This window comes from Carcharodon carcharias, chromosome 15 (assembly GCF_017639515.1).
Source record: "Carcharodon carcharias isolate sCarCar2 chromosome 15, sCarCar2.pri, whole genome shotgun sequence".
In the NCBI taxonomy this organism is placed as follows: Eukaryota; Metazoa; Chordata; class Chondrichthyes; order Lamniformes; family Lamnidae; genus Carcharodon; species Carcharodon carcharias.
The window spans coordinates 125840234-125984412 of record NC_054481.1 but is presented as its reverse complement, the minus strand read 5'-3'; the positions used below and the strand labels follow the sequence as shown (position 1 = coordinate 125984412).

Below are 144179 nucleotides of genomic sequence, written 5' to 3'. Positions count from 1 at the left end.
TCTAGTATTCTACCTCCCTCCCATCTAGTATTCTAACTACCTCCCTAACCCTTCCATCTAGTATTCTACCTCCCTCCCTAACCCTCCCATCTAGTATTCTAACTCCCTCCCTAACCCTCCCATCTGGTATTCTGACTCCCTCCCTAACCCTTCCATCTAGTATTCTACCTCCCTCCCTAACCCTCCCATCTAGTATTCTAACTCCCTCCCTAACCCTCCCATCTGGTATTCTGACTCCCTCCCTAACCCTTCCATCTATTATTCTACCTCCCTCCCTAACCCTCCCATCTCGTATTCTAACTCCCCTCCTAACCCTCCCATCGTGTGTTCTAACTCCCTCCCTAACACTCCTATCTATTATTCTAATTCACTCCCTAACCCTCACATCCAGTATCCTGACTCCGTCCGTAACCCTCCCATCTCATATTCTAACTCCCTAACCCTCCCATCTTGTATTCTAACTCCCTCCCTAACCCTCCCATCTAGTTTTCTAACTTGCTCCCTAACCCTTCCATCTAGTATTCTAACTCCCACCTTAACCCTGCCATCTAGTATTCTAACTCCGTGCCTAACCCTCCCATCTAGTATTCTAAATCCCCCGCTAACCCACGCATCTAGTATTCTACCTTCTTCCCTAACCCTCCCATTTGGTTTGTAACTCCCTCCCTAACCCTCCCATCTTGTATTCTATCTCCCTCCCTAACACTCCCATCTAGTATTCTCACTCCCCTCCTTACCCTCCCATCGAGTGTTCTAACTCCCTCCATCACCCTCCCATCTAGTATTCTGACTCCCTCCATAACCCTCACATCTAGCATCCTAACTCTTTCCCTTACCCTCCCATCTCATATTCTAACTCCCTCCCTATCCCTCCCATCTCGTATCCTAACTCCCTCCCTAACCGTCCCAGGTCATATTCTAACTCCTTAAACCTTCCGTCAGGTATTCTGCCTCCCTCCCAAACCCTCCCATCTAGTATTCTACCTCCCTCCCTAACCCTCCCGTCTAGTATTCTAACTCCTTCCCAACCCTCCTATCTAGTATTCTAACTCCCTCCCTAACCCTCCCATCTAGTATTCTATCCCCCTCCCTAACGTTCTCATCTAGTATTGTATCTCCCTCCCTAAACCTCCCATCTATTCTTCTTACTCCCTTCCTAACCCTCCCATCTAGTATTCTAACACCCTTCTTAACCCTCCAACTAGTTTTCTAACTCCCTCACTAACTCTCCCATCTAGTGATCTATCTCCTTCCCTAATCCTCCCATCTCATATTCTAACTCTCTCCCTAACCCACCCTTCTAGTGTCCTTACTCCCTCCCTAACCCTCCCATCTTGTATCCTAACTTCCTCCCTAACCCTCCCATCCTGTATCCTAACTCCCTCCCTAACTGTCCCATCTCATATCCTAACTCCCTCCCTAACCCTCCCATCTGGTATTCTAACTCACTGTCTAACCATCACTTATAGTATTCTAACTCCCTCCCTAACCCTCCCATCTATTATTCTAACTCCTTCCTAACCCTTCCATCTAGTTTTCTAACTCCCTCTCTAACCCTCCCATCTAGTATTCTAACTCTCACCTTAAACCTCCCATCTTGTATTCTAACTCCCTCCCTAACCCTCCCATGTCATATTCTAACTCTTAACCCTTCCATCAGGTATTGTGCCTCCCTCCCTAACCCTCCCATCTAGTGTTCTAACACCCTCCCTAACCCTCCCATCTCATATTCTAATTCCCTAAACCTTGCATCTAGTATTCTACCTCCCTCCCATCTAGTATTCTAACTACCTCCCTAACCCTTCCATCTAGTATTCTACCTCCCTCCCTAACCCTCCCATCTAGTATTCTAACTCCCTCCCTAACCCTCCCATCTGGTATTCTGACTCCCTCCCTAACCCTTCCATCTAGTATTCTACCTCCCTCCCTAACCCTCCCATCTAGTATTCTAACTCCCTCCCTAACCCTCCCATCTGGTATTCTGACTCCCTCCCTAACCCTTCCATCTATTATTCTACCTCCCTCCCTAACCCTCCCATCTCGTATTCTAACTCCCCTCCTAACCCTCCCATCATGTGTTCTAACTCCCTCCCTAACACTCCTATCTATTATTCTAATTCACTCCCTAACCCTCACATCCAGTATCCTGACTCCGTCCGTAACCCTCCCATCTCATATTCTAACTCCCTAACCCTCCCATCTTGTATTCTAACTCCCTCCCTAACCCTCCCATCTAGTATTCTATCTCCTTCCCTAACCCTCACATCTAGTATTCTAACACCCTACCTAACCCACCCATCTGGTATTCCAACTCCCTGCCTAACTCTCCCATCTAGTATTATACCTCCTTCCCCAACCCTCCCACCTAGTTTTCTACCTCTCTCCATAACCCTCCCATGTATTATTCTAATCCCTTCCTAACCCTCCCATCTAGTTTTCTAACTTGCTCCCTAACCCTTCCATCTAGTATTCTAACTCCCACCTTAACCCTGCCATCTAGTATTCTAACTCCGTGCCTAACCCTCCCATCTAGTATTCTAGCTCCTTCCCTAACCCTCCCATCTGGTGTTCTAACTCCCTTCCTAACTCTTCAGTCTAGTATTCTAACTCCCTCCCTAACCCTCACATCTCATATTCTAACTCCCTCCCTAACCCTCCCATCTACTATCCTAACTCCCTTCCTAACCCTCCCACGTCATATTCTAATTTGTTAACCCTTCCATCAGGTATTCTGCCTCCCTCCCTAACCCTCCCATCTAGTGTTTTAACATCCTCCCTAACCCTCTCATCTAGTATTCTAACTCCCTCCCTAACCCTCCCATCTAGAATTCTAACACCCTCACAAACCCTCCCATCTAGTATTCTAACTCCCTCCCTAACACTCCCATCTAGTATTCTAACTCCCTCCCTATTCCTCCCATGTCATATTCTAACTCCTTAACCCTTCCATCAGGTATTCTGCCTCCCACCCTAACCCTCCCCTCTAGTATTCTAACTCTCTCCCTAACCCTCCCATCTAGTATTCTAACCCCCTCCCTAACCCTCCCTTCTCATATTCTAACTCCCTGCCTAACCCTCCCATCTAGTATTCTAACTCTCTCCCTAACCCTCCCATCTAGTATTCTAGCTCCCTCCCTAACCCTCCCATCTCGTATTCTAAATCCCTCCCTAAACTTCCCATCTCGTATTCTGCCTCCCTCCCTAACCCTCACGTCTAGTATTCTAACTCCCTCCCTAACCCTCCCATCTAGTTTTCTAACTCCCTCCCTAACCCTCACGTCTAGTATTCTAACTCCCTCCCTAACCCTCCCATCTAGTATTCTAACTCCCTCCCTAACCCTCCCATCTAGTATTCTAACTCCGTCCCTAACACTCCCATCTCATATTCTAACTCCCCTCCTAACCCTCCCATCGAGTGTTCTAACTCCCTCCCTAACACTCCGATCTAGTATTCTAACTCCCTCCCTAACCCTCATATCTAGTATCCTAACTCCCTCCCTAACCATTCCATCTGGTATTCTAACTCCCTTCCTAACACTCCCATCTAGTATTCTAACTCCCTCCCTAACCCTCCCATCTCATATTCTAACTCCCTCCCTAACCCTCAGATCTAGTATTCTAACTCCCTCCCTAACTCTCCCATCTAATGTTCTAACACCCTCCCTAACCCTCAGATCTAGTATTCTAACTCCCTCCTTAACCCTCCCATCTAGTATTCTAACTCCCTCCCTAACACTCCCATCTAGTATTCTATCTCTCTCCCTATCCCTCCCATCTAGTATTCTAACTCCCTCCCTAACACTCCCATCTAGTATTCTAGCTCCCTCCCTAACCCTCCCATCTCGTATTCTGCCTCCCTCCCTAACCCTCACGTCTAGTATTCTAACTCCCTCCCTAACCCTCACGTCTAGTATTCTAACTCCCTCCCTAACCCTCTCATCTAGTATTCTAACTCCCTCCCTAACCCTCACGTCTAGTATTCTAACTCCCTCCCTAACCCTCCCATGTAGTATTCTAAATCCCACCCTAACACTCCCATCTCATATTCTAACTCCCCTCCTAACCCTCCCATCGAGTGTTCGAACTCCCTCCCTAACACTCCGGTCTAGTATTCTAACTCCCTCCCTAACCCTCATATCTAGTATCCTAACTCCCTCCCTAACCCTTCCATCTGGTATTCTAACTCCCTTCCTAACCCTCCCATCTAGTTTTCTAACTCCCTTCCTAACCCTCCTATATAGTATTGTAACTTCCTCCCTAACCCTCCCATCTAGTATTCTAACTTCCTCCCTAACCCTCCCATCTAGTTTTCTAACTCCCTTCCTAACCCTCCCATCTAGTATTGTAACTCCCTACCTAACCCTCCCATCTAGTATTCTAACTCCCTCCCTAACCCTCCCATCTAGAATTCTAACACCCTCACAAACCCTCCCATCTAGTATTCTAACTCCCTCCCTAACACTCCCATCTAGTATTCTAACTCCCTCCCTATTCCTCCCATGTCATATTCTAACTCCTTAACCCTTCCATCAGGTATTCTGCCTCCCACCCTAACCCTCCCCTCTAGTATTCTAACTCTCTCCCTAACCCTCCCATCTAGTATTCTAACCCCCTCCCTAACCCTCACTTCTCATATTCTAACTCCCTGTCTAACCCTCCCATCTAGTATTCTAACTCTCTCCCTAACCCTCCCATCTAGTATTCTAGCTCCCTCCCTAACCCTCCCATCTCGTATTCTAAATCCCTCCCTAAACCTCCCATCTCGTATTCTGCCTCCCTCCCTAACCCTCACGTCTAGTATTCTAACTCCCTCCCTAACCCTCCCATCTAGTATTCTAACTCCCTCCCTAACCCTCACGTCTAGTATTCTAACTCCCTCCCTAACCCTCCCATCTAGTATTCTAACTCCCTCCCTAACCCTCCCATCTAGTATTCTAACTCCATCCCTAACACTCCCATCTCATATTCTAACTCCCCTCCTAACCCTCCCATCGAGTGTTCTAACTCCCTCCCTAACACTCCGATCTAGTATTCTAACTCCCTCCCTAACCCTCATATCTAGTATCCTAACTCCCTCCCTAACCATTCCATCTGGTATTCTAACTCCCTTCCTAACCCTCCCATCTAGTATTCTAACTCCCTCCCTAACCCTCCCATCTCATATTCTAACTCCCTTCCTAACCCTCCCATCTAGTATTCTAACTCCCTCCCTAACCCTCCCATCTCATATTCTAACTCCCTCCCTAACCCTCAGATCTAGTATTCTAACTCCCTCCCTAACACTCCCATCTAGTATTCTAACTGCCTCCCTAAACCTCCCATCTAGTATTGTATATCCCTCCCTAACCCTCCCATCTAGTATTGTATATCCCTCCCTAACACTCCCATCTAGTATTCTAACTCCCTCCCTAACCCTCCATCTGGTATTCGAACTCCCTCACTAACCCTCCCATCTAGTATCCTTACTCCCTCCCTAACCCTCCCATCTCATATTCTAACTCCCTCTCTAACGCTCCCATCTGGTATTCCAACTCCCTCCCTAACCCTCCCACCTAGTTTCCTAACTCCCTCCATAACCCTCCCGTCTGGTATTCTAACTCCTTGCCCAACCATCCCATCTAGTATTCTATCTCCCTCCCTAACCCTCCCCTCTAGTATTCTATCTCCCTCCCTAACCCTCCCCTCTAGTATTCTACCTCCCTCCCTAACCCTCCCATCTAGTATTCTAACTCCCTCCCTAACCCTCCCATCTCATATTCTAACTTCCTCACTAACCCTCCCATCTAGTGTCCGAACTCCCTCCCTAACCCACCCATCTGGTATTATACCTCCATCCCCAACCCTCCCACCTAGTTTTCTACCTCTCTGCATAACCCTCCCATCTATTATTCTAACTCCCTTCCAACCCTCCCATCTAGTTTTCTAACTTGCTCCCTAACCCTTCCATCTAGTATTCTATCTCCCTCCCTCACCCTCCCATCTAGTATTCTAGCTCCTTCCCTAACCCTCCCATCTCGTATTCTAACTCCCTTCCTAATCCTCCCATCTAGTATTCTAACTCCCTCCCTAACCCTCCCATCTAGTATTGTAACTCCCTCCCTAACCCTCCCATCTCGTATTCTAACACCCTTATAACCCTCCCATCTCGTATTCTAACTCCCTCCCTAACCCTCCCATCTAGTATTGTAACTCCCTCCCTAACCCTCCCATCTCGTATTCTAACTCCCTTCCTAACCCTACCATCTAATATTCCAACACCCTCCCTAACCCTCCCATCTAGTATTCTAACTCCCTCCCTAACCCTCCCATCTAGTATTGTAACTCCCTCCCTAACCCTCCCATCTAGTATTGTAACTCCCTCCCTAACCCTCCCATCTAGTATTCTAACTCCCTCCCTAACCCTCCCATCTAGTATTCTAACTCCCTCGCTCACCCGCCCATCTAGTATTCTATCTCCCTTCCTAATCCTCTCATCTAGTATTGCATCTCCCTCCCTAACCCTCCCATCTAGTATTCTATCTCCCTCCCTTACCCTCCCATCTCGTATTCTATCTCCCTCCCTAACCTTCCCATCTTGTATTCTAACTCCTTCCCTAACCCTCCCATCTAGTGTTCTAACTTCCTCCCTAACCCTCCCATCTAGTGTTCGAACTTTCTCCCTAACCCTCCCATCTCATATTCTAACTTCCTCCCTACCCTCCCATCTCGTGTCCTAACTCCCTCCCTAACCCTCCCATCTCGTATTCTAACTCCCTCCCTAACCCTCCCATCTCGTATTCTGCCTCCCTCCCTAACCCTCACGTCTAGTATTCTAACTCCCTCCCTAACCCTCCCATCTAGTATTCTAACTCCCTCCCTAACCCTCACGTCTAGTATTCTAACTCCCTCCCTAACCCTCCCATCTAGTATTCGAACTCGTTCCCTAACACTCCCATCTCATATTCTAACTCCCCTCCTAACCCTCCCATCGAGTGTTCTAACTCCCTCCCTAACACTCCGATCTAGTATTCTAACTCCCTCCCTAACCCTCATATATAGTATCCTAACTCCCTCCCTAACCCTTCCATCTTGTATTCTAACTCCCTTCCTAACCCTCCCATCTAGTTTTCCATCTCCCTTCCTAACCCTCCCATCTAGTATTGTAACTCCCTCCCTAACCCATCCATTTAGTATTGTAACTCCCTCCCTAACCCTCCCATCTAGTATTCTAACTCCCTCCCTAACCCTCGCATCTAGAATTCTAACTCCCTCCCTATCCCTCCCATGTCATATTCTAACTCCTTAACCCTTCCATCAGGTATTCTGCCTCCCACCCTAACCCTCCCATCTAGTGTTCTAACACCCTCCCTAACCCTCCCTTCTAATATTCTAACTCCCTCCCTAACCCTCCCATCTCATATTCTGCCTCCCTCCCTAACCCTCACGTCTAGTATTCTAACTCCCTCCCTAACCCTCCCATCTCATATTCTGCCTCCCTCCCTAACCCTCACGTCTAGTATTCTAACTCCCTCCCTAACTCTCCCATCTAGTATTCTAACACCCTCCCTAACCCTCCCATCTAGTATTCTAGCTCCCTCCCTAACCCTCCCATCTCGCATTCTAACTCCCTCCCTAACCCTCCCATCTCGTATTCTGCCTCCCTCCCTAACCCTCACGTCTAGTATTCTAACTCCCTCCCTAACTCTCCCATCTAGTATTCTAACTCCCTCCCTAACCCTCCCATCTAGTATTCTAACTCCCTCCCTAACCCTCCCATCTAGTATTCTAACTCCCTCCCTAACACTCCCATCTCATATTCTAACTCCCCTCCTAACCCTCCCATCGAGTGTTCTAACTCCCTCCCTAACACTCCGATCTAGTATTCTAACTCCCTCACTAACCCTCATATCTAGTATCCTAACTCCCTTCCTAACCCTTCCATCTGGTATTCTAACTCCCTTCCTAACCCTCCCATCTAGTTTTCTAACTCCCTGCCTAACCCTCCCATCTAGTATTGTAACTCCCTCCCTAACACTCCCATCTAGTATTCAAACTCCCTCCCTATCCCTCCCATGTCATATTCTAACTCCTTAACCCTTCCATCAGGTATTTTGCCTCCCACCCTAACCCTCCCATCTTGTATTCTAACTCTATCCCTAACCCTCTCATCTCGTATTCAAACTCCCTCCCTAACCCTCCCTTCTAATATTCTAACTCCCTCCCTAACCCTCCCATTTAGTATTCTGACTCCCTCCCTAACCCTCCCATCTCGTATGCTAACTCCCTCCCTAACCCTCACGTCTCGTATTCTGCCTCCCTCTCTAACCCTCACGTCTAGTATTCTAACTCCCTCCCTAACACTCCCATCTCATATTCTAACTCCCCTCCTAACCCTCCTATCTGCTATTCTAACTCTCTCCCTAACCATCACATATAGTATTCTCACTCCCTCCCTAACCCTCCCATCTAGTATTCTTACTCCCTCCCTAACCGTCCCATCTAGTATCATAACTCCCTTTCTAACCCTCCCATCTAGTATCCTTCCTCCCTCCCTAACCCTCCCATCTAGTATTCTAACTCCCTCCCTAACCCTCCCATCTGGTATTCTAACTCCCTCCCTAACCCTCCGATCGAGTGTTCTAACTCCCTCCGTAACTCTCCCATCTTGTATTCTAACTCCCTCCCTAACCCCCCCATCTCGCATTCTAACTTCCTGCATATCCCTCCCATCTTGTATTCTAACTCCCTCCTTAACTCTCCCATATAGTATTCTAACTCCTTCCCTTAACCTCCCATCTAGTATTCTAACCCCCTCCCTAACCCTCCCATCTAGAATTCTAACTCCCTCCCTAACCCCTCCCATCTCGTATTCTAACTCCCTCCCTAACCTTCCCATCTAGTATTGTAACTCCTTCCCTAACCCTCCCATCTCATATTCTATCTCCCTCACCCAACCATCTGGTATTCTACCTCCCTCCCTAACCCTCCCATCTGGTATTCAAACTCCCTCCCTAACCCTCCCATCTAGTATTCTAACTCCCTCCCTAACTCTCCCATCTCATATTCTAACTCCCCTCCTAACCCTCCCTTCGAGTGTTCTAACTCCCTCCCTAACACACCCATCTAGTATTGTATATCGCTCCCTAACCCTCCCATCTAGTATTCTATCTCCCTCCCTAACCCTCCCATCTAGTATTCTAACTCCCTCCCTAACTCTCCCATCTCATATTCTAACTCCCCTCCTAACCCTCCCTACGAGTGTTCTAACTCCCTCCCTAACACACCCATCTAGTATTGTATATCACTCCCTAACCCTCCCATCTAGTATTCTAACTCCCTCCCTAACCCTCCCATCTAGTGTCCGAACTCCCTCCCTAACCCACCCATCTGGTATTCCAACTCCCTCCCTAACTCTCCCATCTAGTATTATACCTCCTTCCCCAACCCTCCCACCTAGTTTTCTACCTCTCTCCATTACCCTCCCATGTATTATTCTTACTCCCTTCCTAACCCTCCCATCTAGTTTTCTAACTTGCTCCCTAACCCTTCCATCTAGTATTCTAACTCCCACCTTAACCCTGCCATCTAGTATTCTAACTCCGTGCCTAACCCTCCCATCTAGTATTCTAGCTCCTTCCCTAACCTTCCCATCTGGTGTTCTAACTCCCTTCCTAACCCTCCCATCTAGTATTCTATCTCCCTCCCTAACCCTCCCATCCAGTATTCTAACTCCCTCCCTAACTCTCCCATCTCATATTCTAACTCCCCTCCTAACCCTCCCTTCGAGTGTTCTAACTCCCTCCCTAACACACCCATCTAGTATTGTATATCGCTCCCTAACCCTCCCATCTAGTATTCTAACTCCCTCCCTAACCCTCCCATCTAGTGTCCGAACTCCCTCCCTAACCCACCCATCTGGTATTCCAACTCCCTCCCTAACTCTCCCATCTAGTATTATACCTCCTTCCCCAACCCTCCCACCTAGTTTTCTACCTCTCTCCATTACCCTCCCATGTATTATTCTTACTCCCTTCCTAACCCTCCCATCTAGTTTTCTAACTTGCTCCCTAACCCTTCCATCTAGTATTCTAACTCCCACCTTAACCCTGCCATCTAGTATTCTAACTCCGTGCCTAACCCTCCCATCTAGTATTCTAAATCCCCCGCTAACCCACGCATCTAGTATTCTACCTTCTTCCCTAACCCTCCCATTTGGTTTGTAACTCCCTCCCTAACCCTCCCATCTTGTATTCTATCTCCCTCCCTAACACTCCCATCTAGTATTCTCACTCCCCTCCTAACCCTCCCATCGAGTGTTCTAACTCCCTCCATCACCCTCCCATCTAGTATTCTGACTCCCTCCATAACCCTCACATCTAGCATCCTAACTCTTTCCCTTACCCTCCCATCTCATATTCTAACTCCGTCCCTATCCCTCCCATCTAGTATCCTAACTCCCTCCCTAACCGTCCCAGGTCATATTCTAACTCCTTAAACCTTCCGTCAGGTATTCTGCCTCCCTCCCAAACCCTCCCATCTAGTATTCTACCTCCCTCCCTAACCCTCCCGTCTAGTATTCTAACTCCTTCCCAACCCTCCCATCTAGTATTCTAACTCCCTCCCTAACCCTCCCATCTAGTATTCTATCCCCCTCCCTAACGTTCTCATCTAGTATTGTATCTCCCTCCCTAAACCTCCCATCTATTCTTCTTACTCCCTTCCTAACCATCCCATCTAGTATTCTACCTCCCTCCCTAACCCTCCCGTCTAGTATTCTAACTCCCTCACTAACTCTCCCATCTAGTGATCTATCTCCTTCCCTAATCCTCCCATCTCATATTCTAACTCTCTCCCTAACCCACCCTTCTAGTGTCCTTACTCCCTCCCTAACCCTCCCATCTTGTATCCTAACTTCCTCCCTAACCCTCCCATCCTGTATCCTAACTCCCTCCCTAACTGTCCCATCTCGTATCCTAACTCCCTCCCTAACCCTCCCATCTGGTATTCTAACTCACTGTCTAACCATCACTTATAGTATTCTAACTCCCTCCCTAACCCTCCCATCTATTATTCTAACTCCTTCCTAACCCTTCCATCTAGTTTTCTAACTCCCTCTCTAACCCTCCCATCTAGTATTCTAACTCTCACCTTAAACCTCCCATCTTGTATTCTAACTCCCTCCCTAACCCTCCCATGTCATATTCTAACTCTTAACCCTTCCATCAGGTATTGTGCCTCCCTCCCTAACCCTCCCATCTAGTGTTCTAACACCCTCCCTAACCCTCCCATCTCATATTCTAATTCCCTAAACCTTGCATCTAGTATTCTACCTCCCTCCCATCTAGTATTCTAACTACCTCCCTAACCCTTCCATCTAGTATTCTACCTCCCTCCCTAACCCTTCCATCTAGTATTCTACCTCCCTCCCTAACCCTCCCATCTAGTATTCTAACTCCCTCCCTAACCCTCCCATCTGGTATTCTGACTCCCTCCCTAACCCTTCCATCTATTATTCTACCTCCCTCCCTAACCCTCCCATCTCGTATTCTAACTCCCCTCCTAACCCTCCCATCATGTGTTCTAACTCCCTCCCTAACACTCCTATCTATTATTCTAATTCACTCCCTAACCCTCACATCCAGTATCCTGACTCCGTCCGTAACCCTCCCATCTCATATTCTAACTCCCTAACCCTCCCATCTTGTATTCTAACTCCCTCCCTAACCCTCCCATCTAGTATTCTATCTCCTTCCCTAACCCTCACATCTAGTATTCTAACACCCTCCCTAACCCACCCATCTGGTATTCCAACTCCCTGCCTAACTCTCCCATCTAGTATTATACCTCCTTCCCCAACCCTCCCACCTAGTTTTCTACCTCTCTCCATAACCCTCCCATGTATTATTCTAATCCCTTCCTAACCCTCCCATCTAGTTTTCTAACTTGCTCCCTAACCCTTCCATCTAGTATTCTAACTCCCACCTTAACCCTGCCATCTAGTATTCTAACTCCGTGCCTAACCCTCCCATCTAGTATTCTAGCTCCTTCCCTAACCCTCCCATCTGGTGTTCTAACTCCCTTCCTAACTCTTCAGTCTAGTATTCTAACTCCCTCCCTAACCCTCACATCTCATATTCTAACTCCCTCCCTAACCCTCCCATCTACTATCCTAACTCCCTTCCTAACCCTCCCACGTCATATTCTAATTTGTTAACCCTTCCATCAGGTATTCTGCCTCCCTCCCTAACCCTCCCATCTAGTGTTTTAACATCCTCCCTAACCCTCTCATCTAGTATTCTAACTCCCTCCCTAACACTCCCATCTAGTATTCTACCTCCCTTCCTAACCCTCCCATCTACTATTCTAACTCCCCTCCTAACCCACCCATCTAGTATTCTAACTCCCTCCCTAACCCTCCCATCTAGTATTCTAACATCCTCCCTAACCCTCACATCTCATATTCTAACTCGCTCCCTAACCCTTCCATCTAGTATTCTAAATCCCTCCCTAACCTTCCCATCTCATATTCTAACTCCCTCCCTAACCCTCCCATCTAGTATTCTAACTCCCTCCCTAACCCACCCAACTCATATTCTATCTCCCTCCCTAACGCTCTCATCTTGTATTCTAACTCCTTCCCTAACCCTCCCATCTAGTGTTCTAACATCCTTCCTAACCGTCACATCTCATATTCTAACTCCCTCCCTAACCCTCCCATCTAGTATTCTAAATCCCACTCTAACCCTCCCATCTCATATCCTAACTCCCTCATAACCCTCGCATCTAATATTCTATCTCCCTCCCTAACCCGCCCATCTAGTATTCTAACTCGCTCCCTAACCATCCCATCTAGTATTCTTATTCCATCCCTAACCCTCCCATCTAGTATTCTAAATCCCTCCCTAACCTTCCCATCTCATATTCTAACTCCCTCCCTAACCCCCCCATCTAATATCCTAACTCCCTCCCTAACCCTCCCATGTCATATTCTAACTCGTTAACCCTTCCATCAGGTATTCTGCCTCCCTCCCTAACCCTCCCATCTAGTGTTCTAACACCCTCCCTAACCCTCTCATCTAGTATTCTAACTCCCTCTCCAACCCTCCCATCTCATATTCTAACTCCCTAACCCTCCCATCAAGTTTTCTATCTCCCTGCCTTAGCCTCCCATCTAGTATTCTAACTCCCTCCCTAACATTCGCATCTAGTATTCTACCTCCCTCCCTACCACTCCCATCTACTATTCTAACTCCCCTCCTAACCCACCCATCTAGTATTCTAACTCCCTCCCTATCCCTCCCATCTCATATTCTAAATCCCACTCTAACCCTCCCATCTAGTATCCTAACTCCCTCCCTAACACTCCTATCTGATATTCTAACTCCCTCCCTCACTCTCCCATCTAGTATTCTAACTCCCTCCCTAATACACCCATCTAGTATCTAACTCCCCTCCTAACCCTCCCATCTAGTGTTCTAACTCTTTCCCTAACCCTTCCATCTATTATTCTCAATCCCACTCTAACCCTCCCATCTAGTATTCTAACTCCCTCCCTAACCCACCCATCTAGTATTCTAACTCTTTCCCTAACCCTCCCATCTAGTATTCTAAAGCCCTCCCTAACCCTTCCATCTCGTATTCTAACTCCCTCCCTAAACCTCCCATCTGGAATTCTAACTCCCTCCCTAACCCTCCCGTCTAGTATTCTAACTCCTTCCCTAACCCTCCCATCTTGTATCCTACCTCCGTACCTAACCCTCCCATCTGGTGTTCTAACTTCCTCACTACCCCTCCCATGTCATATTCTAACTCCCTAACCCTCCCATCTATTATTCTAACTCAGCTCCTAACCCTCCCATTGTGTGTTCTAACTCCCTCCCTAACCCTCCTATCTAGTATTCTCACTCCCTCCCTAACCCTCCCATCTAGTATCCTAACTCCCTCCCTAACACTCCCATCTGATATTCTAACTCCCTCCCTCACTCTCCCATCTAGTATTCTAACTCCCTCCCTAACCCTTCCATCTCGTATTCTAAATCCCTCCCTAACTTTCCCATCTCATATTCTAACTCCCTCCCTAACCCTCCCATCTAGTATTCTCACTCCCTCCCTAACCCTCCCATCTAGTATCCTAACTCCCTTCCTAACACTCCCATCTGATATTCTAACTCCCTCCCTCACTCTCCCATCTAGTATTCTAACTCCCTCCCTAATACACCCATCTAGTATCTAACTCCCCTCCTAACCCTCCCATCTAGTGTTCTAACTCCTTCCCTAACCCTTCCATCTATTATTCTCAATCCCACTCTAACCCTCCCATCTAGTATTCTAACTCCCTCCCTAACCCTCCCATCTAGTGTTCTAACTCCTTCCTAAACCTCCCATCTGGAATTCTAACTCCCTCCCTAACCCACCCATCTAGTATTCTAACTCTTTCCCTAACCCTCCCATCTAGTATTCTAAATCCCTCCCTAACCCTTCCATCTCGTATTCTAACTACCTCCCTAAACCACCCATCTGGAATTCAAACTCCCTCCCTAACCCTCCCGTCTAGTATTCTAACACCTTCCCTAACCCTCCCATCTTGTATCCTACCTCCATACCTAACCCTCCCAACTGTTGTTCTAACTTCCTCACTACCCCTCCCATGTCATATTCTAACTCCCTAACCCTCCCATCTACTATTCTAACTCCCCTCCTAACCCTCCCATTGTGTGTTCTAACTCCCTCCCTAACACTCCCATCTAGTTTTCTATCACCCTCCCTAATCCTCCCATCTGGAATTCTAACTCCCTCCCTAACCCTCCCATCTAGTATTCCATCTCCCTCCCTAACCCTCCCATCTAGTATTCTACCTCCCTCCCTAACCCTCCCATCTAGTATTCTAACTCCCTCCCTAATCCTTCCTCTCGAATTCTTACTCCGTCCCTAACCATCCCATATAGTATTCTAACTCCCTCCCTAACGCTACCATCTAGTATTCTAACTCCCTCCCTAACCCACCCAACTCATATTCTATCTCCCTCCCTAACGGTCCCATCTTGTATTCTAACTCCTTCCCTAACCCTCCCATCTAGTGTTCTAACATCCTTCCTAACCGTCACATCTCATATTCTAACTCCCTCCCTAACCCTCCCATCTAGTATTCTAAATCCCACTCTAACCCTCCCATCTCATATTCTAACTCCCTCCCTAACCCTCCCATCTAGTATTCTATCTCTCTCCCTTACCCACCCATCTTTTATTCTAACTCCCCTCCTAACCCTCCCATCTATTATTCCATCTCCCTCCCTAACCCTCCCATCTAGTATTCTACCTCCCTCCCTAACCCTCCCATCTAGTGTTCTAACTCCTTTCGTAACCCTCCCATCTAGTATTTTAAATCCCACTCTTACCCTCCCATCTAGTATTCTAACTCCCAGCTTAACCCTCCCATCTAGTATTCTAACTCCCTCCCTAACCCTCTCATCTAGTATTCTAACTCCCTCCCTAAGCCTCTCATCTAGTATTCTAACTCCCTCCCTAACCCTCTCATCTAGTATTCTAACTCCCTCCCTAACCCTCTCATCTAGTATGTATCTCCCTCCCTAACCCTCCCATCTAGTATTCTATCTCTCTCCCTAACCCTCCAATCTCGTATTCTAACTCCCTCCCTAACCCTCACATCTAGTATTGTGTCTCCCTCCCTAACCCTCCCATCTAGTATTCTATCTCTCTCCCTAACCCTCCCATCTAGTATTCTAACTCCCCATCCTAACCCTCCCATCGTGTGTTCTAACTCCCTCCCTAACACTCCCATCTAGTATTCTAACTCCCTCCCTAATCCTCCCATCTGGTATTCTATCTCTCTCCCTAACCCTCCCATCTAGTATTCTAACTCCCCATCCTAACCCTCCCATCGTGTGTTCTAACTCCCTCCCTAACACTCCCATCTAGTATTCTTACTCCCTCCCTAATCCTCCCATCTGGTATTCTACCTCCCTCCATAACCCTCCCATCTAGTATTCTTACTCCCTCCTTAACCCTCCCATCTAGAATTCTTACTCCATCCCTAACCATCCCATATAGTATTCTAACTCCCTCCCTAACGCTCCCATCTTGTATTCTAACTCCCTCCCTAACCCACCCAACTCATATTCTAACTCCCTCCCTAACCCTCTCATCTTGTATTCTAACTCCCTCCCTAACCCTCCCATCTAGTGTTCTATCAACCTCCCTAACAGTCACATCTCATATTCTAACTCCCTCCCTAACCCTCCCATCTAGTATTCTAACTCCCTCCCTAACCATCCCATCTAGTATTCATCTCCCTCCCTAACCCTCTCATCTAGTATTGTATCACCCTCCCTAACCCTCCCATCTAGTATTCTTTCTCTCTCCCTAACCCTCCCATCTAGTATTCTTACTCCCCTCCTAACCCTCCCATCGTGTGTTTTAACTCCCTCCCTAACACTCCCATCTAGTATTCTATCACCCTCCCTAATCCTCCCATCTGGTATTCTATCTCCCTCCCTAACCCTCCCATCTTGTATTCTAACTCCCTCCCTATCCCTCCCATCTAGTGTTCTAAAATCCTCCCTAACAATCACATCTCATATTCTAACTCCCTCCCTAACCCTCCCATCTAGTATTCTAAATCCCTCTCTAACCCTCCCATCTAGTGTTCTAACTCCCTCCCTAACCCTCCCATCTCATATTCTAACTCCCTCCCTAACCCTCCCATCTACTATCCTAACTCCCTGCCTAACCCTCCCACGTCATATTCTAACTTGTTAATCCTTCCATCAGGTATTCTGCCTCCCTCCCTAACCCTCCAATCTAGTGTTCTAACATCCTCCCTAACCCTCTCATCTAGTATTCTAACTCCCTCCCTAACACTCCCATCTAGTATTCTACCTCCCTTCCTAACCCTCCCATCTACTATTCTAACTCCCCTCCTAACCCTCCATCGAGTGTTCTAACTCCCCTCCTAACCCACCCATCTAGTATTCTAACTCCCTCCCTAACCCTCCCATCTAGTATTCTCACTCCCTCCCTAACCCTCCCATCTAGTATCCTAACTCCCTCCCTAACCCCCTCATCTAGTATTGTATCACCCTCCCTAACCCTCCCATCTAGTATTCATCTCCCTCCCTAACCCCCTCATCTAGTATTGTATCACCCTCCCTAACCCTCCTATCTAGTATTCTTTCTCTCTCCCTAACCCTCCCATCTAGTATTCTTACTCCCCTCCTAACCCTCCCATCGTGTGTTTTAACTCCCTCCCTAACACTCCCATCTAGTATTCTATCACCCTCCCTCATCCTCCCATCTGGTATTCTATCTCCCTCCCTAACCCTCCCATCTTGTATTCTAACTCCCTCCCTATCCCTCCCATCTAGTGTTCTAAAATCCTCCCTAACAATCACATCTCATATTCTAACTCCCTCCCTAACCCTCCCATCTAGTATTCTAAATCCCTCCCTAACCCTCCCATCTAGTGTTCTAACTCCCTCCCTAACCCTCCCATCTCATATTCTAACTCCCTCCCTCACCCTCCCATCTACTATCCTAACTCCCTGCCTAACCCTCCCACGTCATATTCTAACTTGTTAATCCTTCCATCAGGTATTCTGCCTCCCTCCCTAACCCTCCAATCTAGTGTTCTAACATCCTCCCTAACCCTCTCATCTAGTATTCTAACTCACTCCCTAACACTCCCATCTAGTATTCTACCTCCCTTCCTAACCCTCCCATCTACTATTTTAACTCCCCTCCTAACCCTCCATCGAGTGTTCTAACTCCCCTCCTAACCCACCCATCTAGTATTCTAACTCCCTCCCTAACCCTCCCATCTAGTATCCTAACTCCCTCCCTAGCCATCCCATCTGATATTCTAACTCCCTCCCTCACTCTCCCATCTAGTATTCTAACTCCCTCCCTAATACACCCATCTAGTATCTAACTCCCCTCCTAACCCTCCCATCTAGTGTTCTAACTCCTTCCCTAACCCTTCCATCTAGTATTCTCAATCCCAGTCTAACCCTCCCATCTAGTATTCTAACTCCCTCCCTAACCCTCCCAGCTAGTGTTTTAACACCCTCCCTAAACCTCCCATCTGGAATTCTAACTCCCTCCCTAACCCTCCCGTCTAGTATTCTAACTCCTTCCCTAACCCTCCCATCTTGTATCCTACCTCCGTCCCTAGCCCTCCCATCTGGTGTTTTAACTCCCTCACTACCCCTCCCATGTCATATTCTAACTCCCTAACCCTTCCATCTACTATTCTAACTCCCCTCCTAACCCTCCCATTGTGTGTTCTAACTCCCTCCCTAACACTCCCATCTAGTTTTCTATCACCCTCCCTAATCCTCCCATCTGGTATTCTATCTCCCTCCCTAACCCTCCCATCTAGTATTCCATCTCCCTCCCTAACCCTCCCATCTAGTATTCTACCTCCCTCCCTAACCCTCCCATCTAGTATTTTAACTCCCTCCCTAATCTTCCCATCTCGAATTCTTACTCCGTCCCTAACCATCCCATATAGTATTCTATCTACCTCCCTAACGCTACCATCTAGTATTCTAACTCCCTCCCTAACCCACCTAACTCATATTCTATCTCCCTCCCTAACGCTCCCATCTTGTATTCTAACTCCCTCCCTAACCCTCCCATCTAGTATTCTAAATCCCTCCCTAACCCTCCCATCTAGTATTCTAAATCCCTCCCTAACCCTCTCATCTAGTATTCTTACTCCCTCCCCAACTCTCCCATCTAGTATCCTAACTCCCTCATAACCCTCGCATCTAATATTCTATCTCCCTCCCTAACCCGCCCATCTAGTATTCTAACTCGCTCCCTAACCTTCCCATCTCATATTCTAACTCCCTCCCTAACCCTCCCATCTAATATCCTAACTCCCTCCCTAACCCTCCCATGTCATATTCTAACTCGTTAACCCTTCCATCAGGTATTCTGCCTCCCTCCCTAACCCTCCCATCTAGTGTTCTAACACCCTCCCTAACCCTCTCATCTAGTATTCTAACTCCCTCTCCAACCCTCCCATCTCATATTCTAACTCCCTAACGCTCCCATCTAGTTCTCTATCTCCCTCCCTTACCCTCCCATCTAGTATTCTAACTCCCTCCCTAACATTCGCATCTAGTATTCTACCTCCCTCCCTACCACTCCCATCTACTATTCTAACTCCCCTCCTAACCCACCCATCTAGTATTCTAACTCCCTCCCTATCCCTCCCATCTCATATTCTAAATCCCACTCTAACCCTCCCATCTTGTATTCTAACTCCCTCCCTAACCCTCCCATCTAGTATTCTCACTCCCTCCCTAACCCTCCCATCTAGTATCCTAACTCCCTCCCTAACACTCCCATCTGATATTCTAACTCCCTCCCTCACTCTCCCATCTAGTATTCTAACTCCCTCCCTAATACACCCATCTAGTATCTAACTCCCCTCCTAACCCTCCCATCTAGTGTTCTAACTCCTTCCCTAACCCTTCCATCTATTATTCTCAATCCCACTCTAACCCTCCCATCTAGTATTCTAACTCCCTCCCTAACCCTCCCATCTAGTGTTCTAACTCCTTCCTAAACCTCCCATCTGGAATTCTAACTCCCTCCCTAACCCACCCATCTAGTATTCTAACTCTTTCCCTAACCCTCCCATCTAGTATTCTAAAGCCCTCCCTAACCCTTCCATCTCGTATTCTAACTCCCTCCCTAAACCTCCCATCTGGAATTCTAACTCCCTCCCTAACCCTCCCGTCTAGTATTCTAACTCCCTCCCTATCCCTCCCATCTAGTATTCTATCTCTCTCCCTAACCCTCCCTAACCCTCCCATCTAGTATTCTAACTCCCCATCCTAACCCTCCCATCCTGTGTTCTAACTCCCTCCCTAACACTCCCATCTAGTATTCTAACTCCCTCCCTAAGCCTCCCATCTGGTATTCTATCTCCCTCCCTAACCCTCCCATCTAGTATTCCATCACCCTCCCTAACCCAACCATCTAGTATTCTACCTCCCTCCATAACCCTCCCATCTAGTATTCTTACTCCCTCCTTAACCCTCCCATCTAGAATTCTTACTCCGTCCCTATCCATCCCATATAGTATTCTAACTCCCTCCCTAACGCTCCCATCTAGTATTCAAACTCCCTCCATAACCCACCCAACTCATATTCTAACTCCCTCCCTAACCTTCCCATCTTGTATTCTAACTCCCTCCCTAACCCTCCCATCTAGTGTTCTATCAACCTCCCTAACAGTCACATCTCATATTCTAACTCCCTCCCTAACCCTCCCATCTAGTATTCTAACTCCCTACCTAACCCTCCCATCTAGTATTCATCTCCCTCCCTAACCCTCTCATCTAGTATTGTATCTCCCTCCCTTACCCTCCCATCTAGTATTCTTTCTCTCTCCCTAACCCTCCCATCTAGTATTATAACTCCCCTCCTAACCCTCCCATCGTGTGTTCTAACTCACTCCCTAACCCACCCATCTAGTATTCTGTCACCCTCCCTAATCCTCCCATCTAGTATTCTCTCTCCCTCCCTAACCCTCCCATCTAGTATTCCATCACCCTCCCATATATTATTATAGTATACTAACTCCCTCCCTAACGTTCCCATCTCGTATTCTAACTCCCTCCCTCACCCACCCAACTCATATTCTAACTCCCTCCCTAACCCTCCCATCTTGTATTCTAACTCCCTCCCTAACCCTCCCATCTAGTGTTCTAAAATCCTCCCTAACAGTCACATCTCGTATTCTAACTCCCTCCCTAACCCTCCCATCTAGTATTCTAAATCCCTCCCTAACCCCCCCATCTAGTGTTCTAACATCCTCCCTAAATCTCACATCTCATATTCTAACTCCCTCCCTAACCCTCCCATCTCATATTCTAACTCCCTCCCTAACCCTCCCATCTACTATCCTAACTCCCTTCCTAACCCTCCCACGTCATATTCTAATTTGTTAACCCTTCCATCAGGTATTCTGCCTCCCTCCCTAACCCTCCCATCTAGTGTTTTAACATCCTCCCTAACCCTCTCATCTAGTATTCTAACTCCCTCCCTAACACTCCCATCTAGTATTCTACCTCCCTTCCTAACCCTCCCATCTACTATTCTAACTCCCCTCCTAACCTTCCCATCGAGTGTTCTAACTCCCCTCCTAACCCATCCATCTAGTATTCTAACTCCCTCCCTAACCCTCCCATCTAGTATTCTAACATCCTCCCTAACCCTCACATCTCATATTCTAACTCCCTCCCTAACCCTCCCATCTAGTTTTCTAAATCCCTCCCTAACCCTCCCATCTAGTATTCTAACTCCCTCCATAACCCTCCCATCTAGTATTCTAACTCCGTCCCTAACCCTCCCATCTAGTATTCTAACTCCCTCTCTAACCCCCCCATCTAGTGTTCTAACATCCTCCCTAACCCTCACATCTCATATTCTAACTCCCTCCCTAACCCTCCCATCTAGTATTCTAAATCCCTCCCTAACCTTCCCATCTCATATTCTAACTCCCTCCCTAACCCTCACATCTAGTATTCTAACTCCCTCCCTATCCCTCCCATCTCATATTCTAAATCCCACTCTAACCCTCCCATCTTGTATTCTAACTCCCTCCCTAACACTCTCATCTGATATTCTAACTCCCTCCCTCACTCTCCCATCTAGTATTCTAACTCCCTCCCTAATACACGCATCTAGTATCTAACTCCCCTCCTAACCCTCCCATCTAGTGTTCTAACTCCTTCCCTAACCCTTCCATCTAGTACTCTCAATCCCACTCTAACCCACCCATCTAGTATTCTAACTCCCTCCCTAACCCTCCCATCTAGCGTTCTAACTCCCTCCCTGAACCTCCCATCTGGAATTCTAACTCCCTCCCTAACCCTCCCATCTAGTATTCTAACTCCTTCCCTAACCCACCCATCTAGTATTCTAAATCCCTCCCTAACCCTTCCATCTCGTATTCTAACTCCCTCCCTAAACCTCCCATCTGGAATTCTAACTCCCTCCCTAACCCTCCCATCTAGTATTCTAACTCCCTCCCTAACCCTCCCATCTAGTATTCTAACTCCCTCCCTAACCCTCCCTTCTCGAATTCTTACTCCGTCCCTAACCATCCCATATAGTATTCTAACTCCCTCCCTAATACTACCATCTAGTATTCTAACTCCCTCCCTAACCCTCCCATCTAGTGTTCTAACATCCTTCCTAACCGTCACATCTCATATTCTAACTCCCTCCCTAACCCTCCCATCTAGTATTCTAAATCCCTCCCTAACCCTCCCATCTAGTATTTTAGATCCCTCCCTAACCCTCCCATCTAGTATTCTAAATCCCACCCTAACCCTCCCATCTAGTATTCTTACTCCCTCCCCAACTCTCCCATCTAGTATCCTAACTCCCTCATAATCCTCGCATCTAGTATTCTATCTCCCTCCCTAACCCTCCCATCTAGTAGTCTAAATCCCACTCTAACCCTCCCATCTCATATTCTAACTCCCTCCCTAACCCTCCCATCTAGTATTCTATCTCTCTCCCTAACCCACCCATCTTTTATTCTAACTCCCTCCCTATCACTCCCATCTAGTATTCTAACTCCCCTCCTAACCCTCCCATCTAGTATTCCATCTCCCTCCCTAATCCTCCCATCTAGTATTCTAACTCCGTCCCTAACCCTCCCATCTATTATTCTAACTCCGTCCCTAACCCTCCCATCTCGTGTTCTAACTCCCTTTGTAACCCTCCCATCTAGTTTTTTAAATTCCACTCTTACCCTCCCATCTTGTATTCTATCTCCCTCCCTTACCCTCCCATCTAGTATTCTAGCTCCCCTTCTACCCCTCCCATCTGGTATTCCAACTCCCTCCCTAACCCTCCCGTCTAATATTGTACCTCCCTTCCTAACTCTCCCATTTATTATTCTAACTCCCACCTTAACCCTCCCATCTTTTATTCTAACTCCCTCCCTAACCCTCTCATCTAGTATTCTAACTCCCTCCATAACCCTCCCATCTAGTATTCTAACTCCCTCCCTAACCCTCTCATCTAGTATGTATCTCCCTACCTAACCCTCCCATCTAGTATTCTAACTCCCTCCCTAACCCTCACATCTAGTATTGTGTCTCCCTCCCTAACCCTCTCATCTAGTATTCTAACTCCCCATCCTAACCTTCCCATCTGGTGTTCTAACTCCCTCACTAACCCTCCCATGTCATATTCTAACTCCCCAACCCTTCCATCTAGAATTCTAACTCCCTCCCTAACCTTCCCATCTAGTATTCTAAATCCCACTCTAACCCTCCCATCTAGTATCCTACCTCCGTCCCTTACCCTCCCATCTGGTGTTCTAACTCCCTCACTTACCCTCCCATGTGATATTCTAACTCCCTAACCCTCCCATCTAGTGTTCTAACTCCCTCCCTAACCCTCCCATCTAGTATTCTAACTCCCTTCCTAACCCTCCCATCCTTTATTCCAACTCCCTCCCTAACCCTCCCGTCTAATATCCTTCCTCCTTCCCTAACCCTCCCATCTAATGTTCGAACACCCTCCCTAACCCTCCCATCTAATGTTCGAACACCCTCCCTAACCCTCCCATCTAGTATTCTAACTCCCTCCCTAACACTCCCATCTCATATTCTACCTCCCTCCCTAACCCTCCCATCTAATGTTCGAACACCCTCCCTAACCCTCCCATCTAGTATTCTAACTCCCTCCCTAACCCTCCCATCTCATATTCTACCTCCCTCCCTAACCCTCCCATCTAGTATTCTATCTCCCTCCCCAAACCTCCCATTTCATATTCTACCTCCCTCCCTAACCCTCCCATCTAGTATTCTATCTCCCTCCCTAAACCTCCCATCTCATATTCTACCTCCCTCCCTAAACCTCCCATCTAGTATTCTATCTCCCTCCCTAACCCTCCCGTCTATTATTGTACCTCCCTCCCTAACCCTCCCATCTCGTATTCTAACTCCCTCCCTAACCCTCACATCTAGTTTTCTAACTGCCTCCCTAACCCTCCCATCTAGTATCCTAACTCCCTCCCTAACCGTCCCATGTCATATTCTAACTCCCTAACCTTTACATCTGTTATTCTATCTCCCTCCCTAACCCTCCCATGTAGTATTTTAACTCCCTCCCTAACCCTCTAATCTAGTATTCTATCTCCCTCCCTAACCCTCCCATCTCATATTCTAACTCCGTCCCTAACCCTCCCATCTAGTATTTTATCTCCCTCCCTTACCCTCTCATCTAGTACCATAAATCTCCCATCTGTGGTTCTAACTCCCCCTGGGATCCTGTCTCTCCCACTTTGCACCCTAACTTTGCCCGCCAGAACCCTAATTCTCCTTTCTTGAGCCTAACTCACCCAGCCTACCTCCAACTGCTCTGATAAATGGCACTATTAATTGTGTCTTTCCTGACTTTCCTGACAGATTATTCCAGATCGTTACCACACTTTGAATGAAGAAATTATCCCTAATATTCATTTAAAATGCGCTTTTTGTTAATTTAAGCCTGATTTCGCAGTGAACTTTAAGATCTATATATTGTTAAAGATCTTGTGTTTGAACAGAGTTCCTGTCTAACTTCCTATCGTCACAATTTTTGGTAACACTTTTTACAGCAACATTTAATAATGAAGCTGCCTGTAGAAATTCTGTGTGTAAACAGTCAATGTAGGTGCATTTTATTTATCATTCAAGGATTTTGAGTTTCGCTGGCTAGGCCAACGTTTATTGCCCATCCCTAATTGCCCTTGAGAAGGTGATGAAGAGCTGCCTTCTTGAACCCCTGCAGTCCTCCTGCATAGTGTGGCTATTAGTACTGTGAAGCAAGTATCTGAAATCCCTTCCAATTCTTGTCCTTAAAGACATGTAAACATCAACCAATCGTGGGAAATGCCAATGGAGTCCTACTCGTCAGAAATGGAAATTGAATGACCGAGTCTGGTCAGTTACGTACCAAGTCTTTTTTGAAAAATATACTTTATTCATAAAATACCTGGAAGGACATTACAGAACATTTCTAAATGGCCATCACAAAAAGTGCAATCAGATTCAACTTTTACACATGGATCACAAGGTGCTTCAATCCAATCAATGAACATTACAGTCATTTCAAGATGGTCGCTACAGAAAGTCAGACAGTGCAATGGTATTGGAGTTATCAACATACATTATGTTGCACTCTGAGGTGCTTCAATACAATTATAATACAACTAGTATTCACTGCATACATTCATTGTGAGCTGTACAGCCCAAGGGGTCTATACAATTCCCAGCCCCTCGGTGCACTGTGGCAGAAAGCTCTTAGACAGTGACCTTTCCCCATTGGGCCTTTGCAGCGGCTGCCCCAAGCTTTAGTGCGTCCCTCAGCACGTAGTCCTGGACCTTGGAATGTGCCAGTCTGCAACACACAGTCGGGGACAGTTCTTTGCACTGTAAGACCAACAGGTTTCGGGCAGACCAAAGAGCGTCTTTCACCGAGATGATGATCCTCCAGCTGCAGTTGATGTTTGTCTTGGTGTGTGTCCCTGGGAACAGTTACGCACCAAGTTAGTTGTCTTCCAGCGTATCGTGTGACTTAACTGGATGGACAGTCCCAATCTCTATAATTCGATGTGGTAGCACTGTTTCCCTTTAAAATCGGTGTTAATGTTGATAGCATCTACAGCCAATAAACAGACACAACTATGTATTCACAAAATGTGAGAGCTGCCCTGAGGGTTCGGTGCGTATGAGCAGGAGTGATGGGTGTAAGAGGCCTGCTGTTCCATTGCTGTTCATCCAGGGCGTTAGGAAATGGTCAGATGTGCCCTGGGTGGCGTTATCATGGTTTCCCGTTGTGGGACAGGGTGGAGTCTCTGAGCGGTGAGTTTCCACCAGCCGCTTTACAGTGTGTTTCCCGGCAGTGGACCTAACCTCGAGGCTGCATGAGTCAGGGGGCTGACCTAAGAAGAGATGGTGGAGTAGGAGAGTCATGCAATACACTGGGGGGAAGGGAAGAGAGCTGTAGGCCCTTATAAGGCCTGAGTTCGCTTCTTACCCCTCCCACAAGTGGAATCTTGCTGAGATTTGTAACTTGCCATGCAGTAGAGTAGCATTAATGAGTCTGCGATGGTTGAGGTCTAGACTGTCAGGAAGAGGATGTGTGTGGTGAGTGTGACGAGGCCTCCCTGATTGCCAGGCAGGATGATTGAGGCCGGGGCAGGAGCTATTTAAGAAGCAGCTAAATGCTGTAATGGAAAGATGGTCCGAATAGAATTCTGGACAAATGATGACAATAAAATGGCCTGAAGGGAGCATCCTTATCCCAATTCTTTAAGACATAATCACCTTGACAATCTTGGATGGCCAAATCCTTCATTACTTTTAGTGAGATGACCTGCAACAAAATACTCCACCAGTGGAAGCGCAGAATACATAAATAAATTCAAGCCATTGCCTAAAGGACAGTGTTGGCAGGACCCTGTTTAATTGGACTTTAATTGACAGCCAACCTGCAAGTTCCGTGATAAAACCGCTTTGACCAGCTGTAATGTACATAATTACAGGCTGAGTCCAAATCTGAATTAGTCTAAACTGTGCACACCCATAGCACAAGAACAACATGCGTGGCTTATAATGCCGAAATAAAGCTGCTTGGTGATTTTGGTGGATGGATGCAGACTCCTCTGTCTTTGTATGGTACGTGGCTGCATAGCTCTGTGACCTAGTTTTTTAAAAAAAAACATTACGTTGAATATTGAGGGGGGGAAATGAAATTGTAGGGCTGCAGAGAAAGAGCAGGGGGTGTGACTGATTGGATAATCCTTTCAAAGAGTTGGCAGGGGCACCAGTGGGGTGAATGGCCTCCTTCTGTTCAATACGGTTCCATGATTTAGCTGGACATACAGAAACCTCCTGTTTAACCCTTTGCTAATGGTGATTGAAGTTCTCCCGCAGGCCCAGATCTGTGGCTTTCTGTGCTAGCCACAAGTGGTGTTCAGAAGCGTCGTCTGTACAATTGCTAAGGCATTTTAGCTTTGAAGCCTGTTGAATCTCAAAGGGGAGATCATTGCAGGGGGCTGCAGGGAGTGAGACTAATTGGATAGCACTTTCAAAGACACAGACATGATGGGCTGAATGGTCACCTTTAGTACTGTATGACTTTATGAACCATTCATTGAGGTAATTTTAAGTGCACTAAGAGCCGAGCAGATAAACACACAGTTTGATAAGACGCTCAACCATAAAGCCCAGGAAACACCTTTCCTGGGTCCAACCTCTTGACTGTGATGAGGGTACTTAATCTGATTCAGATCAGCAAACTTCATACTATAATTCCCTGAGTGACTCAGGGCCAGGATTCCTGCTCCTAATTACTGTGCAGTGGGATCCCTGTTAACTTGTGCAAGTGTTTGGGTAGGATCAGATTCAGCCGTGATGCCCCTTCCCCACCCCTCTAACTGCAAGGTGTCTACTGGAACTCTCTGGCCAGGCTTGTATGTAGAATAACCACTTATATGAGGAAGCAGCATAGCTGCAGTGTCTGAGGAGTGACATCCCAGCACGAGCACATTCATCCACTGTAACCTTGCCTGTCCTACCTTCTAAATTCTGGTAGATCTTCCCTATGTTATTAGTCTTCTGAGGATTGGAGAGACATGACCCTGCTAAATGTTGGACTTCTCGTGTTACTAATGATTCAGAAGGTCCCTGTGGTGAAAACACCCCAGAGGGTCAGGCAGGCAGGTGTGAGGGGGTTTCCTTTTTTATCCCTTCATGGGATGTGGGTAAGGCCAGCCCTTGTTACCCATCCCTAAGTTGCCCTTGAACTGAGTGACTTACCAGGCCATTTCAGAAGGCAGTTAAGAGTCAACCATGCTATGGGCCATCCTGACGTGTCGGGCATGAGTGAACCAGACGGGTTTTTACCGCAGTCAATGATAGTTTCATGGTCATCATTACTGAGACTAGCTTTCAATTCCATTGTGGGATTTGAACCCCAGTCACCAGAGAATTAGCCTGGGCCTCTGGGTGACATTATCACCACCCAACCATCTCCGACTGTGCCTCTGTTGAGGTTTGTGCATTGTTGTCTTGTATTGCCTCCCTCAGAGATTCAAATGCTAATATAATGCCCTTATTCAAAAAGGGGGAGAGGCAGAAAGTAGGAAACTATAGACCAGTCAGTTTAACATCTGTCGTTGAGAAATTGTTGGAATCCATTATTAAGGAAGTAGTAATGGGGCATTTGGAAAGTCAAAATGCAATCCAACAGAGTCAGCTTGGTTTTATGAAGAGTAAATCGTGTTGGCTAATTTGCTAGAGTTCCTTGAAGATGTGACAAGCAAAGTGGATAATGGGGATCCTGTAGATGTGGTATATCTGGACTTACAGAAGGTCTTTGGTAAGGTGCTGCACAAAAGGTTAATACACAAGATAAGATCACACGGAGTTAGGGATAATATATTAGCTTGGTTAAAGGATTGGCTAACCAACAGAAAGCAGAGAGTCGGGATAAATGGGTCTTTTTCTGGATGGCAAACTGTAACTAATGGGGTGCCACAGGATTCGGTCTTTGGGCCCCAACTATTTACAATCTATATTAATGACTTGGATTCAGGGATAGAAGGTACTATAGCTAAATTTGCAGAAGACACCAAAATAGGTGGGAAGGTAAATTGCAATGAAGAAATAAGAAATTTACAAATGGATATGGACAGGTTAGGTGAATGGGCCAAAATTTGGCAGATGGAGTTTAACATGGATAAGTGTGAGGTTATCCATTTTGGTCAGAAGAATAAAAAGACGACTTATTATTTAAATGGAGAGAAACTTCAGAATACTTAAGTGCAGAGGGATCTGGGTGTCCTCGTGCATGAATTACTGAAAGCTAGTATACAGGCACAGCAGGTAATAAGGAAGGCAAATGGAATTTTGGCATTTATTGCTAAAGCAATATAAAAATAAGGAAGTGTTGTTGCAACTGTACAAGGCATTGGTGAGACTACACCTGGCGTACTGTGCACAGTTTTGGTCCCCTTACTTGAGGAAAGATGTAGTTGCATTGGAGGCGGTTCAGAGGAGGTTCACTAGATTGATTCCAGAGATGTGGGGCTTGTCTTATGAGGAGAGATTGAGCAGTTTAGGCCTATACTCACTAGAGTTTAGAAGGATGAGAGGAGATCTAATTGAGGTATATAAGATGCTAAAGGGGATAGACAGTAGATGTGGAGCGGATGTTTCCCCTTGTGGGGCATTCTAGAGTGAGAGGCCATAGTTTTAGGCTAAGGGGTGGTAGATTTAAATCAGAGATGAGGAGGAATTACTTTTCTCAAAGGGTCGTGAATCTGTGGAATTCACTACCTCAGAGTGCAGTGGATGCCGGGACGCTGAATAAATTTAAGGAGGAGATAGACAGATTTTTAATTAGTAATGGGTTGAAAGGTTATGGGGAAAGGGCAGGAAATTGGAGTTGAGGCCGAAATGAGATCATTGAATAGTGGGCAGGCTCGAGGGGCTGAATTGCCTACTCCTGCTCCTAGTTCTTATGTTATTGAGCAGGAAGCTCTGGACTCTGAGAACATGATCATGAGCAGCTCTTTTGAACCACTACAGTCTGTGTGGTGTAAGCACACTCATAACACTGTTAGGAAGGGAGTTCCAGGATTTTAACTCAGTGACAGTGAAGGATGTGGTTCCAGGTTAGGATGGTTTTTAAGTTCATTTATCCACCATTTGCCATGGCAGGATTCGAACCCAGGTTCCCTGGCTATTACCCTGGGCCCCTAGTCCAGCAACAATACCACTACACCGTCGCCTCCCCAGTTACTGATTTGTAGGGAGTGTGCAGGCGGTGGTGTTCCCATGCATCTGCTACCGTTGTCTTTCTAGTTGGCAGCGGTCGAGGGTTTGGAAGGTGCTGTCTAAGTTGGTGAGTTGCTGCAGTGCCTGTTGTAGATGGTGCACACACGGCTGCTACTGTGTGTCGGTGGTGGAGGGAGTGAGTGTTTAATTTGGTATTGAAAGCCTTGCTGTAGCCCAGCGAGCAGAACTGGATGGGGAGAGTTTGGAAAGAGATTGTGTGCATTTTGAATACTTAAGAGGCCGTTAAAAAATCCTCAGGTCTACATGAACATGAATATATACTTCAATATACAATGGCCTCAAAAACTTGAATCTGAATGCTGCCCTTAAAAGTATAATTGCTTCCTAAAGCGCAAGTGTGAATGTATACCAATCCTTCAAATAGCTGCTTAAAGTATAAATGCAAATGAGAATCCAAAGAAAAAACTCAGCATTGTAACGTTTTCCTCCTCCTCTCTTAAAAGAACGTAGCCATGCTCCATGGGGACCAACTGCCCTTCAGTAATTTGCTGAGCTGGCATTCTTTCGATTGTAAGTTGGAATGGTTGAGTGCCAATGGAGTACCCGACTGTGGAAGCCTTCACACGCACAGCCTGGCACTCGAGTTCCAGACTGGTACTTATTGGTATCCGGTATCCGGTGACCCATTTGTGCTGTGTAAGCAGAAAGAGCACAGAGAATCCAAAGTTTCTCCTCTTCATGCAGTCCGACGGCCAATCAGACTAATTTCTCACGTGCAACCCTGAGCTAACAGCGCAGCAAAGCTCTTAAAGGTCAGCCGGGCTGGTTTGGCAGTCCCAGGGAACGAGTTGAAAGCAGGGAAATTAATTAATTTCACTGTGCAATTTGGAATCCTCATTTGAGTGTATCATTTTGACTTGTTAAGCTATACTTGATGAATCCATTATAATTGGTTTGAGATCTGTGTGCAAAAATCAATTAAAACCTGAGCCCCAGCTTTTAGCCAAGGTGAATTGAATCAGTCTGCGGTTTAATTGACTTACAATGAAGTGATTTTGAACTGCTTTCACTGTGCATGCATATCCAAGTATTCAAGATGGTGGTTCAGTGTTAGCTCAGTGGCCAGGCGGAGATTGTAAATTTTGCATTTGCCTTTTTAAAAAATTATTTGCCTTGGTAAAAGTTTTCCAGTAGCATATTTCATCTCTGAAAGAAAATAAAGAATTTGCATTTAGATAGCACCTTTTATGGCCACAGGATGCCCCCAAAGTGCTTTGCAGCCAGTGATGTGCTTTTTGAAGGGTTGACATTGTTGTAACGTAGGAAAGGCAGCAGCCAATTTACACACAGCAACAGTGATAGAGGCCACGTAATCTGTTTTAAAGAGGTCCCTTACTCTTCCCTGAAGAATGCCATGAGATTTTTCACATTTACCTGAGAAGGCAGACAGGCCCCAATTTGACATCTTAATCCAAAAGATGGAACCTTTGACAGTGCCGCACCCACCAGCATTGCACTGGAGTGTCAACCTGGACTCTGTGCTCAACTCTCTGGAGTGGGACTTGAACCCACAGCCCCCTGGCTCTAAGGTATGGGTGCTACCCACTAAGCCCATGTTGGACAGCCAAATTGGCACATGAAGTAATGCAGCCCATCTCCTGGCAGACAAATTAAGTGTCTGTGGCAGGATATTACGGTACCGCCGAACTGAATGGAGATTTAAATGGCTCACTGCATCCACCAGGGGGAGACATGCCACGGCAGGGCAGTAAGATCCTGGCCTCGGTTAACCTGGAGTGCTTCAGCGTGCCACAGACATTGCCAAGCCGTTGATGCCAACATCCCTGAGCATCCCCAGTGCCAGTGTGTATTACCTGACAAGGTGGTGGTGGTGACTCATGACTTTGATGCCCGCACTGCCACCAACTGCAAGGTATCTTGCAGGGGATGCCATATTTCTAGCCAGGGTAAGCTGAGCCAATGGGGAAGATGGTAGCCCTGGATGAAAATTGCCTATGGAGTTGTTCGAGTGTTGATCCAGTGCTGTAGATACCGCACTCTGAGATAAGCTGCCAGGCGCCTTGGTCTTTGCCAGATGGAGTCCAAGGAAATGCATTTAGTTGGCAGGTTTTGTCTGGTCACCGACCTTCGTGAACCGATCTCATCGCCTTTGATGGTGTTGTCCCAGCATGATGTCCACATTGGGGGAGCAAGCTGTATCAATGTTTCGCTTAGCCAAGTATAAAAACAGCTGTATAAAAGGGGGCAGTAAACAAGAGGTTCTACAGCACAGGGGGCCGCAGGTGTTAAAGAACCATCTCTGTACAAAATAGAAGCAGGGTGAAAATACTGTTTATCAGTATTGGCCGCTTGGGGGAAAATCTACAAAGCACAGTTCATCTTTGTAGCTCGTTTGGTCTTTGGTCTGTAGTTCACCATTTTGTTTTGTTAGTTGTCCATGGGATGTGGGTGTCACTGGCAAGGATAACATTTGCTGCCCATCCCTTGAGAACAGTTAAGAGTCAACCACATGTAGGCCAGAGCAGGTCAGCATGGCAGATTTCCATCTCTAAAGGACATTAGTGAAACAGATGGGCTTTTATGACAATTGATGATGGTTACCGTTACTGAGACTAGCTTTCAATTCCAGACTTTAAAAAAAACGTAATTGAGTTTAAATTCCAATAGTTACCATGGTGGGATTTGAACCCATTGCCCCTGCAGCGTTGACAGAGGCCCCTGGAGTTCATTACACTACCATCTGCCCACATTTATAGGAATTGTTGGAGGAAGAAACACTGAGGTCAATTTAGATCATCTTCTACCACCCTGATGATATAGTGATAATAGAGTTGTTCATGTCAGTCCACCTCCATCAAATAGTCACAGACAAGAGGTGAGGAAAACCCCTAGTGGTGGAGAGGTTTGGGAACACTAGGCCTTCCCAAACATGCTACAGTAACCCTATTATTTTTCAAATGACTCAATTATCATATTCCGAAATGTTATGAGCAACTGCTTAGTTCAAGGTAATAGTTGGAAGACGATGTGTGACTCTGCAATGATTCAAATGCCCATCAGAGGGAGCCCAGTTGTGGAGGTAATTCTACATTAGTTCAGTAAACACTAGACCAGGAATTAGACGATGAAGTAAGATTATTCCCAGGGCAGTGTTAAGACCATTCAACTGTGCGAAGCCTCGAGCCAGACAGGCACTCCGAGGGAGTCCAGTGTGCTTGTTTATAAATATAAAATGAAATCTGCACAAATCTCGCTTCATAACGTTTTTAAAATGCATATTGATATGTGAATCATGTTCCTTCAGTAATATACATCCAGACAACTTTATAACTGAGATGTGTTTGGAATCAGGAAAATATTTACAAAGTCTCTTCTTTCACTCTCCTCAATTTTAAGTGTGAACTCGTTGAGCAAATGAAAAAGTTAGCATGTCTCAAATCAATGATATATGATGATAAAATCAATAATATATGATGATAAAATCAATGATATATGATGATAAAATCAATAATATATCAATGAAAATGTTGGCATGTCTCAAATCAATGATAGCTGATGATAGAAATCAATGATATATGATGATAAAATCAATGATATATGTCTCAAATCAATAATATATCAATGAAAATGTTGGCATGTCTCAAATCAATGATATATGACTTCAAACAAATAAAAAGTAAATCAGCTTTTGGTACCTGTCTCATCTAATAATAAACTAGATTTGTGCCTAATCATTTCCATAACTCAGAATATTCTTTCTGACAATACTGGTACTCTTCAATGTGCAGTCATAACGCAGGAATCAGGGGCTGGTTGAATTTTGGCTCAGTTGGTGAGGTGGCTAGCTTGTGGTTCAGATTAATACCAACAGTGCAGCTTCAGTTCCTGCTCTGGCTGAACTAGTCTTGGGATCTGCCTACTTCCATGCCCCATGTTTGATATGCCCCTCAAGCTATATGACCAATTGTCTCTCTCTGATAGAGAGAGAGAGGTGCCTAAGTCCCTCGTGGACTGTGGCTAATTACCTATCTTCCAAATGAAGGAATCACTGACTGTACTTGACTAAATTTCTGATGGGGTTTCAACATTTATGTTGGCTTTTAGCTCTAGGGGGTTGGAAAAGAAAAGCGAGGAAATGACACCTTAATGCGCAGAACCTGGGCCAGTTCTCATCTGGAGCACTGCACTTATAGGCACAGAACATCAGGAACCTATATTGAATTCAGAGCCGTACAGCACACAGTCACCAGAATGATAGTACAGCTCCATTTGCTTTCCTGTGTGAAAACTGGTGCTTAAAAGTCAAAATGCAATGATGGATTTATATAAAAATTTAGTAAGGCCATGGTTAGAGTACCATGTACAGTTTTGGGCTTCCTACTATAGACAGAATGTTACAGCAAGAGAGGGGATACAGGACCTACAAGGCTACTGCTTGGTATAAGGGAAGAAAAATATGTGGAATTACTCAAAAAAACTCCGGCAGTTTCATTGGAACAAAGGAGACATTGGGATGATTTGATTAAGTTGCTTAAAATGATGAAGGGGTGGTACAGAGTGGATGGAACCTGTGGTTGAGAGATTTAAAACACGAGGGCATAGACACAGCATGAAAAGTGTGGGATTTAGGAGTGGGGACAGGAGAAGCTGTTTTACACAGAGGGCTGTGGGATGCCCTAGCAGAGACTTTTTAAAAAACAATCAAGACATTGTTTTTTCCTTTTACTCTCTCACGTGATGTGGGTCATTGCCAGCAAAGCCCAGCATTTGTTACCCATCCCTAATTACCCTTAAACTGAGGAATTTGCTAAGCTATTTCTGAGGGCAATCACATTGCTGTGGGTTTTGGAGCCACATGTAGGTCAAACCAGGTAAGGATGGCAGATTTCCATCTCCAGAGGGCATTAGCAATCCAAATGGGTTTTTGCAGCAATTAATGATTGCTGTACCGTTACTGATACCAGCTTTATATTCTGGATTTTTAATCAATTGAATTGGAGTTCAAGTGGCTTTGGTGAGATTTGCCCCTGTGTTCCCCAGAGTTTTAGCCTGAGCATCTGAATTACCAGCCCAGTAACAATACCACTGTGCCACCATCTCCCCACGGAGAGCAATGTGTTTAACATAAATTGTGCATAGCCTTAAACCACTACACAGGATGGAAAGGCAGCTTTCATTTAACTACTTCGCGGGAGGTAACTGTATGGAATGAAAAGGAAGCAATGGTGAAGTGGATTATAGGGAATTCAGTAGGAGGCCTGATATGTGGCCAAAAGAACAGGTTGATAAAGAAGTGAGAGAGGTTTTGTGTGATGTGAAATTTTCCAGTCACTGGGATTGTGATTTCTCCAGTTCTGCACATTCCTGTGGTTTCCATGAGTGGCACTTTTCAGGTTTTGCTCTACAAAAGCGTTGGGAGTGACTTCAGAAGTCTGGGAGACTGAACTTCGACATTCTGTTTGAAGCAAGACATTCAATCTAATAGATCTAATGGTGATCTTCATTTTGCATAGAATTTACAGCACAAAGGGGTTTATGCTCCACACGAGCCTCCTCCCACCCTACTTAATCTAACCCTATCAGTATAAACTTCTAATCCTTTTTCCCCTCATTAATTATATATTAATCGTGTTTAATTGCACACAGGTGATGGGTGGTAACTGGGAATTCATTTGTGTTTCTATAAACTGGAACAAACTGAAACTTGGGTGGGTGGGTGGGTGGGTTAGCAGTCACGTGTTTGTAATGTACCTCACTGTAAATAAAGGTTTATAGAAGTGTGTAAAGATTGGGTCCGGTTCTACCCTTTGCTGCCTGGATTTCTAGCATATAATACTTCATGCACTTACTTAGCTTCCCCTTATTTCTGGCTAGAGCTGCTCAGGGAGGGGAAAACATAATTAATAAGCTTCATTTTCCTCTTGGTGACTTTTTTCCAGCTGATTCGTCAGGCTCCTACCTCTTGACCTTGATGTCAGTCCTTCCCACACAGCAGTGAGTCCGCAGCAGACGAGTTAAAGGTGGCTCGAAGAAAACCCAGCTCCAGCTGCCACGAAATGATATCTGCAGGTCAGGAATCTGCATGGATCAGGGATTTCTTCAAATGGCCAATTGTTATAAGTTTTTTTTTTGTTCTTTAATGGGATGTGGGTGTCGCTGGCAAGGCCAGCATTTGTTGCCCATCCCTAATTGCCCCTGAACTGAGTGGCCCGCTGGAGCCATTTCAGAGGGCAATTAAGAGACAGCCACATTGTTGTGGGTCTGGTGTCATATGGAGGCAAGGCCAAGTAATGATGGCAGATTTCTCCCCCTAAAGGGCATTAGTGAACCAGATGGGTTTTTGCAACAATTCAATGATACTTTCATGGTCACCATTACTGACACTAGCTTTCCATTCCAGATTTGTTAATGGAATTCAAATTCCACCATCTGCTGTGGAGAGATTTGAACCTGGAGCATTAGACTGTGCCTGTGGATTACCACTACACCACTCTCTTTCAAATCCTTGTACCTTGATGGTGTAACTTTTTCATGCAGAGACTGAAACTAATCAAAGGCACTGTGTTTTATAAAGACATGGCATCGTTGCTGGAATCCCCTGCTGTCTCTGAGGAGAGTTTTTTCACTGCTCTGATCGTCTCCATTGCGCTGACCGTAGGCCAGAGATTTCCCCCTGTCAGAGAGGGGTTTGTACGTGGGTGGGCACGAACCCAGTTGGCACCCCTGATCGGGGCCACGCCGCCATTTTACGTGGACAGGCCAATTAAGGCCCGCCCAGCGTGACGTGCGCCCGGAAGTGCTGTGCGGGCAAGGGGGGGGTGGGAGGGGGTGGGGGGGGTGGGGAGGAATTCCATGAGCGCACACAAGAGCGCACGGAGGTGCCTCAGGGGGAGATTCGTTTCAGTCTTAAACTTTAAAATAAAGGATTTTTAAACTTTTAAAACATGCCCCCTCGTGGCACTATCACATGAGCCGGGACATGTCAAAGAATCAACGTATAAGTTTTTTATTAGATTTTAAAACAGGTCAAGAAACCTCATCCCGCCGGTGGACGAGGCTTCATGAAAAATGCGAAGGCCTCCTGTGCTCCTTGCTTGCCCCCCACCCTCACTCTCGCCAAAGGGAAAGTGCTGCCTGTAAAAAAAAAACGAGGTGGAAAAAAATGTTAGGTTATCCTCGGGTCAGAATTCTGTTTACGAAGAGAGTGACTGGGATAGTTGTTTGGGTCGATTGTATGGTCACAGGGAATCTTAGGAGAGGTTTTCCGCTTAGTCAGCCTTAGTGAAATGACACACAGCCCCGGCCTCTCGTTTTCATTTCCAAATTAAAGGCAGAGGTGAAAGATTTATCTCTGTGTGACTGCGGACTTCCAGCTGTGTGATAACAATGTCTGAAGCTTTCCTCTGTGCATTTGGCTTGGTGAAACCAAAGGCATGCTAAATTGGACGTCTCTTTCAAAGAACGGGCAAGATGGGCCGAATAGCCTCCTTCTGTGCCGTAAGATTCTGTGGTTCTATTTTGTGCTCATAATAAACACATGCACGATTCAGCTACAAAGCCCACACAGTGAAGCTCAAACTTGCATTTCCTGACCTCTCCTGAATGTATCACAGTATCTTTACACTGCAGAAGGAGGCCATTTGGTCCATCGAGTCTGCAATGGCTCTCTGAAAGAGCGTTCCACCTAGCCCCATTCCCCTGACTTATCCCCATAACCTTGCACATTCTCTCTTTTCAGATAGCAATCCAATTCCTTCTTGAATACTTGATCAAACCTGCCTCCACCACCCTTTCAGGACATTTGTTCCAGACTCCAAACACCCTCTGAGTGAAAAGATTTTTCCTCACATCACCTTTACTCCTTTTGCCGATTATTTTGAATCTGTGCCTTCTAGTTCTTGATGCTCTCTTGAGTGGGAACAGTTTCCCACTATTTGCCCTGTCCATGCCCTTCAGGATCTTCAATACCTTTATTAAGTCTCCTCTCAGCCTTCTTTTCTCCAAGGAAAACAGTCACAGAATCACATAGTGCAGAAGAGGCCCTTTGGCCCATCGAGTCTGTACCGACACGTGAGAAACACCTGACCTACCTCCCTAATCCCATTTACCAGCACTTGGCCCATAGCCTTGAATGTTATGATGTGCCAAGTGCTCATCCAGGTACTTTTTAAAGGATGTGAGGCAACCCGCCTCCACCACCCTCCCAGGCAGCACATTCCAGAACCTCACCACCCTCTGGGTAAAAAGGTTTTTCCTCACATCCCCCCTAAACCTCCTGCCCCTCACCTTGAACTTATGCCCCCTTGTGACTGACCCTTCAACTAAGGGGAACAGCTGCTCCCTATCCACCCTGTCCATGCCCCTCATAATCTTGTACACCTCGATCAGGTCGCCCCTCCATCTTCTCTGCTCCAACGAAAACAACCCAAGTCTATCCAACCTCTCTTCATAACTTAAATGTTTCATCCCAGGCAACATCCTGGTGAATCTCCTCTGCACCCCCTCCAGTGCAATCACATCCTTCCTATAATGTGGCAACCATAACTGCACACAGTACTCCAGCTGTGGCCTCACCAAGGTTCTATACAACTCCAACATGACCTCCCTACTTTTGTAATCTATGCCTCAATTGATAAAGGCAAGTGTCCCATATGCCTTTCTCACCACCCCACTGACATGCCCCTCCGCCTTCAGAGACCTATGGACACAGACGCCAAGGTCCCTTTGTTCCTCAGAACTTCCTACTGTCATGCCGTTCATTGAATACTTCCTTGTCAACCTCTCCAACCTATTCTCATAGCTACAGTCCTTCATCCCTGGAATCATTCTTGTGAATCTCCTCTGTACTCTCTCCAATGCCTTCGTATCCTTCCTCAAGTATGGTGCCCAGAACTGGACACAGTACTCCAGCTGAGCCCTAACTAGTGTCTTACACAAGTTCAATATGACCTACTTACTCTTGTACTCAATGCCCCTATAATAAAACCTAAGATACTATATGCTTTATTAACTGCTCTCTCAACACGCCCTGCCATCTTCAATAACCTATGTACATATACACTGAGGTTCCTCTGTTCCTGCAGCTCCTTTAGAGGCTCTCCCTTTATTTTATACTGCCTCATCATGTCTTTCATGCCAAAACAAATCACCTCACACTTCTCTGCATTGAACTTCATCTGCCACTTGTCTGCCCAATCCACCAACGTGTCTATGTCCTTTTGAAGTTCAAGACTATCCCCATCACAGTCGACAACATTTCCAATCTTTGCACCATCTTAAAACCACGCCCTCCACACCACAGTCTAGGTCATTAATATATATCAGGAAGAGCAAGGGTCCCAACACTGACCCCTGAGGAACTCTATTACAAACCTTCCTCCAATGTGGAAAACAACCATTTATCACCATTCTCTGTTCCCTGTCACTCAGCCAATTTCTTATCCAAGTGCCTACTTTCCCTTTTATTCCATGACGTGGAATTTTTCTCACAAGCATTTTGTTGTGTGGCACTGTATAAAATACCTTTAGAAAATCCACATACACCACATCAATGACGTTTCCTTTATCAACCTTCTCTGTTACCTCCTCAAAAAACTCCAGCAATGTGCCGCCTCCCTCTTGCTGTTCAAAGTGCCACAAACCCAAATCGTCCACCAGTGGACAACAGCCAGATTAGGAAGTGCAGCTGAATTTTGTTTTCCATGACTTAGCATAGGGGCCAAGGCAAATAGCAGGACCTTATTCTTCAGACATGTGCCACTCTGGTGTGCACAATGTTTTATAGCATTGTTTTTTTCAAGAAAACTGAATAGCTTGAGCATCTTAAGAGTCAAAGTTAAGGAGTCATAACAATATGGCCCATTCAACCCATCAAGCCCGTGCTGGCTCTTTCTAGAGCAATCCTGTCAGTCCCATTCCAGCGCTCTATTCCTCTAGCCCTGCAAGTTTGTTTTGCTCACCTCCACATCCAATTTCATCGTCTCCACTTCCACCACTCTCATCGCCAATCATGGAGTCATGGGTAGGAGCTGAACTTGTGTGCAGTTGGAGGGGAGAAAAAATCTCTTTTCTTTCTGAGGGGGGGATGTTCCTCACACTCTTGTCGTTGAACAGATCAAACTGGTTGCCTGCACTGGGTTAAAAACCAAGGAGCCAAGTTCTGATCGCTGCACTCGGACACGGGAAGAAGGTACTCACATTGTGCTGTATTATTGAATAATTCTTGGCATTCCAACAGGCCTGACTCATCAATTTATTCAGATTGGTTAATGTTTTGACAGCACACTCCGGGCTTCCTGCAGGAATATTGAGCAGGATCGTGGGCCATGATTTGTGTTATTCAAAATCTTGATGGAGGATTTTAGTCTCATCACAAAGACTTAAGGAGACTGGAGTCAGAGGTTCAGATTCTAATCTAGGGTGTGGCCAGGTTATATCCTGATTTCCAGCATCCGCAGTTTTTTTGTTTTTATATCCTGACCTGGTCATTCAGTAGAACTTGCCTTTGGTTGGGCAAAGGTCTGTAACATCAGCCAAAGACTTGGAATTAAATAGGAAACTGGACAAGAACTAAGTAACTTGGATTTTTCAGCTGGGGCTAGGAAGACCCCAGAGTAAGATAGCTAAGTCTCACTCTGTTGGTCACATGTGGCCTCTTGGGCCTATTCCAGCCCTCAAATCCCTCAGTCCTCTTTCTTGCTCACTGGTTTAACCGTTTACCCTGCTTGGTTTTGTTAGCCACCATTTTAAAATTCTCATCCTTGCTTTCAAATCCCTCCGTGATCTCAACCCTCCCAATCTGTATAACCTCCTCAAGCCCTACAGCCTTCCGGGATCTCTTCACTCCTCCAATTTTGACCTCTTGCGCATCCCCCGTTTTCACCATTAGTGACTGCGCCTTCAGCTGCCTGGGCCCTGAGCTCTGGATTTTCCTCTCTAAGCTTGTCAACCTTTCTCTTCCTCTTTTAAGACGCTTCTTCAAACCGACCCCTTTGGCCAAGCTCCTACCCTGGCGTCTCCTTACGGTGGCCCACACCAAGTTTTGTTTGGAAATGCTCCTGTGAAGCACCTTGGGGATGTTTTACTATGTTAAAGCTGCCACGTGAATGCAAGGTGTCGTTGAAAGTGCTGCTCTCAGCTCTGCTGCCTGTTTGGTGGATAAATGCTAAATCAGAACCAGATCCTCTCTTGTGCCAGCACCTCGAGATCTGTGCTCATTCATGGGAACACAGGTGCAAACTTTCCATGTGCGTCCCTATGGTCCCTCTCCATGAGGGGCACCTGTGTGGCCCAAGAAGCCATAACTCTTGCGAGCCCCTGTCCTGCAGACTCCTCATCAGCCGAGAAAGGTCGAAACTTTGACTGAATTTATCAGCTGCTAATCCGTCTTGTAAACGCGGAGATTCCAAATCGTTGACCCAAAGGGTGCGTTATTGAAGTTAAAACAGAAAATGCTGGAAACACTCAACAGGCCGGGTAACGTCTGGGGTCAGAAGGCATCTTTTTCCCTGTGGGCTTCAGAGCTTTGACATGGGGGTCAGATTGGAGGGGGGAGGGGTGACCAGGTTGTGATTTTCCCCGAATTGGTCAATTACTGGCCAGAGGGTGGGCTCGCTATCCAATTAATTATGATGGGTGGTCTCTTGAAGCCGGAGGCCCAATAGGAGGCCTTCCAAAATTCAGTGCCCCCCACCCCCCACCAACTAACCTCCACGTTCTTCCCCATTGGGGGGCCGAAAATTTCAGCCCGTTCCCCTAGTTTGCCAGCACCATCTAACACCTGAGCCATTTCCCCAGAGGTCGGATGGGGTGGACCACGCCAGCCCCACAAACATAGCGGGTAGCCGCTTAAAGCTGCTGAGAAACCCCGTGAGGCCTATTGTTCAGAGGCTGACTGGAATTTTCCAGGCTCCTGGGAATGCTGGAGAAGCCCAGCTACCTGGGCGGCCTCCCCGTGACTGACCCAGGGAGCCAGCACCCTGGCGGTCTCTGCGGACCCCCAACCCCCTGGCTTCAGCTGAAGCTGCAGGCCGCCCTGTGGTCATGGAAGGGTTTCCGCTGTTCACAATGATGGCCTGGCTGCTGAGAGCATCTTTAAAAAAGCCGGAGAGATGGGGTGCCCTCTCACCACTGCCCCTGCCGAGCTGGAGGGCCGAGTAACAGGCCGAATATTTAGGCCCCGTTGGGTCGAGCTTGGAGGTTGAGGGGGCGGGGGGAGTGGGTGGGGGGGTGGGGGGGGGGGGTGTTGGTGGAGGAAGGCGAGGGGGCGCTGAATTTCTTTGGTGTTGGAGGGCCCTCCAAACTTGGCGAGATTGCCTGTCACCCTTCATTGGAATGGGAGGCCGTCCCTGTGCCCACGAATGGACCAATTGACAGAAAATAACAAGTTGGGTAGCTGTCCCCACCCCCCCCCCCACCACCACTCCCAAAATCCCCATCCCCATCTGACCCCGTGTCAGGATCCTGAATCCCCCCCTGGGAAAAATCCTGCCCAGACCTTCGGCTGGGATGAGCATTCCTCAGCATCGGATGGTACTAGGAGAAGCAGCTCTTTTTAGCAGGTACAGGACCGAGTGGAGAGCGGGAGTGGGCTTGAAGAAAAGAATGAAAGGGGAAAGTCTGTGAGAGTCGGGTGGTTAAGTGACAAAAGGAGATGGTGGTACCAAAGCAAAAAGTGAGGTGGGGCGAGGGTGGTCAAGGGGGCAAATAAATAATTAAAGAGGGGGGGAGGTGGGGTGAGGGGTTCAGTGGTTACATCAACACCATAATCAGCATTCTAGTTTCACATGAAGTTTCAAATAATAGTAGCTTCGTGTAGAGCTGCAATGCAGAATTAACAGACGTATGACCACTTATGTTTAGATGGATGCTCCTTTTAAGAATGGTTGGCTCGGGCTAAGTTGATGCGATGCAGGGTTATTAACCTGATTACTTTGCAGGGCTCAGACTGCGGCTGAATAGCAGAAATTACTAAGTAAGATCCCTTGGAGATTAACTGGCAATTAAAGGTCGTCAATCTCTCATGAACCAGAACTGGCCTTTGGGTGTTTGGACTGAGATCTACTTGGACTTGCAAATATGGTGATGGAGAGGGCAGTTAATTTAGAAGGAGATTTCAAGCATGGTAGCCCCAGGCGACAGCCAAGGTAAAGAGCAACAGAAAAGAAAGACTTGCATTTATATAACGCCTTTCACAGCCACCAGATATCCCAAATGGCTTTACACCCAATGAAGTACTTTCAAACTGTATTCACCGTTGTAACGTAGGAAACACAACAGCTAATTTTCACACAGTAAACTCCCCCAAATAGCAACGTGATGATGATCAGATACTCTGTTTTGTGATGCTGATTGAGAGATAAATATTGGCCAGGTCACCAGGGATAACCCCCCCCAAAACCCCCGGCTCTTCTTCAAAGTAGTGTCATGGGATCTTCTACATCTACCTGAGGAGGCAAATGGGGCTCAGCTTAACATCTCATCTGAAAAACTGCACATCTGACTGAGTAGCATTCCCTCAGTATTGCACTGGAGTGTCAGCCTTGATTTTTGTTCTCCAGCCCTGGAACTGAGCCATTGCTAACTCAAAGGGTGGTATTTAATGCAGGCGACAGGTGTCTCACCTGCTGGCTGGAGAGCCAGCGAGAGTCCGTGTCACCTCTTTTAGGTGCCAATCAGGCACTTAACTGGACAGTGGTGGGCCTTTCCCAGGATCAATGGCTATGAAGGACAGAAGTCTCGCCCGCCAAGCGTATTGGTTTGGCCTCAATTGGAGTATTGTGTCCAATCCTGGGCACCGCATTTTAGGAAGAATATGAAGGCATTCGAGAAGAATTAATGGTTCCAGGGATGAGACACTTTATTTACCTGCATTGATTGGAGAAACTGGGACTGTTCTCCTTGTAGAAGAGATGGTCGAGAGGTGATTTGATAGACGTGTTCAGAATCATGAAGGGTCCAAACAGAGTAGATAGGGAGAAACAGTTCCCATTGACAGAAGGGTCAAGTACCAGAGGACACTGATTTAAGGTGATTGGCAAAAGAACCATGACGACATGAGGAAAATTTTATTCACGTGGCGAGTGGTTAGGATCTGGAATGTCAGAGATAGATTCAATTGTGACCCTCAGAAGGGAATTGGATAAGCAGCTGAAGAGAAAAGGGCTGCAGGACTATGGGGAAAGGGTCGGAGAGCGGGGATTAACTGAGTTGCTCTTGCAGAGAGCTGGCATGGACATGATGGGCCGAATGGCCTCCTGTAATCACTCTATGATTCTATGATTGTGAACTGCGACTGGTGTGTTTTAGGTCCTGTGCTTTTTGGATTGGGACCACTTGATGCTTTTAAGGTAGCTGGCTGAAAAATAACCGCTCTTCCAATTGGTAGTTTAGTGCACTAAGCACATTCCCCAGATGTGGCTTAGTGGGATTTCCACCGAGTGTGCGGTTGTTGAGAGGCTGAGGGACCTTCTAACCACACAGACATCTGAATCATTTTCCTGACCGTTGCTTGTCCTTTATTTTACCGGAATGAAGGAACTGGGTTTAACCATGACAGAATGGCAAAAGTGAAACCTCTTAACACGAAGAGCAACTTCAGAGGGAATTCAGGATAAATCAAACCCAGAAAAACACAGACCCTCAACGCCGTGATTTTTACAGCCTGAGGGAGGGAATTTAAGGGATGTTTTTCAAGCTTCCTCCGCACTGGCCAGGGCACACAGGACTTACCCTATACTGTCACCATTCAGTTTGAGTCATTAAACATCTACATGGACCTTGGGCGGGGGGAATTCCTGTGAGACAGGGGAGTACATAACATGTTATTCCTTTTGATGGTATGTGTGATTTAGCCCCCCCTTGTCCAGTGGTAACAAGTCGGCTGTTGGCAGAATTGGCGAAAAGACATATGTTTCCGTGTTGAGAGTTTTACGATTTGCTGGATATGTCACTGTAGTTTAGTCCCAGGCTGACCAGACTTTCCTGGACCTTCATTTATCGCATTTGGGGGCAGCTATTGCACTAGTAACCCAGGGACATGCAGGTACAGGAAGCAATTAGGAACAAAAATAGCATGTTAGCCTTTATTGCACGGGGGTTGGAGTATAAGAGCGAGGAAGTCCTGCTGTATTTATGTAAGGCTTTGGTGAGACCGCACACGCCTGGGGTGGAATTTTACCACAGCGGGAACTTACGGTCCTGCCGAAGCCAATGGAGTTTAGAGTGGCTCGCCGCATTTTTACAGCCCCGCCCCCCCCCGCCACATCCTGGCCATAAAATTCCAGCCCCGGAATGTTTTTTTTTCCATGGAATGTGGGCATCACCTGGGCAAGACCAGCACTTGTTGCCCTTGAGCTGAGTGGCTTGCCCCTTTCAGAGAGCTGTTAAGATTCAACCACGTTGCAGTGGGTCTGGAGTCACATGTAGGCTGGGCTGTGTACGGGCTTGGTCTCCTAATCGAAAGACAGGATATGCTTACCTTTTAGAGGGAGTGTAATGAAGGGTCACTAGGCGCAGCTGGCCTAGGCATGTTAAAGTAAAGATTCCTGTTAGGTAACCAGCAGACAGCTAGAGAGGAAAAGCTCCCCTACAGTGTCCAACCTGAGCTCCAACGTCATCTTGCTGTATCGTCATCTTCACGACACTCCCTCTACAGTCAGCTCATCCCTCCTTAGATAAGGAGACCAAAAATGTCCGTGGTATTCTACGGTGTGTGGCTCCCCCAAAGCCTTATATAAATACAGCAAGACTTTCTTACTCTTATACTCCAGCCCCCTTCCACTGAAGGCTAATGTACCACTTTCCTTCCTAATTGCTTCCAATGGCCCTGGGTTACTAGTGAAATAGATGCCCCGAGGTTACTCATGCTATAAATGAAGGTCCAAGAGAGTCTGATCGGCCTTTTCCGACGGGGCTAAGGCACAATTACGTACCCACCAGAGATCTTAAAACACTCAACAGCGAGCAACATACCACTGAACGTTGCTGTATCGTATTTGTTGTTAAACGATGGATAGTTCTGGTGGTTACAATCCAAAATCTAAATTGAACCAGATACCGGCTCCAAGTGAGGGTGAATATGCATCCAGTACCCTGGGCTATCCTTGTAGCCCCACCCAATGATCAGCACGGAGTTGTGTGTTTCTCTTTTCCATTTACAGTAAGTCTAACAAGAGTAGTTGGGAGTGGTTTCAATGCTTTTCTTCTCCTCCCACCAGTTTGAGGTTAGTTTCAGAAACAAATGTCCTTTTCCAGTTTTGAGACCCAAATATATCATTTGTGTCAATCGTACAGCAGGAAACATAACGTTAATCACTATCCTCTGGTCTTAGGGCAGGAAACAAATCCTCTTTTAAGTTGAATTGCACATTTGTTAAGTTGATAGATTTATGCTTCAGCCCTATTGTGTTTATATACGTCCATCTAAGACTAAAACCAAAAAAAACCCTTCCCTAGGTGATGTTCTGGTGGTTTGCCAGTGAATGCACCATTTCACATGGAACTGAGGCACGTTGACCAGGAAATTTCCAGGGTTGATTTCTAGCTTGTGCTGAGTTAGTTGTTTTTGGGTCGTGCCATAGGAGCAGCCAGTACCATTGGTTCCGTTTCCCTGAGCCAATGAGCCAAATCAGCCAGAATTCACAATCCCAACCACTCCCCAGGTTATCTGTGCTAGAAAGTACACGTGGCCGGCTAACAGGTGAGGACGTGATACATTTTGGCGGTGGATCCTGCTGACCACGCTCACTGTGTGGACTTGCACACAAAGAGTAAATATTTTACCAAGATAAACAGAAGTCACCATAGCACCGAACAAGAGCGTGAATCACTGTTTTCAGGACAGGAGCTGAAAAAAAGGAACAAAATAAAGACAACATTTTGGCACAGTTTAAAATGATTTTGGTTTACTAAGCAGCTTTGGTGTATCTCATCTGAACAGCATTTCCTGAAGCGGCTTGTATCGTTTCACTATCTGGAGATGCTTACACAGCTTGGCAAACTGTGAGGCAGTGTGTATTTCCTTGTGCCTCGCTCTGGCTTGTCAGGACTTACCTTAGAAAAACGCAGTTTGGTTTTCTTTGAAAATAGTCATTCTTGGAATATGGGCATCACTAGCAAGGCCCATATTGAAGCTTTATCTGATCTTCTTGAGCTGTGACTCTTTAGTGGTTTGGCTTGGTGGTAACATTCAAGAAGATGAGAACTTCGGTGTTACCGTAATCAAGCTAGTGAGAGATGTAGGTCCAAAGAGACCCACTTCTCACATTTCAAACTGAGGTAACGTGCATTCCACTTTCATATGTGGAAGTTGGTCAAAGGCTGAATAGTGGAAAGGTTACTTAACCCAGCTGGAGTCTCCCTCATTGTTTGTCTAACTTCAACCCCCAAAGACAAAGCTTCCTACTCATCCTTACTCTCAACTGCTGATCCCTCCTTTCTTTCTAGTTTTGTTGATCTTGGTGCTGCATTTTATCCTATTATCTTTTATAAGAAGTTTTGCAGGCATGTAGCACCTTTCACATTTTACAGCCATAGAAGTATTTTGAAGTGTAGTTGCTGTATATAGGGATGATGTTTATTTGAGGTTGTATTTAAGGACTGGTAATCCAGAAGCCTGGACTAATGATTTAGAGACATGAGTTCAAATCCCACCAAGCAGCTAGGGAATTTAGCTTCAATTAAATAAATACATTTAGAATTAGAAGCTAAAGAAGTAATGGTGACCCCAGGAAATGACCAGATTGGTGTAAAAATCCATTTGGTTCATTGATGTCCTCTAGGGAAGGAAATCTGCCATCCTTAACCTGGTCTGGCCTATATATGGGGGAGAATTTTTACCCCGTCGGGAGGGGGTTGTGTGGGGGAGGGTGCAGACCCAATCGGCACCCCGATCGGGTCCACGCTGCCTCAGGGAGATTATTTTAAGCTCCATAAATGTTAATAAAGAAAAGAAAAAATTTTAAGACATGTCCCCTCATGTGACAGTGTCACACGAGCTGGGACATGTCAATGAACTTTACTGAAAAATGTATTTAATTTATAAACCCTTCGTGAAACCTCATCCCGCCCGTGGATGAGGTTCCATGAAAAATGCGAAGGTCGCCTGGGCTCTTTACCTGCCCCCCCCGCCAACCTTAAGGTTGGATGGGCAGCTTTTTCAATAACCTTAATTAGTTGATTAATGGCCTTAACAGGCCTTTGACAGTTTGGCGGGCACACAACTGACTCAGCTGTGCGCCCGCCGAACTGAAAATCTAAACGATGCGCAGTGACATCTGGATCTACGCCCGACTTCACCCCGCGTCATTTTACGCCTCGGTGAGCATGCCCGCCCCTTCGTGCCGAGCCAAAGGCTCAAGCCATGATTCCAAACCCACAGCAACGGGATTGACTCTTAACGGTCCTCTGAAAGGGCCCAGCAAGTCTCTCAGTTTAGGACAATTAGGGGTGGGCACTAAATGCTGGCATTACCAGTGACACCCATATTCTATGAATGAATGAAGAGACACATGTAATGCAAGAAATGTTATTTTAAGCGCAAATTCGTATTTGTGCTTTGCACAATGTTTATTTGTATTGTTAATTCTGTCAGTAGTTAATTGATCTCATGTGTTCCAAAATTAGGTACGCTTACCCCAGATAAGGAATGGAGTATTTACTTTGGAAGAAGGTTGTGGGTTAGGAAAGCTGAGGGGAAATGGCCTGTTGTGTAAAAACTGAAGAAAACTGTTGCCAGTGTCATTGTAATGTAAAGGTGCTCGCAGAGCAAGGGTTAATGTGGGACTGGAGAACAGCACCACCCACAGTATGATGTATAGAGTCACATGGTAATAGATTGAAAGAACAGTCTAGAGAGAACATTCTAGAAGCCTAACCGGAATGGAGGTATCAGCACCATGCGTGACAGTAACCTGGGGTCTGTAAATAGTTAAAGATTAACAATAAAAGGTTCGTGTTTAAATATACAACTCTACAAGACCATCTTATCATTGAGACACCACAGCTGCTACCATATTATAACATTGGTGGCAGCGGTGGTCGCTTCTACAAGATATCACATCAGAGATAGCACCATAATCTGACATGGTGATGCCCGGTAATATGAAAGGCGGCAGCTAAATGCATGAACCCTGAACAGCATCCTGAGGTATGAAAAGCTAAGAGCAACTGAAGACTATCTAGAGAAACACGCGCCCAAGACAAAAACTCGAAGAAAAAGTCAAAGAGGTTTCACTCCAGACTTGGAAGTGAGGAATCCACCAGAGTGAGTTGAAGTCCGTTATAGAAAATTGAAAGAACTGAGTGACCCAGTTCACTAGATGATGAGCAAAAAATGCAAATGGAATGCGTAACCATTCAGCAACACGAAGAAATGAAGACTGTCTTAAACAGCAGAACAGAAGCACAGCAGAAGAAGCTCGAAGAGATTCTGCCGAACTACAGGAAAGCTCAAGATGAAGCAAGCAAGCTTCACAAAGAAAAGGAAAACCTGTTGACAGACCTACACACGCTGCACAAATTCCTCAGGACAAAGTTTATTCCTCTGGAAAATGATAAAAAGAGGGAAAATTAATTTAACGTCACTCTGAACAAACTGAAGAACCTGTTGGCAGAGCAGACTCAGCAATGTTCTATATTCTAGCGTGAAGCCAAAAGCTACAAGAAGCAGACTGAAGAGCTGAAGACGCAGTTGAATGGAAAAGAGGAGGGCATTGAAAGGAAAAGCCATCGAACTTTCCACACTGCCAGCGGATAATGAAGCCGTGAATTGCACAGTTACAGAACTGAGACAAGCTAAGATTTCATCAGAGACAGACCTGGTCAACAGTGAAACCAAAGTGAAAGACGAGGACAAATTCTGTTGCAGACAGAGAAAGAAAAGACAGAAATAAGATTGGAAAATGTAAATCTGACACTGAAGTGCAAGGAACTAGAATAAGACAGAGCACTGGATGTCTCAGATGTATTGAGAACCATTGAGCTGAATGAAAAGATTTGTAAGCTTGCAAAACAGTTTGAAAGTAAAACAGTGAACAAATGTTGGGCTGACTTTGCGAAACAAGTGGAAATGAATCTTCCATTTGCGAAACGTCTTTGCCTAGCGAGAACGTGGCAGACACCCCAGAAAAGGAAAGCTTGAGTCCACTTTAGAAACGAACAGAGTACACATTCCCTGTGGAAGAAATGGTACAAACCCACAGTGTCCAAAAATGGCAGACGAGTTGTTAATAAAGTGAAACCAACTCGAAGGAGCGCTAAAAGCGAATCAAATGGAGATAACTAAATACCAGAAACACAGAGTATTACTACCATTCCTCCAAAGGTGACAGACCAAGATGTGGAAGAACTGTCAAGCCTCAAGGTCATCTGAATTTATAATGTCAGAGACTTGAGATGGGAGAACAGGAATAGCAAGTAAAGATTATATTACAAATAGCTTCGTTGGAAAGGAATGTTTTCTTTGGGGAAGAAAGGGTGATGTCGTATGTGCCTGCATGCCATTGTAATGTAAAGCTGCACGACAGAGCAAGGGTTAATGTGGGACTAGAGAATAGCACTGCCCACAGTATGATGTATAGAGTCATATGGTAATAGACTGAGGGAACAATCTAGAAAGAACACTAGAAGCATTCGACCTGCACGGAGGTAACAGCACCATGCATGACAGTAGTCTAAATAGTTAAAGATTAACAATAAAGGTTTCATGTTTAAATATACAAGTCTCAAGATCCATTATTCCAGCCTTTTCAGCCAGTGCAGAGGTTAAACTAAGCTGTGGTATTGAAGGAGCTGTGTCGCCGATGTCCATTATGTTGTTTAAATCATCACTGAAACTGCAAATAATACTTGTTTTAATAATTAATGTGTTGAGTGCCACAAATAGACCTTGTATCGGATCATGTAGCTGTCTGAAACTTCATCGTGTGTTCAGCTTGCCATCACAAGGTTGCAGGCAAATTGGCTTCTGATGTGTTCATAAAAGGGTTTGTGTTTCCTCGTTTTATTTTGTCGTTGGTTTTTACAAACTACTGTTCGTATTGAAACCATTGGTAAAGTTGTACCTCGTCTGCTGGAAATGGGGCGTCAGAGACCAATAGTGACAGAGTCAAGCTCAAAGGCTGAGGCAGCTGGCAGCCTACAGTACGCCAGGCAACAGTGGCCCCATTCTGTGCTTCACCAAGGCAGCTATTCTTCACATGCCAGCCTCGACAATCGGGTTCAGTTCAACTGCTGCGACCCTCACAAGAGAGGCTGAGCCTGCAGACCTACTTCTAACGGTGATCAGAAACTAGACTGACTGATCGCTTTGCCCCTCTGGCTGCATCACCCAATCCCAGGAATGTCATATGGGCCTGATGACCTTTAGCAGCAAGTTTGCAATATTTTGAAGCACAAATTTCATCCCTTTTCCTTGGGAGTAACCAAATGGCAAAACCACTAACTTCCATTTTAACTCAGGATGGGAATCGGACAGGAAGGGGTGGGGCTGGGAGCGAGAGAGGTGTGTAAACCCTCCTGACATTGACAGTATGAGGTCATCCAAAACTCTGTATCCTTACTCATACAAAGTCCTGTTCTGCTGATCTACATTGCGCACCCCCCCCCCGCTCCCAGCCCAGCAACACCTTGATTTTAAGATCCTTCCATTACCTCGCTCCCTCCCTCCCTCCCTCTGTAACCTCCTCCAGCTCCACAACCCTCCGTGCTCACCCGACTCTGGCCTCTTGAGCATCCCCGATATTAATCATTCCACATTAATGGCCGTGCCTTTAGCTGTCTACGCCCTAGGCTCTTGAATTTTCACCCTAAAGCTCTCTGCCTCTCCATCCCCCTTTCCTTCTTTTAAGACGTTCCAACTCCGAGTGCAGAAACCTGGAGTGATGCGCCAGTGCGAGAAGGAGAACAAGACCCTCTAAATCCCAGCACTGTGCGTACAATATCGCTGGAGGGGGGAGTTTCCCTGGTGCTCGCTGTGTCACTTGAAGCCGAGAGCTCACTTGTGGCCAGGAGACAGACATTTCAGTAACTTCTTTCTGAAAATACAAAAGCAACTTTGGTGCAGATCCAAAAACAAGGAAGAACAGGGCAGGAATTTGTTAAGGTTGGCCACGCAGAACCAGCAATAGGGAATGAGCACCCTTGCCGCCCGAGATGAATTTATCTGTCCCATATCGACGGGCTGAATGGTCGTCTTCTGTGCCGTAATGACTTTAATTCATTTACAGGAGGTGGGCGTCGCTGGATAGTCCAGCATTTATTGCCCTTCCCTAATTGCCCTTGAGAAGGTGGTGAGCTGCCTTCTTGAACCGACTGAATTCAGCCTAACTGAAGCCCCCATATGGATAGAAGATTCACACAGCCACTTTTTTTCTCCTGACTTTGTAAATCCAGTTTTTAGTTTCTTCAAGACAAACATTAGTGTCCGGGCCGTGGGCTATTTGTCTTGAGTCCTGAGTGAACAATGGCTGTCCAGCCAGCATCACTGTTTAGATCACTCATATTTCGTTTGGTCAGCTGTGAGCAGATGGAGAGGCGTGTGGGTGGGGGGGGGGGTGCAGAATCCCACCAGGCTCCTCAACGATTTACTTTCAAGTGCCACATCTAAAGCCTTAATGAAATAATCAAATCCTGATGAACTAGATGACAAAAAATGTGCTTGTTCAAAGACTACTGTAGAATAAGAGAGTGGGAATAGGCAAATGAAATCTTTCAGTCAGTGTAGTTGGACAATGTAATCCTTTTTAGTGCAGAGGATGACCTTTGGCCATCTCTGAGGTAGAGTTGAATACAGAACGCTGGCGGCTTTGATCCGTTTTATCTCCTGAGTAGTATTTTCTGTAGCCTATGTCAGTCTCTCCCCATCTCCTTACATCAATGTTTTTACCTCAGAGACTTTGAGGATCCATCGGAGTCAGACTATTGGAGATACTCCCACAAGTAGGGCAGCTTATTCGAACATCTGATTGCCTGCTGTCAGTGCTGTATTTAGCACTTAGCATTTAAAAAGCTTTGAAATGTACTTTGGAATAGAAACTCAAACAGATACTTAAATCCTGTAATGTGATATTACAAATGAGACTGAGCAAATCATTTTTCTGTCTGTGAGTGTGTTTTTTTTAACATACAAATCCCACGCTGGGTGTATTTAGCAGCAAAAACATTTTTGGCTAATGCCTGCTTTATTCTATAACTTAATGCGCCATTGAGTTAGATTATTGCCTGGATGTTAAATTAAGATAAAGTTTCAGTGAGGAAAGGCATTAGCAAGGAAAGCAGGATGATTCAGGAGGAGAGTCAAAGACTTTGGGAGTTGATTGTGTAGGGACTGGAATAGTGGACTGGTCTGTGTAAGTGGCAGGAAAATGATCTTTACAGATTAGTCCCCCAGTCTGCTGAAGGTTGAACTAGTTAATACAATGAATTAGTACATTTTGTTTAAGCATTTCATTGTGCATGCTTTTATCCCTTTAGGGGAATAGTGGGGAGGCGGTGGAAGGATGATTATCAGCCTATTGAACCATGTCATGAACACTCTTTCTGTGGTCAACAAGTCCTGGCATGGGACTTAGACCCAGAGCTTCTGACCCAGAGGTAGGGGCACCAGCACTGCACCACAAGACCTCACTTGGTTCCATCTAGCCCTCAGCAATTGGGTGGAAATCTCCACTGCTGGCTCTTTGAGCCCAGTGGAAACTCAAGCCTGGGAGCAGCAACTCATTCACAGAGGCTGAAGGAAGTCAAAATATCACATTGGTTCAGTAGGTGGTGCTCTTTAGGGTCTAAAGTTACACCACACTGTAGAACTCTGTCTGACATCTAATCTTCTATGCATGACTTGAGAGCCTAGATGGTTCATTAAAAAGTGGAGAATGCTCAATTTTCCAGCATTAATATCCTTTAGTTTAATGTGCACAGAAGCCAGCAAAAAAATAGTAAATCCAATCTGCTGTATGCAGTCTCTTTATGTATTGGAGAAATAATTGTTTGTTGCATAGATTTTAGAGATGTGAATGCTGGAGGATATCAGTGAATCACTCAGGCCCTGCAAGATAACACTGATTTGAGGGGAAAGTGCAAAACAGGCCATATCAACTCAGCTGCCCTTTGCACATCTCCCCCAATTTTCATTTCCTCCATGCAGTCAATGGGGAAGTTGAGAGAGATGTATAATGGGCAACGGAATCAATTATTGCCCGTTTTACACTGTAGCCACAAGTCAAGAATACCACCCCCCCTCACCATGTGACTTTAGCATGACATCAATATGATGATCTTCACAAAGATCAGCCAAGAAGAGGTTTATGACACTGCCACTGGTAACCTGTGGCAAATGGCTGACTCTCAATTTCAGGCCTTGTTTGACCTGGCTGTACACTTCAGCTAAAGTAAGTTCAGACAAGAATCCTACGGCAACTGAGGATGTCATCATATTTTATCTGTCAAATTGAACCTTTGCGTATCTGCTTGTCTGAGAGGAAGTGGAGATCACAGTGATGCCCATAGGGCCCACAGTGAGGGCAGGAGTTCAGCTGTTTAGCTTTGCATACCAACATGCTTCCCAGCCACAGAAACAAAGGGATCTCTTTGTAAACTGTTGAACGTTACACAATAGAATTTTTTTTTAAAAGTTCAGGACTGCAGTGCTATTCTTCCAGATTGGCATCCACCAGTTTAAAAAAAAACCGTTGTAGTCTGATTGGTTTTTGTGTAAGACTCCAAACTCTTGTAGGGTGAAACAGGTTAGACGTGGACACTGCTCCAGTGAAAGCCTCCTAGGACGTTTTTATTTCACCCCGGATATGGATTCAGTGAGTTTTGTTGGCTGGGGGGTTTTGGTAAGAGTACATACAGAGAAATTGTTTCTACCGGCAGGAGGATCAGTAACCAGAGAACATGTGTTTGAGGTCATTGGAGATGAGACAGTTCTTTTTTAGGCAGTGAGTTGCTGTGATCCCGGAATGCCTGAAAGGATGGGAGAAGCCAATTCATTGGAAACATTCAAAAGGGAATTGGGTAAATACCTCAAGGGGAAAAAAATTACAAGGTTCAGTGGGAAGAGAATTGCTGGGGACTGAAAGCATAGCTCATTCAGAAAGCTGATACAAACACGATGGGCTAAATGGCCTTTTTTGATTCTGTATGATTGTAAAGAGGATGTATTACATACGAACATGCGAATTAGGAGCAGGAGTAGGCCACTCAGCCCCTCAAGCCTGCTCTGCCATTCAGTAAAACCATGGCTGAGCTGATTTTAACCTCATATTCTTGCCTACCACCCATAACCTTTCACCCCCTTGCTTATCAAGAATCTGTCTACCTCTGCCTTAAAGATATTCAAAGACTCTGCCTCAACCACCTTGTGAGGAAGAGAGTTCCAAAGTCTCACGACCCTCTGAGAGAAAAAAAATCCTCACCTCTGTCCTAAATGGCCGACCCCTTATTTTGAAACAGTGACCCTGAGTTCTGGATTCTCCCACAAGAGGAAACATCCTCTCCACATCCACCCTGTCAAGACCCACCCCCCCCCCAGGATCTTATATGTTTATTAGTGAAAGGCCAGCAGGTTTGGAGATCTTGTCCACTTTGCCACACAAAGACTAAGAGAAGAAAACACATCTCCATCTGATTAAATAAATTGAATTGGAAGCTTTAAATACTGACTGGACACCCAAAGCATAGCGACATCCTGAAAGGAGATCACTGCCAACGTATGTCTCGAGGCTAATGACACTGAAGTGGGATGCTGCATGACTGTTCCCCACAATATCCCTCAGTCGTTTGCAAAATGATCCTCCAAAATGGTGAATCAAATTCGATAAGTAAGAATTGTGTGATATCAGCGTTGGACCAACATTCTTCGTGGAAGATGAGATTGGCATCGTCCAATTCCTGCCCAATATATCCTGATCTGCTGGCCTCGTGGCTATCACTATGAAGCAATCTGCTGTTCATCCTGACCACAAGTGAAGGCCTGGCTGGAGAGTCCAGAACTACACAGTCCGCTGTCAGGGTTAGAAGCTGAGGCTGCTCCCAAAGAGCAAAGGAGATTGAGAGGAGATTTGATGGATGCATACAAGATTTTGATATCTTCAGGTAAGGTAGACAAAGAAAAGCGGTCCCCATTAGCGTAAGAGGATGACTAAGGAAAGAGTAGAGCCCGTAAAAGACCAAAAAGGTAACCTATTTGGGGAGACAGGGGATGTGGGTGTGGTTCATAATGAATGCTTTGCGTCTGTCTTCCCAATGGAGGGGGACAGTGCAAACATTGTAGTTAAGGAGGAGGAGCATGAAGCATTGGATGTGATAAACATAGGGAGAGAGGAAGTATTAAGGGGATTAGCATCCTTGGAAGTGGATAAGTCACCAGGGCCGGTTGAAATGTACCCCAGGCTGTTAAAAGAAGCCAGGCAGAAAATTGCAGAGGGCATCTGATCATCATTTCCCAGTCCTCACGGGATACAGGTGAGGTGCTGAGGGTTGGAGGTCTGCTAATGTTGTACCTTGGTTTAAAAAGGGAGCGAGGGATAGACCAAATAATTACAGGCCCGTCAGTCTGACCTCTGTGGTTGGCAAATTATTGGAATCAATTCTGAAGGGCAGGATAAACTGTCATTTAGAAAGGCAGGGATTAGCTAAGGAAGGTCATCATGGATTTGTTATGGAAAGGTCATGTCTGATTAATTTGTTTGAATTTTTTGAGGAAGTAACAAGGAAGGTTGATCATTGCAGAAGAGTTGGTGTGGCCTACATGGATTTTAGCAAGGCTTTTGACAAGGTCCCACATGGCAGATTGCTAAAAAAATAAAAACCGGTGGGATCCAGGGGAATGTAGCAAATTGGATACAAAATTGGCTCAGTGGTGGGAAACAAAGGGTAATTGGTGAGGGATGTTTTTGTGTCTGGAAGGCTGTTTCCAGTGGGGTTCCACAGGGCTCAGTACTAGGATCCCTGTTTTTTGTGGTATATATTAGTGATTTGGACGGATATGTAGGGGGAATGATCAAGAAGTTTGCAGACGGCACAACAGTTGGCTGAGCGGTTGGCAGCGAGGAGGATTGCTGTAGACTGCAGGAAGATATTAATGGACTGGTCAGATGGGCAGAAAAGTGGCAAATGGAATTCAATCCAGAGAAGTGTGAGGTGATGTATTTGGGGAAGTCAAACAAGGCAAAGGATTACACAATAAATAGGAGGATACTGAGAGGAGTAGAGGAAGTGAGACACCTTGGAGTGAGTATCCACAGATCCCTGAAGGTAGTAGGACAGGTTGATAAGGATTCCAAGCACCTTCTTAACCACCTTTTCATCCCAGGCATAGAATAGAAGAGCAGGGAGGTTATGCTGGAACTATGTAAAACATTAGTTAGACCACAGCTTGAGTACTTTGTGCAGTCCTGGTCACCTCATTACAGAAAGGATGTAATTGCATTCGAGAGGGTACAGAGGAGATTTGCCAGGATGTTGCCAGGACTGGAAAATTGCAGCTATGAGGAAAGATTGGAGAGGCTGGGGTTGCTCTCCTTGGAGCAGAGGAGGCTGAGGGGAGATTTGAGCGAGATGTGCAAAATTGTGAGAGGCCTGGGTAGAGTGGATGGGAAGGGCCTATTTACTTTAGCAGAGAGGTCAGTGACTAGGGGGACATAGATTTCAAGTGATTGGTAGAACGATTAGAGGGGGGGGATGAGGAAAATATTTTTCACCCAGAGGGTTAAGGGGCTGTGGAGCTCGCTGCTTATGAGGGTGGGGCAAGTGGAGACGATGAATGATTTTGAAAGGAAATTGGATGGGCGCTTGTGGGAAATAAACTTGCAGAGCTACAGGGATAGAGCGGGAGAATGGGACTGACCGGATTGCTCTAGAGAGAGCCGGCATGGAGCCGACGGGCTCCTCCTGTGCTGTAACGACTCTGTGTTCTGAAAGGTAGAATCTCTAAGCGCAGCGTTCCCTCTGCACTGTACTGGAGTGTCAGCCTAGATTTTTGTGCTCAAGTCTCTTGAGTGGGACTTGAAGGCAAAACCTTCTGGCTCAGAGACGAGTGTGCTACCCACTAACCACAGCTGGCATTTAACACAAAGTGACCTCTGAGCAGCACAGCATCGCGCTAACCCACCATGGTGCAGTGGCATTGTGGAATGGATCTGAACACAAAAAAAAAATCACTTTGCTCTCCACGTTACACCCGATCCTTTCCGGGGGGGAAAAGAGCAAGCTGTGCTTACTCTGGGTAGACTATTTAATGGAGCCTCTATCTTTTGCTCACTGATAAATATAGAAATTGGAAACAGTAGCCCTTTCTGTTGTGCTGTGTTACAGCTCTAGGCTGTCGGAGGCAGAGTGGTTGAGATGCAGTGTATCCTGAGGCCGTTTGAGCAAAATGTCCTTCTCTGCAGATAAAGTAATGTTGCCCAGCCTGATTCTCAGGCTGCCTGCTCATTGGCTGTTTCTGCTGACTTTAGCACTTTCCGATAGGCTGCTGACCTTGGGATCTCTCCTTTAGCCTCAGCAACACTGAGAGAAACACACGCTCACTGTCTGACTGTCCTGACCAGCAACCTCTCACCCATTATACTGGCAGGATGCTAATCAATCACAAGATGGATGTCACAGCAAATCTGCATAAAGGCTTAATACTGTAATGTGTGTAAAGAGTTCAGGCTTCTGGCATGGCCTAATCAGACAGTGTGTGTTGTGAATGATAAAGCACTAGATGGCAAAGCAATCCTCTCTTCTTGAATTCGAGCCGCTGTTGTTTTCCACTGTGGCAAATTTAAAAGTGGGGCGGTGTACAGGCAAGTTAGCAGATGTTGCATTCTGGATTCACCAACCAACTCCCGAGGAAGCAGGTAAGAGGAATTTCCCTGCCCGCACTGTTGTACAATGGCTCTGCGCTTCAATCTAGTGAGGCTCTCTGTGTTGTGTTTGTTCCCTCGAAGCCTGTCTGTTTCTCTATTATTTCTGTAAATACTGAAGGCAGTCGGGTCAAACGGGATATTTCATCAGGGGTCTCAGAAAAAGGGTGAAGGAACGTGAAATCAAATCTGCCCTGTGGCTCTGCAAACTCACCTTCATAAAAAGAACTGGGCAAAAACTTGCCCCAAAGTCACCAGCTCAGATCAAATTTGGCAGAAGGGCAGGGTGTTTGCTAAGTGACCTCCTCCTGTAATACGAGTACTTACTGTACAGTTTAATTTTTATAAATGTCACCGTTTGGAAACATTGCCTTGCATTGTGAAGCCTAGAGAAGGTGAGGAAAGAATTTAAAAGTCACAGGTTGCGACGGGAGTCCTGCTTTAATGCTCACTGCTGGGTGGAATGTCTCGAATCGTTTATCAGCTGCTATCAGCTTTCCATAGCGTGAGCTGAACAGCAGCTTAGCTCTCAGCTGAGTGGATGATGTAATGAGAAGGGGAGGGGGCTTATCATATGATTCAGCACAGATGGGATTATAGGCTGTGGGCGTGTCATGCTTCTGACAGCATGCACTCTCATACTGGATAGACTGGCTCTTGGCAAGTTGGACCAAGTCTCTTAAAGTCAGTGGCAGTAACAAAGCCTTCGCTGAGTGGCCTTGACAGACAGTGAGGACAACTGGGACATAAAGTAAGAAGCTCAGACGCATTTTAATTCTCCTGTGTGCGGTGTGACTCAAATTTGATGGGTGAATCTAAGCAGCCAAGCTTGTGCGCGGTATCAGAGTTTGCCACAAGCTGAAGAAGGGAGGAACATTTTGAAACAGTCGTGGAATCAGAATGGCGGAAGGAAGGACAGAAAGAGCCATCGGTATTTTGGTCACTAATGTCAGCTTTGCATGGTGCTCAAATGACCCAGTGTAGAATCTACAACCTGTCTGGGATCACCCAGAAATTTGGAGGATTCATAGTTGGAGCTTATTTATACAATGATTGACTGTTTCCATGTTTGGTCGACACACAGTAAGAAGAAAAAGCCTACAGGGACTAATCGGAGCGTTACTCCACTTCTGACATTGCTTATCTTGAAGCAGTTCAAGGTAGGATGATTGGATATAACTTAGTTAATGCTTGAATACTTACAGAAATGCTCATATTTTTATACGAAAGCATGTGCAGGCAAAAGGTACAAGTATGAAGGGCACCAGGCTCCCATGCACAATGTGCCAGATTGTTTGATTAATTCACGGGAAATGCAATCATTTTGCTCTAGGGCATTTTATTTGATTTTAAAAATTGGCCTCTTTTTTTTTTGCTGTAGATTCAGACCTGAATCGTGTGTACTCAAGGACCAAAACTCTTAAGCTGCTTAACTTTAGCTTAGAAAAAAAGCCGCAAAAGCGAGATATCTGTCTTTAATATGAGACCCCTGTTATTATAAAGCAACATGTCCTCTGACTCATAGTGTAAAATGCTACAAGAGATCTGCCAATCTGAAACAAGAGAAAAAAATACAGAAAATGCTGGGAATACATAGCAGGCCCATCAGCATCTGAAATGAGAAAACAGGAAGTTAGCATTTAAGGCAAAGAGAGAGTTTGGATTAATCTAGCACTTTTCCCATCCAGTGCCAATAAATTACTTTTGTAGTCAAAATGGTTTTGCAAGTAAATGCAGCAACTATTGGCAATAGCAACGCCTCACCCAAGGGTAAATCAGATCAACGAATCTGTCCTGGTGGTGATTGATTGAGGGTGGAATGTTGGCCAGGACATTGTCTACTGTAAGGTCAACAGTTTCTCCCAGTCTACCCTATCTCCACTGTTCGGGGAACCTATGACTCGAGGATATGGTCAAGAGGTTTGAGCCACATCTTTCAGGTGTGAAAATACAGAAGAATTCTTCACACAAAGGGTGGCAGAAGTTTGAAGCTCTCTTCCACAAATGGCCATTGATGCCACATCAACTGCTACTTTGAAAGTGAGATTGATAGATTTTAGTTAACCAAAGGTATTAAAGAACATGAAGCAAAGGTGGGGATATGGAGTTAGGTCACATGTCAGCCATGATCTCATTGAACGGCAGAACAGGCTTTATGAGCTAAATGGCCTCCTGGTGTTTCCATGTCCCCCTGGGATCTATTATATCCATCGGAACAGACAAATGTGACGTCAATTTAACTTCTCATCTGGAAGATGGTGAGCGGAATCTTCTGTTCTGGAGACTAAGTCAGGTGGCGGGGAGTGGAAGTCAGAGTGACTTCCGCTGGAGAGCTGGGGGGGGGGGGGGGGGGGGGGGGGGGTGGTGGAGGGGCTGTGCATACAAGGTCTGGCGCTGTTGAGCTCATTAATGTATCCACGAGGAGCACGTCGAACCCTCGTGGTGGGAGAAGGCACTGAGTGGGCCCGCCCCACTGTTACCTCGTAGGGTCCAACGTCCAAGGCGCCTTATTTAATCGGCACCCATTCACCCTTCCACTCTGCTCCTTGACTCCACTTACCTACCCACCCACCCCGCTCCCCCACCCCTGGGTCCTGGCTCTGTCTCACGCCTCCCCTGTGTCCAGCCTTGGCGCTGCTTGTGCTACAGGCAGCTGGTATCTCTCGGTGACAGCGTGGGAGGAAGGTGAAAGCAATGTCTGTTGAGCTCAGCATCCAGGAAGAAGGCTGCCTTGCCAGGCCCACGCCACTTATGTGCAACCGTGAAAACGAACATTCCGGGTCCCACTTAATTTGGAGGGGAACAAGATTCCAGTGGGTTGACCTATGAATGAGCATTCACGAGATGCAAATGGGGTTACCGATATAGTTCTGCAGGACACTCAAACCACCTTAAAGGCACCGCGACAGTCAACAGGACAAGATTCCAAACTAATTCCCAGCCTTTGGGAAACTGATTTTTGCCCCCCCCCCCCCCTCCACCCCGGCCACAATTCCTGCTGTTGGCTGGACTGGAAGATTCTGCCCGGTGTCTCTGATGATATAACATCCCATCAGTACTGCACTCATACTTCAGTGCTCAAGTCCTAGAGTAGAACTTGAATAGAATTGGTGAGGCACTGTGCCATTAGTGTGAGGTTTAGTTCATGAATATTCAGCTACAAAGGGGAGTGATTGGTCCAGTAATACTAGTGCCATAATTCTGAGTGCACAGCATTTAGTGTTCCCTCCAAATTGTGCAGGTGCATGACAGCACAGCACTCTGGAACATTCTACGCAATATAACAAACAGGCTGCACACACCCAATGTTCCCATTAAGAGATGGACATGTGGGACTGTGCAGCAATTTTAAAGGGACCCCACAGTGCAACAAATAGGCCATTGTAGAACAAAGAAATATAAGGAACATGACACATAGCATGTTTTTTTCATGCAAAGTTTAGGCAGCTAACGATTATAGTCTTGAATCTGATGTACACTACGTCATAGTTGCATTTAATCTTCTGTCTTTACTGGGTGTGGGTTGTTTGTGGTTTCTCCAAGTCATTATAATGACTTCAGTTCAGCGATTTTCATAGATAACTGTGTCACAATGACACGCTCGCAGACCTCCTGAACACACAACCTTTGAACTTTTTTGGTCTATGATAATGGATGTTAAGTTTTTATTTATTTGCTCATGGGATGTGGGCCTCGCTGGCCAGGCCAGCATTTATTGCACATCCCCAATTGCCCTTGTTCAAAGGGCATTTTAAGAGTCAACCACATTGCTGCTGGTCTGGAGTCACATGTAGGCCAGACCGGGTAAGGATGACAGATTTCCTTCCCTAAAGGGCACTAGCGAACCAGATGGGTTTTTACAACAATCGACAATGGAAATTAAGATAAGGGGATCCATAGAACCATAGAAAAGTTACAGCACAGAAGGAGGCCATTCGGCCCATCTTGTCCATGTCAGCCCAAGGACATCCAGGTGCCCTTTCTAATCCCACCTTCCTGCACCCGGCCCATAGCCCTGCAGCTTACAGCACTTAAGGTACAGATCCAGGGACTTTTTAAAAGAGTTTAGAGTTTCTGCCTCTACCACCAACTTAGGCAGCGAATTCCAGACACCCACTACCCTCTGCGTAAAAATGTTCTTTGTCATGTCCCCCCTACACCTTCTGCCACTTATCTTGAATCTATGTCTCCTGGCTCTAGAATTCTCCACCAAGGGAAACAATTTTATCCTGTCCACTTTATCTATTCCCCTCATAATTTTGTACACCTCAATCAAGTCACCTCTCAGCCTCCTTTGTTCTAAGGAAAATAACCACAACCTACCCAACTTCTCCTTGTAGTTACACTTTTCTAACCCTGGCAACATTCTTGTAAACCTCCTCTGCACTCTCTCCAGGGCTATTACATCCTTCCTGTAATGTGGTGACCAGAACTGCACACAATACTCCAGTTGTGGCCTCACCAGTGTTTTATACAATTCCAACATTATATCCTTGCTTTTATATTCTGTACCTCTGCCAATGAAGGAGAGCATTCCATATGCCTTCTTTACAACCTTGTCTACTTGCACTGCTGCCTTCAGGGACCTGTGTACTTGTACGCCAAGATCTTTCACTTCATCTACCCCTCTTAGTATATTCCCATTTATTGTGTAATCCCTGTAACTGTTTGACCTCCCTAAATGTATGACCTCACACTTCTCTGTCCCTCACCCTTTACATTTGCTGCTCCAGTTCACAAGTTCATTTTATTGCCAGTGTATTTATCCATTCACAGGGAGTAAGTTATAGTCTGCCCAGATACCCGAGTGCAAGATTAGGGTGGAAATTTACATTCCGGAGACTAAGTCCAGTGGCGGAAGCGAAAACTGGAGCGCCTCCCACTGGAGAATGGGGTAGCTGAACACATGAGGTTTTGTGCTGTTCATGCAAGCCATGAGGAGCACGTTGAACTCTGCAGAGAGGCGGACAGGGAGTGGCCCACCTCACCTGGTCACCACATCGGCTGCAATACCCGGGCATGAACGGCACCCAGACAGCCATTCACTCTTCCACCTAGCCTCTTGACTGCCACCCCTCCCCCCACCCCCAAAATCCTGACTCAGCCTCACCCCTCCCCCATGCCCAGCCTTGGCGCAGTGTGTGTGCAGCTGACCTCTCTCAGTGACGGTGTGAAAGGAAGGTGAAAGCAGCACCCACTGACCTCAAAGTCCGGGAAGAAGCCTACCTTGCCAGGTACATGCCATTTATGTTGTGAAACGGAATGTTCTGAATTCCCTGGGCAGGGTGCTAAATTTGAGAGGCGGGGGGGAGACAAGATTCTGGTGTGTTGAGCTTTTAATGAGCGTTCATGAGATGCAAATGGTGGTTCCCGGCAGAGATCAGCGAGACACTCGACTCGTGTTCATCCCGCCATGAAGGTCGACAGAACAAGATTCCAAACTAATTTCCCAACATTGGGAAATTGATTTTTGGCGTCCCATCAAATCTCGCTCTCCCCCCCCCACCCCGCCCACCATGATTCCCGCTGCACGGGAAATCCGCCCTCAAGTTGACATTCCCAGGGCTGTACCGAGGGAGTGCTGCGCTGTCAGTGGCGCTGTTTTTTCAGGTGGAGTATTAAAACCGTCCTCTCGATGAATGTAAAAGATTCCGTGGCACTATTTTGTAGAAGAGCAGGGACGTTATCCTTGGCATCTGGCCAGTATTTGCGTATCAAGGACCGTCACAAAAAACAGATGTTCTGATCATTATCACATTGCTGTTTGTTGGAGCTTGCTGTGTGCAAATTGGCTGCTGTGTTTCCAATAACGTGACAGTGACTACATTTCAGAAATATATCTTTGCTGTAAAGCACCGTGGGACATCCTCAGGTCCCGGAAGGTTCTATATAAATATGAGTTTACGGAATACATAAGCTATTGCATAGGTCGTTAATTGCTAGATCACATAATTTGGTTCCTCTGTGGCTAGTTGCCAGAGGAATCTAAAGCACACGGATGTTGTTACAACAGCAGCCAGGAAAGGCTTGGTTTCTTTTGGCTTGGCCTTAGTCCTTGCTGCTTATTCATCTGTACCTTGTAAAAGTGCTGCGCTAGAGGGAGTGTGATCCAGTCATGCATCATCAATGATATCATGACATACATGACAGCTCAGAAGGAGGCCATTCAGCACCTTGTGTTTTTTTTTTATTCGTTCATGGAGTGTGGGCCTCGCTGGCTGGGCCCAGCATTTATTGCCCATCCCTACTTGCCCTTGAGAAGGTGGTGGTGAGCTGCCTTCATGAACCACTGCAGTCCCTGTGGTGTAGGTACACCCACACAGCGCTGTTAGGGAGGGAGTTCCAGGGTTTTAACCCAGCGACAGTGAAGGAACGGCCGATATAGTTCCACGTCAGGATGCTGTCCATGCTTTCTGGCTGCCAGAACATCTCAGCTAGTCCCATTCCTCCACCCTTTCCCCATAGCCCTGAGATTTTTTTCTCTTCAGATAGTTACAAATTCCCTTTTAAAAACCACTATTGAGTCTGCCTCCACCACAACTTCAAGCAATACATTCCAGATCATAAGCAATCACTGCATAAAAAAAGTGTTTGCGCATGTGGGAGACGGTGGAGCAGTGGTAATGTCATTGGACTAGTAATCCAGAGGCCCAAATTAATGCTCTGGATTAAAATCAAGAGTTCAAATCCCACCATGGAATTATAAAGCTGGTATCAGCAATGGTGACTTTGAAACTATCATTGGTTGTAAAAAACCCACCTGCTCCAGAGAAGGAAATCTGCCACCCTTACCTGGTCTGGCCTACATGTGACCCACAGCAATGTGGTTGACTCTTAACTGCCCTCTGAAATGGCCTGGCAAGCTCAGTTCAAGAGCAATTTGGGATGGGTAACAGATGCTGGCTTTGTTGGTGACATCACATCCCATGAAAGAGTAAAGGAAAAATAATTATGGTCTCTGGCTCTTTTGCCACTCACCATCGCTACCCTCTGTCCAGTGATGTTAAACACCTCCATCAAATCCCCTCTCGGCCTTCTCTGTGTATGACAGAGGGCATCATGGCACCTCAAGTTGGTGACACCACAGGGCAGCTCCTCCTCGCGATGGCCAGTGTCATTCCCATTTGCCGCTGGTTCATAGGGAGGCGAATGAAAAGGAATTCCGAGAGAGTGGCAACCCTAAGCTCCTCTCTGCAGATCCTCCCCTAATTTTCTGAGCGAGCATACCGCACCCAGGGCTGTACAAAGAGTGTGCGAGACCACAGCTTTCTCCTTTTGGCAGGCGAGGGCGAGAATGGACCCTTGAAACAATGTGAATTGCATGTCACCCCGCTATCGTAAGGTAAATAGTTTGCATTTATATAGCACCTTATCAGGACAATCCAAAACGCTTCATATCCAACCCACTCCTTCTTAAAATAAAAGCAAAATACTGTGGATGCTGGAAATCTGAAACAAAAACAGAAAATTCTGGAAAAACTCAGCGAGTCTGGCAGCGTCTGTGGAGAAGAGAAACAGAGTTAACGTTTTGAGTCTATATGACCCTTCTTCAGAGGGAGGAGAACATTAATGGGATCTTTCTATGCGGACCTGAACCACTAGTGCTGGTAGGCGAGGCCTTGGTTTAACTGAAATGCCTAACAATGCTGTACTCTCTCAGTATTGTAAAGTGTCAACATACAGCCAGTGCATCCATTCTGTGCTGGGGAACGCTTCAGTTGACTATCCCAAAACAGTTGATTTAAAACCCTGGACATCAACAGTCAAGCCATGAAGTGGTGGAAAATGGGCTCATGTCCTGTTTTTCTGCATGTGGCCAGTTTCCATTCTCAGTTGTGTTGCCTTCGCCCAAGAAATCAGGAACTGGTTTATTTTTCACGTCACAATGATACCTGGACTTTTTTTTAAATTTGATTTTGGGATGTCGGCAGTATTGACAAGGCTGCATTTATTTGCAATCCCAAGTTGCCTGGAAGGCATTAAGACTCAACCATACCGGGAATGGCCACTCAGCGTAGAAGGTCCTATTCTTCAGCATAAGAGGAATATTTTTTTAAAAACCTACATTAAGTAGTGACATGCATGACCTTGGTGCATCCCAAATTGCTTTACTGCCAGTGAAATACCTTTTAAAGTGTAGTCACTGTGGTAACTAGGAAACACGGCAGCCAATTTGCACACAGCAAGCTCCCAGAAACAGCAATGTGATAATGACCAGCTAATCTGTTTATGTGATGTTGATTGAGGGATAAGTATTGGGCAGAATGTCGGGGAGGACTCTCCTGCTCTTCTTCAAAATATTGCCTTGACATATTTTACACCCACCTGAGAGGGCAGATAGGGCCTCAGTTTAACATCACATCAGTCAGCAAGGACAAGGGTGTTGGGTAAGCGGGAAGTGGTACAGGATAGGATACAAGCAGCAGGGTTCTGGACAAGCTGAAGTTGGTAGGGAATGGAAGGTGGGAGGCTAGCCAGGAAAGCATTGGAATAGTTGAGCCGGGAGATGATGAAGACAAGCTGAGTATTTTCAGCAGCAGATGGATTGAGGTGGAGGTGGGTGATGATACAACGATGCAAGTAGGCTGTTTGTGGTGACTTATACGTGCCTCCGATTCCACATTATGTGGTTGAGTCTTAATGCCTTCCAGGCAACTTGGGATTGGAAATAAATGCAGCCTTGCCAATGCTGCTGACATCCCAAAATCAACTTTTAAAAAAAAAGTCCAGGTATCATTGTGACGTGAAAAATAAACCAGTTCCTGATTTCTTGGGTGAAGTCACATTTGTTTAGCAAATAAAACAATTTGGTAAATATTATATCTTGGTAGGGATACTCCCAGATTATAATGTACCACAAAAATCCACATGCTCCTGAGTAAGAAGTTACTGATACAATCCAAAAACAGCAGAGGTTGAGAGTATATTATCAATCCCTTTAGAATTCAGTTGATATTAAGCTGTGGATAATCTTTACACTCCCAAACTGTTTTAGGGTCTCTTGGGGTTGTTTTAGGGAAATCCTATTCCTACATGCTTTATCATCTTCACTCAATTTCACTCAATCTTCACTTATTTTTCTTGCTCACATCTCATACTTAGATTGTCGGAGATCCTGTGGCACAGTGGGTAGAGCCAGAAGCTCTGGGTTCAATCTTCACTCTGGCACTTGGATAGCCAAGGAAGATCCACAATATGGCCAAGTGGATTGAGTATCAACTTGTAAATCATTCCATCATTAAGAGCAGGAAAGGTTCCTGGTCATCCGTGTGATGGAAAGAGATTAAAACCTCTATCATCCATAACTCCATGGGGGTTGGGTTAGGGCACACAATTAGTTCAGTTGGCTGGATGGCTGGTGTGGATCCGATTGAGGCTAACAGCGCAGGGTTCAATCCCCGCTCCAGCTGGGATGGATTTGGGATGTGCCTCCTTTGTCCTGCCCATGGTGGAGGTTGTGGTGCTGTAGGGCAGACCTGCCTTTGGACAGAGAACTGAAGAGAAAAAGACTTACATCGTAAACCTTTCTACATCTGAGAGGTCAGTCAATTAACCAGTCTCCGAGCCTTTTGTAACATATCAGCCTCAGTTCAGTGGTTGCCCCTTACATTACAACACCAAAAGTACATCAGTGCCTGGAAAGCACTTTGGGTTAGCCTGTGGTCATGTTAGGTGCAATATAAATGCAAGTCTTTCCTTTTTACTGTTCTGTTGAAGGGTCATGAGGACTCGAAACGTCAACTCTTTTCTTCTCCGCCGATGCTGCCAGACCTGCTGAGTTTTTCCAGGTAATTCTGTTTCTGTTTTTTCTTTCCTTTTTACTTTGACTCCGGTTTCCCACAATGGCTAAGATTTAAAATTCTCATCCTCGTATTTAAATACCTTCAAGGACTTACCACTTTGTAACTCTGTAATCTCAGCAAACCTGCAACTCTCACACCTTATTCATTTCACTAACCATATATTGAAGAAAGGATGAATCTGAAGCCAGTCTTTTCCTTATATCAGGTTTCTTTCCAAGACTACAGAGTAATGGCACAGACTCATCTTGTTCCCCCCCAACACCCAGTGAGAACGGGTTTTTTTTTTGTACTCTTGCAATGATTCCCTAATCTTTCCCCAGTTGGGGGCAGCTGCTTTTCATTAACCAATTTAAAGCATGCACTCTATTGCAGCATCATTCCAACATTACCCCTCCTCATCACTCTCCCTTTGGCTCTGACCTCGATTCTCCTTCCATTCTTTTCACCATTGGCGACCATGTCGGGCATCATGCCCATGGAGGTCTCTCCTTTAACCCTCCCGCTTCACCTCACCTCACCTCACCCTTCTCTTCCTTTATGACCCTTCTTAAAACCCACCTCTTTGAGCAAGCTTTTAATTGCCCCTCTCAATCTCTATTTTGGCTCAGTGTCCGTTTTGCCATGTTAAAAGGGCCCAGAGGTTGTTGTGGTTGTGGAAGACAGGACCAGGTAGGGCTGGCAGTGTCCCTTTGCTGAAGTGTATTAACGGGTCACTTGGGGTTTTTAGCTGTCGTTTACTTTCTGGTGAGAGAAACCTCGCCCTTGCTATGCTGGGGAAGAAAGCAGAAATGAAAGCCGTAACAATCTCTTTGAAAGGCTTCCTCACTCCTTCTAACCCTGTCCTGCTTTGCTCTAAGGAAGTTAAAACTTAATCACTTGTTACATTCCCCATTTGCAATGCAAAATGTTGGTTTGTTACTTGTGTTGTTCTTTGGCTGCTTTCATTTTTTGATTCTGTCAATGTGTATCTGCCATTTTCTATTCTGAAGGAGGAGTCAATAAACTAAAGTCAAGTAACTGGTGGGTTCTTGGAGGAAGGGCTGTTGTCAGTGATGACAACGGGACCCACTATAGATAAAAACAAAAAAACTGCGGATGCTGGAAATCCAAAACAAAAACAGAATTACCTGGAAAAACTCAGCAGGTCTGGCAGCATCGGCGGAGAAGAAAAGAGTTGACGTTTCGAGTCCTCATGACCCTTCGACAGAACTCTGTTCTGTCGAAGGGTCATGAGGACTCGAAACGTCAACTCTTTTCTTCTCCGCCGATGCTGCCAGACCTGCTGAGTTTTTCCAGGTAATTCTGTTTTTGTTTTGGACCCACTATACCTAGGTTTTAAAATGAGAATCCCTGATGAATTATTGGGAGTGAAATAACCCTGATAAATCTAGCACCAAACCTGCAATATTTCAATGTGTATCTGTTCAACATGTTTAATTTTGTTTTTAAAAAGGAAGTGAAGTTTTTTTACACACTGTTGACCTGTCATTTTCTGTTTGCTGCCATTGCCCCATCTCCTGAGTGCTCCCTGCCTTTACTGATCTTTCAGATTTCCTCCATTTCTAGTTTTGTTTCCTCTTTTTTTTTCTTTTGGTTTTATATATATGTGTGTGTGTGTGTGTGTATGTGTGGAAAGGGTTAAACACATGAGCTATACAGACTTTGAAGCAGCTAAGGTATAACGTTGCCAAGGATTGTTGATAGCTTGTTAAACTAAATTCCAAAGTGTTTCCTAAGTTGGCCAAATCTGTGAAAATGGATGGAAGCTTACTGAATAAAGCAAGAATGTGTCCTGTGCAGGAATGATTAGCACTTCTGTGGTCTTTTGTGTGATAAACCACTTGCCCAACCAGTTTGCATGCTTATAATATTTGTACCTGTCACGACACACCTGTGAACTCAGGGAAGTATCAGTCAGTGTTAACTGAATGCAAGGTTACTGTGAACCACATCAGCTAAATAGACAAACACAATTTGGTTGGCATAATTAAGGTTGTACTTGAGTTTCGGTACGCAATATATGAGTGTATCAGTGATTTTTATTCTTTTGAGAGCCTGTGATATTGAGAATATGAACTCCTATTGTGGTTGCAGATGTTAATAAATGGTTGAAGGGAAACGAGCTTAGCTCATGCATGTCTCACAGATCTGTCTGCTGCCTTCTTCAGACCTCCTTCCCCTGGCACTGCCTGTGTGTTGGCAAGGGAATGGGAGAATTAAACTTGTTTCCCAAAATAGCCACGCCAAGGGGAATGCCAACTGATTGGTTTGGAATTTGGCCCTTGGTTTCGCTTGTGCCAGTTTTCCAGTCTGTCTGTAGTTCTTTCTGGCTTGCTGCTGTTCTGAATATTGCACTTCATTTCCCCTTTTTTCTTTATTGCCTCAACTGGAACCTGACGTGAGTCTATCTTTAAAAGCACTACAAGGAAGTGGGGAATAAAGCCTAGACCTGAAATGCGAAGGTGTAGTGACTCACAGTTGTTTAGGTGTGGTTGTGGCTAAGATAGACCTGTCACGCGTATATAAAGTACAATCAGCTGGATGCTCACCTGCCAAGAGCAGGTGAGCTTCCCAGTCCAGGTAAATCAGGAAGGTGCCACAGAGTTGGATTCAAACCAGGAACAAGCTGTCCCTTTGGGATTCAGAAGATATCTTTGTAACTGGCATTGACACACGGGCGTTGGGAAGTTTGTTCAAGCAGACAGGTAGAAACCTCTCTCTTCCTCCTTGCGTTGCTGTCTTTTCAATGATTAATGTGAAACCTTTATCTATTCTGTATTGAGGAAGTGCTTTACTATTTATTTAGACTGACCTGTGAAATCCTCTGGTACAGGATATTCTTCGGTGTGTTTTTTTTCTCTTTCTCTCTCAATCCAGTCATACTTGCCTCTGGGATAAATGCCGAGCTAGTCTTTTGGCTTGTGCAGATTTATCAATTTATTGTTAGGTATTGCTTTCACTTCAGTGGCACTCCTCTGGCTGCATGGATTGTGGAATGTCCTGAAGCTGTGACAGGTGCTTTATAAATTCAACTTATCTTTTTCCTCAGGGTGTTTAAAAAAAAATGGGCAAAAAGAGACAGGTCGGAATCATTTTAATTGGGGATAAAGTGCAGCACTTTGGCCAATGTCAGTACAAGTCTGTAGGAGGGAGTGAGGTAATAGACCCAGGGTTGGGCATGAATTCTTCTGTAAATGTGTGATTGAAAAATACACAATTAACCACCCACTGATAAAATTGCGGGCAATGTCTAGCTTGACACTGTCCCATTCCCGAGAACGAAGTTTTGTCAATGGGTTGTTGATATTGAGACACTCTTCCTCGTTTTATTGAAAAAGGATTCACCCCCCTCCCCAGCTCCCTCGCCAACACTGGTATACAGAAGATTTCAGTGAAATTAAAAGTTGCCTCTTGGGAATGTAGAGGATTTGAAACTAATGCAAGTTCTAAGCATTTTAATTTTATCGCCTGGCGGACTAGTTTTGCTCCATGTGGCTTTGGGTGATAATCTTTTGTAGCAAAGTTTCTCTTTTTGGGACAGTTCCAGCAGCAACAGACCAAATGGTCAATTTCCCATATAGGAACCCAACGAGCACTTTATTGGCTGGCCTTTCTACTAGAAACGCATAGCAGCCACGCCCAGCGCACTCCTTATCTTATCTTTGGTTCACACACTTCAAACTATGCAGTAAGGATCAGTCGATAGGTATCAGAAGTAAGGATGTTCTGGACTGATCAGCTGAGTGTGTGCAGAATCAAGCAAACCTCCTCCATCCACGGCGTTCTGCTTCCACCTGGAGGGTGTTCTAACTCACCGAGGCACGGCTAGATTAAGATTTCATTCAGAAATGGCTCAAACCGAGATAGATCGGTTCTTGATTGGTAAGGGGATCAAAGGTTATGGGGAGAAGGCGGGAGAATGGGGTTGAGAAACTTATCAGCCATGATTGAATGGTGGAGCAGACCCGATGGGCCGATTGGCCTAATTTCTGCAGCTATGTCTTATGGTCTAAACCTAGCAAAATGGCTAACTCCCTCTGGTGTCTGCCAGCCATGTGAAGAGGAGCATTTGACACCAAGCTGAAATGTCTCCCCAAAATCTGTCTACCATCTAGAAGGCACAAGTCAGGAGGGCGATAGAATGCTCTCCATTTGTCTGGATGAGCGCAGCTCCCACAACACTCCAGCAGCTCAACACCACCCAGGACAAAGCAGCCCACTTGAGCAGCACGTTCACTCCCTCTGCCACCAACACCCAGTGGCAGCAGTGTGAGCCATCTACAAGATGCACTGCAGGAACTCACCCACGCCAGTCAGCACCTTCCAAACCCATGACCTCTACCACCTCGAAGAACAAGGACAGCTGGCACCTGGGAACACCACCATTTGCAAGTCAAATTTCCAGTCCGAGTCACATGTTGCCTGACTCTATTGACACCATTGGTGGCGAAGCCTCCTGTTGCCTGGGCCTTAAAGACAGAAGCCTATCCCTAAACTTTTGTGTCTCTCTACCTTGCTTTCCTCCTTTAACACACTTCTTAAAACCACCTTTTTGACCCGGATTTTGATCATCTGGCTTAATATCTCCTCATGCAGCTTGGTGTCGATTTTGGTTCATCATGTTCCTGTGAATTGCCTTGGGATTTTTTATTGCATTATTACTGCATAAATATAAGTTGTTACTAACTAATAGCTATATTGCCATTCATTCAATGTCGGTAGATCAAAATCCTGGAACTCCTTTCCTAACAGCACTGTGGGTGTACCTACACCACATGGACAGCAGCAGTTCTAGAAGGCAGCTCACCACCACCTTCTCAAGGGGCAATTAGGGACGGGCAATAAATGCTGGCCTAGCCAGTGATGCCTACGTACCATGTATAAATTTTTTAAACTGTGAGCCAGCCTGAATTTGGCAGGTTTGAGTGGGTAAACTGTGTAGCTGAGACTTCCCTCTCTTGGCAGAAGTCTTAAATCATTGTACTCTCGCTGCTGGAACTGTGTACATGTGTGAACGCTTGGCCACGGACACGATTAGACTTGCCTGTGATGCCAGAACAGTTGAATAGTCTGCCCATACTCACTATCTAGAGTGGGATCACAAGAGAAACTGATCACTCCTGAGAGCCCTCATCACCTGTAGAACTGTAACCCACCAAAGAGTCATGGTCCAATGGAAGCCAGATGAACATTAGTTGAAAATACTTGGCTTCCATGCTGACTACTCCTTTCTATCACAGAATTAAAGGTTCCACTAGGAAAAGAATCAGGCCTTTAGTAAATCTGCCTGCCATCAGGAGCAGGGGTAGGTGTTGGTGCAGTAAGACTGCGTCTCTGCATCCTTTCGGTTCAAAGTCCGGTTATTAACCGTTTTGTGTTGTTGGAAAACTGGGGAGACAGCGACCTGTGTAAAATGAACTGTTTGATTTCTTTAGGTGTGCAGCCCTGAAGTGTTGCCATTTTTGGACAGAACACGTCAACTTGTGTCATCCAGTTCAGCAAAGGTTCCGTGAACCTAAGTCCTGGAAAAATAAAGAGCTTGGTGAAGAGTGAAGGTTTAAACAAGCTTATTTACGGACACATGGGTGGTATCTCTCTCCGATTGGCTGGGCCCAACATTGACTCGTGCATTCTTTGACCAGCTGTTGCACTTTGGATTCTCTGCAGGGCGGGTTTAAAGACTCCGGAACTGGCTCGAGCTAGCAAGCTATTTTGAGCACCGGCTGCGAGAGTCGACTCGCCTCTGACGAGAGTGTGGATAGAGGGACAAGGATAAGGGAAGCCTTTTCAGTGGCCAATTGTGGGTGTTTCTTTGGCAGTGTCTTAGCTGGTTGTTGTGTGCAATAAGAAGAAGCAATCAGCAAGTATACTGCCGCAGAAATGCTTCACTGTATCAGGCCGGACATAGGCTCTCCCTTGGCTACTCTGCACTTGATGAAATTGCACCTTTGATGTTCTCGAGTAACCTACTTATTTCTTTAATCCTTTGCTATAATAACAGGCAGCAAAGTGGGAGGGAAAACAACTCCTGAAGGATAAATATTTGAACACAGGAACAAGAAATATGAAACATTTTAAGTGTTAAATGTTAGGTCAATGTACTTTTTTTTGAGGTTGGGTTTCTCTTAGTAATCCAAACGTATTTGGTTAATTTTTTGATGTGCGTTAAAACTGTGGATGACAGTGCCTCACAATAAAAGACCCGCTTTCTCTCTTGATGCTTTCTGATCTCGCTTTTTTGGGATTCATGCCAGATCTGGAATGTGACTGTTCAGAGTAGGAGGAGGTGTGGGCGATGGGACTGTGGGAAGGTACATCCTGACAAACTCTGCCCTCGTCTTGTCGATAGCGCTACCTGATGATGGAGAGATTCTTTAGAGATTATTGCCAACCCAAACCCTCCCGCTTCCTTAAAAACAAAAAAACTGCGGATGCTGGAAATCCAAAACAAAAACAGAATTACTTGGAAAAACTCAGCAGGTCTGGCAGCATCGGCAGAGAAGAAAAGAGTTGACGTTTCGAGTCCTCATGACCCTTCGACCGAAGTGTTCTGTCGAAGGGTCATGAGGACTCGAAACGTCAACTCTTTTCTTCTCCGCTGATGCTGCCAGACCTGCTGAGTTCCTCCCTTTTCCTTAATTGTGAGGGGAGGGAGGGACAAATACCAATGTGCCGGTGTGTTGGACGGAGATTGAACTGAGGTGTTTGAGCGATGAATGTGTTTCCGCATTTGTTGTGCTGAGTAAGGGAAGGGTGTGTTTTCATACTGACCAGGTAGTGTACACTCCCGGTTACAGTGTATTGTTTCAGGCCTAAAAGAGGTCACATCTAGGGAGAAGAATTCCATAACCAAGTATTGGAGTGCCATTGTGGATGGGTATCCTTGTGCTTTCCAGACCTGTTTGGGGTTTCTGTTTGGCAGTAAATTACAGCATTTTCGGACAAATCCCTCAATATGGAAATCGGGGCCCTGTGATGTAAATAGGCTCCTGATTACCATTTTGGAGAGGGACTGGTGGGAGCCTGAGTAGTGCAAGCTTCAACCAGTTCCACTTGGCAATGGAACAGGTAGGCTGAGTCCATCTCTGGGACCCACAAATATAGTCTGGGACGATGCTGTCCCAGAATCTCACCCACCTAATGGGAGGGCATTAAGGTCAGACCAAGTCCGCTCACTGGCCTGAGATCACATCATTGCCAGAGGTGCAAGCCCATCATAGCTACTTTGAAGTAGGCTGAGGCTTCCACTGCAGGATGCCATAGCGGGGGGCCAGATGTTCAGCTTTGTACCGGACAGTGCAGTTTTTAGCCAGACTGGCTACTATCCAGTACTAGATGGCTTCACATCCATCCACTTATCTTAGTAAAGCACCGAAAGGGGCCTGTTCCTGTTCCTTTTCCCCATCGGCAGCAGCCTCAATGCGACTGGGACGTGAAAGTCAGGTTTGTTTTCACACCGCCCCTTGTCTCTCCAACCCCTCGAATGCTCTGACGACACCCAGTGCATGTACCAAAAGTGTCCGTTTGTGGTCCTCCCGCTCTGGCCAGCCTAACAGGACAGAGGAGCTGATTTAAAGTTGAAAGAAATGGCACGTTGATATAAATTGCATGACAACGCTGGAGGCCTGACTGGTGTCCAAACAGTTAGTGAAATTGAGCAGGACGCCACAGAGATTTGGTCGGAACTCTAGTGAACCCAAAGGGACAAGAAGGAGTCGTGCCGTGTCGAGTGCCCTGATCCTCCCTCCCTCCTCACAGCAGCATTGGTTTGAGGCCCTCCCCCAGCCTAGGACAGGATCCATTCCCTCAGGCACAAATCCCACTCCCTCCCTTCGGCCTTCCCGTCAGTTTCCAATTTTTGGCTGAAATCAGCCAGGCCTCGGAGCTCCTGGCTTTGCCACTCACTCTGTGCCTCGTGCATGTTACAATTCAGATAACCAGGTGGTGAAGGGTAGACCTTCAGCCTAGTCGTTATACAATCACAAATACTTAATTAAAAAGACACGCTTTACATAACGTGACCCCCCCGTGGGGGTGGTGTTGGCGTAACGGTAATGTCACTGCACTATGTTATCCAGAGGCCCAGGCTGATGCTCTGGGACCGTGGGTTCAAATCCCACTATGGCAACTGGTGGAATTTAAACCAAATTAGTAAAATGCAGAACTGAAAGCTAAGCTAGTCTCAGTAATGATGACTATGAAATTATCATCGATTGTCATAAAAATCACTAATGTCCCTTTAGGGAGGGAAATCTGCCATCCTTACCTGGTCTGGCCTCCATGTGACTCCAGTCACATGTGGTTGACACTTAACTGCCCGCTGAAGTGACCTAACACTCGGTTAAGGGGCATTTAGGGATGGGCAACAAATGCTGGCCTTGCCAATGAAAGAATAACGAAAAGACGCACCCAACAACCACAGTTTCAATCTGAGCACAGGAGAAGCCTTGGTTAATACTCAATTAATATACAAATAACGCACCCGTTAAAATCAAGGTCAATGTGTTAGTCAAGAAAATTAAAAGTTGCAGAATTCTCAAAATGCTCTGTTCACCTTGCACACTTAAGCGGACAGAAGTTTAATGAGCTCATCAGCACCAGTATGAAATCCTGGGAAGAGTTTTTAATCGGCCTCGGGGTTGACAGGCCTGGTTAACCCTGGTGCCAGCGCAGTCCCACTTCTGGGCCTTCGGACCCCAACCCAAATGCAAAAATCCTGCCGCCTTATGTTTTAAATCAAGCAAGTAGCTTCTGAATGGAGACACAAGTTTCGTATGGACTTAAAGAGGGGTCTGGTGAAAATTAAAAGGGGACCTCTGTTTTTCAAACACTTACCAGCGTTACTGGGATACGATTATATTTCTTCTCAACTGGCTGGGGGCCAGAAAGGCACTATGCTTGCTTGACAAATGGCTAGCAAAATCTCTCATGCAGCAGCGGAGCCTTCTTATTGCCCTTACTCCCTCCCAGTATTGAATCTATTAGAGCTGCTTACAAAAATAAATTGCATAGGATGGAAGTAAAGTTAATTAAAGCACTGAAAGCATCAAAAGCTGCTGATGGGTGGGAGTGGTCTCATTAAATGTCTTTCCATTCTACTCGCTACTAGAAGCTCTGGGCATGAGCATCTTATGTTACTATCCAAATGCTTAAAAAGCTCATTGAGACACTCGAAATGTTTATTAAAGATGCCAGTGCTTCAGCAGCAGTGCCAGTCATCCTGGTGAAAGCAGAATCCTGCGGATGCTGGAAATCTGAAATATAAACAAATGATGCTGGAAAAAACTCAGCAGGTCCTGGCCCCTGTGATCTTTACGGTCAGTACACTAATTGCAACAAGTTAGTCCCCTTGGATATCATCCTGTGTAGGGATCTCGAATGAGAAAACATGGAAGGAATGTGCATTTCTACAGAGCCTGTCATGAACTCAGCATGGCCCAGAGCACTTTACAGCCAATGAAGTGCAGTCACTGTTGTACTTTCGGAAACATGGCTGCCAGTTTACACACTGCAAGCTCCAGTGAGCAGCGGCGTGATAACAACCAGATAACCTGTCTCAGTGATGTTTGTTGGGGATAAACAATGCCCCAGGAGACCAGGGAGAAAGTTGTCGCTCTTCCTTGAAATAATGCCCTGTGAACTCTTGAGCTTGCCTGAGAGAGTTTAACGTTTCCACGGAGCAGAAGTAGAACACAGGAGGTTGAAGGTGGGTTGGTTGAGCAGCTGCATGTGGGATGTCCTTTCCTGCTCTTATAAAATCTGGCTGTTTTATGGACAATAGTAACTATGAAATGGAAATGTGTCTAGAATCCACTGTGAGCATTCTTCTACAATGACAGAATTGCATTCATATAGTTCCTTGTCACAATTTAAGGCATTTCACGTAAATTAATTATGTCAAAGTGGTGATTGTTATCGTGTAGACTTTTCTGATAAATGGCTAACAGCTGTTTTGTAGACAGAAACATCCTTCAGAGAGTAATGACCTGGAAATTCTGGTTTCAGCGTTGTTGGTCAAGGAAGGAATGTTGGCCAGGACACTTCTTCAAATGGGCATGGAATGCCTGATGATCCACTTGGACTGCTGGAACAGGGAGATAGGGCTTTTGGACAGCCCGATTCCAAGGACAGGCACTTCTGACACTGCAGCACTCCCCCCAACCACTAGAGTTTCACCCTAGTTTACCTGCGCGAGTCCCAGCAAATCAAGAATTCTATTTGTCCAGCCACAAAGTTGTTAGCGCTTAACAAAAAAAAATTGCATAACTGTTACCAAAATTAGCAATGCTTGTCATAAATCCTATACGAATGCAAGGGGATCAGGACAAACAAGGAATAAAAAGAAAACATTAGGATTTTGCCTGTGTGAAAAATGCACTCATTGTTAAATGCCCTTCTACCAGTTGTTTGCCTCCCAAATATAACCTGAAATGGAAGTTGCTCATGTATTAAATTGAATGGAAAATAGGGCCCAGGTTTCATACACTGCCAGTTTGTGGTGTTTTCTTACTTCAAATAAAACACTTACGTAAGGAACAGAAGCCATTGTTCACATTCAAACCACCAAAGCTTAAGACACAATGTGAGACATACATAGACTAACGTTTAACATTCCAGGAATTTTGATTACCCTGGAACACAATAAAACCGTAGACAAACACTCTTTGGAATTTGGAATGCTAAACATTTATCTGAAAGTTTAAGGAGCAAATTCAGCTTGTGGTCAGCAAAAATCCAGATGACGTTGCCATATGCAAGGGTTGTACCCTTGAAATGAAAGGAGAGGGAGTTTGCAATACTCAGCCAGTGACTAGTTTAAAAAGTGGAACTAAATAACCTTATGTGTCTCCACATTGGTGCTGACAGTTGTGAGGCTGCATTACATTGGAAAAGCAACATAAGTTCCTGGAAACTTTAGCTTGTCATTTCCAATTGTACTCCCTTGTATGTGACAACTCTGCAGTGTTGCAAGCAACTTGCATTTATGTAGTGCCTTAAACAGGATGATTTTACTCCTTTAAATGTCTTCATAAGTGGCCTCATGCTCCTTGTGTGAAGATAAGGACATAGGAACAGGAGAAGGCCATTCAGCCCATCGAGCCTGTTCCACCATTCAATACGATCATGGCTGATCGAATGCTTCAATGCCTTTTCCCCACACAAACCCACATATCCCTTAAGGTCATTGGTATTTAGAAACCTGTCAATCTCTACTTTAAACATACTCAATGACTGAGCTTCCACAGCCCTCCAGGGTAGAGAATTCCAAAGGTTCTATGTAAAAAGAATTTCTCCTCATCTCGGTCCTAAATGGCTTCCCCCTTATTTTGAAATTGTGTCCCCTGGTTCTAGACTCCCCAGCCAGGGGAAACGTCTTCCCTGCACCTACCCTTTAAGTATTTTGTAGGTTTCAATGGGGTCAGCTCTCATTCTTGGAAACTCTAGAGAATACAGGCCCAGTTTCCCCAATCTCTCTTCATAGGACAGTCCCGCCATCCCAGGAACAAGTCTATGATATCAACAAGTCTATGAATCAACAGCATGATTAGAACTGAGCCTGTGCATTTTTATGGAGTGAAAAGTATCATGGGAATGGTAATACTCTCTTTCGAGCAAGTGAAATGTTCCCATTTTCTAGTTCATTGTTTTAAGGGCACCAGTTAATATCTGAATAAGTGTCCCCATTACCTGGGGTGTAATGATAACCACGCAGTGCAGACTTGTCCATACAAGTTGCCCAAAGGATAGGCCAAACTGCAACAGCTTGCCGAATGAAGACCAAAGCGGGAATGAAACCTGTTTCCAGTGGTAAACAGCAACATCACAAGTGTGGAGTTCACAATTGTGAAGTGATTTCAGAGTGCTTAAGCGAGGAAGAGACAGGGATATACAGTATTAATGCCACTAGCAATCACTCAAGTGATGAAGATTTTTGTACAAAGGTGTTGGTAATTCAGCAATACAACAGCATGCACATCGATACAGCTGCATTATGATGCAGTTCCATTATCAGTAGAGACATGTACAACAGCAAATTCAGTGACATACCTCCAACTGAGAGCACAGTTCAATTGAAAGCCTACTCAGGTGACATGTCAGAAAAGCATGGACAAATGGAGTGCAATGCCAAGTGTGTATGAGTGAGAGCTCTCTTACATTGTTATGCAACTTCTTTTCATCTCTAGATGGCTCCTGAGGTCTTCCCATAGTGGACACTGGGTGAGTGGCTTTGGAGGTGGCATGAGGGTGGCTTAGGGATATGAGTGACCGTAGAAGTGGCAGGGGGTCATTGGAGGGGGGGCTTGGCATGAGGGCTTGATGGCCTAACAGCCTTTTATAAAACCGAGCCAAAGTCTCAGATAACTGAGGTGAGCCTTCCAACCAATCCGTGTTGGCACTCGCCCACCTATGTGACTGCCTCTGGGGGCAGCCCCCCTCCCCCCCACCCCCCACCCCGGTTTCCCAGAGTGAAAATCATGCGTACTGGTGTCGTTTCCATAGTAACGGGTCGACAGAGTCAGGAAACTTCCTGCCTCCACAGCAAAAATCCGGTCCGAAGACCTTGGCAAAAGTTATAACCGCTGTGCTGAAGTTCCCAGTGGATCAGACACAGACGATATTAGAACAGACTCTCAAACAAATGCTGAAACACAACTCCACTCTCAAACAGTTAATGTGAGAATTCAATACACAGCTCGCTCAGAAAGAACAAGAGCAAAATATATCAGTCAAAGAGTGCATTTCGACATTAATGGAATAGGAAACAGAAGTTTGCAACTGGAATTGAACCAAAAGAGGGAGGAAGACTTAAAAGAATATGAAAGCTAATTATGAAAAGATAATTAACAGGAATGGAGACAGAAAACACAGGCTGTGAATAAATTTGCTGAGGTTACAAACTGCAAAGGTACAAAAGTGGATCGAAGGAAAGAAACAGCAGATGTCCGATAAAGAAGGAAACAAAATCATCTGCAAGTCCTGAAATGAAACCAGTCCAACTGAAACCAGGCCAAAACCTAACTCTGCACCAAAACCTAACTGTGCGCCAAAACCTAACTGTGCACCAAAACCTAACTCTGCACCAAAACCTAACTCTGCACCAAAACCTAGCTCTGCGCCAAAACCTAACTCTGCACCAAAACCTAACTCTACTCCAAAACCTAGCTCTGCACTAAAACCTAACTCTGCGCCAAAACCTAACTCTGCGCCAAAACCTATCTCCGCGCCAAAACTTAACTCTACGCCAAAACCTGGCTCTGCACCAAAACCTAGCTCTGCACCAAAACCTAGCTCTGCGCCAAAACCTAACTCTGCACCAAAACCTAACTCTGCACCAAAACCTAGCTCTGCACCAAAACCTAGCTCTGCACCAAAACCTAGCTCTGCACCAAAGCCTAGCTCTGTTCCAAAATCTAACTCTGCACCAAAACCTAACTCTGCACCAAAACCTAACTCTACGCCAAAACCTAACTCTACGCCAAAACCTAACTCTGCACCAGAACCTAACTCTACGCCAAAACCTAACTCTGTGCCAAAACCTAACTCTATGCCCAAACTTAACTCTACGCCAAAACCTAACTCTGCACCAAAACCTAACTCGACACCAAAACCTGTACGAAGATCTGGAAGCAGTTGTTGTAAAGCAGTTGTTAGACTTGATTTATAAAGAGAAAAAAAACAACCTGTTATTGTTCTGCCAAGTTTGCATATATTCTCAACAATTTGTTTTTGAATTTGTAAGGTTAGCATACCTGTAAATAATTTACTTTTTAAAGATGCCATATTTAAAGTGGGGGTGGGGGAGCAGTGTAATTCATTCCTATGGTCACTGGGTTAGTTGTGCAGAGGTCCAGGCTAATGCCCTGGTGACATGGGTTCAAATCCCACCATAGCAGCTGGTGGAATTTAAATTCAATTAATTAATAAAATCAATTAATTTTTTAAAAATTGAGAATTGAAAGCTTGTCCCGGTGATGGTGACCATGAAACTATCATCAATTGTTGTAAAAACCCACCTGGTTCACCGATGTCCTTGAAGGAAGGAAATCTGCCATCTTTACCTGGTCTGGCCTATGTGTGACTCCAGACCCACAGCAGTGTGGTTGACGCTTAACTGCCCTCAAGGGCAATTAGGGATGGGCAACAAATGTTGGTCTTTCCAGTGACGCCCACATCCCATGAACTAATATTTTTTAAAATCCTATGTTATGAGCATGCCTAGTGCGTGATGACATCATTAAACATGTGATCCTTGGTGTCTGCCTCTCCTTATAAATTGCTCCCAATATATAACATAAACACAACAGACTGGAGTACCAGCGGTTTTGATTACCAGTTAATCTGGCCTGAACCTTTTGTTTAAAGCTAGGTATCATGCGGGGAAGTGGCATTTAATTGGTTCCAGCATCTCCTTGATCCCTCAATAATCCCACTGGTTTCCCAAGAATCAGATAAAAACGGCAGAAATTAGCTGAGCGTCCTTCTGCTATTTGCACTCCTTAGTCTGAACGCATTCCCCTTCTGATTGGTAACTTATAAAAAATGCCTCGTGTTTGCACATCTGCTTTTTCCGTTGCTTCCTGAACATTTGCTCCTTGAAAACTGATCACATGCCCCCCCCCCCCCCCCCCCCCCCCCCCCCCCCCCCCCCACCGTGGATCAGTTCCTCCCCCTCGCATCGGCACAGGCACTCCCACTCGCCACCATGATAGGTAGGAGAAAGCCTGATGGTGTCAATATTTGTAACAAAATGATCAAACACACTGAATTCAGTGAAAGCAGAAAAAACGGGTCCAAAAGTTCAGGATATAAACAAGGGAAGAAGTTGGGTGTGAGAAAACATCTTGGCTGCCCCAACCAGAGTCTAGGCCGTGATGCTCTGTCATGGCCTTTGCTTTCCTGTCCACTTCCTGATCCACCATCTTAAGGGCATTCCCTCCACTGTAAGAAAAGTACACCTAATGTCTCCATAAACCCTCAATCCCTCATCTCAACAGCTGTCAGTCCAGCACTTTTCCAAAGGCCTCTCTTAATCCTAAATCAACCCTCCCTTCTCAGGCAGTCTGTTCCACACATGGGTGGGAGGGAGAAACTTTTCTACTAACCTCTAACCATGCTTAAAGACTTTTGAGTTTTATACTTTTCCATGAGTCCTATGTTCATCCACTAAGGCAAACATGTGATAATGAAGACAGTTTTATCTTCTTCATCATCAGTTCCCGGCCCAAAGGCAGGTCCGGCCCACAGCGCCACCATCTCCACCAACGGAGGCCAAGAGGGGAGGCGGCGAATCCCCCACAGCCATGCGGTTGGCACCAATCTGATCCACGCCAGCCAGCAAGCCAACTTAGCCAACTTGCTGTGCACAAATTGGGCACTGCAATTTCTTGCAGCACAACAGTAACTACGTGAAAACATGGCCACCTCTTTGACGAAAGGCCATTGTCCTGGAACGTTAACTCTGTTTCTCTCTGCGCAGATGCAGCTTGACCTGCTGAGTATTTCCAGCATGTCTTGTTTTAATTTCACAAGCAATTCAATGGCTGTGAAGGTGCGTTGGAACGTTCTGAGGGTATTAAATTCACGTTCATTCTTCATGTTAATCCTGAAGCTATAGACGAGGTTTTTCACATTTGTTACGTACCAGAGGTATGAAAGCTACAGATCTGGAGTCCTCCCTTTAATCTAGTCACAGTTGCTAATGTCAGCAGAACAACTAGCTATCCTGAAGCTGTGAGCTGCCACCGAACCCTCAATCCGAAACATGCCCACTGCTCGAATTGTGTATACTGAGTTCTTATAAATTGCTCCCAATATATAACATAAACGTAATAGACTGGAGTACCAGCTGTTTTGATTACCAGTTAATCTGGCCTGAACCTTTTGTTTAAAGCTAGGTATCATCTGCCTGAAAGGCCAGATTGTGGGGTGCTTTGACAATAAAGACATTACCAACTCTCTGGCCCCTCACAATCTCTCCACTCCAATGGGAAAATGTCAGAAGGCGTTGGATTGATTTCCCTTAGCTTCTTGCTGTTTCTCCCCTTCTCGTACTGATGGTCAACATCTGATTCACCAGGCAGCCTTGTTTATGTATTAACAAGCGCTTGAGTTGAACCTAATCTGCCTTTGCCCAAGGTAAACCTTCTGATTCTGTTACATGGCAACTTGGGGAGAATAATAAAGTTCTACTTTGCCATGGCGTCCGAGTCAAACTGATGAGATGATTGAACGTAAAGAGCGTTATCTATCTAACAGATCAAAGGATAGTTCATGTGCTCCCTTGAGACATGTGCATCCTGCAAGACAATCAGATTAAAGAGCTTAAATTTTTGCACTTGGAAGACATGCCCTATCTCCAAATCCTATAGCATTAAACCGGATGAGAATCAGCATAAGCTACATATTGATAACAGGTTATTTTGCTAAATTGGTGTATGCTGCCCTTTCTCATTCTGACTTAAAAATCATTGCAATTGTTCTAGTGGAGAAGTTTACTTGTTAATTCAAGGGATCAAACCAACTGTGCATTGGATGGAGGAGGAAGTGCAAGGCTTCAAGGGACAGGTGGCGATGAGTCAAATACGTGGGATTGCATAGACACTGACAACCCCCCCCCCCGGGCCCTTAACTGAATGACACGTTGGAACAGTTTAACCAAACCATCAGCTATGCTTTGAAAATCCATATCAACAAATTAACAAGAGGATAGATGTAGCTAAATGGCACATAACACTGTCCAGTCTTAATTTAAAGTCACTTAAATCTAATTACCTAATAATCTGATTTTGTTAAACAGTAAATTCCCACTTTGCTGTATTGTTTACATTGCTAAATTCAGATTATTGATAATTCAATATTTCTTTTGCGCAAAGAGCATGTTTAAATTTAAGTGTGGATTGCAGCCGACGAATGTCTGCAACATCAGGACTTGTTAGATTGTCGCCAAGGCTCCTTCGAAAGCAGCTTCCAAACCTGAGACTACCAACATCCAGAATGATAAGGGCAGCAGATAGATGGCAACACCACCACCTGGAAGTTCCCCTCCAAGCCACAAACCATCCCGATTCAGAAATATAGCACCGTTCCTTCACTGTCGCTGGGTCAAAATCCTGGAACTCCCTCCCTAACAGCGCTGTGGGTGCACCCACACCACATGGACTGCAGCGGTTCAAGAAGGCAGCTCACCACCACCTTCTCGAGGGCAACTAGGGATGGGCAATAAATGCTGGCAAATCCAGCAACAGCCATGTCCCATGAAAGAATAAAAACAAAGGTTATATGACATTGCTCTATTTTAAAGAAGGCATAAGCTGACTATTGGTGGCAGAATATTCCATTTTGGAGACTAAGTGCGGGAAAGTCGATGTGATTCCTGTTGGGTGGTTGGCTCTGGATTTTCACGCCAGATCTTCTGCTTTTCAGCTCACTGGTTATGCATCAAAGAGGAGCTCATCAAATTTTGTAGCGGGTTGGGCAGTGATTCATCCACCCCGCCGTTACCTCATGGAGCCGAAGGTCTTGGCGCCATTTTTAAATGGCACCCACACACGCAGGCCTGACGTTGTTGCGGCAAGCCAAGAAATGGCACCTGAACGGACTAAACCCTCTGCTCCATGGTTCATCTCCTCCAGGCCGTCCAGGAAAGGCGGGAAGTCCTCTTTGTGAGGAATGGGAGCAGGAGGCTCTCCCACCTGACCTCGGTGACCTGGAAGGAGATCACCAAGGAAGTTAGCACACGTAGCAAACCAAAAAAGGACCTCCTTGTGTATGAAGGGAATGAATGACCTGATACATTCCACCAGAGTATGTGAATCTTCTCCTCACTCCAAACTCACATCCTCATGAGGTCATCAGGCAGTCTAAGGGTTAGAGACCACAGGGCTGTCACACATCACCAGCAGATGGGACAGCAGCACTGATTGTCTGCCGGCCACTTTAACATCACCATTATATGTACGATGAATGGTAGGACCCTGGGTAGTATGGAGGATCAGGGGGACCTTGGTGTGCATGTCCACCAGTCCCTTAAGGTAGCGAGACAGGTAGATAAGGTGGTTAAGTAGGCATGTGGGATACTTGCCTTTATTAGCCGAGGCATAGAATATAAGAGCAGGGAGGTTATGCTGGAACTGTATTAAACGCTGGTTAGGCCACAGCTTAATGCCTGCAGTTCTGGAATCCGCATTATAGGATATGTGATTGAGACAGTGCAGAGGAGAATTACCAGAATGTTGCCTGGGCTGGAGAGTTTTAGTTATGAGGAGAGATTGGATACACTGGGGTTATTTTCCTTGGAGCAGGGGAGATTGAGGGGGGACATGATTGAGGTTTATAACATGAGGGGCATAGGTTTAAGGTAAGGGGCAGGAGGTTTAGAGGGGATGTGAGGAAGAATTTTTTCACCCAGAGGGTGGTGGGAATCTGGAACTCACTGCCTGAAAGGGTGATAGAGGCAGAAACCCTCATAACATTTAAGAAGTATTTGGATGTGCACTTGCGATGCCATGGCATACAAGGCTATGGGCCTGGTGCTAGAAAATGGAATTAGAATAGTTAGGTACTTGTTTGACTGGCACAGTCTCGATGGGCCGAAGGGCCTTTTTCTGTGCTGTAGACCTCCACGACTCTATGACTCTATCCTGCACAAACGGCATCTTCAGTTGTTACCGGGGAGAGCTCAGCGCACACAGCAGGCATGTATGCTTCTGGACCCCTCTTTCATCCATATTGCACACAGTCAATCCATCTGTCTGCAGGATGAGATAGCCCACATCAAAAAGAGGGAGAAATCCCAGACCGGAGGGGGGACCTTGGAGTTACGTGACCTCTCCACATTCAAGGAGGAGGTGGCAGAGTTCGCTGGAGAGGGACGTAAAGTTAAATCAAATCAAAGTGAAATAAAGTAATAATAAACCAAAGTAAGATAAAGTTAGCGTAAGTGTAGTAAAGTTAAGTTACTAATTTATTCTACTCATTCTACTTGCTCTAAATGTAATAAATAGTTTTTAGAGTTACAGGATGGCAGGTCAGCTTGGCCAAGTGGAATGTGCATCCTGCAGTATGTGTGAAGTCGTGGACACACCATGTGTCCCTGACAAACACATCTGTCGGAAGTGTCACCAGCTGTGCAAGCTTGAGCTCCGGGTTTTGGAACTTGAGTGGTGGCTGGAGTCGCTGTTGTGAGAACCACGTGGATAGCATGTTTAGGGAGGTGGTCACACTGCAGGTCAGAAGTGCACAGCCAGAGAGGAAATGAGTGACCGCCAGGCAGTCTAAGAGAACCAGGCAGGTAATGCAGGAGCCTCCTGAGTCTATCCTGCTTGCTAATCGGTTTTCCATTTTTTATGCTGATGGGGGTGATGTCCCTCGGGAGTCCAGCCAGAGCCAAACCTATGGCACCACTGGCAGCTCAGCTGTACCAGGGAGGAGGAAGAAGAATGGAAGGGCAATAGCGATCGGGGATTCCATAGTCAGGGAATCAGGCAGGCGTTTCTGCAGCAGTAAACGTGACTCCAGGATGGTGTGTTGCCTCCCTGATGCCAGGGTCAAGGATACCATGGAGTGGCTGCAGGACATCCTTCAGGAGGAAGGGGATCAGCCAGAAGACGTGGTCCACATTGGTACCAACGACATAGGTAGGAAGAGGGATGAGGTGCTGAAAGCAGATTTCAGGGAGTCAGGGAGGAAATTAAAAAGCAGGAACTCAAGAGCAATGATCTCAGCATTACCCCCAGCACCATATGCTAGTGAGCATAGGAATAGGAGGATTGATCGATTAAATATGTGGCTGGAGAACTGGTACAGGAGGGAGGGCATCAGATTTCTGAGGCATTGGGACCAGTTCTGGGACACAATTTCAAAATAAGGGGGAAGCCACTTAGAATCGGGATGAGGAGAAATTTCTTTTTTCAGAGGGTTGTGAATCTTTGGAATTCTCTACTCCAGAGGGCTGTGGAATCTCAGTCATTGAGTATGTTTAGGGTAGAGATTGATAGATTTCTGATTAACAATAGCGTAAAGAGTTATGGAGATAGTGTGGGTAAAAGGCATTGAAGTGTTCGATTAGCCATTATCATATTGAATGGTGGAACAGCCTCGACGGGCTGAATGGCCTTCTCCTGTTCCTAAGTCCCTATAGTACCTGTGCAGAAGGCAAGACTGGCCTTCCCCAACAAGCCTGTGAGAATGCATCCAGTATACATCAGCCACAATGATCGGACAATGACTGTGAGTGATCTAGAATGTAGGAACCTGCCTAGTCAGTCACTAATTCTCTCCTCTCTATTCCAGATGCCAGCAAGAAAAGGTGGAGGCAGATTTCCAGCCAGTGCCCCAGCTCCCAGCTCCCAGCCCACCTCAGATGAAGATCCATCTGTAGAGGACCCAACACTGCATCCACCTGCACCCTCCACCAGCACAGATACACACACCTCGGTGGGTCTCAGTTCTGGAGTAGGCTCGGGCTCACAATCTGGTGATCACCTCATGAGCACGTGTCCACAGCAGGCGGAGGCAATGACAGCTGAGGCCTCTGACACTCGGACGCCTGTTGGAGGCTAGGGCCCTGCAGACTCTGATGACAAACCTCCACAACCGGCCCTCAGAGACATGTTGGAGATGCAGAGAGAGGCAGAGCTGTCAGAGGTCGTCAACAGACTGGAACGAAGATCGGAGGAGTCTGTCCACGTTCTGTCCAGTGTCATGGCTCCAGTATGCAAGCACATCAAAGTCTCCATTGGAAGGCTGGAAGCCGACTTGGAGACCCAGGTCCAGCAGAACGCAGTCTTGGGGACTGTAATGGAATGAAAGTGACGCTCCAGTGCATCTCCTGAGCGCTCATCAGTATCTATGAGGGAAGTAAGTTATCACTGAATGCTGTGTCAAAACTGATGGGGCCATGTCCCTCCCAGAATGCCAAGGCAATGGAGGACATAATCTTGGCAGGCTTCCGACAAAGGCAGGGTAATGGGTTTTTGTGAATAATCACATGATGTTCCTGCTGAACCACTCTCTGTGAGTTTGATGCTAACACCACTCGCTGGTTTGCGTCCATGCTGTAGTGTCACAGATCACTGCGACCTGATGTCCGATAGCATTCTGGGACTCAGTATCAAAATGCAGCCTCTGCATTAATCATGCATGAGAGCTGGCGTTTGGAGAGATGGTGCTGCCCAGATGTAGCTCCGTTTTCAGATGGACAAGCGATAGCCAATGATGAATGTTGTCTCTATTAGAGCTGCCTAGCTTAGCGCCTGTCACTCTGACATGAGTGCGTCGACGTGTGCAGTATCATTTATGTCTATCGAAGGCTGCCATGGCCAGTGACTTCCCCCCCAATGTTTGGAAGGACTGTACAATGTGTAGTTGTTTAGCAGTGAGCACTGGTGGAGTGCTCATCCCCTTACACAGTGGCCAAATACTCCCTAGGGTTCTGTGCCTTCCAAGGATGCCCCTTCATTAGGATTGAGGGTGACCTATGCTTCCTCTGTTCTCATTGAGATTGATGACTTTTTGAGAGATTTTGTTGATGGACAATGAAGGATTGTCTCCCCTGCACCAAGGTGTCAGGAGAAATGCTTGTCTTCACCTTATTGCTCCTGGAACCCTGTTTCTATGAGATTGCCACTGGCACAATCCTCTTTCCCATTTTACATGCCCCTTCCACATCGTACCCATGCAACGGCATCCACATTTGGCTCATCCTCCTCGAAACCATCCCCTTCAATGTCCTCCTCTTCCGAGGAGACGTGGCTTATCCATATCTTCATGTGTCAGCTCATCCCCACTTTGCAGCACTAGGTTGAGCAGGGCACTCTCTGTGGTGAGTATTGGAGAGCCCCCCAACCCGATCAGTCCAAACATCTGAAATGCATCTTTAATAGGCCAGTAACCTGCTCTATGAAGGACCTTGTGGCTAAATGTGCAACATTATATCCGCCCTCAGATGCATTTTGCGGATGACGAATGGGCATCATCAGCCACGTCTTCAAGGGGTAACCCTGATCACCAAGGAGCCAAATCTCTGTGCGCCAAGGGCTCTCAAAGATTTGTGGCAAGTGTGAGTGACTCAAGATGTAAGAGTCATTAGAGCTACCAGAGTACCTGGCACAAAAATGAATAATCTACATGGTGTGATCACAGATCAGCTGGATGTTTAGAGAGTGAAATCCTTTTCCGTTCTTGAATCACACTGGCTGCTGCCAGGGAGCTCTCAAGGCCACATGTGTGCAGTAAATGCTGCCCTGCATTTGAGGGAAGCCTGAGATTGCAGCTAATGTCACAATTCTGGCAGCCTAGTTGGCTTCATTCATCCTGAACTGCATGTAATGGTGAGCTTTATTGAAAAGGTTATCAGTCACCTCCATTTGGCATTTATTTGTGGCCAATTGTGAGATTCTGCAAAGATCCTCAGTGGAGTCCTGGAAGGATCTACTGGCAAAAAAGTTGAGTACAGTAGGTAACTGTAAGAGCAACCAGGATTGGATGCTGTCCCAGTGTGTGCAGCATGAGATCCTCACAGAGAATGTGGCAAGTATCAGCCAACACGTCCCTGGACAAGCAAAGGCGTCTGTGCTTCTGTATTTTGCTCATCTCAAGGTACGAACAGCATCTTCTGTAGACCCTCAGTCTCCTTGGATTTGGTTCTTCCTCATCAGCATCTGGTTTTTCCTGGGGACCCGCTGGCTCTTGTTCCCCAGGGCAACGGCCTTCCATGAGCTGTGCCAAACAGCGATGGGTCTTCTCATTCGAATTAGAACTAGCAACAAGGCAGTGTTGCCTGTGGCCTGCAATCGCCACTCCTTCTTGAATCTGTGGACTACTAGATTTAAAACACCATTGCAACTTTCCCGTGAACACTCTCCCCCCATCACCAAGCCAGGAAGCCAGTGTGAAGACCTTGGGCTGCCCCCTGTGTAGACATGGCGTCCTCAGGCCACTCTTTGCAGATGAAGCACATCCTGGAGGTCCACAGGTGGTTGAACATCCCTCTCTGACATGACTGCAAATTCACAAAGAGCATCTTGATCAGGGTGAGCACATCCATGTTCTATAACCCTCAGTCAGTCTATTGCCTCCATTAGCCTAGTCTTGTATTAATGTCATGAGCATTGTGCCCTGTCAGCCGTGGCCATTAACATGAGAATATTGAGGCTTGCCGTGCACATGCAGGTTCTGTAAAGCAGCCGTGGCCCTCGACTGTTTGATCCTCCTCCCCTTTTTACATACCTCAGTCAGAAACAGATGGCCAATCAGACCAACTCAAATGTAGCCCCAAAACTTAATGAATTCTCGCATGAATCTGCACCATTAGTAAAATAGCAATAATCCTTGACCCACAAAAACAGTGCTCAACTGAGCCTCGTCCTCCATGTCTTTAGCAGGTAATTATTAGGGTGCCCGCTCAATCGGCCCTAAATTGTAGTCGTCAACTCGTTCCACATGCCCTCAGACCCGTCCCTGAGCGATTTTTTTCTCAAGCATTATTTTTCAACTGTTCAACTGTATCATTGGCAGGTAATCATCTTCTGGGAGACCAGCTTCCAACCTCCCCCTATCACCCACCAACGTTTTTCCCCATGCTCCTCCATTCTCACTGCTTCCTAATTTCCCTATCTCCCATCCCTAGCCAGCCTCCCCAGTTACCCTTGAGTCCATCGTCATATGTGGATATTCCAATCCTCGCCGCGCCCCCTCCCCCTTCCCCCACCCCACCCCAACACTCTTTCATGTTTATATCCCAATGCCCTTTGTCGACTTGACCCTTCGAGGGGTTACATGCATCCTCACCCATCCCATGACACCATACGATACCCCCTCTTGACTTTTCAATGCTGACATACTGGCTGCAGATGCCTCCTCTGACTGTGACTGTGCCAACTGCCTCGCTGTCCCCAAGCCTCTAACCCACAAGACCAAACTCTTTAAGAGACTGACCACATCCTGCACTCCATGCTGTGCACAACCGGTGAGGCCTTCCCCCACCCAGGACTGGGACCACAACATGCGGCCCATGTGGAGCCTTCTTACATGGCCGGCAGAGCCCCAATCAGCCCCCAGCTATGTGACCTCAGTCCCTGGACAATCTCCATCTACTCCTTGGACAGTCTTATAAAATCTTACCCCAGGTCAGTCTTTCACTACTCCACTCTGTTCCTTTATCCAGTCATGCCTCTGTCTTCCCCTCTTCCCTCCTGTGTTCCAGCAGCCCAGCCCCAGTCTTGCCCACCTTACCCCCTTTCCTCTGGTGCTGCCCCATGGGCACCAGCCTTGTTGCAGATTCAGAGAGGCATCGAAATGTCGCAGCACCACTGTTAAAGGCAGGCGAAAGCAGCGTCTGCAAACCTCAAAGTCGTTGATAAAGTGAAGCTCGCCAAGCGCAGGCCACTTGTGTACAGTCACGAAACACACAGTTCCAATTATCCTCGGGGGGGAGCACTTAATTTGGAGGGAGAACCCAATTCCAACAAGTTGGCTTTTTAATGAGTATTCATGAGCTGCAAACGAATACAAACGTCATTCCCAACGTAGGTCAGCGGGAAACTCGACCTGCCTTTAACCCGCCATCAAAGTTGGGAGAACAATATTCCCCCTGGTGGGAAACCCACCGCCACCCCCACCCCCCTGCCCGCTGATGGGAGTGGAAAATTCCACCCTTGGTCTCTCGAATAGTGGGAGAGGAATGTCGCACCAACGCATGAAGTCTTCATCCGCTGATATCGACAACAGCTTTATCTAGGATTAGGTCTGTAGTTCTTATCCAAACGTGGGTAAGGCCGCTGCACAAAATGTTCAGGGTGTATATCCACAGCACTGCACCTGACAGTGATTTGGAAGGGGAGGCAAGACTCGGAGTAAACAGTAGTTTACAGCAAAGTCTATTTCAACTGCACACCACTGCAAACCGGATAAAAGCAGAGTGATCGCTCCAGCAAAATGCAGCGAGTGGAGAACAGTTACACAATACCTATGATGTGCATAAACTCAATCCCAGTAGGGGAGGCAGTGCCATAGTGACTAGTTTTCCAGGAAACCCAGGGTAATGCTCTGGGGGCCCGGGTTCAAATCCCACCACGCCAGATGGTGAAATTTGAATTAAAAAAAAATCTGGAATTATAAGTCTGATGATGACCATGAAACCATTGCCGATTGTCATAAAGACCCATCTGCTTCACCAATGTCCTTTAGGGAAGGAAATCTGCTGTCCTTACCTGGCCTACATGTGATTCCAGAATCTGGATGTGAGCAATTAGGGATGGGCAATAAATGCCGACCTAGCCAGCGAGGCCCACATCCTATGGACGAATACAGAAAAGATTACAGCACTGGTGACTGAGGACAGAATCACCTGGACAGCACTAGTCTAGCTCGGAATTCTGGTGTTACTATGATTACATTTTAGATCATGTGACCTGGCACAGCCGTCTGAGTTGGACACCTGGGGACTCTCTCTACTCTATTTCCTTTCCGATCCACTCCTTGTGTGCCCATTGGAGGTGCGCTGACCAAGGGAGGTTTCTGTGGTACTGCCAGAGGCAGGAAAACAACTTGGGGGAATGTGCATCATGTACAACCGTCCCTGCAACCAATGAAGTACTTTTTGAAGCGCAGCCACTGTTGCAATTTAGAGAAACCGGCAGCCAATTTGCACACAGCAAACTCCCACAAACAGCAACGTGATGATGACAAGACAATTTTTTTTATTGATGGCGGGGCAGAAAGAGCCTCAGTTTCACATCTAATCCAGAATAATTCAGCAGAACTTCCTGCTTTAATACTCAACCCCTCTTTTTATAAAGCCCTAGATCCCAGATACGTTAACTACTTTATCAATATGTCCTGCCACCTTCAAAACTGAGATGCTAATGAACATCAGTTAATTAGAGCTAATTAGTATTTCATTTATTGATTGATGGTTCTTTTTTTTGGGATATCAGTGTATTTAGCATTCCCTAATCCTTCACTTTGCCATTGCCATGAAGACACCCTGAGAACCATTCTTACATCGGATGTAAAGGGCGGGGGTGGAACTTTATGGCCCACTGCTAGGTGTGTCCGGAGAGTGGGGGAGACATATGAAATAGGACAGGTGACTAGCTCACTGCCTCCCATCCAGCCCTGAGCTGCCCCCCATAATATGGTGGACAGGTAAGGCATCAGCTAGCCCGCCCGTCCGCCCTTAGGCCAATTCAGGGCCTAATTCTGCCTCCTCCGCCATAATAAGGTGATGGGCATGTCAGCCTAGATTATGGGCTCCAGAATGGGACTTGAACCCTCAATCTTCTAGGACCCAGAGGTAAGAATGCTAGCCCCTGAGCCGCAACTGACACCATTGCTTCTAAACTCCTTAAAGTTGTAAGCTGAGTATTAGCATGTTTCATACAATGGTCTCAAGCATTTTCCTCGCTATACGTGTTAATCAGAGAGTGATGATGGCACAGAAGAAGACCATTCAGTCCATCGAGTCCATGCTGGCTCTTGAGAGCAATCCAATCAGCCCCATTCCCCTGCTCTATCCCTGTAGCTTTTTAAGTTGATTTCCCTTAAGTGCCCATCCAACTTGCTTTCAAATCATTCGCCATCTCCACTTTCGCCACCCTGATAGGCAGTGAGTTCCAGGTCATTACCGCTCGCTGGAGAGAAATGTTCATCCTCACATTCCCCCTGCATCAATTGCCCAAAACCTGAAATCTCTGTCCCCATAGTCCTTATACCATCAGCTAATGGGGATAGCTTTACTTTGTCTCCCTTATCTAAACCTGTCATAATCTTGTGCACCTCTATCAAATCTCCCCTCAATCTCCTTTGCTCCAAGGAGAAGAACTGCAGTTTCTCCCACTCACTCTTGTAATTAAGATTCTTCATCCCTGGAACCATTCTGGTAAATCTCCTCTGCACCATTTCAAGCACCCTCACATCCTTCGTTCCTAAGTGCGGTGACCAGAACTGGGCGCAATACTCCAGTTGTGGCCTATCCAGATGTTTTATAACGGTCCAGCATAATTTCCCTGCTTTTATACTCAATCCCCTTTTTATGAAGCCCAAGATCCCAGATACGTCAACTTCTCTCTCAATGTGTCCCGCCACTTCAAAACTGAGATGCTAATGAACATCAGTTAATTAGAGCTAATTAGTATTTCATTTATTGATTGATGGTGCTTTTTTTTGGGATATCAGTGTATTTAGCATCCTCTAATCCTTCACTTTGCCATTGCCATGAAGACACCCCATTCGTACATCCGATGTAAAGGGCAAGGGTGGAAATTTATGGCCCACCGCCAGGTGTGTTTGGAGAGTGGGGGAGACATATGAAATAGGACAGGTGACTAGCTCACTGCCTCCCATCCAGCCCTGAGCTGCCCCCCATAATATGGTGGACAGGTAAGGCATCAGCTAGCCCGCCCGCCCTTAGGCCTGTTAAGGCCCTTAACTGGCCAATTGAGGGCCTAATTCTGTGTTCGCAGCCATAATAAGGTGAGCGATGGAAGGCAGAGGGAAGTGGCCACCCCACCTTCTCACCATCTGAGGTGAAAGGAAGAGAAGGAGTGGGTACTTGTTTTTGGGGGTGCCCTGTGCACATTGGGGGCACCCCCACCTTCAGTTGTTTTTACCCACCGCTTGTGACTACTTCTCCAGCCTCCAAAGCCCCATCTCCCACCCCCTCTTGCACCCACCCCCCTCCCTATGGTCCCCAATCCCACCCTGCCCAAAAAAACACTGACTTACCTTAGTCCAGCATCCATGGCAATCCTTCCCAGACACCCCCATGTAGTCCCAGCAAGACCACCACTTGCGCCTGGCACTGCTGGGACTACACACTTGTCGGGCAATCAAATTGGCTGGCAGCTCTTGGGGGCGGGACTTGCTTGCCCTGAGGGACGGAAGTCCCACAATTATCTTGTTAAGGTCACCCCCAGCGTATTATCATTGCAGGGCAGTCTTTTTTAAAGTCAGTCAGTTCACAACCAACTTTTCTACCGGGGTGGGGAGGGGTACATCCCCCTCATAAAATCCAGCCCAGGGTTTTCCTTTACCTCCACAGCTTGTACCCCGGGATATAAAGTAGTTCCTTTGCTGTTCAGGGTGTGTTGAGTAGTTTGCAATGTCTGTACATTTTTAAAACAAATCTTCATTTAAAAAAAAATTTTAAAACTATTGGCAGATATACTTTGAGCATTTACTTATGAAACAGTACTATTCACACAATTATCTATTGGTTGGATGTATGAAAATATTCCTGATCCACAAAGCTAATACTTTCAATAAATAAAGATCAATCCCAAAGCTTATTTTTGTCAAAATTTGGCCTTCATATTTTGCCTAATAACATTAATTCAAACCACTTTTTGAAGGTTATAATTCAATTAGGTGGAATTGTTACCTTTAAAACCTATTTCAAGACTACGTTATAAGACAGGCAAAGGACCAAGGCCTGGAAAGTGGGATTGGCTTGCGAACTATACTCAGAATTCAAAACAAAATACTGCAGATGCTGGAAATCTGAAATAAAAACCGAAAATATTGGAAATACCCAACAGGTCAAGCAGCATTTCTGAAGCAAGAGAGACAGTTAACGTTTCAGGCTGATGAAGTGATATTTAGAAATAAACCTGAACAGAGACTGGACTGTGCAGTGGCTGGGACAGGAGAGATGATTGCACATTCCCAGCATCTCATAAAAATGACCCCGCTGTCTTTCCAACTCTAGGACTGGGTTTGAATCCAACCCATAACGATTGCGATGGAAGTCTCCTAATGTCTGCTGGTTATAAAAGTCCAGGTCCATATGAAATGAGTTAGGATTCATCCAGTGCCTACTGAGTGTAAACCCATGGCAGGAAATAACTTTAATTTGGCACTAAATTTGAAACTTCGCTCAGAAGGATTACAAGGATGCTTAGCTCGAGAAATAAAACAAATTTAATTAGCACTTTAGAAGCTGGAGTTAAGCATGGTTTTGAGCAGTGTAGGAAAGAGTTTATCCTTGCACCGGGAAGTATCCTGATTCAGCATTGTCATTCTTCCCCCCAGTGCATGGTAATATGGCAAAAAATACAGAAAATAGTTCTTAGTGAAAACATAAGAATGCAAAAAGAATTTTAGGTGTGTGTGTATATGTGTGTGTGCACGTGTGCACACGCGCAAAATTTGAAAATATCTTCAAAATATTCACATCTGCAGTGGTTCCTTTGATAGCAGAGGAGAGGCCATCTGTGGAGGGGAGCCACATAAGTTTTAAACATTAATGTCCTTAATTAAGATTCCTTATATCAGGCACAAATTTTGCAGGGCTAGGTGATAAATAAATTAATTCCAAATCATTATTTGTCATAGAGACACAGAAAACTTAGGCTTCAGAAGGAGACTATTCAGCCCATCCTGTCTGTGCTGGCCGTACAAGCGCTAGGCAAGCAATTCCCACTTTCCAGGCCTTGGTCTTTTGCCTGTCTTAGAAGACAGTCTTGAAATAGGCTTTAAAGGTAATAATTCCACCTAATTGAATTATTACCTTCAAAAAAATGGTTTGAATTAATGTTAATAGGCAAAATTTGAATTTTGGCAAAAAAATGATTTGGGATTGATCTTTACTTGTTGAAAGCATTAACTTTGTGGATCAGGAGTATTTTCAGACATCAGATCAATAGATAATTGTATAAATATTATTATTTCATAAGTAAATGTTCAAAGTATATCTGCTGATAATTTTAAAATTTTTAATAAAATTAAGATTTTTTTAAAAATTCAGATATTGCAAACTACTCAAAACATCCTGAACAGCAATTTCAACAGAGCTAAAGTTCTCTGTTCTCCGAATTCATTCATTAGCAACAAATGAATCAGTTTGTCAATGCCATTTTTGTGGAAATATGATTTATAACTTCAGGAAAACAGTCTCTCAATCAAGGCTCCAATTCATTCTTTGCAAGTAAGTGCCGGGTTTAAGCCGAAAGCAATCAGTCCTGCTTGGACACTTTGAGCTCTCCTGAGAAATTTCTCCGTGAGTGAAAAGCTGAAGTCGGCTCAATGAATCACCGATTCCATGTCGCATCTGAATGTTAACACAACAGAAACCTTGACAACCTCCAGAGCCATGCTTTGAAGTTTCTGCAGTACGCCCTAGTACTGAAAAACCATCTCGACTTTCAGAAGACAGACCAATTTTCTGACATAGAACTTGAGAAAAATGGACTTTTTAACATTCATAATGATTAATGTTGTAAAGTAGACTTGACAGTAAAGACTGCACCAAAGTTCCGCACATTGGTGATTTGCCTAGTAACACACAATACTGCCTTTTCAAATGTTTGTCAGAATATGCTAAAACAACAAATGAGTCTTTAAACCACAATTCCAGATGTATGTATTGTAAAATAACACCTGTGCTATGCAGTATCTAATATGGTACCCATAAGTCTTATAATTGTAAATAAATCTGAGTAGTAGTTTTAACCTGTATGAAATGCATCTAACTTTTAACACGTTTTGCCTTCTGGACTGACCAGAGATATAGTAAGGATCCTAGGTGAATTCTAGTATACAATATTATTACAGAATAGGAGACTTTTTTAGTTCTGAGCCATGCAAGCTACTTTCTTTGTTTCTCATCAGACAGAGCTTTCTCAAGAGTAGTCCAGCACATCAATTAAAAGAGAAGTAGGGGACGATTTTGAATGGCTTCGCCTGGAGCCAATTGGACAGCAGTGACTTCAATATGGGATTGGCAGCCACGCTAACACCAACAGTGTCATTTTAACAAGGGCCTACCAGCAGACGTCAAAAGCACTCATTGATTCAGGTGATAGATCCCTTTTAACATAAAAATCAGGGCCCTATGACATAAATGGGAACATGATTACCATTTTAGGGAGAAACTGATTGGAGCCGGCAAACTACAAGACTATAGCAATTAGGCAATTTAAGACAAAGGTCCAGCAAAGACTGATCCTGAATTCACTTACAGTCCCCTTAAGCCATCTTCTATTTGTAATTGTAAGAGTTACAGATACAAAGATATTAAGCAAATACTGTATGAACATACATACATACGAACACACGAATTAGGAACAGGAGTAGGCCACTCAGTCCCTCAAGTCTGCTCCACCATTCCACAAGATCATGGCTGTACAGCATAGATAGTATTTCACAATACAAACATCTAGAATGGTGGCGCAAGTGTCAGTTGTTTATAGTTTTGTATTGTAGGAGTGTTCTTCCAGGGCTCACAAAAATAACCTTTAAAAAATAAAACTCACAAAAATGAATTTTATACAGCACAATCCATTCTGCCCAATTGATCTATGCTGGTGTTCACGCTCCACACAAGCCTCCTTCAACCCTACTTCATCTCACTCTATCAGCATATCTTTTTATCTCTTTCTCCCCTCCACAGCATGTTACTATATTGGTGATGCTTAATGATAGGATCCACAACAAATGGACGGATTAATGGGCTTTCTCGGAACCTTATGTCCTAAAAGTAATGTTGAATATTCAGGCAGGACCATAATGTATTTGTAGAATGGAGTCACTTGTTAAGCTTTTTAAAGGCAGGATAGTTTCACCGGCCAGACAGAGAGAGAATGAGGCAGTTACAAAACCTACTAATCCCCCCTATACCCTCCCTCTGAATCAGAATCTACCTCTTCTACCCGATATGAACAGGAATCTTTTTTGAGAACCTTTAGCAGCTGCTTAAGCCAATGTTACAAACCCTGAGAAAATTCAATATTGTTGTATAATTTTTAAGTGCACAGTAGGCATTGCTATTTAAAGAGCAGTAACAAGTTAAAAATGAATACATCGCTCTACACAGTTGCTGAGATTCCAGATTTTATTTAGTGATGTTAAGGTGAGCCAGTTTTGCTTGAAAAGAATACAATATTGGCTGTATTTCCATGCAGTCGTCAGTCAATGTTGATTTAACATTATGCACACAAGGGCCAATTCATAGAAAACAATGAGTAATACGAAGTAAGTCTCATTCAGATGATGTAATGTCAGACATTTCTTTTTACATTAGGAATGACATATCGTGGTGTTTTGTAGATGAAGTCTTTTCACAGGCAAAGATTAATGTCTGGTTATTTGAATGAAAAGTATGGGTTGTATTTGGATTTAATCTGAAATTACAATTCAAAACAAGTTAACGGAACAATCTTACCATTTCGTACATTTTATTTTTGTGTCCTTTCATTTTCTCACCTTTTTCTGACCACACTGGGTCTCATGTTGGGTTATAGTTCTATAGTTAAGGGTAGCCCGCCAGTACTTGCTACCGTGGAGGTATTGTTCACGTCAGAACATAGACAATGGGGAAAACATTTGTCTTCACACCAATCCCCCTCTTCCTCTCTATTATGCGCACAATTTCATTCCGTCAATTGAATGAGTGTGTGATCCAGTCCAAAAGATTAACACCCATGTAGTGAAAATGAAAATTCACCCCAGTAAGCCTCAGCTATTTAAATACTTGGGCAACTCTTCTTAATTGTGTATTAATTGTGTTTAATTGTGTGCAGGGGATGGAAATTAACTGTGGTTTCACTTGAGCACATAGACAGAGACACTTTTTGAAACTGTGTGAATTGAGTTAGGAAGTGTATGCTTGCAATGTTTAACCCTGTAAATAAACGTAAGACTGAGTAAACGATTGACTCCAGTACTATCCTTCAACAGCTGACTTTTTTGAAAATAACATCACTGCCACACTAGGTTTTAATCTCACTCAAGGGAACCAAGAGATGATTAATTTCCCCTTTCCTGCAATTGGCTCCAGAAGGGGAAATTGAACAGTTTAGAAAGGGGGAATGGAAGAGAGTCCTTGCTACATTGTCTTGGCATGGTTAAGGGTTAAGTCAATCAACTTTACCAGGCTGTTGTTTACCCCGTCCCCAGTGTATTGGAAGTGATGGGGTTGCATTATGACGTTGACCTTGGCAGTGGCTACATTTTTAACTGGGAAAATATCCTACAAGAACAATTTACCATCGATGGGGACCACCTTTTCACGATTAGAAGTGAAACTTGCATAATCTCACATGCTGTGAGATCTTTCTGCAGTAAGCGCCACTAACAGATAAGCAATTGGATTTGCACAAGTGATCCTGCGATTTTAAAATATCAAATAATATATAATTAAATAATAAAGAATTAAATGAACAGATGGAATACTTGAGGGGCTGTTATTTTTTCTGGAGCTAGTAAAAGCAACAAGCTCTCACTTTCAACAGACACTGGAGAATAATCTTCTAACCTTGAAGTCAGTTGACAGCATAACTGCGTAGAGTTAATGAGGGCTGAGGATTATAAAATGGGAAATAAAGTGGGTTTCCTACCCACTTCCGCACTCTCTAAAATAAATATCAACAGAGAAATCTTCAGGATATCTCCCCTGGAAGGCTTGTAATCCTGTACCTCCAATTGGAAATTCCAACAGTTCTGCATCACCCTCTACAGGCCAGACCCACATTCCTTGAAGACCGGCGTTCAAAATTACTTAGAAATTCCCTGCAATCGGGAAAGGCTATCTTTATTGCTGCTTGAGCAGGGCTCAGATTAGAAACTCCTTTTAATCTATTGATTCTATTCCAGAAGGGCAAGGCCACAAACTAAAAAGATCATCTTGTTCACTTCTGTTGAAAAACTGCCCTAACTCAGTTCTTAGAATTCTTCAAATTGCTTTTAATATAAGGCAGTGGGGGGAGCCTACCCTGAACATGGGTAACTCACACACATTAAATGGTCATTATCACATCATTGTTTGCGGGGCCTTGCTGTGCTCTCACAATGGGCTGCCACATTTTCCTTACCTTACAGCAGTGACTACAAATAAAAAAGTACTTCTTTGGTTGTAAAGCACTTCTTAGCATGTCCTGACATTGTGAACGGCACCACATAAATGCAAGTCTTTCTTTGGTTTGGGAACCTTATCTTTATGATTGATTATCAAGACAAATGCCAATGTGCCTCCAACATTGTGTTGTGATTCTAATTTTCCTTCCTTTATTCTTTCATAATATGTGGGCATTGCTAGCAAGGCCAGCATTTGTTGCCCATCCCTAATTGCCCTTGAAAGGGGTGGCTTTTCAGAGGGCAGTTAAGAGTCAACTGCATTGCTGTGGGCCTGGAGTCACATGTAGACCAGATTGCACCCCTCCCCTGCTAAAGGGCATTAGTGAACCAGATGGGTTTTTAACACAAATCAGTGATAGTTGCATGGTCACCATTACTAAGACCAGCTTCATATTCCAGACTTATTAGTTGGAATTTAAATTCCACCAGCTGCTGTAGTGGGATCTAAACCCAGGTCACTGGGGGCATTTGCCCGAGCCTCCAGAGGACTGGTTTGGTGATATTACCACTGCACCACCATCTCCCCATAAAGTAATGGTAAGTATTCTGCTATAGAACCAAATCTTTACCAGATCAAATCTAATTCCACCAACCCTGCATTTTCCTTGTATTTGCATCTACTTTAGGGCTAGAATTTTATGGCTCCTCCTGCCCGGTGGGATATTACGGTCCTGCCAAACTGAATGCAGATTTAAATGACTTGACGCATCCAGCAGGGGGAGACACGCCCCAACGGGGGCCATAAGATCCTGGCCTAAGTTTTTGTCAACTTTTCCCAGTAAAAAATGTATCAATGACTTACTGCGGTAAAGTATTCCATGTTTCGGTAAACCTTTGCAGAAACAAACGTCTCCTTAATGTCTTGGAACTACTTTAAATTGGTCACCTGGTCTCTGACCCTCCCAACTAGTGGAAAAAATCATCTTTCCTGATTCACCTTTTCAAAACCCTGCACAATTTAAAAAAAAAATCCCTTTTAAATCCACTCTTCACCTCCCCTGTTCCATCAATAGTCAAATCTCTCCTCAGACTTTCCCATTTATGGCACTAATCCGGGGAATCCGCACTACATATGCCCTACGGCTAAGCCTTGCTCCTTAACAACCTGATTGCTAATCTAATCCATCCCACATCAAATGGGTTTCAGTTAGGACAGGGTGGGGGAAGGGCAGGGGACAGGGTGGAAAAAAAGCTTTCAGTGATGCCTGATGTTTGTTTCGTGTCGCACTAATAAATGTCGCACCTTGAGCACAAACATGTGGACCCAAGAAGTGAAAATGAATAAGGTTCACTGCACAGAACAATTGTGCCAATTCGCTATGTACTTCTGCTATCCCAGGTCAAAGACAGGCTAGGTTTTGAAACTTAACCTGGGTCTCTTCTGGCCCATCCGTTCCAGCCACTGTGTTGCTGCTGCCAAGCTCCAGACAGCACAGAATTCCCTCACCGTGGACAGTATAATTGTATCGCAATGCTGACAACATAAATGCCACCAAATATATTATGGCAGCCAGAAATGGAATGACTTGGAGGTGAGATCTTCACTTTTATGATTTTAACACCTTACTGGACCCTTCACCCAACCAGTTCATCGGGGCTGATGGCTCAGTGGGTAGCACCCCAACCCTTGGGTTAGAAGATCTAGGTTCAACTCTCATTCCAGGACTTGTTGGCTATGGAAGGAGCCATCATAACAGAGTTCAACATGTTGATATTCAGCCTTGTTATGATATGTGCCAAGTGGACCAAATCCACAAGGCATACTTGTTCACATTATCACAATGGTTTTGCAATTTGTATTTATTATGAGATGTGTGCACTGAATTCAGAAGAAATGAGTCCATCAAGACCTTCAGAGATTTACAAAAATTAAATGAAAATATTTATTAACAAAATTAAATGCTTCAAGCACATACATAATACTACAATCTCTTAATACGATGATAAATCCTAAAATTCCTAATTAACCTGATTCCCAGTTACACACCTCCTTTAAGGTAATAGTCCAAATAGATTTTTTTAAAAACAGCAAGTTAACACAGTACCCACTTGACAGTGGAATTCCAAATGGCTTTCTCCAACCTTAGTTCCTGATTACACCATACTTTTGTATAAATAGTTGGGAGCTTCTTCAAGACTGCATCACACACTCTCGTTAGATCTTACATGGCCCCCACATAGCCTTTCATTCTCCTTTATATGTTTCTCTCTCTTCAATATATAAATTCTATTGTTCCATATGTCTTTGGAACTGTATCTTTCCCATAATATAAAAACGTCCATGTTGCCAATATCGTCAATAACCTTTGAGAAAAATTAACTCACTCCTTAGCCTTACTTTTCTGGCTAGCTGTAAACAGACTAACATCCTTTTGAAAACCAAACAATCCCTTCAGTTATCTAAAAATGCAAATTCCCTTTACACCTTACATGCTAAAACAGCATCCATGTTTACCCATTAGCATTTCAAGCTCATTTCTACACCTAGCTTCTTTTGATAATTTCAGGCTTGCAGTTACCTGACTGCAAATGTAATTAAGTCACACAGAACGAACCATCCACACTCACACCCATAAACCTACTTTACAACAAACCAGAGTAATATTATGAAAATTAGTATACTTTTGTAACCGCCTGCTAATCCTTCCAACATTTCCCCACTATTCCCCAAAGGGGAAAAAAAGTGTTAGTGAAGATCCAAAACGAACAGGGAGGTGGTGGTTAAAATCAAAGCCATTGAACCAAAAAAGATCACAACTCCCTAGAATTGCAAGAGCAGGGCATAAATAGAATAACTACACTGAGTGACTACATAAATATAGAGATAAAAGCAAAGAACTGTGGATGCTGGAAATCCAAAACAAAAACAGAAACAGAAATACCTGGAAAAACTCAGCAGGTCTGGCAGCATCGGCGGAGAAGAGCAAAGTTGACGTCACAGTGAGGACTCGAAATGTCAGCTGTGCTCTTCTCCGCCGATGCTGCCAGACCTGCTGAGTTTTTCCAGGTATTTCTGTTTCTGTTTTTGTTTTAGATAAATATAGATTTCAGTAGAAGAGAGCTAAGTGAAGCCTAGATAGTCATCTTGTGGAACAAAGTTCTGACCCCGCTGAGTTTGTATTCACACAGCAACTTTCACCAGGTCAGGACTTGACAAAAGCCTTAAAGCTGATGAAGTACTCCTGAAGTGTAGTGGTTTTTTGTTTCATGGACAGCCTCTAATATTTCATTTATAACCGGTTAGCATTACATGTTGGATACGCATTGCAGTAATACATAAATGGATTCCTTTAGATCTGGGCTGTCAGTCAATGTCCTATAGCCACTTGCAGCCCTATGGAATTATTAATCCGACCCTCAAGCTTCAGGCAGTTCAATAGCGTTTACACTTCAGATTTGCTATTTGCTGATTTGTCCTGTTTCAATTTTGTGGGTTGGGTGTTGCTGGGAGGACTATTTTTGGCACTGTTATCTCACTGGCAAATCAGTTCTAAATCAGAACATTGAGGTCAATAAGTATCAGCAATATAAGATGTATGGAAATTATTGAGATTATGGAATTAAGTTTTATATGTAGCTCCAACATAAACATTGTGCAGCAAGTGAAGACGAAAAATAGACAGCCTTGCTTTAAAGCATGTTAAGTATTTATGGCCCATAATCAGTTGCAGCTTCAAAAGCTCAAAGCACTATTCAGTGTTCACGTTTTTATACAGTTTTATCATATGATCCTTCAATTTATCCGCATTGCAACTTCATTTAAACAAGACTTTGCTGTTCTTGCATTTCCACAGATAGTTTATCAACGCTTCCGCCCTTGGGGCAAACCCTCGTGATCTTGAATGAAATGGACCAAGCAAAAGGAACCTGGTAGAGCTGAAGCTGATGTGGAGGCGGAAGACCCAAGGCGGTGGTAGGGGGTTAGATTTTAGAGTCAGGTAGCGATCTATAATACCGAGGGGGTGATCAGCAGGGGCCAACAACATTAATAGGGGTCTCCTCGGGACCTGGAAAAATTTATTAATTTTGCTTCCAATCTCCACCCCTCCATCATTTTCACGTGGTCCATCTCTGACACTTCCCTTCCCTTCCTCGACCTCTCTGTCTCAATTTCTGGTGATAGACTGTCCACCAATATCCATTACAAACCCACCGACTCCCACAGCTACCTCGACTACAGCTCCTCACACCCCGCTTCCTGTAAGGACTCCATCCCATTCTCTCAGTTCCTTTGCCTCCATCGCATCTGTTCTGATGATGCTACCTTCAAAAGCAGTTCCTCTGACATGTTCTCCTTCTTCCTTAACCGAGGTTTTCCACCCATGGTCGTTGACAGGGCCCTCAACCGTGTCCGGCCCATCTCCCGCGCATCCGCCATCACGCCTTCTCCTCCCTCCCAGAAACATGATAGGATCCCCCTTGTCCTCACTTATCACCCCACCAGCCTCCGCATTCAAAGGATCATCCTCCGCCATTTCCGCCAACTCCAGCATGATGCCACCACCAAATACATCTTCCCTTCACCCTCCCTGGCAGCATTCCGTAGGGATCGTTCCCTCCGTGACACCCTGGTCCACTCCTCCATCACCCCCTACTCCTCAACCCCCACCTACGGCACCTCCCCATGCAAACGCAAAATATGCAACACCCTTCACTTCCTCTCTCCTCACCATCCAAGGGCCCAAACACTCCTTTCACGTGAAGCAGCATTTCACTTGCATTTCCCCCAATTTAGTCAACTGCATTTGTTGCTCCCAATGTGGTTTCCTCTACATTGGAGAGACCAAACACAGACTGGGTGACCGCTTTGCAGAACACCTTTGGTCTGTCCGCAAGAATGACCCAGACCTCCCTGTCGCTTGTCATTTTAACACTCCACACTGCTCTCTTGCCCACATGTCTGTCCTTGGCTTGCTGCATTGTTCCAGTGAAGCTCAATGCAAACTGGAGGAACAGCACCTCATCTTCCGACCAGGCACTTTACACCTTCCGGACTGAATATTGAATTCAACAACTTTAGATCTTGAACTCCCTCCTCCATCCCCACCCCCTTTCCGATTCTTCCCCCTCCCTTTTGTTTTTTCCAATAATTTATATAGATTTTTCTTCTCCCACCTATTTCCATTATTTTTAAATCTATACCTTTTGTGTCCTTTTAGTCTTATTTCACCCCACCCCCACTAGAGCTATCTGTACCTTGCGTGTCATGCCATCCATTCTTAATTAGCATTCTTTTAGATAATATCACCACCTTCAACACCTCTTTGTTCTTTTGTCTGTGACATCTTTTGGTTATCTGCTCCTATCACTGCTTGCTTGTCCCTACAACCACCCCCCTCCACTTCTCTCCACCACCCCCACCCCCCCCCCACCCCCCCACCAACCACCTTAAACCAGCTTATATTTCACCCCTCTCCTATTTTTACTTAGTTCTGTTGAAGGATCATGAGGAATCGAAACGTCAACTTTGTTCTTCTCCACCGATGCTGCCAGACCTGCTGAGTTTTTCCAGGTATTTCTGTTTTTGTTTTAACATTAATAGGGGCATGTCAGATACAGTATGTGAGCAATGACCCATTGCCTCCTCACTTACCTCATAGAGAGCACATGTATATGCACATGTGTAGGGATGTTCATGCTTCATAATGTATAAGACCCCACCTTGGGTCTTCCACCTCATCATCAGATTCAGCGCTACCAGGTTCCTTTTGCTTGGTCCATTTCATTCAAGATCACGAGGGTTTGCCCCAAGGGCAGAAGTGTTGATAAACTATCTGTGGAAATGCAAGAACAGCAAAGTCTTGTTATAAAGTATCTAGCAATGTTTGGTTGGGGCCACTTTGCCACACACTGATATCCTCTGGGACGATATGATGCCCATTAGTCATTCTCCTCTTGTCTTCTTCCTTGCCACTCCAGGATATTGCCCAAGATCTTCGTTGAGTTAGCTGAGGGACATTTTAAGGAGATTATTATTGCCTCATCCAGTGCAAGTTCTATTGTGAATGTGCCACTTCCAGAAGATATGCATGATAACCTCCACTGTGGCTTCCCATTCAAAATTCCTCTTGTCCAAAAGACATTACTTACAATGCGCAATCTGACGTTGATTGAGCAAACTGAATCCAGGAAATTCGAACAGCAATCTCTTCCAGCTGATATACTGGAGAATTTGTAAAGGCTGCAGATCAACTGGACCTAGCTGTGAGTACTCCCTCATTCCTGCTCTGACACACCATCCTGCAATATTGTCAGTGAAGTGCCACTTAGAATGCTGCACTCTCTGTGTATATGATAAACGTAATTTAAGGGAAGATACATGTTACGTTTTTAGAACCATTTTACCATGCATCAGCTTTGACCAATGCATTCAGCACTACACACACTTGACAGATTGAGAATCCAGGTGGAGCAAATTGGGAATCTAGGTATGGCGAATTGCAATTCTAATCAGTAAATTAAAAATGAATCATAAACACTTTTGCTGGGCATGTGATCTCAGTATTCATATTCGCACTGTATATGCATATATACTGAAACATTTTTGTGCATTGGTTAACAAAATGGGAAGACAGACAGCAAAGTGTGCAAGTGTTTTCTAATCCTCATGATGCCTTTACTTCCTTGGTTACTGAATGGTGCTGCATGTCCATTTAGTAAATAGTCACAAAATACATTTAGCTGTACTGTGTGAATGTGTACAAGCTGTTTTCTATTAAAATCAGTACATGCTCCATGAAAAGTGCAGGAGGGGATGCCAGGAGTAGCACCAGGCGTATCTAAAAATGAGAAGGTGTGCAATGTGAAGGGGTTAATTAGTAATCTTGTTGTGCCGAGTTCTTTAGGGAAGAGTGACCATAACATGATGGAACTTTTCATTGGGATGGAAGATAAAGTAGTCCAATCCGAAACTAGGATCCGAAATCTAAACAAGGAAACTACGAAGGTATGAGGGGTGAGTTGGCTACGACAGATTGGGGAACTTCATTAAAAGGCATGACGGTAGATAGGCAATGGTTAACATTTAAGGAATGAATGTATGCATTGCAACAGTTATACATTCCTTTTTGGTGCAAAAACACAACAGGAAAAGTGGCTCAACCATAGCTAACAAAAGAAATTAAGAATAGTATTAGATCCAAAGAGGAGTCATATAAAAGTTGCTAGAAAAAGTAGCAAGCCTGAGGATTGGGAGCAGTTTAGAATTCAGCAAAAGAAGACAAAGAGATTGATCAAGAGGGGAAACACAGAGTATGAGAGTAAACTTGCAAGGTACATAAAAGCAGACTGTAAAAGCTTCTATAAGTATGTAAAAAGAAAAAGATTAGCAAAGACAAATGTAGATTCCTTAGAGTCACAATGCGAGAATTTATTATGGAGAACAAGGAAATGGCAGAGCAATTAAACAGCTACTTTAGTTCTGTCTTCACGGAAGAAGACACAAATAACTTCCCAGAAATACTAGGGAACCAAGAATCATGTGAGAAGGAGGAATTTCAGGAAATTAGCATTAGTAAAAAAAAAAGTGCTAGAGAAATTAATGGGACTGAAAGCCAATAAATCCCCAGCGCCTGATAATCTACATCCCAGAGTGCTAGAGGAGGTGGCCATGGAAATAATGGATGCATTGGTTGTCATCTTCCAAAACTCTGTAGATTCAGGAACAGTCCTGGCAGATTGGAGGGTGGCAAATGTAACCCCGCTATTTAAAAAAGGAGGGAGGGAGAAAACAGAAAATTACAGATCAGTTAGCCTAACATCAGTAGGAGGGAAAATACTAGAGTCTATTATAAAGGATGTGATTACAGGACATTTGGAAAATATCAAAAATATATTAGACAAAATCAACATGGATTAATGAAAGGGAAATCATGTTTGACGAGCCTAATGGAGTTTTTTAAGGCCGTAACTAGTAGAATAGATAAGGGAGAACCTGTGAATGTGGTGTTTTTGGATTTTCAGAAAGTTTTTGATAAAGTCCCACATAAGAGTTTGTGTGCAAAATTAATGCACATGGGATTGGGAGTTTGCTGACAACACAAAACTAGGTAGGAATGTGAGTGGTGAGGAGGATGTAAAGAGGTATCAAGACGATTTAGACAAGTTGAGCGAGTGGGCAAATACCTGGCAGATGCAGTTGTGGATAAGTGTGAAGATATCCAATTCAGTAGGAAAAATAGAATGGCAGAGTTTTATTTAAATGGTGATAGATTGGGAAATGTTGATGTACAAAGGGACCTGGGTGTCCTTGTACACCAGTCACTGAAAGCAAGCATGCAGGTGCAGCAAGCAGTTAGGAAGGCAAATGGTATGTTGGCCTTCATTGTAAGAGGATTTGAGTACAGGGGCAAGAATGTCTTACTGCAGCTGTACAGGGCCTTGGTGAGACCATACCTGGAGTATTGTGTGCAGTTTTGGTCTCCTTATCTGGAAAAGGATATACTTGCTATAGAGGGAATGCAGCGAAGGTTCACCAAACCGATTCCTGGGATGGCAGGATTGTCGTATGAGGAGAGATTTGGTGAACTAGGTCTGTATTCACTGGAGTTCAGAAGAATGAGAGTGGATCTCATTGAAAGGTATAAAATTCTGACAGGGATGGACAGACTGGATGCAGGGTTGATGTTTCCTCTGGCTGGGGGGTCTAGAACAAAGGGTCACAATCTCAGGGTACGGGGCAGACCATTTAGGACTGAGATGAGGAGAAACTTCTTCACTCAGAGGTGGTGAACCTATGGAATTCTCTACCACAGAAAGCTGTGGAGGCCAAGTCACTGAATATATTTAAGAAGGAAATAGATTTCTAGACACTAAAGGCGTCAAGGGGTATGGGGAGAGAGCGGCAGTATGGCATTCAGAAAGAGGATCAGCCATGTTCATATTGAATGACGGAGCAGGTTTGAGGGGGCAAATGGCTACTCCTGCTCCTATTTTCCATATTTTAATGGTTCTAAAATGAAGTATCAGCCTGGTGAGGCTACAACACAGGACTATTTGTGGGCTAAACAGTGGAAGCAGCGTGTGATAGACAGAGCTAAGTGATCCTACAACTGACAGATCAGATCTAAGTTCTGCAGTCCTGCCACATCCAGTCGTGAATGGTGGTGGACAATTAAAAACTAACAGGAGGAGGAGGCTCCACAAATATCCTCATCCTCAATGATGGGGAAGCCCAGCACATCAGTGCAAAAGACAAGGCTGACGCATTTGCAACCATCTTCAGCCAGAAGTGCTGGGTGGATGATCCATCTCGGCCTCCTCCGGAGGTCCCCAGCATCACAGATGTCAGTCTTCAGTCAATCTGATTCACTTCAAGTGATATCAAGAAATGGCTAAAGGCACTGGATATTGCAAGGGTTATTGGCCCTGACAACATTCCGGCAATAGTACTGAAGACTTGTGCTCCAGGGCTTGCCACGCCTCTAGCCAAGCTGTTCCAGTACAGCTACAACACTGGTATCTATCCGGCTATGTGGAAAATTGCCCAGCTATGTCCTGTTCACAAAAAGCAGGACAAATCCAACCCAGCCAATTACTGCCCTATCAGTCTACTCTTGGTCATTAACAAAGTGATGGAAGTGTTGTTGACAGTGCTATCAAGCGGCACTTAATCAGCAATAACCTGCTCACTGATGCTCAATTTGGGTTCTGCCAGGGCCACTCAGCTCCTGACCTCATAACAGCCTTGATCCAAACATGGACAAAAGAGATGAACTCAAGAAGTGAGGTCAGAGCGACTGCCCTTAACATCAAGGCAGCATTTGAACGAGTGTGGCATCAAGGAGCCCTGGCAAAACTGGAGTTAATGGGAATCAGGGGGAAAACTCTCCACTGGTCAGAGTCATACTTAGCAGAAAGGAAGATGATTGTGATAGGTCATTGGTCAGTCATCTCAGACCCGGGACGTCGCTGCAGGAGTTCCTCAGGGTAGTGTCCTAGGCCCAACCACCTTCACCTGCTTCATCAATGACCTTCCCTCCATCATAAGGTCAGATGTGAGGATCTTCATGGATGATTGCACAATGTTCAGCACCATTCGCAACTCCTCAATGAAATAGTCGGTATCCATATGCAGCAAGACCTGGACTATATTCAGGCTTGAGCTAATAAGTGGCAAATAACAAGCAACAGTGCCACACAAATGCCAGGCAATGACCATTTCCAACAAGAGAGAATCTAACCATTTCCCTCTGATATTCAATGGCAATCCCTCAAGGATTATGGCCAATGCTGCAGCTTTTGCACTTTCGCGGCGCATTCATGGGACCGGTAACCGAAGGCGGTGATGGCTGACCTACCTGCCATCTGGAGACTGTCTCTAAGCTGCTGCCAGCCTCCTGGCTCAGCAGAAGATCCCGGTGGCATCAGTGACTAGCCTCCAGCTGGTCCTTTAATTGGCTTAAATGGATACTCGATGCTGCCAGACGAGTAGCCACCGCTTTATTGATCCAATCTCCAGCCAGGTCATTCAGAGTTGGGAATGCATCGGAGAGTCAACCCAACATGCAGTTCTCAAATGTTGTTGCTGGGCCCTCCTCATCCAAACCTGCAGGACCATGAAGAATCCTCCCTGTGTTTCAGAAAAGGTAGGAACCTCGCTCCCCACATTCTCAAGGAGTGTTCACATTTGCTCTGATACCTAAATCATTGAATAGGATGATGCGGGTAATAAGCAGCCAACCTTATGGTAAATAACTTTAATTACTGGTTCAATCCTGTACACCTACAGGTTCTTTGAGAAGCAGCACCTTGTTTTAGATTCTAACAGTCAATCAGATGAACAGTAATAGAACAGACAGATAATTAACAGAACAAAAACAGAATTACCTGGAAAAACTCAGCAGGTCTGGCAGCATCGGCGGAGAAGAAAAGAGTTGACGTTTCGAGTCCTCATGACCCTTCGACAGAACTTGAGTTCGAGTCCAGGAAAGAGCTGAAATATAAGCTGGTTTAAGGTGTGTGTGTGGGGGGCGGAGAGATAGAGAGACAGAGAGGTGGAGGGGGTTGGTGTGGTTGTAGCGACAAACAAGCAGTGATAGAAGCAGATCATCAAAAGATGTCAACAACAATAGTACAATAGAACACATAATTAACAGATATCACCCTACACTTAGTCTTTGCATCAGGAAAATAAAAGCAATTTTAATTAACAAATTGCAAATTCTACATTAAATTATCAATTTTATAATCTATTTCTGGTAATTCAAAGTCACTTTACAGTAAAACATGTAATTATCTAGTAACTAGAATTAAATAACAAATTCAATAAGATGAGAATGTAGGAAATTAATGTTCACAAAACAGAATTATCAGATCGTTGGAATTTAGCAATTTGAATATTAATTAACTGTATAATTAACTTTTACATACAAACATACGAATTAGGAGCAGGAGTAGGTCACTCGGTTCCTGGAGCCTGCTCTGCCATTCAATAAGATCGGGGCTGACCTGATTGTAACCGCAACTCCACATTCCTGCCTACCCTCGATAACCTTTCACCCCCTTGTTAATCAAGAATCTATCTAGCTCGGCCTTAAAAATATTCAAAGACTCTGCTTCCACCGCCTTTTGAGGGAGAGACTTCCAAAGACTCACAACCCTCTGAGAGAGAAAAATTCTCCCCATCTCTGCCTTTTGCATGCATCGTGACCTTTTAAAAAAAAACATACATTCTCATAAATCGCGTGAGTTAACATGCTGAAAATTATAGACAGAAACACTCCAATATAACTCCACCTGACCAACTCCAAGACTTTGAAAGAAGTTAGCTTATACAAACAGCAATGGAGTCAGCAAGAATTTGGCCAATCTGATAAATTGAAAAATTTGGCAATAATGATCACATTGTATTTTGTTACGTTTGGCTCCTCCGGTAAGCAACCTACTTGGCAACAACTGATAAGTTTGCAACAGTGTGTGACCCCCTAGGCTGGACAGGAATTTTTGTGAGTGCGGGCTTTTCCTTAACTCCTTGAGTGCAGCGACTGAATTAAAGGAGACGGTGAATCAAGCTGTAAACAAAACCACTTTCTTTTTATTGGGACATGTGAAAAGATTACAAGGAAGTGAGCAAACAAAATCAGAATCGTTGGTAAGTTATGCCCGGTAATGAAATATTCAGCATGACAGGATGGCACACCCCTTTCTCACCCACCCACCCACCCCCCACCAAAATGTAAGGATCCACTGAATAGATTAAATTATGGGATCCCATTAATTTTAATCAGGGCTTCAAAGATTCAAGCTCAACTCAAACTGGAGGAACAGCACCTCATCTTCCGACTAGGCACTTTACAGCCTTCTGGACTGAATATTGAGTTCAACAATTTTAGATCTTGAACTCTCTCCTCCATCCCCACCCCCTTTCCAATCCCCCCCCCTCTTTGTTTCCAATAATTTATATAGATTTTTCTTTTCCCACCTATTTCCATTATTTTTAAACGTATTTCCATCCATTGTTTTATCTCTACCTTTTAGCCTATTTCGATCCCTTCCCCCCACCCCACCCCCACAGGGCTATCTGTACCTTCCCCCCACCCCACCCCCTCTAGGGCTATATGTACCTTCCCCCCACCCCACCTCCACAGGGCTATCTGTACCTTCCCCCCACCCCACCTCCACAGGGCTATCTGTACCTTCCCCCCACCCCACCCCCACAGGGCTATCTGTACCTTCCCCCCACCCCATCCCCACTAGGGCTATCTGTACCTTCCCCCCACCCCACCTCCACAAGGGCTATCTGTACCTTCCCCCCACCCCCACTAGGGCTATCTGTACCTTCACCCCACCCCACCCCCACTAGGGCTATCTGTACCTTCCCCCCACCCCCACTAGAGCTATCTGTACCTTGCTCGTCCTGCTTTCTACCCTTAGTTAGCACGTTCCTTAGATAATATCACCACCGTCAACACCTCTTTGTCCTTTTGTCTATGACATCTTTTGGTTATCTCCACCTATCACTGGCTCTACCTGTCCCACCTCCCCTTAAACCAGCTTATATTTCACCTCTTTTCTGTTTTTACTTAGTTCTGTTGAAGAGTCACACAGACTCGAAACGTTAACTATGTTCCTCTCTGCAGATGCTGCCAGACCTGCTGAGTTTTTCCAGGTGTTTTTATTTTTGTTTCAAAGATTATATTCTGTTGTCTTTCTCTGGAGACTGGTAATCAGTGGCCTTGAAATAATTGACTCCTAATAGTTCTAGTTGATTTTATTCAAAGTTGCTGATGTCCCCTGTTCTTTTTTCCCAGCCCCACAAATGAATTGTAATCCCCAGGGCGGAATTTTATGGTCCCATTTTGGTGGAGAAGGGGCCGTGAAATGTGGCAGGCTGTTATAAACCCCATTGACTTCAGCGGGAACATAAAATTCCGCTGTCTTAAAATTCTGCCCCATGTGTTTATGATAAGGAGAGTCCTGTCAACAACGTGCAGCAGTTCTTCTGCCCTTAACTTTACTTTACTTTCTGGGCACCACACTATAGGAAGGATGTGAACGCATTGGAGAGAGTGCAGAAGAGGTTTACGTGAATGGTTCCAGGGATGAGACACTTCAGTCGGGAGGAAAGATGGGAGAAGTTGGGACTGTTTTCCTTGGAGAGGAGAAGGCTGAGCGGAGACTTGATAGAAGATTTCAAAATCATGAGGGCAGAATAGATATGGAGAAACTTTTTGCCACTCATAAACAGATCGAGAACCAGAGGGCACAGTATTAAAGTGTTTTGCAAGAGAAACGAATGCGAGGTAAGAGAAAACTTTTTCACACAGCGAGTAGTTAGGGTTTGGAATGCACTGTCTGGAAGTGTGGTGGAGGTAGGTTCAATTGAGGCATTCAAGAGGGCATTGGATGATTATCTAAATAGAGACAATGTGCAGTGTTATGGGGAAAAGGCAGGAGATTGGCACGGAGTTAAAATGCTTAGAGAGTCGATGCACAAACAATGGGCCGAATGGCCTCCTTCTACACCGTTACAATTCTGTGACTTTGACTCTTCAAAGGGGGAAGGATGCAGACTTGGACTTAAGGCTGCAAAAGCTGGGTAATTCCAAGTTTCCCCCTTGTTTAAGCTCAACGTTATTAACTTAGTTGTGCTGTGTCATGAGGGGGGCACTTGCACGTGTGTTCCTGTTTCTCTGGGAACCCCCGGGGTCGCCCTGATTAATCGACAGAAGAGGTAAAATGCTGGGCGGGAGTGTAAAATGGAGATTCTTGTGCACAATTCTGAACATGTTTCATGCTTGATGACAGTGGGATAAAGCAGTGCCCTCGCATCAGTGTTTTTTTTGGGGGGGGAGAAGGATACATCCAGGAGCAATTAAAAGAAGCTGGAGAATCGCAACTGGGCTGAATTTTAACCTGTACAGACACATTGTTGGCGGAACAAAAACAGAATTACCTGGAAAAACTCAGCAGGTCTGGCAGCAACGGTGGAGAAGAAAAGAGTTGACGTTTCGAGTCCTCATGACCCTTCGACAGAACTTGAGTGAATCCAAGAAAGGGGTGGTGCCGTCTGTCAGGTGAAACATCAAAATGGACATGAAAGATCCCATGGCACTATTTTGAAGAAGTGCGGGGGAGTTATATCCCTGGTGCCCTGGTCAATACATTACCCCTCAACCAACATCACACAAACAAAATATTTGGGGCATTGTCAGATGGTCTGAGGGCTTGCTGAGCGCAAATTGGTTTTCCTGCATGCATGAAGTTGCTTTTTTTTTAAAAAAAAGTAATTATTCGGCTGTAAAGTACTTTGGGACGACCTCGGGATGTGAGTGTATTTACAATGCAAGCGTTTCTTTCCAGCTTTCCTTGGTGGGATTGAGGCTGTGCTGTTCAGGGACGGACGGGTGGGTGTGTTTTAAGTATTTGACTGTGTGTATTCGCTCGAAGCTTGGGAAGGCGGGACCCACGCCTGCTAGCCAGCTAGAAACGGCGAGAAACAGATTCCCAAAGGCGTGCGTTGCCTCTCACATGATGTTTACTGAACTGGAGGTGGGAGCGGATATGTGAAAGTAACGCGGGTTGGCGGGGTGGGGGGGGGTGTAGTGGGTAGCTCTTCCAGGGAGAATCTGCTTCCTGAAGCTGGAATAAGACAGCATTTTCATCCGAGCAAAGGGGAGGGGAAATTTAAACCAACAGCCACATGATCGGTAAAAGGGCTTTAAAACTGCGAATGTGGAATTGAATCTTGCAGCTGAGTTTTTTTTTAAAGGGGGGAAAAAAAGACTTTGTTTGCAAAGTGCTCAGTGCAGCTTGAGTTGCTACTTTTTGAGTTGCTACTTTTTTGCAAATATGTTGCACGTGCCCCAGACAGAAGTTTACACGTACGAGAAAATTATTATTTTTATCTCCTGCTGCCTCTCTTTCCTGGGCTCCTCACTGATCATCGGGACCCACTTCTGGTGGCCGGATTTGCGGACCAAAGCCCGCCAGTTGCTGGTGTACCTCTCGCTCGCTGACCTGCTCTCGGCTGTTTCCTATTCCTATGGGGTTATGCGGGATTTCCAGAGCTCCACCTGGGACTGTGTGTTGCAGGGGGCCCTATCCACCTTCGCCAACACCAGCTCTTTCTTCTGGACTGTGATGATCGCCGTGTACCTGTACTTTATCATAGTCAGGTCGGAGCAGACGCTGGCCGATAGTTTGGTCGTCTGGTTTCATGCTGTTAGGTAAGGCTGGTTGGTTGACCTCCACTCCATTCGTGGATGTGTACGAACGAGATATTTATTTTTACTCCTCTCTGTCGGGGCTCAAGTAATGGGACCTAAAGCTACCCAGCTCCGAGTTATACCGCAGTCTGAGAGTTTTGGGATGGGCTCACTCAACTCAGTTATACTGCGCTCTCTGTGTGGGTGGGTGTTGTGTGTGTGTGTGTGTGTGGGTGGGTGTGTGGGTGGGGGGGCCGGAGTGGGTCTTCCCAGTTCAGAGTTAGACCGCACTCTGTGAACTCTGACTGGCGTGAGATGCAGACGGTACTTCGCAACATATTTAAAGAAGAAATCTGTGTAAATTTGTTACTCTAACCCAGAAGTTCTGTCCTCCTCAAAGAAAGAAAATTTTAGCAAATGTTCTACTTTGGATTTATATATATATATATATGAAATTGAGATGTTTGACTTGAAAGTTAAAATTAGCCGCCAGCAATGTTTCATTTCATTAGCGTTAAGGTTCTATTGGTTGTGCATGCAACCTACTGTTAAAATGCTCTTTGAAACTCTTTTAAATTTTACCTTATTGATTTTAAACTGCACAAATAAGTTATGGACAATACCAAAATTGTGCATTTTTGTGGGTTGTTCTATTGATGAATGGACAGATTTCGTTTTCCTGAGTTGGTGCTGGGGTTTTTGCAATGTTTGGGGTTTCACCAAACAGATGAGAGAGCCCCAGAGAGTTTGAATCTCTACCTTGTGGTGAATCTCTGCAGAGTCAGAGAAGCTGTGGTTTTACCTCATCCTTGGTCAAGAGAAGGAGGGAAAATTACATGAGGTTCCTCTGCTTCCCCAGTAAAGCAGGCATAGGCAGAATGGTGGTCATTGGGTGAGGGGAGTTTGGATGTCACTATCACAGCCTTATATTGTTGAATAGACAGTGATAGCCACCATCTTGCCTGTTGAGAATGGCCTCTTTCGCAAGAAGCTTGGAACTGCAGCCACAGTAGGAGACAAATTTGAATAATGCTGAAAAAAGGCATATTGATGAAGCTTTTCGTCTTGCACTCATCAGGACAATTTGCAAGAATACCAAATTGTAAAGGGAACAACAATTTATACTGCATGAGAAGCGAGTGCTGGTTGGTTGGCAAGTGGACTCTGGCACATGTGTTGCCATGGAGGATGTGCCAGTTAACTGATAACTGACGGTTAACTTCCAAGCTCTGTTTAAATAATTCAAGCCAGGCAGGTTGACTCTGGTCAAGGCATTGCCTGGTTTGAATTTAAACAAAGCTTGGCAGTTAACTGTCAGTTATCAGTTAACCGGTGCCTTCACCATGATAGAGGTGTTGCCAATCCGAATCCACTTGCCAACCAATCAGCATTCCCTTCTCATGCAGTATAAATTGTTGTTCCCTTTACAATTTGGTATTCTTGCAAATTGTCCTGACGAGTGCAAGATGAAAAGCTTTGACATGTATTGTTTTCCAGCAACACTCAAGCTCTGTACTACCAAACGACTATTATTTGGAGAGAAATTGGAGGAAGAAATAAAAATACTTTTAAAGCTGAAAGTTACAATTGATCTGAATCTCTACAGATGACAAAGTTGTTTGGAAGAAGATGATGGGTGAGATTTCAATTTTAAAAGTGGACATTTTGAAACCAAGGTCTATTTCCTGTGAATGTTTATTCTCTGAAGGCAGCAGCTCAAGCTGGGTGGGCTCCCAGTGCTGGAAGGCTTCTGGTGTTTCTTGTTCTTTGCAACGCATCTATGGCACCAATTCTTTAATTGGCCTCCTTTCCTTTATCTGTCTCAATAAAGGGTGGGTGTCTCCTTCTACAAACCCCTCCAATGTGTAGCTTTTGGTTGCTGCATTCCAAGTTATTGCTTTCAGTTTTGACCACATTGGCTTTCCCTGCCCCCTTTTTTAAGTTGCTGCAGCCATTCAGGAGATGCAGCAACACTGGATTTCCTGCACACCCGCCTCTCACCCCACCAAAGAAAGCTCTAACGAAAGAGCAGCCATAGTGCAGAGAGTCCACCCTCAGCTTGATGGCCAGACTGACCCTGGAGAACATGCAGCAAAAAAAGGCCCATGAGTGTTTCCTGCCCTGTTGTACCTCCAGCAGAAAACCATCCACAATGGAAAATCTAGCTGTAGGTGCCATAAGATGGACGGGTCATTGTGGCAGTACCTCTTCCCAATCTGTCCTCTCTCTGTATCCATACACCATCCTGTTTAAACTGAGGACCCTGGATGATGAACAAGAGGCCTGGACATTTACTGTTCTTCCTTCCTGCAGCCTAAGATTCTGTGGTCACTTGCAGTGCTCTCTCTCAGAAAACACCAGTGACTGGAGTAGGTATAGAATTGGAGACTTGAGCACAGACTTCTTGGCTGAGGCAACCAGTGCAGTACTGATGGAGTTAGAGGTGCCATCTTTTGCATACGATGTTAAACTGAGGCCCACTCTGCTCTCAGGTGGGAGTGCAATTTCAAAGGGGAGTTCTCCCTGGTGTCACTGCCAATATTTAGCCCTTGACCAACATCACTCGAACAGATTATTTGGCCATTATTACATGGTGGTGTGTGGGAATTTGCTGTGCGGTAATTGGCTGCCACATTTCCTACATTACAACAGTGACTGCACCTCAAAAGTACTCCATTGGCTATAGATGCTTTGGATTATGAAGGTTGCTATATAAATGCAGGATTTCTTTGTCATTGGCTATGTGATACACGTAAAGTATTTATGTATTGGCCAACCAAGCCACATTTCCTCCATCAATTTCTATTCCTCGCATGAAAGGTTTTGTTTGTAGAAACTTAATGAATATATAGGAGGTTATGATGAACTTATATAAGACACTGGTTAGACCTCAGCTGGAGTGTTGTGTACAGTTCTGGGCGCTACGCTATAGAAAGGATGTGAACACATTGGAGAGGGTGCAAAACGAAAATGGTTCCAGGAATGAGACACTTCAAACAGGAGAAGTTGGGACTGTCCTCCTTGGAGAGGAGAAGGCTGAGAGGAGACTTGATAGAAGTTTTCAAAATAATGAGGGGCCTGGACAGAGTAGATGGGCAGAAACTGTTCCTGCTCGTAAATGGATCATTTACCTCGAGAACCAGAGGGCACAGTTTGTGTTTTGCAAAAGGAGCAAATGCAAGGTGAGAAGAAACTTTTTCACACAGCAAGTAGTTAGGGTTTGGAATGCACTGCCTGGAAGTGTAGAGGAGGCAGGTTCAATTGAGGCATTCAAGAGGGCATTGGATGATTATCTGAATAGAAACAATGTGCAGGGTTACGGGGAAAAGGCAGGAGATTGGCACTAAGTTAAAATGCTCAGGGAGCCATTGCAGGCACAATGGGCTGAATGGCCTCCTTCTACACCATAATGATTCTGTGATTCTGCAAGCAGGTAAGCTGATATATCTTGACTGCAAGTGCACTTGCCTCTCACTGTTGGTGAAGAGTGCTCCGATGAGCAGCTGGCTTCAAATGTCACACACACTTGAGAAATTCTTGAGCAACACAAGTGAGCTATGGTGGGGGCCAAGTTCATTTATCTCTGGCCATTCTGTTAAATTTGCTGTTTGAAAATAAGTAGACACTTTGCATTTGTGTAGCACCTTTCGTGACCGTTGTACATGCTGAAACGCTCAGTTGATGAAGTACGGTCACTGTTGTAATGTAGGAAACTTGGCAGCCAGTTTGTGCACAGCAAGCTCCCACAAACAGCAAAGAAATAAATGGCCAGATGAACTGTTGTAGCTCCTGGCTGAGAGAGAAATGTTGGCCAGGACAACAGGAAGTCTATAAAAACAAAAAAACTGCGGATGCTGGAAATCCAAAAACAAAAACAGAATTACCTGGAAAAACTCAGCAGGTCTGGCAGCATCGGCAGAGAAGAAAAGAGTTGACTTTTCGAGTCCTCATGACCCTTCGACAGAACTTGAGTTCGAGTCCAGGAAAGAGCTGAAATATAAGCTGGTTTAAGGTGTGTGTGTGGGGGGGCGGAGAGAGAGAGAGAAGTGGAGTGGGGGTGTGGTTGTAGGGACAAACAAGCAGTGATAGAAGCAGATCATCAAAAGATGTCAACGACAATAATACAAAAGAACACATAGGTGTTAAAGTTAAAGTTGGTGATATTATCTAAATGAATGTGCTAATTAAGAATGGATGGTAGGGCACTCAAGGTATAGCTCTAGTGGGGGTGGGGAGAGCATAAAAGATTTTTAAAAAATTTTTTAAAATTAAAAAAAATTTTATTTTTTTAATTTTTTTTTAAATAATGGAAATAGATGGGAAAAGGAAAATCTTTATAATTTATTGGGGGAAAAAAAAGGAAGGGGGAAACAGAAAGGGGGTGGGGATGGGGGAGGGAGCTCACGACCTAAAGTTGTTGAATTCAATATTCAGTCCGGAAGGCTGTAAAGTACCTAGTCGGAAGATGAAGTCTCCCCACTTCTTGGAAATAATACTGTGGGATCCTTTGCTTTCACCTGTGAAGGCAGACAGGACCTTTGTTAAATTTCATTGGAAAGATTGTACCTACCAGCACTCGCCCATTGCTGCGTAGAGATGCCAACCTATATTCTTGACTTGAGCTCAAGACTCTGAAGTGGATCTTGAACCCTCAACCTTCTGACTGTAGCGGGAGGTGGTGGGGTGAGAATACAACCACTGAGCCAAGGCAGACTCCTCAAATTGTGGCAAAACATTGTTGTTTGATTTTTATTGGGGCTTTGCTGTAAGGGTAAGGAAGGGTACTTTTAAGAGAGTGCAGTTGCTTTGCAAACACAATCACCGTGAAACAATCTGATTACTCCATAGCCCTGGAAACTTGAAATGAAAGCTCTGACAGCCTGGGGGTTACAGCCAAACTGCTCAGCCGTTACTGCGCAAAACAAAACACGGCCACCAAGTTCAATAGTGGCTTTGCTGCATGAATCTACCCTGATACTCCACTATTTTCAGAGAAGTGAGCGTGCGAGTTAACTCTGCCTGTCACCTTTAGCATTCCACCGAGTCGATGGTGGGGTTCTGTGACCTGTGTGACAAGTAGTGCACGCATTCTTGTCACCTTAAGACAGATAAAAAAAATTCTCCCTGAAAAATTTAATCCTGTAACTTTGCTCAATGTTGTCTTGGCTTGTTAGTTATCGTGTATATCTAGGTAGTCTCAGGGTTCTTGTGCTTGAATATGTGATGTTAAGGTGCTCAATAATGATACAAGAGTGCCACGTCTAATAAGACATCCCCAATTAAACAATATACAAGATTTACAATGTTGTGCCTATCCAGTTCAATGCAGTCCACTTCCTCTTCCTCTGCCCCACACCAGCCCTGAGGCTTCCGGTTTCCGTGGGCTATTAGATAATTTTGATGCTGTATTTGAAGTGAATCAGTTGATGGAAAGCTTGCTGATGTTACTGATGGACGTCAATCTCTCTCTTTGTTTTGCAGTTGGCTTGTGCCTCTTGTGATCACCGTGGCTGCAGTTAGCCTGCAGAAGATAGGTTATGATGCTTCCGATGTGTCGGTGGGCTGGTGCTGGGTTAGCATCCAGGCGGAAGATCATGTCTTGTGGATGCTGTTAACGGGCAAAATCTGGGAATTCATAGCCTACATCACCCTGCCAACCCTTTACATCCTCATTAAGAAACACATCTACAAAGCGGTAAGAAGGAACGTTTCGTGATGGCGCTGATGAAGGCTGATCTGATGTGTAAAGATCAGTGACCCTGCAGATGAATTTTTTTTGTCCCACCTTCTAGTAAAACAGCTCAGTGGTGGAGTTGATGATGGGGGAGGAATGAAAAGCTTAGCTGAATTACCACTGCTTCTAGCCAACCACTGAAGATGAAAAATGTCAAGCACTATCAGCTACTTCATAAGCGGTTGATGATTTACGTGTCTCTTACAGATACATAGTGAACCTACATTTTCATTTGTTTCTCGGTCAATTTTTTTTAAAAATTCTTTCATGGGATGTGGGCGTCGTTGGCAAGGCCAGCATTTGTTACCCATCCCTAATTGCCCTTGAACTGAGTGGCTTGCTAGTGGTATCGTTGTGGACCACTAGACCACCGTTTCAGAGGGTAGTTAAAGAGTCAACTACATTCCTGTGGGTCTGGAGTCACTTGTAGGCCAGACCGGGTAAGGATGGCAGATTTCCTTCCCTAAAGGATATTAGTGAACCAGATGGGTTTTCGCAACAATCAGTGATAGTTTCAGTAATGGTGACCATGGAACTAGCTTTATATTCCAGGTTTGTTAATAAAATTTAAATTCAGCCGGCTGTCATGATGGGATTTGCACCCATGGCCCCAGAACTTTAGCCACTAATTCGGTGACGATACCACTAGACCACAATCTCTTCCTCCACCTCATTTTGTTAGTGGATAAGCATCGTGCTATTAATTGAGGCACAGTTTTGGCCTAAGTTGGCATCTTGCAGTTTCAATGGTTTATGTTTTTCTAATGAGGCTTTTTTTGTAAGATTTGAAGTAACTTGGGATTGTGAATTTTTTTGAATCTGGATTTGAGAGGAAACCTCTAGTATTCAGAATTCCTCTGCTGCTTTGTACAGGACTACTGTTTTGGGTGGAAGGAAGGTGCATTATTGTGTTGGGACATGGTGTGGACTGTACCATAAATTCTAAGGAAAGGTGGTGGTTATTCCAACAAGCTACCGTCTCAATTATGCACTCTGCTGGTTAACAGTTTTATCAAAATGCAGATGATTTCTAAATATAAAGTCTACAGTTAGAAATCTAATGAATAAGATAATTGGATTATAATATTTTTAAGATAATTTGCAAAAGAACCAGAGGGGAAATGAGAACATTTTAATGCAATATAATCTTTAATCTTTATATATAATCTTTAATGCACTATCTTAAAAGGGGTGGTGGAAATACATTCAATAATAACTTTCAAAAAGGAATGAGGAAGAATGTACAGGGCTTTGGGGAGGGGAGGATGCGGGGAGTGGGACTAATTGGACAGCTCTTTTTTAAAGAGTGTGCACAGTCGTGATGGGCTGAATAGCCTCCTGTCCCCCAAGATTCTAGGAGGGCACACCTGTCTGCAACCTCCAAGATGAATGTCCCATAAGAACCACAATTAAGCTCCAGTCTTTAGTTAAATGTTTTTTCTACAAATGATGATGGACATTTCAACACTGTAGATCGACTTGTGTGTAACACTACAGCAGCTTGGTACTTCTGCCTATGACAGGGCTCATCGTGAAGCCTGTGGAATCACTACACAGCTGACTTACTACTTGACAGAAAGAGCTAATATCCTGCTGCTTCTATTCTATTTGTGTAAGTTTGCAATTGCCCTGTGACAACGCAGGATGTTGTGAGGAAAGGGTTTTGTGATCGGACAGTTAACAGGTTCAGAGTGAACAAAATAAAGATTGTGCAAGTTTTTGTTTATTCTGATTTGAGTAATCGAGATCTAGTATGAGGTACCGAATTTACAGGAATGCTGGGAAGCCTGCAAATAGTGTGACTATAATCGACACGCGTTTAAAAATGGCATTAGGGCTGTCCATGTAGCAAGCATTTGTAAATGTGTAATATGAATAAGACGATGTCAATTCACAAAGATAAGCACAGATCATGGAGGCCATTAGACCTGTACAGAAAGAACTTGCATTTATATAACACCTCTCTCAACCTCAACAGCAACTTATATTTGCTAACATAATTAAACGTCCCGAGACACTTCACAGGAGCATCAGAACACCAAGTATGACACTGAGCCACATAAGGAAATATTAGGTCAAATGGCCAAAATCTTGGCCAAAACAGTAGGTTTTGAGGAGTGTCTTAAAGAGGGAAAGAGGCGGACTGATTTAGGGAGGAAATTCCAGAGCTTGGAGCCTGTTGGTGACCAATGGTGGAGCAAGGACATGCCAAAGCACTTCACAACCAACAAATTACTTTTGAAGTGTAGTCACTGTTGTAATGTAGGAAAATGCGTCAGACATGAGCCATTCAGCTTGTTGGGACTGCTCTGCCATTTAATAAAATCATGGCTGATCTGTATCTCAGTTCCATTTTGCTACCTCTGCTGTACTCATTGAAACATATAAAAGTCTGACAGGGCTGGACAGATTGGATACAGGGATGACGTTTCCTCTGGCTGTGGGGAGGGCGGTCTAGAACAAGGGGTCACAGTCTCAGGATATGGGGTCGGCCATTTAGGACTGAGATGAGGAGAAACTCCTTCACTCAGATAGTGTTGAACCTGTGGAATTCTCTACCACAGAAGGCTGTGGAGGCCAAGTTACTGAATATATTTAAGAAAGAAATAGATTTCTAGACTCCAAAGGCATCAAGGGGTAAAAGGGTGGTGGTGGTGGTGGTGGTGGTGGTGGTGGTGGGGGGGGGGGGGGGGGGGGGGTTGCGAGAATGGGATTGTGGCGTTGAGATAGAGGATCAGCCGCCATGTTGAATGGTGGAGCAGGCTAGAAGGGCCGAATGACCTCCTGTTATCTATGTTCCTACATTCCTTGATACTCCTGACTGAACAAAAATCTAACCATCTGTCTTAAAAGCTTTGCCTGTTAAAGCATCTCTTTGGTTGGAGAGTTATGGATTCCTACCGCCCACTATGTGGCAGCAGGGGGGGGGAAGGTAATTTTCTGACTTTGCTCTTAAGTGGCTTAGCTCTAATTTTAAGATGATATTACCTTGCTCTTGATTTCTCCTACTTGAGGAAATAGTTCTTCCATAACTATCCTGTGGAATCCTTTTTTAAATGGCTGGATCATTTCATCTCTCCAATCACCTATGGTTACAAGCCAAGTTTAAGCAACCAGGCTTCATAATTTAACCATTGACCTTATCCCATTTCGCGCCCCCCCCACCCTCAATTTGTGTCTTGCTGCCACTCAAGTGAATCCAGAGACTTTCCCTTCACCAATCTACCTCAAACACTCGGTTTAACTGAAACTATTACTTGATGCAGTAATTAGTGCCAGCATTGAACTGATCGAAGACTGAAATAGCCGATTCAATTGAAATGGTCAAAAAAGGAAACCTAGAATGGCGTGTTGGAAAAAATGTTTTCATTACCGCATTATAACTATGGTGTCCAACCTTTCCCTTTTACAGAGAATGAAATGCAGTTGATCAGACTAAACTATGATTTTTCAGCCCAACTGCAGGAGAATGGTCCAGGAAAGTAGTCTGTCCCTAGATGATGTGCCACTTTAAAACAGCTAATTGAGTTGTCACATGTCACTGAAGAAATGTATTTGTATCCCTTCCAAATTCCACCTATTTACAATCTAGTTTAATCCTGAAGGTTCAGACAGAATTAGACAAATTCCATATTAGATTTTCTTTTGTGTGGGGGGAGAAAAAAGAAAGACCTGATTAAAACAAAGCCGATTTAAAAAAAAAAATTATTTTTATTTTACCCAGAATAAGTTAATCCTTTTTTTTTGAAAAACACTATTGCAATAATGTTGTACTGTTTAATCTTTGCCCTGTGGCTTGGCGAACAATACAACATTTATGCTTCAAGGCTGAGCCAGTTGAAGGCTGGAGGAGGGGGAGAACCCATTTACATGGCCTGCTGGATTGCGTAAAAATAGATGCATGTTTAAATCAAAGGCGGTGCTATATTTGTCCTCTAGACAAGAAGAATCAGATTGGAACAGTAGTTTTGTGGTTATGACCATCACTGGATCCCTGGTGTTGACTCACCTCGTCATTCCCCACTTTTCTTATTGAGGTGAAGGCGAGTTAACTTGGAGTTGCTACTGCTCTTAAAGACATTCCAACTAGTTCAAAGGTGGAGGAAGATTCACCCACGGAGCTTAAGTAACCACCACAGATCGTCTGAGAGATATTCCCCCACACAGAGGAGAAGCAAAATATGGGCCATTGGGAGTCCCCAGATTTCCAGAAGGTGTCTGATAAGGTGCCACGTTGAAGGTTATTGTGGAAAATAGAAGCTCATAGTGTAGGGGGTAACGTTTTGGCATGGATAGAAGATTAGCTAGCTAGCAGGAAACAGTAGGCATAGATGGGTAATTTTCAGGTTGGCAGGATGTGACGAATGGTGTGCCACAGGGATCAGTGCTGGGGCCTCAACTTTTCACTATTTATATAAATGACTTGGATGAAGGAACCAAAGCTAAATTTCCTGATTAAGTAGGAAAGATGTGAAGAGGACATGAGGCTACAAAGAGAAATAGATTGGCTCAGTGAGTGGGCAAAGATCTGACAAATGGACTATAATGTGGGAAAATGTGAAATTGTCCATTTTGGCAGGATGAATAAAATAAAGAAGCATTATCTAAATGGTGAGAGATTGCATAGCTCTGAAATGCAGAGGGATTTGGGTGTCCTAGTGCATGAATCACAAAACTTTAGTATTCCAGTACAGCAAGTAATTAGCAAAGTTAATAGAACGTTATCATTTACTGTGACGGAAATTGAATACAAAAGTAGGGTGGTTATGTTTCAGTTATACAGGGCATTGGTGAGACCACACCACATTGGTGAGAGCACTGTGTACAGTATTGGTCTCCTTATTTAAGGAGGATGTAAATGCATTAGAAGCAGTTCAGGAGAGCTGGAATGGGTGGGTTTTCTTATGAGGACAGGTAGCACAGGTTAGGCTAGTATCCACTGGAATTTAGAAGAGTAAGAGGCGTCTTGATTGAAACATATAAAATCCTGAGGGGTCTTGACAGGGTGGGTGTTGCAAGGTTGTTTCCTCTTGTGGGAGAATCTAGAACTAGGGGTAATTGTTTGAAAATAAGGGGTCGCCCATTTAATAACCGAGATGAGGAAAAGGTTTTTGAGGGTTGTGAGACTTTGGAGTTCTCTTCCTCAAAAGATGGTTGAGGCAGAGTCTTTGAATATTTTTAAGGCAGAGGTAGATTCTTGATAAGCAAGGAGATGCAAGGTTATCGGGGGTAGGAGGGGATGTGGAGTTGACATTACAGTCGGATCAGCCATGATCTTATTGAATGGCAGAGCAGGCTAGAGGGGCCGAGTGGCCAATCCTGCTCCTAATTCATATGCTCTTGCCTGCCTGATCAAACTTATTTGTCCCCTCCACAAATACAGTCAAATGCAGGAGGCAGTGGCATAGTGACAATACCATTAGATAATAATCCAGAGGCCCAGAGTAATGCTCTGGGAACTCAGATTTGAATCCTATCATGGCACATGATGAAATTTGAATTCAATAAAAATCTGGAATTAAAAGTCTAATGATGACCATGAAACCACATTGTCGATTGTTGTGAAAACCCACCTGGTTCACTAATGCCCATTAGGGAAGGAAATCTGCCGTCCATATCTGGTCTGGCCTACATGTGACTCCAGACCCACAGCAAAGTGGTTGACTCTGAACTGCCCTCGGAAATGGCCCAGCAAGCCACTCAGTTGTATCAAACCACTAAAGTCTAAAAGGAATGAAACCAAACGAACCACCCAGCATCGGCCTAGGCACTGGAAACGACAACGGCAAACTCCACCCTGTGGACTCTACAAAGTTCTTACTAACATCTGGGGATTTGTGCCAAAATTGGGAGAGCTGTCTCTCAGACTAGCCAAGCAACAGCCTGACATAGTCTGTAAGATATGATTCCATGAATACAACTATGTCCTAGATACCACCATCACCATCCCTGGATATGTCCTGTCCCACCGGCAGGACATACCCAGCAGAGGTGGTAGCACAGTAGTATGCAGCAGGGAGGGAGTTACCGCAACATTGACTCCAGACCCCATGAAGTCTCATGGCATCAGGTCAGACATGGGCAAGGAAACCACCTGCTGATGAATCAGTGCTCCTCCATGTTGAACACCACTTGAAGGAATCACCTGAGGGTGGCAAGGGTGCAGAATGTACTCTGAGTGAGGGGCTTCAATGTCCATCACCAAGAGTGGCTCGGTAGCACCACTACTGACCAAGGTGGTTGAGTCCTTAATGACATAGCTGCTAGACTGGGTCTGTGGCAGGAGGTGAGAGAACCAACAAGGAGAAAAAACATACTTGACCTCATCCTCACCAACCTGCCTGCCACAGATGCACCAATGACAATGTGGGTAGGAGTGACCACTGCACAGTCCTGGTGGAGACGAAGCCCTGTCTTCACCTTGAGGATACCCTCCATCGTGCGATGCGGCACTAGCACTGCTAAATGGAATAGATTTCAAACAGATCTAGCAACTCAAGACCTGGCATCCATGAGGTGCTGTGGGCCATCAGCAGCAGCAGAATTGTACCCGACCACAATCTGTAACCTCATGGCCTGGCATATCCCCCACTCTACCATTACCATCAAGCCAGGGGATCAGCCCTGGTTCAATAAAGAGTGCAAGAGGGCATGCCAGGAGCAGCGCAAGGCTTATCTAAAAATGAGGTGTCAACCTAGTGAAGCTACAACATGGGACTACATATATGCCAAACAGCATAAGCACCAAGCAATAGGCAGAGCTAAGCGATTCCACAATCAATGGATCAGGTCTGAGCTCTGCAGTCCTGCCACAAATATCCCATCCTCAATGATGGGAGACCCCAGCACATCAGTGCAAAAGATAAGGCTACATTTGCTACAATCTTCAGCAGGAAGTGCCAAGTGAATGATCCATCTCGGCCTTATCCTGAGGTCTCCAGCATCACAGATGCCAGTCTTCAGCTAATTCAATTCACTCCACGTGATATCAAGAAACGGCTGAAGGCACTGGAAACTAAAGGCTATGGGCCCTGACAATATTCCAGCAAGAGTACTGAAGACTTGTGCTCCAGAACTTGCCACACCAAGCTGTTCTACTACTGGTACAACGCTTGCATCTACCTGACTGTGTGGAAAATTGCCCAGGTATGTTCTGGACGTAAAAAGCAGGACAAATCCAACCCTTCCAATTACTGCCCCATTAGTCTACTCTCAATCATCAGTAAAGTGATGGAAGGGGTCATCAACAGTGCTATCAAATGGCACTTGCTTAGCAATAACCTGCTCACTGATGCTCAGTTTGGGTTCTGCTAGAGCCACGCAGTTTCTGACCTCATTACAGCCTTGGTTCAAACATGGACAAAAGAGCTGAACATCAGAGGTGAGTGAGAGGGATTTCCCTCGACATCAAGACAGCATTTGACTGAATGTAGCATTAAGCAACCCTAGCAAAACTGGAATCCATGGTATTCGGGAAAAACACTTCACTGGCTGGAGTCATATCTAGCAAAAAGGAAGATAGTTGTGGCTGTTGGAGGTCAGTCATCTTAGTTCTAGGACATCACTGCAGGAGTTCTTCAGCGTAGTGTCTGAGGCCCGAACATCTTCAGCTGCTTCATCAATGACCTTCCCACTTCTGACCTTTTGATGGAAGTAGTGTAATTGTGCAAGCATCAATGTTCAGCACCATTTGTGACTCCTCAGATACTGAAGAAGTCCATGTCCAAATGCAGCAAGACCTAGACAATATCCAGGCTTGGGCTGACAAGTGGCAAGTAACATTCACGCCACACAAGTGCCAGGCAAAGACCATCTCCAACAAGAGAGAATCTAACCATTGCACCTTGACATTCAATGGCATTACCATCGCTGAATCCCCCACTATCAACATCCTAGGGGTTACCATTGACCAGAAACTGAACTGGACTAGCTGTATAAATACTGTGGCTACAGAGCAGGTCAGAGGCTAGGAATCCTGTGGTGACTAACTCACCTCCTGACTCCTCAAAGTCTATCTGCCATCTACAAGGCAGAAGTCAGGAGTGTGATGGAATACTCTCCACTTGCCAAGAAACTTGACACCATCCAGGACAAAGTAGCCCACTTGATTGGCACCACATCCACAAACATTCCCTCCCTCTGCCACCGACGCACAGTGGCAGCAGTGTGTAACATCTACAAGATGCACTGCAGGAACTCAGCAAGCCTCCTTAGAGAGCACTTTCCAAACCTATGACTGGCATCATCTAGAAAGACAAGGGCAGCAGATTCATGGGAACACCACCACCTGGAGGTTCCCCTCCAAGTCACTCACCTACCTGACTTGGAAATATATCGCTGTTCTTTCACTGTGGCAGGGTTAAAATCCTGGAATTCCCTCTCTAACAGCACTATGGGTGTACCTACACCATATGGACTGCAGTGGTTCAAGAAGACAGCTCTTCACCTGCCATGAAGATATTAATGTCTATAATGTTACTGGAAATTTTTAAAAATAGTTTAGTGGTGTCTATGTCTGTGTGTGTGTGTGTGTGTGTGTCTTAATTGGATTGATGCCAGCTGGTCTATAAGCTTTAATGTATTGAAAGAAATAGGTGTGAAATGGTAATTAGATAAACATGGGAAAGTTTAAAAAGATAGATGTCAAGGGGGCAATTTGCATTTTTAAATAAACCATCCAAAAGAATGGGTGAAATCTTGCACCTAGCTGGAAGATGCCAAGCAATGTGTTTATTTTTTTTCAACTTGCTAGTAAAATTGGTGGGATGAAAGGATTTAATTGTTAGAAGAGGTAAAATTAAAAGCCCAGTTATACAATGGAAAATTTACATTCAAGGCGCAAGGAGATTTGTGTGTAAGGGAGAGGCATTTTAGATTCAACAAGTATGCAAAGCCTCAAGCTGCTGTCTGCAAAGGACCCAGAGCTGAATTTTGAATGCAACTGTCCAGGATGTGTTTTATCAGGTGTCCATTTAAATCTGAGATTTACTGTTGCCTTAACGTGGGTGTAACTGAGAGTCAGATTGGTTAGGGGATTTTTGTAGTTATAGTAGTAATTTTGTAGACGTATATGTGTTTACAATCTTTCTTGTGTTAATAAATATTTAATTTAGTTTTATAAAACCCTTTGAGATTCGGTGGTCTTTTTACTATTGAATTCAAAGCCTGCATCTGGAAACATACAAATTGAAAAAATGGGTTATGGCAGTTGCTTCAAGTTTCCCTCTGGGATTTGAACATCTCAGCCCTTACCATCGGCTGTGTCAAAATACCACCACGTTCTCAAGGGTAATTAGAGATGGGCAATGAATGCTGGCCTACTAGTGATGCCCAGGTCCCATGAGTGAATAAAAAAAATTCCCAGCAGGCATTTCTATCCACACTAACCAAGGACATTTAAGGCATTTACTGCTCTGATTCCAGTTTCACCTTCTCCAACTAAACTAACCAGTTTTTATTAAAAAAAAATCTTTCATGGGATGTGAGTGGCATGTTTGCTAGGCCAGCATTTCTTGCTCATCCCTAATTGCCCTTGAGAAGGTAATGGTGGTGAACCATCAATTTGAACCATTGCTGTCTTTGTGTGGTGGTTAAGTACAATTGAGTGACTTTTTAGGCCATTTCAGAGGGCTGTTAGGAGGAGTCGGTGGGTCTGGAGTAACATGTAGGCCAGACCAGGTTAAGGATGGCAAATTTCCTTCACTAGAAGGGCATTAGTGAACTAGATGGGGTTTTTATGACAATTGTTGATAGTTTCACAGTTTCCATTAATTAATCTTGTTATTGGAAAGTTTTGTGTGGAGAAGAACGCATTCCTGTAACAGGAAGTATTTTAATCAGGCACATTTGAGTAAGGGGAAGAGGAGAGAATTATTATTTTTTTTTTTGATGAACCACTGCTAGCCTTGCAACAAACATTTCTCCCTCCTCTGCTGAAGGTGGTGACTTCACTGGGATAATGTTTCTTCTTTGCTGGCCACACTCCAGTACACCCTCCCAGGCAACCAATCCCTAAAAAGTCATTAAGCTGATAACTGAGGATGATGAATGGTCAGATTATGGATAAAAGGCAACAGTATGGAACTTAATAGGACTACTCTTTCAAAGACACAGCATACGCATGAAGGGCTAAATGGCCACCTTTCTCCTTGGCTGTAAGTTTCTATAATTGTGTTCTAGGCAGAGTATATCATTTGGTATTCAACCATGCAGGGGTAGCGTAGCTGAGGTTAATCCTTGTGTCTATGTGAACACATATTAGATCATCAATGGATAATGATTGAGCACAGGAGCCCTTTATCTCTGGGGATAGGTCTAGATCACAGAATATTCCACAGCTCAAAACTCCTATTATGCAGTTCAAGATGTGAAGATCAATTTTGCTGTAACATAATGTATTCCTCCTTTTAAATAATGACCAAATCATGCAGCTACTGATGAAGTGGTCTCTAATGATGTGTTTATGACTGGAGCAAATTATGTCTGGAATTTGATGGTGGCTTCTTGAATAACTAATAATTGGAATCCAAGATATGCCACCTGAAATTCAAAGGGTATTTTCATTCTATTTTATTTATTCCTTAGCTGGTGAGTAAATTAAGTACAGAGTTTACATTGAATGTTTTGAGGGAATTGAATTCTCTCCCTAAATCTCTCTGCTCTCATCTTCTCTTTCCTCCTTTTTAAGATGCAAATGAAAACCTACCTCCTTTGACCAAACTTTTGGTCATCTGTCCTAATATCTCCCTTATATGTAGCTTAGTATCAAATTTTGTTTGATTAACGCTCCTATGAATGTCTTGGGACTATGTTAAGGTTGCTATATAAATGCAAGTTGTTGTTGTTGATCTCTTTTCTTCAGTGTAATTCCATTGGGTTTGACTGATTTAATCTGTGTTTCTATATTTTGGTCCATTGACCAAACTAAGAGGATGAATGTGGATCTGTGACAGACCACAGCTTGTGGAACTTTGTCTTCTCGTTAATCCAGTTGAACACAATGAATAAGGACTGAACCATTTCAAGACTCAGCACCTGTGGGGTTTAAAAACGTGTAGTCAGGGATTCACGCCCACAGGCAACCAAAAAGTATGGTCACCACAAACCTTAATTTCTGTCTGTATTAAGTCCTCTGCTGGCTGCTCCTGTCAGTTTATAAAATCCTAGAAGCTTGCAGCACAGATGACCATTCAGTCCCCATTGTTCCTGTGTCAGCCCTTTCAAAGAGTTATCCAATTAGTCCCACCCTCCGCTCTTTCCTCATAGCTTGCAAATTACTCCATTTCAATAGTAACGCGTTGTTCACTTGGAATTCTTTATCATCTGAAATGACACAACATTAATTTTGATCTAGTTAACCAACATGTGTTGAATTAATTGCAATGTTAACTAGTTAATATCGAATACCCATAAGGTCAGGGAACACTACTGCCAACAAGTCCCCTCCCCCGAACCCCAAGTCGCACACCATCCTATTCCTTTACTGTGGCTGGGTCAAAATCCTGGAACTCCCTCCCTAACAGCACTGTGAGTGTACCTACACCACATGGACTGCAGCGGTTCAAGAAGGCAGCTCACCACCATCTTCTCAATGGCAGTTAGAGATGAGCAATAAGTGCTGGCCCAGCCAGTTACACTCACATCCTAAGAATGAAAAAATAAAATATGTCTGAATATTGGTTTTGATTTTCTACCAAGGGGTAAATAATGGGCAAACAGCTTCCCATCACCCTACAGATGCCAAGCTAGCCTCTTGAAGGGGACTTTGGTGAAACTTGGCCCCTGTTTACCTACCAGAAGATTAAGGCATTAAAAGAATAATCTCTTTTCCAGGGAGCGGGTATTAAGGCTTTTGCACTGCTCTTAAAGCTGTGAGCAGAAATTACATGATCCCAATGTAGCAATGCCTGCTGTATGATTGCATTGACCTTCAGTGGAACTAAATGTGCTTTTTATTTTTTGCCCAGCATGAAGCATTATCAGAGTATCGCCCTATTCTCGCCTGCAATTCCAGCCGCCTCTCTCGGTCTTCAATGGCAGATCGCAAGCTCACCATTATACCCATCATATTCATCTTCCTTCGAATCTGGAGCACTGTGAGGTTCATTCTGACACTTTGCAATTCGCCTGCTGTGCAAAATGGAATGCTAGTAATACTACACGTAAGTATAATGATTCTGAAAACACACGGTTGTTGAGATATAGCAATTTGTAATTATGGCTGTCTCTCAACTCAACAACCTTCTGATTCAGGGGGAAGTCATCTGTTCAAGCTCTGTTCTGGGACTTGGACATATTCAGTTTCTGAGCAGTCTGGTAAATGCCTTAGAAACATAACAGATTTAAAAACCCAAGAAGAATAACAAATGATGCAAGCAGAAATGTACCTCACTCATGCACTTCCTCACCAAATAAGGAGCACAGAGCACATACAGAGCACAGTTTCATTCGCAATTATGAACGCAGGAGGGAACCATTTTGCCTCACACCTGATCTGCCATCGACCAGGTAGATATGGCTGATCTGCATTTAAACTCCACCCATCGGCCTTAATACCCTTGGCTAGCAAAAATCTTTATTGACCCCAGATTTACATTAATTGAGCTAACATCTACTGCTTTTTGTGGAGGAGGGGAGATTCACATTTCTATACTGCCCTTTGCATGCAGAAGTGTTTCTGAGCTTCTCTCTTGAATGGCCTGGCTCTTTAGACTGATAAATAAGTACAGTACTATTGGAGTGCTGCATCGTCGGAGGCGCCATTCTGATGAGATGTGAAAGCCGAGCTCTGTCTGTCAGTCAGGTAATGTGAAAAAGCACTGTCGCACTTTTTACAATGAGGTCCTCCTGTTTTGACCAAGCTTCACCTTTCAGCCACACCCTTCAGAGATGAATGGACTGGTCATCTGAGTTGCTACATTTTGAAAGAACCGACGCAGACTTGATGGGCTGAATGGCCTCTTTCTGTGCCGTGCTGTTCTATGATTCCTGTTTATGGAATCTTGATGTGCAAATGCAATAATTGGGTGCCCTTTGGGACATTTGAACCTGCCTAGAGCTATAAGCACTTGTCTTTATGTAGCTGGCTTCTGTACTTTCCTCAGGGCTTGAAGAGCCCAAAAGGACAAATGCACTTAACAGGCCATCATTAACTGAGCTGTTTGGCCTGCTGGTAGCCGAAACATGTGGCTGTTCCATCAAGCCCCATTTTGTTGTGCTGCTAGGGACTGTATTGTGTCCAGTGTTGACAGTGGTGGACACTGCAAGAGCACTGCTTTCGATATTGCTAGTTTACTGCTATTGGCAGAAATACCATTACAGTGAAAAATGCCAAAGCAGTTGGGATGCAAGTGTTAAAAATACTGAAAAACCACTGTTGTATGTTTAATGTTTGACCTGTAGAGAAGTTATTGAATCATACTTTTCTCCTTCAGTTGTCCTAGATTCGATTGGTTACGGTTAGTAGCCAGGAGCTATTACACAGAATGGAATTGAAGTTTAGACGCTACCAGTGTTCCACATTCAAGTGGAAAGATCCATCATTGCACAGGGAAGGGTCCAGGCTGAATTCAAAACCCATATTTAAAAATGATAGTGATATATTGAGGCTGAAGGACAGTGCTTCCCAAGCCTTTTCCCTGATGTGACCCCATTTTAATGCTTTCTTGGGACTTCTTGTGACCCCAGATTGAAAGTTGTGGGGAGGGTGGAAGGGCTTTTGAGCAGAGGGGATGGGTGCTTGGCCGCGGTGAGGGGGATGTTCAGAGCGTTGTTTGGGAGTGGGAGGGGTTTGCGGTGTGTGGTCGACCAGGCTGGAGGATTGAGTTGCTCTACAGGGGGAGAAATTTGTTGACCGGGGGTGTTGGGGTGTTGAAAACAGCTGTGCTTACCCTTTTGACCAACAGACCAACCTTCTTACAGGCTGTGGCTGTTGTCACAATCAGGCCTCGGAACAGCCCATCGACAGGGGGAGAATAAAGCATTTAAGGGGGCCTCACAGTTGTCAAGACTCAGCCTGAGCTCCATGGCTGTCTCAGTCTATGACCCCAGAATCTTATCCTGCAACCTCATTAGTTTGGGAACACCTGCCATAGGGCCTTAAAGCCTTTGCTCAATTTATGGTCCAATTCTTCTATCCATTGTTTTTTTTTTTAAATAAAAACAGTGTCTCTGATGTAGGATGAGCTGGGATGATGAATGCAAAGTAGACTTTCCCATAGCAGATTGTTGTCCTCTGAGGTTAGTTTTATTAAATGCCATTTTGGGCTGGATTTTCCATCAGGCTCAGGTTAGTGAGGTGGATGGGCTCCAGAGCCCACTTTGCTGCCAGAGAAATCTTCTGGGAGGCAGCCTCCTATTTGGCATCCTGTTAAAGATGGAAGACGGGCTCTTGAGGCTGCAGGCCCAGTCAGAAGGCCCACAGCGATGTCCCGTTGGAAGCCTCATCAGGAGAGATGGGCACTATCTGGGTAGGCTGGTGAGCATTGTGGGGGGGATTTAAGGGAAGAGGGCGTCTCAACATGGAAGTGCCCTTGGCTGCCTGCAGAGAAGCCCAAAGCTGGTTGGGCCATTTGGGTGGAGGGGAAACACCTCCGCTTGACACGATTGCATTCTTTCACCCCTGTGGCCCCATTGTTCAGGTGTGGAGCCTCTGGCTCCGATGGGACCCTGGCTACCATTGGGAGGCCTCCTTAATTTGATTTGGCTGGTGGGTGCTCTGCTTGCGATAAAATACTCAGCCATTGCAAAATGTGCTTCATTGAATTAATTGACTGCCTTCATCCAATCCAAGGCCCTGGGAAAACTCCCTAAAGACAGGACTGTGTCAGGGAGCTGTCCCGACACAGCTTCCTCCATCTTGGTCTCCACAGGGCCAGGAAAATTCAACCAATTGTGTCTGTACTGTATGTGCTTCACCTTTTAATGATGATAACCAGCTCATGTCTGACAACCCTGGGCTCTCTATAACACTCTACTAATTGTGTGCGACTTGGAGAGGGGGAAAAGATAGGATGTGTCCCTGAAGGAACAGATGCATATGAACAGGAGCACAGCAGGGAACCATTTGGCCCATCATGCCTGGAGTACTATTGCTAGCACTTCAATTGGCGTTATTGGTACTTTTCTGACTGCACTTTCAAAGATTAATACATGTTGGATATTAAGATGTGCACTGTCTATTTTATCAATGAAATAAATTGCTTTGTGCCCTCAAACCTCTGCATTTTCAACTATAATGAAAAATCTTTCGATAAATTCATTGGAATGAATAAATTGTTGCGGTTGTTTGTGGGTGGGGTGGTGGTTAAGTACGTTTTATTTTAAAAAAAGCATCTCCCATGACATCGTTAGCAGTGTCGGGGTATGTGGTTCTATAATAGGGTAATGGAGTGAAAAGCCTAACGTTTTTAACACTCGCAAGAGTTTTTATTACAAGCTGAATAATGTTTGGTGAAGCATCAGATTGTACGGAGTTGAGGAATATTTACTTTGTACATCCTTGTTTCAAGTCTTGCTCACCCATCACCCCTATGCTAAGTGACCTACTTTGTGTCCTGGTTAAGTAATGCCTCAATTTTTAAAATTCTCGTCCTTGTTTTCAGATCTCACCTTGACCTTGCACCTCCCTATCTCTGTCATCACTTAGAGTCCTCCAAGATGTTTGCGCTCATCTAATTCTGAACAACCTCAATTTTGAATTGTTCTGCCATTGATGACTGTGTCTTTTAGGTGTGTCAGGGCCTGAGCTCTGGTATTTCCTTAACCCCTTCTGCCTCTGTCTATTTCTTCCTTTTAAGATGCTCCTTAAAACCTACCTCTTTGATCATTTTAACCACCCATCCTAGTCTCACCTTATGGTGCTCGGTGTCTAGTATAATGCTCTGGTGAAGCACTTTGGAATTAAAGGTGCTATATCAATGCAAGTGGTTGTTGGAGAGTGCCAGCCAAAACTTGAATATTGCTGAAAAAAGAGACATGCTGTCAAAGCCTTTCATCTTGCACTCATCAGGACAGACACAGCCAATAGTAAAGGGAGTAACAATTTATACTGCACGGGAAGAGACTGCTGATGGGTTAGCAAGTGGACTCTGGTAGAGTTGTTGCCTCATGGTACATGCAGAATGGAACAGTTAAAAGCTCGTTGTAAATTCAAAATTTTTGCATATTTCTTCACTCTTTTTGGTCACTCTCTCATTAATATCTTCAGGTTGTTGCTCCTTATGCTTTGGGCTTTAGAATCTATCTAATAATTCAAAACTTATTAAAAGGGGTAGCTGGTTCAAATCATATGGGTTGGCGATCAGAATCGGGAGCTGGTTTTTGGCTGTCCGATATCTGCTGGGGTTCACCTATGCACGCTGCTGTGATTTGGGTTTGGATAGCAATCAGTGTCTGGGCTTTTGGCTCTGGGAAGATTAGAACTGCCAGCATTTTCTTCCCAAGAATATACCTTTTTAAATGGTGGTTAGAGGAGGGGGGGGGAGATATGTAGATGTTATCTGCGCACAAGATGCTAATTCACAAGAACGTAAGGTATGTTTTGACTGAAGGTAGGGTCTGCCAACTGCTGGGGCAATACAAGCTTGGTTTCTTATAGCTGCACATAACTTGTGTGGGGGGAGAAGAATCATTGGGGTGTTAAAAAGTGTAGACTTTTGATTATTAGAATAAAATAAAGCACTTTTCATGACCTCAGGATGTCTCAAACATTTCCCAGCCAATAAAGTACTTTTGAATTGTAGGCCCTGTTGAAATGGTGGCTAAAATAAATAAGTTCTATCCACTGTAAAGGCTGTTATGGGTCATATATATCTCCCATTCCTCCACCCCCAACCCCCCCATTCCCATAAAACAGAAAGCACATCCCTCTAATACTGACTTCCTGAAGTCATCAAATGCCCTCTAAATACAAGTCCTGTTTTAAAGCTTTAAGGAGCTCTCGATTAACAGCTGGGGTGCAGTTGTCCTCCATTGAGGTTCAACAGTAATTCGACAATAGCCACAGGCATGTAGTAATTCTTACAACATGACTTAATTTGGCTCGGTGTAGTTGCGTGTCTTTTCTCTCTCTCTCTCTCTAAGGGCTGGCATCCCTTGATATACGAACTTCTTGGAAATGACAAAGGCTTCATTGTATGTAATCAGCCGTCTGTAAGAGGATGATTTTTTTGGTTGGGGGTGGGGGGGGCTTTATTTTTGTTCAATATGCTAATTATTTTTTTCCAACCTCTTTCCCCTTCCCTTCAAACGTCCTACAGGGAATAGGAAACACCTTTCAAGGAGCAGCTAATTGCATTATATTCGTCCTTTGCACACAAGTTGTTCGGACTCGACTGGTTTCCTGCCTGTGCAGCTGTTTCAGGTTCGAGGTTGACCCAATGCCCCACAAGGCCAATGTGAACAATTATGGGGAAGCAATCTCTCGGCGAAATGCAGAAATACTTCCCTCCTATGTAACTGAAGAGTAAGCGGATTCCAGAAGGGGGGTAGTGGTGGCTAATCGAAGCCGGCTGTAAGCGGTTTTAAGCAGTATCGAGACACTAGGCACAGAAATGTCGCACTTTGTTGTTGTAAGATAGTGTTTGATCTGTTGTGGTGCTGACGGCGAAGAAACCTGGTCTTTTGGAGGAGTCGCTTGATGGGTGTTTGTGACGGACGGGTCTGGCCGCGCCTCGTCGGGATGCCGAGGCTAGAAACTTTCCCACGTAACATTGCACAACCGAAGAGGGGCAGCCTTCTGAGCTGCATATGCTTGTCTTGTAAACTACAGTGCCTGTTACATTTTTTTTAATACAAACTCAACACGATTGATCTAACAGCAACTGTTAAAACCTGCAAGAGTCTGCTGCAATACTTGAACGTTGTTAGATACCAGAACGTGAATTAAAAATGCTGCTTCTGACTTCTTGGTTTAAAAAAAAAATTCTCTCTCTGCCTCCCCGACTGACATTTTAAAATCATCTTTGGTGTGAAAATCCTATTATTGATATGAGGGGGCTTGTGTGGCTTGACCGTAACCCCTCGGGACTGGGAATCAGTTTGCATTTATAATCTTCAAGTTCCGTTTTCCATCTTCTCGAAGGCTGTGACTAATTTTGGACACTATTAGCAATGACGTGAGGTAGAGGGTTCTCAAAGAGGGTTCTCTCCCACTTCCCCCCCGCACTTATATGTCACTAATTCTATCCCGGAGTCCTCATTGGAGCCAGACTTGGTTCTAGTTCAATACCTCAAACTGATGATATCAAAATACTCCATTTTCAGAGAAATTAATAAGCAGATCAGAACATACATTCTATGTCTGTTGCAATCTGCTGCTCCAGTTAGTAATGTCTAAAGGCTGAAATTCTCCTGTCCATGTTGTCACCAAAGTCAATGTAGGAACAAAATGCTTTGCCCTTGTGCAGACCTCTGTTGAAATTATCATCAGAAAGAATTTTTTCTTTATTCAGGAGAACAAACTGTTGAAGTAAATCTGATTGATCTTAAACTTGAGTTACAGGCAGGTGGTGAGCTCTGAATTTGTTTCTGGTGTAACAAGTACATTGACTCATGGTCAAGCTATTGTGTACTCTTTCGCAGATGAGGGATCTTCATCGAAACCATTTTGAGCAGGTTTTTTTTTCCCCCTGCAGTTGCCAATTTAATCATACACTGAAGGACCTAATTCCAGTACGCTGAATTGGGTAATTGTTGGGAACAGCATTCAGCCCTGACCTCCATAATGAAAATACAGATATGAAACACAGAAGTCCTGGTTGGGGTGGGGCAGAAAGAATTGAAAGAGGGAGAGAAAAGTTAATGTAAAAACTACTTGTAATAGCAGAACAACAAAATAGACTCTCAGCCTTCTGACTTAATTTGGCCACTAAGGGCTTAATTTCCAGTGATGGCCACTCCCAGGTGATAGATCATATTAAATCTGCCTTTACTCCATTTGCTTTGGAATGTACATGGAGTAAGCACTGGACCCATTTCTTTTCCACTTTAACTTTTTTTTTGCTTAAAACAAAAAAAGCCTAAAACTCTAAGCTAAAATCGTGAATCGAACATTTGCTAAGATTATGGATCCTTCTCCACTTCACTTATTCTCATGTTCTTTATATTGGGGGGGGGGGGGGAAAACATTTTCACACTTTTTAAGATTAAAACTCAGCAAGACATTTTTTGTTACTTTTTAAAAACTAACTACAGCTGGATACTGATGTGTAAATGTTCTGATACCTTTTGATAGCTACCTTCTCTTTTGCCACCAGTGATTACACTTCCAATGTAACTCATTAGGTGTGAAGTATGCAGAATACCTGGAAGTGCATGAAAGACACCTGTTTACAAATTCTTGCTTCATAAGGCTGAAGGAAGTGATATCTTTCTCTTCCCCTGATCATGTTTAAAGACATCTTTCAGTGACAAAAATACCCAATAGTTCACACTTGCTTGTACACATCAGGTACCATTTGATTGTCAAGCAAAGCGTTGATGTAAAAACCTGAGCACTCATTATCACAACTCACCTTTACGATTCTGTTACTCTTTTTTAAAATTAAAATTAGTCAAAGTTTTCTAAATATCTCAACCAGTTTCCTTGCTGGTGTTTATTCTGGATATGGTCAGATTAGAATATGTAAACATAGCCCCAATGTTTTCTCGGTAAGTTTGAACGTAGGTTTTTGAAAAAATGTTTGTTACAGATAAAAGAATGTATTGTGATCTATGACAACTAATAAAGTACTTTTGCTAATGGGAAACTTTCTACCACACATCCTGTCTTAATTTCCTGGGTCAGTAAAACTTCATTGCATTTGTGAAAGGTAGCCTTTTAAATTGATTTTTTTCCCCCATTTACTCTTCCTGCTTTATGTGAATGGATGGTCCTATATTCGTAGATTTTCCCTTCTAGTCCTTCCTCGGTGTGTGTGTGAAGCATTTAATTCTTGCCCAGAAGAATATAAATTAAATGACAAAATTTGGCAAAATTTTGCTGCATTTGAGCACCTGGGAGAGGGTGAGGGATGTGGAGACTGTCCTATCCCATGAAAGAGCCCCACTCCTGCATTCCTAGAGCAATAGGATTCCTATGTTTCTAAATTCACAAAAAAAATGTTGGCAAGAATGAGAACTTCAAAAGCGTGGGGAAAACCAAGACTTTGACTCAAATCAAGGTGGGAGCCAATAGAGGTTTTAAAAATTATGTAAAGTTGAGTGACTAAACAATGAGATTATTTTCACTGGTCTGTGAGCTAGTAGCTAGGGAGTAAAAGCTATTACCAGAAAATGGAGTGGGGAGTTCGAGATTTATTTGCACAGTGGGTTATTGATCCTTGAAATCCTTTTTGGCAAATAGTTATTGACACAGATAAGAATATCATTTAAGTATTGTTTATGATTGTTGTCCTTTATATTCAACCAATAATGTAAAGGACCTTTGTCCCATTCCCAACTTCCATGCAGTA

The 144179-nt window shown here is 44.9% G+C and overlaps 1 protein-coding gene and 1 long non-coding RNA gene across 3 annotated transcripts; both read left to right on the top strand.

The window, feature by feature from the left end:
* The first annotated feature begins 59287 nt into the window (after nt 1-59287).
* LOC121288067 lies at nt 59288-115888 on the top strand. Of its 2 annotated transcripts, XR_005945300.1 has the most exons (3): nt 59288-59850; nt 108265-108549; nt 115829-115888. It is a non-coding gene; the product is annotated as an uncharacterized LOC121288067 (long non-coding RNA). The 2 variants fall into 2 exon arrangements; XR_005945299.1 differs by lacking the exons at nt 108265-108549; nt 115829-115888 and adding an exon at nt 73929-74709.
* A 1495-nt stretch (nt 115889-117383) lies between these two features.
* gpr157 (G protein-coupled receptor 157) lies at nt 117384-143474 on the top strand. The gene is made up of 4 exons (XM_041206359.1): nt 117384-118013; nt 123474-123687; nt 135693-135887; nt 140985-143474. The coding sequence occupies exons 1-4, from the start codon at nt 117637-117639 to the stop codon at nt 141192-141194; spliced, it is 996 nt and encodes a 331-aa protein (XP_041062293.1). The 5' UTR covers nt 117384-117636; the 3' UTR covers nt 141195-143474.
* Nucleotides 143475-144179: the final 705 nt, after the last annotated feature.

What these genes read in the sequence shown, in the direction of transcription:
- gpr157 (XM_041206359.1), top strand. Translation starts at nt 117,637, where the DNA reads ATGTTGCACGTGCCCCAGACAGAAGTTTACACGTACGAGAAAATTATT. An exon ending in GTCTGGTTTCATGCTGTTAG is followed by an intron (nt 118,014 to 123,473) that starts GTAAGGCTGGTT and finishes TTTGTTTTGCAG; the next exon opens with TTGGCTTGTGCCTCTTGTGA. An exon ending in AGAAACACATCTACAAAGCG is followed by an intron (nt 123,688 to 135,692) that starts GTAAGAAGGAAC and finishes TTTTTTGCCCAG; the next exon opens with CATGAAGCATTATCAGAGTA.